The sequence below is a fragment of the Ceratotherium simum genome, chromosome X (genome assembly GCF_057802395.1).
Source record: "Ceratotherium simum simum isolate JZ-2026a chromosome X, ASM5780239v1, whole genome shotgun sequence".
Classification (NCBI taxonomy): Eukaryota; Metazoa; Chordata; class Mammalia; order Perissodactyla; family Rhinocerotidae; genus Ceratotherium; species Ceratotherium simum.
In genome coordinates this window covers 38448369-38592547 of record NC_141940.1, presented here as the reverse complement: position 1 = coordinate 38592547, position 144179 = coordinate 38448369, and the positions used below count along the sequence as shown (strand labels likewise).

Below are 144179 nucleotides of genomic sequence, written 5' to 3'. Positions count from 1 at the left end.
TCCCTTGCAAGTATGACTATGAACCATTAAGACCACTTTTCTTGCATGGTTCATAACCTAGTGCAAACAGGTTAAATGAGTAAAAGTCACAAGGTAAGGTAAGAGGTGAGCTAGGATTAGACTCTGTGTCTCCTGCGAATCACAGCATAAAAAACTTCAGCTAACAAAGAAACTTGATGATGACAAAGGGGCCTAATTAATGGAAATGGATGAGTGAAGGACCATGGGCTCTTCATCGCTGAAGGTCTTTCCAAATCCCTCACAGAGGACATAAGTATAGTGCTGCCTGATGGCAGCAGGAAGGTCCTGTGATTTGGTACTTCTCTCCAGACAAATCCAACTGGTGAAAGGCCGATATCTCTGAAAACTGACTTTCCAAATAGAGTATAAGTAGAAGAAGGTAAGAACTCTCCATTTCCTTACCCACTCTGGAAACAAAACAACAACAGCAATACTGTAGGAGAGCCAGGGCTGTCCCTGAGCACGATTGTGAAGGCAGGAAAATATGCATCCTTGGCAACCACTTTTCCAAATTTATGGCCCTCCCCCATCACCACCTTCTCCCTATTTCACTATTCTCCAGTTAGAGAGAAGTGTGTCTGATTAGTGCATTCACACAAAGGGGTTACACAGACCATCTGCATTTCAGAAGAAGGCTACAGCATTGTAATTATCCCAAAGGAAAGGAGACCAAACTAGCAGAGGCTTTTGATGCATTAATGAGGGGATACTTTTAGGCACGGCAAGGGTCTGCCCAATGACCCCAGAGAGACAATATCCATCATTCCTGTGCATGAAGTTATGGAGTGAGCTCTGCCACAGGCTGCTTTCCCTCAAGTGCTGGCTAATGTTTGAAGAGCTGGACTTTGAATCACATAATTTCAGAGCTGCCAAAGCTCTTAAAGAGGAGGCCAGTCCCTCATTTTGAAAATTGGGGCCTCGGTAGGTGTGAGGAAGAAGCAGGGGGAGGAGTAGCCTGCTCCCAGATCATATAATGAATTCTTGGCCCTGCTGGGGCTAGAGCCCAGGTCCTTGTCTTCCCACCACACCAGAGCATTCTGCAGTGAACACCTGACCTTTTCCGGGCTTCCTCTGGCCAGCTGTTGTTTGCAAAAATGCCCAGCTCCTCATTCATTGTACCCCGAAGGCTTTTTGAAGTGGGTCAACACTTCCCATGCTAGTTTCCTCTTGCTATTGATACAAGAAGCTCTTGTGTTTCTCAGCAGAGGAGTTAGTGAGAGAAATGTCAGAATCCTGTGCCCTTTCCAGAGGCCCAACAGTGTCTCTCTTTTGAGGACAAGCAATCCCCTTGGGAACCCAGGAGCATTGCTTTTGAGCCCAGGCAGCCAGCATCCCTTCCACGGCAACTCAAGTTTGTATTTGCTGTTGAATCCCCAAGATGAGCTATTGGAGAAAGTATTCCACCCATTATGTTTCCATGGGGCCCAGAGCACATGGTCTTGATTAGAATGAGCAAGAGCAAAGCAGATTTCCCTCTGTGAATGTCTGAACGCAACTTGAAATCCAGCCAATGTTGTTCCAGCAGCCAATGCCTGGCTTCCAGCTGCTGCTTGGTGAAATTTCCAAGCTCAAGGAGGTGATACCTGAAGGGGTAGGTGGAGGTGCAAAAGGCCAAGCTAGGGAGGAAGAGAACCACAGGATGACTGTAGTTAGAAGAATGCTAGGTTATGGCTTCCCCTAGCCCCTCTGTCCCAACTCCAAACCCCAACATATCCAGGGAGAGCTTATTGCAGCCCATCGCAGTATGGGACTCCATGGTGAGACTCATTGGACACTAGGTCAATTCCTACCTCCTGTAAAAGACTTCTTATACAGGACTATTCTAGTTCACCAGACTATTCTAGCTCACCAGGATGCCTCCACGGCCTCTCAGCTCTTTCAGCAAGAATGCATTTGCTCACAATTGAGTACATCCCTCCACCATTATATCCAGTTTTGCTGTCTCCAGTGGATATGTTAACTTCTTCCTCCTCGGCTATATTGTGAGATTCTTGAGATCAGAACCTGTCTCCCCCTTCTTTACATAACCCATAGTGCCTCACTCAGTTAAGGCCTTGCAGGTGATTGACCACAGAGGAGAATCTGGACAGGGCGCAGAAGCACAAATGGTCCTCTCAGTTTTGCTGGCCTTTTCCATCCAGGTTGGCACTCTGACCTGCACAGCTATGCTGGGCAGAAAGGACTGCAGAAAAGGCTAGCCCCAGAAGAAGCCGCCAGAGAGAAGGCAGCCGAGGATAGGCGAGTGCTTTAGGGGGATATGGCAGTGAGGCCAGGCAAGTTGAGCATGGGGCAGGGACATTAAGAGGAGGAACCTAACCCTCTTACTTTTATCTAGGGATTACCTCGCCTGGAGGAAAATCTATGGGAGAGGAGGAGAGTTAAGAGGAATCTAAGTTCTTTAATCCTGGTGTTTGCTAATCCAGATGTGAGCCCTTTAGCTCTTATTTGGATACATCCGGGAGGCCCAGCTTTGCTGCTGTGGCTGTTTATGTGTGTGGTGGAGGGGGTTGCTAGGGAGGGAAGGCTGGAAAAGCCAAGAACCTTATCGATGTGTGTATTTGCGCATGCCCATACATGTGTCTATATATTTGCACTTTCTTTTAGTTTTCACACTGTGTCCCAGCTTGGATGCTACTAGACATACTAATCCCTCTGTCATCCCATCTCTGAAATGTCACCAACAGATTCCAATCCACACGGCTCCTACCACCACCAAGATGGCATGAGAATAATAGGTCTATTGCCACATGCTAAGTGGAAACACATGACCTATCAATCAAACAGGAGTCAGTTTTTCCTCTATGATGCAGAGCATTAGTAGAAAGCTAGATGCAGAGAACTAAAAATAACTCCTCTACAGACAAGCTGGGGAAAGAAGCTAGTTTCTGGTTTGATTTTTCTTTAGTTGTGCCAGGAATCTCGAAAGTACTCAAGAAATTAGCAAGTGCTCTGGGGGCTGGCCCCATGGCCTAGTGGCTAAGTTTGGTGTGCTCCACTTCAGCAGCCTGGGTTCACTTCCCAGGGGCAGACCTACACCACTCCTCGGCAGCCATGCTGTGGCCGGTGACCCACATACAAAATAGAGGAAGATTGGTGCAGATGTTAGCTCAGGGACAATCTTCCTCAGCAAAAAAAAAAAAAAAAAGTACTCTGACTCTTGAGGATTTCTGCAGAACTGCTCAGAAACAGCGAGGGCAGAGATGGTTCTGAACACTTCCTGGGCAAGTGTCACATACCTCAGTGGAATTTCCTTGCTAGCTCTGATTAGCCTGGCCTGTTGAGGCCAGCAACCTATGTCATTCCCTCAGGCTGGGACTCTTAGCGGTCCAAACTCCACCCAGGTTCTCTATCAAGCAGAGGATGACCAGACCTTGGAGGTTTTCCTCCTTTGTATACCCCATAGTGCCTCACCCAGGATAGCCCACTCACCACTACCTACATCAGCACCTGCAAACCAAGAAGTAATGAGCTTGTAGCAGCACAAGGAATAGAAGTCAGACAAAAGGGAGCACTTAAAAAAAAATAAGGGAATTTTTAAAGAAATTTTTAAAATAAGAGTGCTGTGGAATCTGTCTGGAGTAGTTTAAATGTGACTCTATTTCTCCAAGTCCCTTCTTGCCCCAGGATCTTGTCATCTCAATGTCCTCCTTCTTAGAGACCCAGAGGAAAAACAACTTTAATCTAAGAGGGGCAATCCCCCACCCTTCATTGTCCTTTACTCTTTCACTTGTGATGTTTTGCTTACCTGCTTGTTTCAGACGACACCTTTCAGCCCTGATGGCTTTGTTGAAATGTATTGGTGCTTGTTGAAGGTGGAAGGCAACATTAGGAATAATTTCAAGTGTGGGCTGGTGGGTACCCTGGTTTTAGAAATCCCTAGAATTTGAGCCTACCTTGTGGGCGGGTTGAAGCAGGTTCAGGGGCCACCTTTAGGTGAGTCTCTGTATCTCTTCAGGTATCTTTTTTCTTTGGAAAGAAATAGACACATACTTACAGAGACACACACATGTACACACACAGCCTTCCCAAACAGGCTGTCAGCTACAGGGAAGCTAAACTATAGAACTACACCCTTATCATGGAGGGCAAGAGGTCAAGGTAGCCAAGTTCAAAGTTTTCTAAATAAAATAGTTTTTAAATGACAGTCCTACTACAGAATCTTGGAGCTGAAAGGGATCTAGAAAAAAACCCCACTCTTCCAGCACGCTTTCCCTCAGTTCTTCAGAGAATGTGCTTATTTCCTCATGGTCTGTTGAAGATGTACCTGCTACCACCTTTTGATGACACTAGAAGCAACAGAGTTGCTCATAATGTTGGCCCTAAAGTCTCCCCTGCTGTATTGAGTGTAATGGATACCGACTTGCTGGTGTCTGGTGTTTCACCTGAAACCTTAATGAGGTATCAGAGCTCCACAAAGCTGCTGCCAGAGGGAGACTACGGTTGGTTCCAAGGTGGAGTCAGATAGCACTTTGGGCCAATAGGTAAGACAGTAGGACTTAAGAAATCCAGTGGTGCATCCCTGGGTTGGGGTACTAAGTTGCATGAGAGAAATTACCTAAGCACTTCTGTAAATCCACTTGGACTGTATTACTTCACATCTGCTATGCTTTCTTGGAATTGTCCTAAAGTCCTTTTGGGTATGTTTAGATAGCAGGATAAGGCATACCAGGGCAGGGAGGACTTCCTGGTTTGTACGTTCCTGCCATAATTCCACTGCTCTGAATTTACCGGGCACACACATTCTGGTTGTCTAGTTATGTGCAAATATGATCTCAACACGGCTCATTGTCATGGCCCAGGAACACTTAGAGGCAATGTTTGCTCCTTTTCATTTCATTTCATTTCCCCTTCCTTCCTTCCTTCCTCCCTTCCTTCCTTCCTTCCTTCCTTCCTTCCTTCCTTCCTCCCTTCCCCCCTCCCTCCCTCCCTCTCTCTCTCTCTCTCCCTCTTTCATCCTTTCTTTCTCCCTTTGTCTTTTCAGCACCTCTTTTAGGATCAGAAACTGAAGGCAGTTCTTGGAAGTCTGTGCTACATTCAGCATGGCTGGGTGGAAACAAGTGTGCTAGCTTGGCTGCAATGACTCCTGCATGGCATGGAGCTGGCTGGCCTGAGGCCTGGCCACCTGACTTGTCAGGTCAGGGAAGCCCTGCTGTTCTTGCACTCTGCCCTCCGTTGCTCTGGATCAGCTCGAGGCAGAGCACAGTGGCTTGCCTTGTGTACTTTGGCAAGGCAGCACTGTTGTAATAGGCCAGGATGAGGTTTTCCTCAAGCCACTGTACAGTCCCCTGGGAGACTGTGTATGGCCCAACCTAGCTGAGAATTCACTTCCTCTTAAGACTTCATCAAGAAGTTGTAAAATGCTCAATGACTTCCTTAGACATTGGAAGGAGTACAGCTGCTGTCAGGCTCAGAATACTCACCAAGGGAGGCTTTCCAAAAAAGGGAAGTTTTCCTAGGTTAATGAAAGGCAGTTAACTCAGCAGCCTAGGCAAGAAGCAAAGCTGGGTGGAGGCAATTAGCCAGAATGGGTAATAGGCATTCCCCATTTCTACTGACAACAGCATGGGAGGAAGTGCTCTTAAACTGCAGCATATGGCTTTAGGGGAATTTTAAGGGACAGTCTGGATTGCTTGCAGGCAATGGCCCAGGCTTAGAGGAAGGCATGGACACCAGCTCCAGAGTGGATCTTTGGCAGTTTGGGGGCAAGATGTGCAAACCTTGCGTGGAGTACAGAGAACACTCTTCAATGTAACATTTGGTACCTCCAACTGAGAGGGCAACCTGGATGGGTTGGGCCATGGTACCCAGACAGAAGAGGCTTCTTTTTGTCTATTCTTCAGACAGAAAACAGAAAATTTCCTTTCTGCTAAGGAAGATTTAAGGGAAAATGCACCAAAACGTCTGCAAAATTCCTTCTAGCTTGAGAGGTTGCTAACAATCAGCATCTGCTCAACCAGAATGTGCGTGATACATGAGCCTGATCTAAGAAACTGGAAATTTCTCTCTCGGTATTGCTCTGTCCTTCTGGATGGGGAAGCAGCTTCAGCGAGAGCTAAAGATGAGATATCTTCTTACCTGAGACAGAAAGCATAGAAGGCCAGGCATCCTCAGGTTCTTGTAATCTTCACTGCACAAACCCCCTGCACTGGCTGCCCAACCGATGTTACTCCCATCCACTTTGTCATTCATCTGTTCCCCCACCCCTGACATGCCAAACTATTTTCTCTGTCATCTCTCTCTTTACTTATTCTTTAGAGTATGTATTTATGACTGGTAGATGCATTAGTCAGGATAAGATAGGCTATATTATAATAACTAATAGATCTTACACCTCAGTCACTTGGCACAACTAAAGTTTCTTTCCTATACATATAAGATCTGATGAGAGTCATCAGGAGCTCTCCTCCAACTTGGGCAACTTGGGACTCCAAGCTCTTTCCGTTCTGTGATGGCACCATCTCAGCATGAGTCTCCAAGTTCTTTGCAGCAGGGGAAAAGAGGGATGAAGATTCTCATGAAATATTTTAAGGGCCAGTCCAGGGAGTAGTTTACATCATTTCTTCCACATCCCATTGGCAAGAACGCAGTAACATGGGCCCCACCTAACTGCAAGAAATGTTGGGAAATGTAACCTTCCTGTGAGCCCAGGAAAAGGAAAATTAAACAGGACTTGGTGAACACATAACATTGTCTCTGCCAGAGTTTATGTCTGTGGTTTTGTGCCTCCTTTTTCATCTTGGTGTCTGTCCTCACCTCCCAACCCCCACACACAGGAGGATAGGTGTAACTAGATAGCAGTGGGCATGAACATCCCCTCAGAGCTAAACTAATAGGTAGAGTGTGGCACCCCCAAGACCACAGTAGCATGTAAAACTAATCTGTGCCTCTTTCTCTAATGGTAAAATGGGGATCTAATGCTTATTTTGCACTGCTGTCAGGATTAGAAACACCATATGCCAGACACAGGAGGGAAAGGAACACACACCCTCAGTCTTCACTTTGCCCCGTGAAGATTCATGGGCCCCCAGGGTGATTCCAGAAGCATTCAGGCTGTCTTTTCCAGGGTGTAGTGAGGTCTTATATAGCATCTTACAGTGAGCTATTCCCTGATGTGGGCTGAAGATGGTTGCCTGACAATCACTGTTAGCCTGGGTATAAATATTTCACCTGTCTGAAGAGACTGGCCTGTTTTCTGATAGGCATGCCTAGCTGAGGAACTTATCCAGCTCTGCCCAGCAGGACAGTAAGGGTTTCATTATATAGCAATAGAGAGCTCCACAGAGCTGTCTTAAGGAATTGCAATAGCTACCATTTATTGAATGCTTGCTATATGCCAATTACTTTATATGTATGTTCTCATATAATCTGCATAAAAATCCTCCCAACCTTGGAGTGACATCAGCATCATGGCGGAGTGAGCTTTCCCGTGAACTCTTCCCCCGAGAAGATACAACAAAAGCAACAGTCACAGACCAACAACGGAATCCCAGACAGTGAAAAGCTAGAGCGGAGGGATCCACACTGTGGCACAACTGAGAGCGGAACGTGCTGGGCCCCCAGAGGAAGTGGGGAGAGGTAAGGAGAACTCCTCTCCCTCCCCATCAGATCAGCGATCCCGGTCCGCGTGGCTCCCAGAGAGGGGGGAGGGGCGGCCCTCGGCGGGGAAACTGTGGCTCTTTGGACTCTCTCAGCCAGTGGGAAACTCCCGCACAGAGGACTCAGAGGAGCCACAGGGCTACCATTAACATCTGAGCACCCCAGAGAGCGGGTAAAGAGGGGCAAACGAGAAGCCTCCCACGTCAGGGACCCAGAGGGCAAAAGAGAGAGCTCCCCCCTCCCCGCAAACCGGACTCTGCAGCTCAACCGACCAGACCAGACCTAGCGATCCACGGCAGACCAGACCAAGTGATCCACGACAGACCAGACCAAGCGATCCACAGCAGACCTGATCAAACGACTGGACCCGTGGATCGCAGCAGGAAAAAAAAAAAAAAAACTGCGGATCGCAGCAGAAAAACCGGGGCAGAGCGCAGGGGGCTTAGACTACACAGCCCTTTACCACCAGACAGTGGCGGCAGGTGGAAATTGCAACCAGAGATTTCCAGGATGAGGAAAAACAAAACCAACACAGGAACAACAATGCAAAAATATATGAAATCACCAGACCAGAAACAAAATGACAAGCACCCAGAAATCAAGCCCGAAGACACAGAAATCCATAAACTAAATGACAGAGATTTCAAAATAGCTATCATAAAAACACTCAACAAAATACGAGACAACACAGACAAACAATTCAATGAGATTAGGAGTTTCTTCACAAAAGAGATTGAAATCATAAAGAAAAACCAATCAGTGCTGATGGAGATGAAGAACACAATGGAGAAGATAAAGGAGAATCTGGAATCTTTAAAGAACAGAGCTGACAATATGGAGGAAAGAATTAGCACATTAGAGGATAGGAATACAGATATGCTCCAGATGGAAGAGGAGAGAGAACTAAAACTAAAAAGAAATGAAGAAAGACTCTGAGAAATATCTGACTCTATTAGAAAATGTAACATAAGAATTATAGGTATTCCTGAGGGAGAGGAGAGGGAAAGAGGAACAGAGAGCCTATTCAAGGAAATAATAGCTGAGAATTTCCCAAATCTGGGGAAGGAGCAGGAAATACCAGTAAGCGAAGCCAACAGGACACCTATATATATTAACAAAGGCCTTCACCACAACACCTAGTGGTAAGGCTAGCCAGGGTCAACGACAAAGAAACGATATTAAGGGCAGCTAGACAAAAACAAAAAATAACGTACAAAGGAACTCCCATCAGGCTCTCAGTGGATTTCTCAACAGAAACTTTACAGGCTAGAAGAGACTGGAATGATATATTCAAAATACTGAAAGACAAAAACTTTCAGCCAAGAATACTCTATCCAGCAAAAATATCCTTCAAATATGATGGAGAAATAGTAACTCTCCCAGATAAACAAAAGCTAAGGGAGTTCATGGCCACGAGACCCCCACTACAAGAAATACTCAAGAAGGCCCTCGGGCCTGAAAAAAAGAAGAGAAAGGGAACACAAAGCTTGGAGGAAGGAGAAAAGTAGGTAGACAAACTCAGAAAAATAGTAGATCTTTACCGGAATAGGTTAGCAACCACTTAAATACTAAATTCAAAGATCAAAGGAAGAAATTCACCAAAAATAAATTTAACCTCATCACTGTAAACACACAGCCACAACACAAGATAGAATAAGGTATAACAAGAACAACTTAGAAGGGGAAGAGGAAAGTGACTGAATTGACTTAGTATAAGGAAATAGGAGGCCATCAGATAATGGACTATCTCATACACAAGATTTTTTGCCCAAACCTCAAGGTAACCACTAAACAAATAATCAAAGCAAAACCACATATGATAAACAAAGAGAAAACTAGAAGAGTCATAAGACAGAACAACCAAACTGAATTGGCAGTCCAAAACAAATGGGACAAGAAACAAAGGAAATGCAAAAGAACCGGAAAATAGGTGACAAAACAGCAACATTAAGCCCTCATATATCAATAATTACCCTAAATGTAAATGGATTGAACTCTCCAATCAAAAGATACAGAGTGGCAGGATGGATTAAAAAGTAAGACCCAACAATATGCTGCCTTCAGGAAACACATCTTAGCACTAAAGACAAGCACAGGCTCAGAGTGAAAGGCTGGAAGACAATACTCCAAGCTAATGGCAAACAAAAGAAAGCAGGTGTTGCCATACTCATATCAGACAAAGTAGACTTCAAGATAAAACAGGTGAAGAAAGACAAAGAAGGGAAATATATAATGATAAAAGGGACACTACATCAAGAAGACATATCACTTATAAATATATATGCACCCAACATAGGAGCACCAATGTACATAAAGCAACTATTAACAAACCTAAAAGGAGAAATCAACAACAACACAGTAATAGTAGGGGATCTTAACACCCCACTTACAGCAATGGATAGATCATCCAGACAAAAAGTTAATAAAGAAATAGTAGACTTAAATGAAAAACTGGACGAGATGGACCTAGTAGACATATACAGAGCACTCCATCCAAAAACAGCTGACTACACATTCTTCTCAAGCGCGCATGGAACATTCTCTAGGATAGACCATATGTTGGGAAACAAAGCAAGCCTCAATAAATTTAAGAAGATTGAAATCATAACAAGCATCTTTTCAGACCATAAGGCTATGAAACTGGAAATGAACCATGAAAAAAAAACTGGGAAAGTGACAAAAATGTGGAGATTAAACAACATGCTACTGAACAACCAATGGATCATTGATGAAATTAAAGGAGAAATCAAAAACTATCTGGAAACAAACGAAAATGATAATATGCCATATCAAACCATATGGGATGCAGCAAAAGCGGTCCTGAGAGGGAAACTCATAGCGATACAAGCCCACCTTAACAAACAAGAAAAAGCCCTAATAGGCAACCTTAAATTACACCTAACAGAACTAGAAAAAGAAGAACAAACAAAGCCCAAAGCCAGCAGAAGGAGAGAAATAATAAAAATCAGAGCAGAAATCAATGAAATTGAGACCAAAAAAACAGTAGAAAGGATTAATGAAACAAAGAGTTGGTTCTTCGAGAAGTTAAACAAAATCGACAAACCCTTAGCCAGGCTTACTAAGAAAAAAAGAGAAAAGGCTCAAGTAAATAAAATTAGAAATGAAAGAGGAGAAATTACAACGGATACCATGGAAATACAGAGGATTATAAGAGAATACTATGAGAAATTATATGCCAACAAATTGGACAATCTAGAAGAAATGGATAAATTCTTAGACTTATACAACCTCCCAAAATTGAACCAAGAAGAAATGGAGAATCTGAATAGACCAATAACAAGTAAAGAGATTAAAATAGTAATCAAAAACCTCCCAAAAAATAAAAGTCCAGGACCAGATGGCTTCTCCAGTGAATTTTACCAAACATTCAAAGAAGATTTAATACCCATCCTTCTCAAACTATTCCAAAAAATAGAGGAAGATGGAACACTTCCTAAACCATTCTACGAGGCCAACATCACCCTGATACCAAAACCAGACAAAGACAATACAAAGAAAGAAAATTACAGGCCAATATCGCTGATGAACTTTGATGCAAAAATCCTCAACAAAATATTGGCAAACCGAATACAACAATACATTAAAAGATCATACACCATGAGCAAGTGGGATTTATACCAGGACGCAGGGATGGTTCAACATCCATAAATCAATCAACGTGATACATCACATCAACAAAACAAAGAATAAAAACCACATGATCATCTCAATAGACGCAGAGAAGGCATTTGACAAGATACAACATCCATTTATGATAAAAACTCTCAATAAAATGGGAATAGAAGGAAAGTACCTCAACATAATAAAGGCCATATATGACAAACCCACAGCCAACATCATACTCAACGAGGAAAGACTGAAAGCCATTCCTCTGAGAACAGGAACGAGGCAGGGCTGCCCACTCTCACCACTCCTGTTCAACATAGTACTGGAGGTTTTGGCCAGAGCAATTAGGCAAGAAAAAGGAATAAAAGGAATCCAAATAGGTAACGAAGAAGTGAAACTCTCACTATTTGCAGATGACATGATTGTATATATAGAAAACCCTAAAGAATCTGTTGGAAAACTATTAGAAACAATCAACAACTACAGCAAAGTTGCAGGGTACAAAATCAATCTACAAAAATCAGTTGCATTTCTATATGCTAATAATGAACTAACAGAAAGAGAGCTCAAAAAGATAATACCATTTACAATTGCATCAAAAGAATAAAATACCTAGGAATAAATCTTACCAAGGAGGTGAAGGACCTATACAATGAGAACTACAAGACATTATTGAGGGAAATCCATGATGACATAAAGAAATGGAAAGATATCCCATGCATGTGGATTGGAAGAATAAACATAGTTAAAATGTCTATACTACCTAAAGCAATCTACAGATTCAATGCAATCCCAATCAGAATCCCAATGACATTCTTCACAGAAATAGAAAAAAGAATACTAAAATTTATATGGGGCAACAAAAGACCCCGAATAGCTAAAGAAATCCTAAAGAAAAAGAACAAAGCAGGAGGCATCACAATTCCTGACTTCAAAACATACTACAAAGCAATAGTAATCAAAACAGCATGGTACTGGTACAAAAACAGACACACAGATCAATGGAACAGAATTGAAAGCACAGAAATAAAACCACACATATACGGACAGCTAATTTTCGACAAAGGTGCTAAGAACATGCAATGGAGAAAGGAAAGTCTCTTCAATAAATGGTGTTGGGAAAACTGGACAGCCACATGCAAAAGAATGAAAGTGGACCATGTGCTATCGCCATTCACAAAAATTAACTCAAAATGGATCAAAGACCTGAAGGTGAGACCTGAAACTATAAAACTCATAGAAGAAAATATAGGCAACACACTATTTGACATTGGTTTTAAAGGAATCTTTTCGGATGACATGCCTACCCAGATTAGGGAAACTAAAGAAAAAATAAACAAGTGGGACTGTATCAGATTAAAGAGCTTTTATAAGACAAATGAAACCAGAATCAAGATGAACAAACAACCAACCAGCTGGGAGAGAATATTTGCAAAACATACATCTGACAAGGGGTTGATCTCCATAATATATAAAGAACTCACACAATTGAACAACAAAAACAAACAACCCGATCAAAAATGGGCAGAGGAAATGAAGAGACACTTCTCCAAGGAAGATATACAGATGGCCAATAGGCACATGAAAAGATGCTCAACATCACTAATCATCAGGGAAATGCAAATCAAAACAACACTAAGATACCACCTCACGCCTGTTAGAATGGCTATAATCACCAAGACAAAAAACAACAAATGTTGGAGAGGATGTGGAGAAACAGGAACCCTCATACACAGCTGGTGGGAATGCAAATTGGTGCAGCCTCTATGGAAAACGGTATGGAGATTCCTCAAAGAATTAAAAATAGAGATGCCCTATGATCCAGCCATCCCACTACTGGGAATCTATCAACGCACCTGAAATCAACAATCCAAAGAGGCTTATGCACCCCTATGTTCATTGCAGCATTGTTCACCATAGCCAAGAAGTGGAAGCAACCTAAGTGTCCCTCGACTGACGATTGGATTAAGAAAATGTGGTATATATATACAATGGAATACTACTCAGCCATAAAAAAAGACAAAATCGTCCCATTTGCAACAACATGGATGGGCCTGGAGCGTATTATGTTAAGTGAAATAAGCCAGAAAGAGAAAGACAAACACTGTATGATCTCACTCATATGTGGAATATAAACCAACACATGGACAGAGAAAACTGGACTGTGGTTACCAGGGCAGTGGGGGTGGGCACAAGGGGTGAAGGGAGTCATATATGTGGTGATGGACAAACAAAAATATACAACCCAAAATTTCACAATGTTAGAAACCATTAAAACATCAATAAAAATAAAATAGAGATGCCCTATGATCCAGCCATCCCACTACTGGGAATCTATCCAACGCACCTGAAATCAACAATCCAAAGAGGCTTATGCACCCCTATGTTCATTGCAGCATTATTCACCATAGCCAAGAAGTGGAAGCAACCTAAGTGTCCCTCGACTGACGATTGGATTAAGAAAACGTGGTATATATATACAATGGAATACTACTCAGCCATAAAAAAAGACAAAATCGTCCCATTTGCAACAACATGGATGGGCCTGGAGCGTATTATGTTAAGTGAAATAAGCCAGAAAGAGAAAGACAAACAGTGTATGATCTCACTCATATGTGGAATATAAACCAACACATGGACAGAGAAAATTGGACTGTGGTTACCAGGGGCAGTGGGGGTGGGGGTTGGGGGGTGGGCACAAGGGGTGAAGGGAGTCATATATATGGTGATGGACAAACAAAAATGTACAACCCAAAATTTCACAATGTTAGAAACCATTAAAACATCAATAAAAAAATAATTAAAAAAAAAATCCTCCCAACCTTGCAAATGTGGAAAACTGAAGCTCAAAGAGGTTAAGAAAATTACCAAGATCATGCAGCTAATAAGTGACAGCTGGAGTGTGAATCCAGGTCCGTCTGACCTATCATGCCCCTTTTGTCGGGGGTATAGAGTGAGGGGAAAGGAGTGCTTGGAAGATGGGGCCCTTCTGCTTCATCTACATTTTTTCTCGTTCCTCTGCTTCAGCTCCTTCCTCTATTTGAACTCCCCCTTTCTCCACTTCTCCTTGTCTTGATAGCACAGCTCCAGCAATATCTAATGGAGGACAGCAGTTTGGTTTAGAAGCAGCCTCCAGACCATAGAGACATCCACTCAGAAAGGGTTTCTGGACCAAAGGCAATCTTGTCTATCATAAATGGACAAATTGGTCTATTAGAGAAATAGCACATAGCTAGAGAGCCATGGGCAATTAGTGAAGTGACCTTGGGTTCTCAGCTAACAGACCCCAACATGAAGCACTCTCTTGGTGATATATAATGCATAGCTGTAGGGGAAATGCAGTCCTGAGCTGACCTTGCTGAACTCATAATGGGTCAGGAGAAGAGTAAGAACAGGATGAGAAGCCTGTGCCGCCAATCCAGCAGGGACCAGAAGGGAAACGTGCTGGTAAACAAGGAATGAGCTGCCAGGGAAGCCTCCGTCAGACCCAAATGAAGCAGTGGCCAGAGAATAAACTGAGGCCAGCTTGGACGAGGGGTGGGGTGGGGAGCGGTGGAGTGAGATCAGGAGGACGTCAGAGTTACATGGGCCTTCAGACATGTCTAATCCAACTCCCTCATTATCCCAGGGAAGAAATCAAAGCTCAGAGAGGGGAGGGAACTTGCTAGAAATCACAAAGCTGACTAGTATCACAACCAGGACTGGAACTTGGGTGTTTGGACTCTAAGAAGGCTTTTTTCACCTTGTCAAGACAGAACGCAGACCACCAGTATTTGGAAAAGATGGGGCTTCTCAAGGGTGTGTGCACATTTGGAGGGGCAAGGAAGAGACCATGCTGTGAGAAGTCTGGTTGTGCTACATTGCCCTATCCGGGAGCTGTACCGGATTATTGCCAGAGGGCAGATTGTTGCCAGAAAACCCTCTCTTCGTCTACCAATAAGACATTCCTGCTTTTAGCATACCCTCATGCCTCAGAAGGATAGTAAACAGAACCATCCTTCCATCTTCTTGCCCTTTTGGCCCAAAACCTGTGTCCTCACACCTGGCTGTTCTTCTGGAAGACTAACCTGTGTTAGTACAGACCAGTCAGTAGGTGCCTCCATAAGGCTGAGATTGTTAGCTCTCATATAGACCAGAACTTTCCAGAAGCCAATGTATGGACCAGTTCCAGTCTGCAGCCATGTTTCCACTGGTCTGTGTTGAAATTAAATGAATCAGGACAATGCAGTGAGTTTTTTATAAGTTAAGTTTACTCTAAATTTATTCTGTCCTTCCTACCTTTTTGGAGTTAAAGTGTCATTTTTAAATGAAATGATGGAGATTTTCATTGGTGGAAGCTTTTCATTTCACAAAATAAAAGCCGACCACCCTATGCCATTCTTAAATTAAATAATTTGTACTCTTTTATGAAATTCTAAACTCTGGGCAGCACTGGCATAAGCTACCCATCCTATTTCCAACAATATATCTACCGCCTCTGTGGGCCTTATTATCTCTGCTTGCTACTTATTTTCTCCACTTTCCTTCCCGCTCTGAAAGGTAAATCTTCAGATGCAAGGAACACAGCCAGTGTCAGGTATTAGTGATGCTAATGCTAATCACTGCTCTATCAAATGCTTAATGAGATGCCTAGGGGAAGGCACACACACCATGCCTGTTTGTTAATGGAACTGAAGGTAGCCATAGTATTATTAATAAATTAATTGCCTCATGATGTGAACCTCCCACAGCCCTCAGGCTCATCCTCCTAGCTATTGGCAAGATTAAAAGCAATAATTTGTTCTACTGGGGACACCCCAAAAGGGAATATGACAATGGTAAAAGGTGGGGTTAGAAAGTTTCTCAGGGTTTTTATGATCGTTATTATACTCCCACCTCAATGTTCTAGTCTGAATAAAGATAATTTCTTCTCATCGTAGCAGTGAAACAAGACAAATATAAAGCCACTAGAGGAGGGGAAACATGAAAGCTGCAAGGCAAAAGACCCTGTCCCATCGCCCAAAGCCATCAGATCTCTTATAGGCCAGTGGTAGCCACAGGAGAGGATGAACGACATGCCCATGGTCTGACGAGACCATGCACCTCGGTGTTCCTTGGTGTTCCCAAGGCTAGGGTAAAATTAGGGGGATTACAATAAGATTTTTGGCCCCTTCCAGCTCTGCCATTCTGTGGGTCTATATATTATTCACTTCCAACTGCAATGATCTTTAGACTTTCTGATTAAACTAGGACCTTCCTGAACAAAACATCATATTTCTTAAACCACTGAATTTTACAACCTCCTGAGTTTTACAAACACTAAGCCCAACCCTACTGGGCTCCTTGGTGGTTATCCAGTTTGGTGAAAGAGGTGTCACTTCCCATTGTGCAGTAGTTTTAAAGTAAGAACAGCTGAGATTCTTAACTTCCTCAGGTTCATGGTAAAATGAGGTGATGAGTGAATGAGTGAATGCTTGCAAGCATGCTAAAAATCTGACTCTATTGACCCTAGTTCTGAGGAGCAGACATCAGAGTGTGCAACTCTTGGCTTCCACTAGTTCTTTCTCCCACTGCTGGAGTTTCCATAGTCCTTATCCCAGGCCAAATACCTGACATCTACCCTTGCTCTGCTCCTTCACTGGTGACCCAAAAAGGGCAATAGCTTATGACATCTGTGGGGAGGTGGCAGGGAAAGGTGTTTAATTGTGCAAAGCTAGAGGGTGCTCTGGATGAAGGACTAAATGTAAATATCTAATATGTTCCAAAAATCTGACTCACAGATTTTCATCCCTTCCAAAGTAAACTGACTTGGTTAATCCCTAACCATGACTCCATCATGTACGTATGTCACGTTTCTTGGTTGCATCTGGGGACTCTTCTAAGAGCTTTTGATTGACTAAGTTGACTAACTTGATAAAGGCTTTTTGTTTCTGGGAGATGGGCCAGAGTAGAGCAAGCAGCAGCGTGGGAAGCACCCACAAAAAGTCAATATTTCACCAAAGATGTTAGCCTTTTACCTTCACCAAGACATCTTATCTCTCAGGCTGGCATAGATGTTTGGCTTTAACCACAACCCAGAGATTGCCAGGTGAGCTAAGAATGTTCAGCCTAGCTTCTAGGCTTCTTCAGAACAGCTTTCTGAGGTATAGATGTCCCACATATGTCTCACAAAGCACCTCATTAATGGGCAGCCGACCATTTATCCAGCACATGCATTGCCACCCACCAGCAGAGGTCTCAAAGAGCCATGCCATGCCATCCCACCCAGGGCTTTTTCATCTTCCTTAGTTGTCCTGGGCATTACCAGAATTCAAAATTGAATTTCCCTGAAATTTTTAATGATCTGATTAAATTGCTTGAGCATACAGTACAAAATTGTCTGGAACTATACATTACCAAACCACTTACAGCATTAACTCCTGGGGTGGAGATTGGGGGATTAAAGGGGATCTTTCCCATTCTAGTTTATACATGTTTGTATTGTTGAAAGTTTGTCAATAAGTATGTTTGTCTTTTGTAATTTAAAATATTTAAGGTAATTTAATCCATGAATATAAATTTGGTGCAAGTTTGAACTGGTTGAAGAAAGAGGGCAGGCTTAGGCCATAAGACACCTGAGAGGGAGAGGTGAGAAAAGCACTTAGATCCCTCAGCCAGAGATTGGTGTGGTCAGCCTGAAGCAAAGCAATGAGGGCTCCTCCCAGGTTGAGTGGGGGCTAGGAGTTGCAGTTGACTCCTAGGGGCACTAATGGACTTGGTTCACCATCACCACAGTATTCTCACCACCCCCAGAAACAAAAGACCGAAGCAGTGAATGGTTGAGGCAGAGTTGGAATGGAGTGTGTTGTGAGCAGGGAGAATGAGGAAGTATATTTCCTGCCCCCTTTCCCCTATCTCAGAACCTACCCTTAAGTTATCTTAGACTCAGAGGCCTTATGGGGCAGAGGACTCTTTAAATCTTCCTTTTTCTCTCTTCTTTATTCACAAAGCAGCCTCAGCTTCTACCCAGCCCCAGCCCCCTGCCTACTCCACTGCCTTTAAAAGCTCAGGATCCTTCTTACAGCATGGAGTAGTGAGTCTCATTTGGGGCACTAGCCAATGGCTGTGCAGTCAATTCATTTGAAACTTTGGAGGAAAGCAGATTTGTTTTCATATTTCATCAAAGTAACCATGCCAGCCTGCAATCCCTAAAGGCATACCCAGGTGATGGATGGAAAATGAATAAGAATCTTTGTATGTACAGACTATAGTACCTTTCACATAAATTTAATTCAGAGACTTCATCAACAGCTTGTTGTTTAGCTGTATTGGATTTGGGCTTGGGGCGGGTGGATGCCGGCCAGGACACCAAGATATCTGGTGACTTCTGATTACTTGTTCTGTGTATGTCCATGGCAAGCCAGAGGAGGGCAGAACAGGATGCCAGGAAAGAGGTCAAATGCCTACTTCTTTGGGCCTAGTGGTCCCAGGCCATTTGAGAAACTACTGATTGACCAAATCCTGAAGGATTAAGAGGTCTCTAGCCTGGTACATGAGGTCGCTGAACCTAATAGGTCATTGCTCTGAATCTATTTCAAATGTGCAGCTCATTCCCAGGACCAGTGCAAGTTTTGGCAAAGAGAATCAATTTGGATTCTGGCTTCAGTTAGACTGGCCTTTTGGCCTTTAGGCACACTCTGCCAACGAGTAAGGCTGGCCAGACTCATTGACTAGTACAGTAGCTTATTTGCTTTTTGTCCCCTGGGGCTTATCTTAGTTTAGGAATATGAGAAGACAGCATGATGTTTGCATGAGATTAAACCAGTGAAAATAGCCTCTCACAGAACACCTGACTTCAATAGTCTGGAGAGAAACATACACAAATCTAGTACCCTCTACTTTTCCAAGGACTTCCATATATATTATTTCTTTTGAATCTCACAACACCCCCATGAGCTAGGTAAAGAAGGAACAAATAGTCCCATTTGACTAGTGAGGAAACTGAACTCCAGAGAGGTAACATGATTTGTCTCAGACCACAACAAGTTAATGACCGAGCTTAGACTAAATCTGAGGTCCTCTGGCTCCCAAAGTTATGTTCCTCGGACTTGGCCATATTATCTTATGTCATGTTTCCTTTTTTCCCAAGAATTTATTGAACACCTACCTCATGCCAGGCACTATTCTAAGAACTGGGGATAAGGCAGTGAAGAAAACCGTCTTTGCTCTCATAGAACTTACATTCTGGTGGGGGAAGACAATCAATATACAACTAAACATAAATGCATAATTTGTCCAGTGGTATTGGATGCTAGAAAAAAAAAAGATGAAGAGGAAAAGTATGATGGATGCTATTTTTGGTAAGGTAACCACAGAAAACATTCTCCATTAAGGTGATATTTAAGCAGAGACCTGAAAAAGGGGAGAGAGCAAATTACGTGGAGGCAAAGTATTCCAGGCAGAGGGAACGGCATGTGCAAAGACTAAGGCAGGCGTATACGTGGCGTGTTTGAGGAACAGCAAGGAGGTGAGTGCATATTTTATAGTGACATCTGCATACATCCTAATGTAGTTCAAAGCAGACAACTCTTCCACTTTAGTTGGTTGCTCATGATCTCTCAGAACTTGGATGGGTTTCTGGGTAATGTGACCCACAGGTCTTCATACAGTGTAACTAAGTTGCTCGGTCAAGGCAGAGCTGAGCTCTCCAAACACAGAGTAGGGCTTTAACTCTGGGATCTCAGTGGCATCATCAATCAAGGACTGAAATTGACTGGACTACATGTATATCAATTCAATTCGGGTTCAATATTGAGATTATTTTGAAGTTCTGTGTTCGTTTGGGTTCAATCACTTTAGAAAATATACAACATTAGTTCCAGTTTGAATCAATTCACTGTATATTAAGAAAAAAAAAACGCAACAACAACAAACTTTGGTTCAGGTCACAGTTCAGTGAGAATATCCAGCTTCAGTTGGTGAAATGTGGCTTAGCAAATGAGTCTAGCTAGTCCTGGAGTTTGGTTCCGTCCAAATTCCAGGATTCAATATACAGCAGAGGCCCCTTCTGTAAGCAGAGGTAGACCTTCTTGAAGCATTGATAGTATCAGTGTTGTGAAACTTTAAAAAAAAAATGATTCAGTAGTTTTTCCTTTGTCAAATGTTTTAAAACTAAAACTTCTTTAAAAGGCTGAAACTTCAGTTAAGAGCAATGTGATTTAATGTTTTGTGTTTGCTTATTTTGTTTCACATTTTGAGGGAAATTACTTCCACCTACCCAGCCAGACAAAACTCAGGGAGCACACACTCTGACTCTGGTTGCTGAATATACTTGCCCCCCACCCTTCTGTGTTCTCCAGTAGCTGTCTCATCCATCAAATATCTGTTGAACCAAGCCTCAAAGCTAGGAAACTGTTCCCTCAAGTGGGAAATAAATTCCCAGAATTCATAATTCCAAATAGTCTAGTGCCTTGGAAAGTGTGCAGTGAAAATGTTATTTTGGTCTCCTTGGATAATTTCACGTCATGTGAGTATAGTAGAATGTTAATGGGCTTTGAAATCAAGATGAATCTGGTTTTGATTCCACTTGCCACTTATCACCTTTGTGGCCTTGGGTAATTTATTTAACTCCCCTGAGCCTCAGTTTCTTCATTTGTAAATTGGGGTTACTAATAGTACCTGCCTCCTGGGACTGCTGTGAGGATCAGAAGAGATCATGTGTGTACAGTTTCTGCCACATAGTAGGTATACAGTGGTAGTGCTAATGATGATCATGGGATTTTCTGCTAAAGGGAATATATTAGCAATTTCCTGATTTGAAAATGACATGTTAACTGGTTCTTCAGAAAACTAATGATGCCTGGAGTTAACAGCCACAGTTGATGTTTGCTCCAAGGATGTTGAGCTAAAAAGGAAATAAGTTTTGGAAATTCCACAGTTAGTTAATTTCTCATAAATAGACAACCCAGATCATTTCAGTACCCCTGCCGCAAACAAAAATCCACTTTGGAGACCACTTATCTGGTTTGGCTGCTTCTATGGATCTGATTAACAGGGTATTTGCCAGATCTCTTTGCCATATGGGTCAACCTTACCTTGATTCCTTGGCTCAGAGATGGGATTGGAAGAGAAGCAGAAAAGAAACTCCAAATATTGCCCATCTGGCACTACCTCTTTGACACTGTGATAAAAAAATGACTAGAGAAACTTACAAGCACGTGCCCAGGATTGCCAGGCTATATGAATATCGAGCTGATCTCAGAGGATGCAGATTAATGAGTAACACCTTGAACAGAATCTAAAAGACAGTGTATTCCAAATTGTTTTATTGCAGTCAGGTAGGCGGATGGTATATTAGACCTGTGAGCAATAATCTATTTCACTGGTTAACATTCAACATATTAAATCATCCTTCTGGAAGCTAAGCTTATTTTTATGTAACTGACCAGAGAGGCCAACAGGGGTACAGGTTAGAACTGCAGTTCCACTGAAGTTAATGTCACCATTGCCTACAACTGACTTTGAATAAACTCAATTCTCTCTCTTTCCCAAGATAGAGACTATCACTCACTCTGGTGAGTGTCATAATTAAGTGAATTAGCACTCAGTGGCATAAATACAAGATGAAATTTTAAAATCAGTTAACCTAATATCATGAAAGCATTATTTTCAGAAGCCAGTCTGAAAAACTGATCTAGGCGATCAGGCAGCTCTTAGCAGATTCTTGTTCTAGCTGTTACTTTTCACGGTCAGAAGATTTGGGTCAGAGGATTTGGAAACTAATTGGTCGATATATGTGATCCTAAACTGATCCATAGATTGGCAACTTCAAGCCTCTCTCCCATGGGGGAAGAGAAAGCTGAATAAATATATTATTCACGTAAGCATGATTTACTTCCTTGTAAGGTCTAAAGACTAAGTCCATTTAGAAAGTATAAGTCAGGAAATTCTTAAGAGTGTAGACTAAATAATCAAAAGTTGAGGCCTTTCCTTTCTACTGATGTGATACAACTAACCAACTGAGCTTGTCCAAAAAATAGTTTGTGTAGCTTTTTCAATCGGTGCCAGAGAGGAAGGGAGAAAATGCGAGATCATGGAGTAGGCTAGAAATGATAGTACCACATAAAGACCTCATTAATCACTAATGATTCGTTGGCTTCATAATGAAAAGGGGTCAGAATATATTGAACTGAAGTGTAGGAGTTATTAAGGACACTTCGTGCCTTTTCAACAGCGGATACTCTGGTGACAGCCAGTGTTTGAATTTAACAGTAACTATGCACCTGAAACAGGGAGAAAGGAAGTTCTAGTCACAGCTCTGCCACTAACCAGCTGTGCAAACTTTGAGAGGGTACTTTTTCTCTGTGATTAGTTTCCCAGTCTATGAAATAGGAAAGTTGAACTAAATGATCTTTGAAGTCCCCTCTGGCTTTGAAATTCTATGAATCTATTTAACGAGACCATAAAAAGAAACAACAAGGTACAAAAACTATATCCGGGGGCCTGTAGCTGGGATATTTGGGTAGATGATTAAAGATGTATACCACTGTTATCAACCATTAACCTCGACCTGCTTTTTTATTAACAGATGCCAGAGCCTTTGCTAAGTGCTTGAGACTTTGCGCCACCTTCTATGAATCATTGAGTTATTCTCATTGCTGTGTTTATGCCAACTACTACTCCTCATATCTATAATCAGAGTCCATATCCCATCTGGTATCAGCATGCCATGACTTACATGCAGTGGTAAGGTTAGAATGACCACTAAAGTGATTTGCTTTGTTAATCTGGGAGAAATCTTGATGAGATCTAGAAATTTAGACATAGCATATACTTCTTTACCTTTTGTATAATGTGCAGAAGCTGGCATTTGTTTAACTCTACAGCTACTGTTTTAGGGCCATAAATGAGAGGATGAAGATGTTTTCTCCACACTTTCAAAGTGCTTTCAATTCAATTTTCTGTCTGCTAGCCAAAACTGTTGTCAACAGAGAGGAATGGTGTGATCACTTACCAAAATATTTACATTTGGCTTTAGAATTTGGGGTTGGATTTTTATTTGAAGAGGTATTCCTAATGCTTGGGGACTTCACACCACAAGCCAAATATTGAAGCTGCACTGCAAATGGCAGACATTGGAAGCATTGGGAAGTTTAACCAACCCCTCCTTGCTCCCTCCATGTGCTGAAGATGGCATCTCTCAGAACGATGTATAGAACCAGTCCAAGAGAAGTCCCAGCCCTTCCACTAGGCTTGCTACCTTTTCTGACCACATCCACCAGCAGGTTTTGCTATAATTAAGTGTTGTTTCCAAAGGTCTTTGTTTCTAACTCCCGTGGGAAAACCTAGTCTATAAGTTGGAGTGAAAAGAAGAGAAATTGTATTAATAACAAAAGGAAGTGCAATTGAGTGATTGTGGTAATTCATATGTTCATAACAAAGAAGTGATTAAACTCCCATGTCATGGTGTGATGGGGTGAAAATTATTAATGCATATATGTTAACAATCTTCTTCCTCTCCCAGTGCATCAAGGAGAGGTTGTTTTTTGTTTGCTCAGATTATCGCCATTCCAACCTCTCCCTCCTATGTTTGGCAAAATTGATCTTTGGCCTTTTGTGATGCAGAATCAAGAAGAGAGAGCAAGAACACATGAGAGGTAGGGGGAAAGGATTTAGGCTGCATTCTAAGCCAATATACATAATAAAGTACTTGGAGAGAGGGAAATTTTGAGAAAAGAGAATTGTTCTGCCTGGAGGTCCAGGAAAGTTGGAGATGGTGGTGATGAATTGAAGAGAGAGACACTGGAGATCTGTGGAATATGATGCAGAAAAAAAAAAAAGAGGAGAGAAAGGAGAATTTTAATGAGTTGTTCTGAATTCTCTTCATGGTTTTTGATTAGCACAAGAATTTGAATTATTTTGAAATTACCTTTGGTTGCTAGCCTATGTCTTTGACCAAGACACTACTCTGACACTGAACAATGAGGGTCCTTACTCCACAAAAGTTTCATTAACTTCATAAAACCACCTTTCTGAAGTTGAATGCCTTGCCCCTATAGATATGCAATGACACTTCATAGCAGAGCTGACAAATTGGTTTTTCCCAGTAGCTAACCACCAAAGCCCTCCCCAAGGCCTAGGCCCTGGTGAGATGCAGTCTGGTGGCAATAGCGCTATCCCTCATCCCTGACATTTTGTAACTTTCCCCAGTGCTTTGACATCAATTGTCTCTTCTTCCATCCTCACGGCATCCCTATGAGGTAGGTAGGACCAGGATGCATAGCTCTACTGTCCTTTGCCAGCAAGTAATTGGCAGAGACCACAAATCCTTAGGCTCCTAATCTCAATCCTCCTTGAGATACCCCTCAGAGAATTCAACAATGAATTGTCTGTGATCCAAAGGATTACTTGCTATAGGAGATACTTGAGAGCAGATAAGGGTCATGTTAACTGTCCACTCTTATAGGTTCTTTGTGCCAGGTCTCTATATTAAGCCAGATCAACAGAAAGCCACTTAACCATCATATCTTAGCTTTCTGAGGGAAAAAGACTCTTGCTGGCTTAAGATTTGACATTTTACAGTCTGTTTTTTTTTTTTTTTTGAAGGGGAAAAAAGACATTTCGACTTGAAGATTATGTCTATACCTTTTGTAAAACCACATTGTCCATTGTAATAAACACTATCTATTATACAAGGAATTACATGATAAATTCCTCCTAGAATTCAGTGGCAGGAAAAAAGTCTGTCTAGGCAGATGAATTCATAGGCATATTTTTTACTCGACAGAGAACCATGCAACTCAATTTTGCTGTTTTCTTCCTTTTTTACCTTAACTGCCAAGAAACTCAGAGTAAAGTTTAGTGGTCAAATACAGTGATTTATCGTGAGGCTATCTGAAGCTTCTAGTTCTGTTTCTTATAACTTTTTTTCTGGTTTTAATTTGAGTTGATCTTTTTTTATGTGTTCTTAACATTTGAAAACTGCTTAAGTATATTTTAAGGAGGTATGTTAGAGAATCATAGAACCAAGGACTTCAGAGTGGGAAGGGATCTTAAAAGATCATTCATCCCAACCCCCATACAATGCTAGAAATATCATCTACTTTCTCCCCACCACATGATCATTCAGCCTCTGTTTCAATAGAGAACTCACTATCTTTGAGGCCTAAACATTCATTTTTAGGCAGCTCTGATTACTAGAAAGTTCTTCTTTATGTTGACCTTATGTCTCCAGCTTCCATCGTTTGATCCAGATTCTATCTCCTGAGGCCACATAAGACAAAGTGAAACCCTGCTCCCCATGATATCTTTTTACATATATCAAGAGAGCTATCATGGCCCCCTCTTTAGTCCTTTAATCTCTACTTCTCTTGGCTAAGTATTACAATTCCTAAAATTGGCTCCCCTCAATGCCCCAAGAGAAAACCATAGTAAACAATAACTGGATTCTTTTCAATGCATGAATGGGGGACATTTTTTGCTATCAAAGGTCAGTGGCCACCAAGAAAAAAGTTAACCAACAATGGCATAATAAAAATGTGACTTCATTTATCTCCTTGGAATTTTACGAGGGGAATATAAAGACACTACTGCTTTTCAGATTAAAAGCAAGGTGTTTAACTTCAATTTAATAAACACAACAAATACAAAATATACTTTGTTTTTTTACAATGGTTAATTAAATTATATATATATATCATTTAATATATGTATATATATATATATACACATACAGAGAGAGAGTAGGGTGATGGGAGATAGATAGATGGATGGGAACACAGGGGAAACATCAAGTAAAAAAGGAAAAGAGATGAAAATGCACAGAACAGAGATACATACACAGAGAGACATGGAAACATTCATTTATTCATTCAACAAATGTTTATTGAGTGCCTTTTATATGTTTCAGGCACTGTGTGGAGTACAAAGATGAATCAAACATGGTTCCTGCCCTCAAGAAGCTTGTAAAATTTATTTATTTTTTCTCTAGATCAAAGTGTGGTTGAGACAACAAGATAAGTATACAAATAGCTATAAAATGAGTTAGTATTATATAAGCATTAAAGAAGTATAGGTAAAATTATTATAGGAATTCAGAAATAGAGACATATCACTAGAGGCAACAAGGAAGGCTTTATGGAGGAAGTGATATTTGACTAGACTTTGAAGGATTGGTAGGATTTGGAGCTGTGGTGGTGGGAGGCAGGGAAGGAATTTTAGGTAGAGGGAAAAGCATGAATAAAGGCATGGAATCAGAAGAGGTCAGAAAAAAAGAGCAAGTAATAGGCTTGGGCTAGAGCATAAACTGTAAGAAGGAAGATAGAGAAAGCTAGGTTGGAACCCAACTAAGGAATTTATAAAAATAGAAAAACATTGAAATTTTTGGAACAGGAAAATTACAAGATCTGAACTTTAATCCCAGGAAAGTACACTGAAATACAGACAGAGATATACACACAGAGGGAAAAAAATTACATCCCTGGAGTAACACAACCATCTTATGACACCCTTTTGGAATACTATCACTACAAATCATTAAAGTAGTACTATACTTTCCAATTATAGGCAAAAATGGGGCTATTTCATGTTAATGTTTGTCCTGTGGGGTCAGTGACTAAGTCAACTCAAATCTGACCAATGGGGCAGGTTCTACAGACTCGTAACCATCCCAATGGATTTACTCTGACCCTAGATTTCTCTTGGACTAAGGGATACCCAAAAGAACAAACAGGTATTGCTTCTTAACCACACCAAAGATGTCCCAATGAAGTTAATATACTGCCACTTATAAAGAACCTAGCTCCACCGGCTAGTCCCCTAGAGGGCTTCAAGCAATTACTTGGAGCAATTGCTTTTCCTTTGATCTCTCATTCCAGGAAGACATGGTCCTGAGAAGTTCACCTGGGACTACTCTCCATGATGGGCTCAATCACCCCTGAAGCAGTTGGAGTCAGTGAGTATAGGGACAAAGTCCCTCTCTGGCCAGCCTATACCTCCTGGGTACACAAGGGTATCCACAACTCAGATTTCATGGCTCTGGAGGAGAAAGGTGGTGTCAACAATAGTAACCAGAATTAGCTCTCATCTTGCTTTGAAGTTTGCAGGCTTGGTTCTCCTCTGACTTCCCTCACTATATACTGGAGCTCTTATTTGGATGATGGGCACAGTGAAAATATTCCTAAGACGTGCTCTGAAGTCAGGCGTCTTCTCAGGTATTTCTGAGACTTTAATTCTATAAATAGAACTAAGGCCATATGCTGTAAACTAAAAATGAATCCATAGGGCTGGGGAGAATTGGAGGTTTGTTTTCCACCCACTTGGGCCAAATCAATTTAGGAACATGTATGGCTATGCATGAGATCCTGTCTGCACAGTATAGGTGATTTAGTGACCAAGGAATCTGCAATCTTTTCTCTCTCTTTCTCTGGACTGTGATGTCAGTATAGTCACCTGTCTCAAAACACCCCAAAACAAAGTATTCCTGCCAAGCTTGTGCCCATACACATAGTTAGGGGTCTTACCCCAGGATCGCTAAGAAGAAATGTTCCTAAGTGTCAGGAGTTGTCATCGATAATTCACATCTCTTTTTGACTTGGTAAGAGTGGTTCCTCTTCTACTAATGAGATGGTGACTTTAGGAAGATGGCTTTTGCTTTCTGGACCCCAATATCCTCTTCCACATTTCAGCAGGGTTGATGGTCTCCAAGGCCCTGCCAGCTCTGTGATTCTATGTGCGTATTCATTTGCTTGGATTCAGATCACCTTTGAAAAATCTTTAGTGGCATCTGGAGCCACTCTAATTTGCAGTGAGCCAAAGTGAGAATATAGATTAATGGTCACCTCTGCTCTCAGTGCCTCTTTGAAACATGTGTGTGGTGATGGGTTGTAATTAGTATTTTGGTGGTGAACATGATGTAATCTATGCAGAAATAGAAGTACAATGATGTACACCTGAAATTTATCCAATGTTATAAACCAATGTTACTGCAATAAACAAAAAATTAAAACAGAAAAAAAAAAAAAAAAAAAAAGACCTACTAAACTTGGCCTGCAGCAAATCCAAACTGGAAAAGAGATAGGATAGCAGGATTTTTACAAACCACTCCAGAGAAACCCAAACAACATACAAATAACACACATGTGTTTTTTAAAAGGTAACTTGTTTCTATGTCTGTGGTCTCCCTATCAATCATCTTGAGAAGATGGCATGGACCAGAGAAGGTGTGAGAGAGAATTCTATTGCACAGATTCCCTTGTTTTAATGGGCTAGAAGCAACCAGCCAGATGGGAAATGTGCTTGATGAGGTCAACCAGCTTTGGCTGGAAAAGAGGTTAAAATAAAACGGCCAATCCATTGTGGCCTTTTGTCTAATTAATGCTTACTTGATTCAACTTAGTTTTTAAGTTACATCAAATTGTTTGATGTGACATAGATGTGACCACCCAGTGCATGAAGTATTATTATTTGACTGTTTGCCACCTCCCACTCCTTGCAAGTTGATTCCACTTCGATTAAGGACAAGAATGTGATGAGATGAGTAGCTTAGTAATAAAGTTGTTTATACTAAATCTAAGACAAGGTAGGCAGAATGGGAATCCTTGGAACAATACTTTTTGGTAGAGTAGCTTTGTGTAGTAAACTGAGTTACAGACCTGTTATGAGGTAGATAGCCATCTGCGATCTCCTCCTGCTTAGCTACGCCAAGTGAAATAAGGAACAAGTGGATCACTGGAAGCCGCCCACAATCTAAACAGATTAAACCTCTGCCACTAACAATATGAATAACATTGCCAACAATAAAATTAAAAAAAGGAAAATGGACTAATTTGAGAATTAGCTGACGTAAGGTATTCTTTGGCCAAGTGGATGTTATAATAACATGCAATAATCCATGAAGTGAGCCCAAACAGGAAGGATAAAATAGAATAAAGAATCTAAAGGGATTTTGAGCAATTTTAATTTCCTTTGTGCCTTTCTGTGTTTTCTACATTTTCTACAATAAACATGTATTGCTGTTGAGATCAGTAAGAAAAAAAAATCAAAAAAATCTAAAGGGGCTTAAATAATCCTCCATTTTGTTAAGTTACATTGAAAGTACAGTAAAACCTCAAATAAGCAGAACCCAACTTGAAGCATCTGGCTTTCTTTTTCCAATAATGCAGTTTGAGAAGAGGCAAATCACAAGAAAATAAGCAGATATAAAGGACATGATGAAACTAATTTAAATCTCTGTTTGAAAACCTTGTTTAAATTGTTTTCTAAATATTTTGTTTTGTACAAGGAATATAAGTTACTTAGGAAGATAGCTGTGAAAAAATCATTTTAGTCCCTCATAACCACAAACTCAAGCCATTGTGTTAGTAGTAACAGGCAAATAGAGAAATAATTGGTTGTTTATAAGAATCAGGCTACACTCCACTAAATAAATCAAGTGGTATATGGAAGTAGAGAGTGTTTTTCTTCTCCACAAATAATTAAAATGCTAAGGCAAATTGAAGACAGCTTAGTTTTGGTCAGTGGAGAAGGCCTTAATGAAAAGGAATCCAAGAAAAGGTGGAGTGGTTTTAGATAGAGGTTCATGAAGAATCAAGGAAAGGAAGATGTGATCATGAACAAAGCAGGATTAGCAGGCTAGACAAGGTAGGCTTGGTTGACATGCTGGACTAGAAAAATATCCAAGACGGAAAGAGGGAATAGGATCAGATACAGAGCTAGGGATCAAAATCAGTGGGGCTTGTGGCTCAAAAAAAGACTTTGGCTGGCAGTCCTTATTTTGCAGGCGCATCCTTGACACTATAGTTCCTGGAGCTAAAGGACTGGACTATGTCTGGGAGAATCCTGATCCATGGAACCTGCAGCTGCAGCCCCATTCCCCCTCCCTTGCCCACAACGATCCTTCCATATTCATACTAGAGGGCAGTGCCACCTCCTCTAGAAGTCAAGTTGGGTTTTGAGTGGTACCTTTCTTTGAAACTTCCCTTAGGCCTTGCCTCTTTCTAGAAGTCTTAAAAGCTCGGGTTTTGACTGAGACTTTGCCACAAGTAGAGGATGATATTTCATGTCTCCTTCTCCTCTGCCATGTCTAGAAAAAGGAATTAGAAACTCGGATCAAGGAGGTTGAAAGGCCTTTTCTGCATCCTCTTAAACAGCTTTAACATAGTAAATAAACCACCCAAGGCTGAGAGAAGTTAGCTCCTGTGAAGAGAGAAGTAGTCCAAGGGTGCTTTGACTGAAGGTTGAAGGAAAAGCTCTGCTGGGAAGAGCTTTTGACTCTAAGCTCAGATTCAGGGTGAGTTGATAATGGAAAAATTAAACATTAGTGAGAAAAGTATCAAATTATACCTTAGTCATTTCTTTCTTTAAAAAGGCTTGTACTAAAAGAATTAACTGCTTTACTGACTGATATGTTTGGGTTCAGCCGTTTTAATAAAGAGATTATTTTTTTGTAATAAAAAGGAGGAAAAGCTTGCTTAACTACTTTAAACATGCTTGTGAATTAAGCCTTATTGCTTTGGTCCATGTGACTGTGGCAAGCCACTGCCAATAACCCCTTGAAAGTAAAATCTGGAAAACTAAAAGCATAAAGTAAAAACAAATGTTCAAAAGGATTTATTTTAGGGGTAGGGGTAAGGGCTTGAAATGCAGGGTGGGCAGAGAAGGGAGGGAAAGTACAAAACTTGAAGGGAATTGCTCCATGCAATCCACTACTTCTGTATCTTTTATCCTGACGATATCTCTTACATCTTTTCTGTCATGTTCAGAATACGACCCTGAGGCCCAGTGAGATACTCACCTACCTAGCAAGGACAATTCAGTTATGTTGCCTAGATTCTCCTTACTTAGACAGGAAAAGAGACCATGACAGTTTTGCAAAGATTTCGAATAATAAGCAATAAGAAAACAAAGGAACTTAGCCCTCAGTTATCCAAACAACACAGTTAACCAGACTCTTCTCCTCCCCTCTATTGCCTATGCATTCCAGCCAACTGAGGTCACAGTGGACTGGGATTCAGATGTATGTTTGCTGGAAGATTTTTTTTTCCTGGCACTAATCTCATAGTATCTGAGTTATAAATTATGCTCATTAAATACTTTCTAGAGATTCAAACGAAATGAAAAGGAAAACAAAGTGCCTCCCACTTTTTTCTGTGAAAATAGAGACCTTCTTATCTTAGTCCAAGTTGGGCCTGCTATTTTGGAATGACTAAATGTGGAGGTGGTTTTCTACCCTTCCTTAGGGTTCACATCCATAGCAGTTTACATTCAAATGGCCCGTTTGGTGATAGCTGTGTAATGAGCAAAACTTATTAAAGTTACTTCCTATCAGCCCCCTTACACTGAAATTAGGCTTGAATAACCCTGCAAATTGGTCATCCTCAGAGGTATAGTCATTCACTAATTTCTTGCCCAGGCAGAACAATTTGTTGAACTGGAGTGAGCTTTTCCATTGTCTCACCAAGAGAAGATTCCAATCTTGGAGCCCTTTGCTCCTAGGTGGGAGGAAGAGAAAACAGTAACTATACCATCTCCATCCTAGGCCTTTCACAGGACTTCAAAATGAATGATTCCAAGCCCGCAACACCAGTCTTCTCCAGAAACAGCTTGCAAATTGCTAAACTTTCCTGGATCGTTGAACAAATAAACATTATTACATTTGTCAAGTTTGCACGATTAGATGTTGCTATTTACAAGAGTTTTTACAAATTTAACAGAAAAGGGGGTATGTTAACATATAGGTAATCCTCAACTTACTAATGAGATGTGTCCTAAACATTTATAACTCAATTATTTGAAATTTGGAATGCCTTGCTCCATAGAAACTGTTATATATTTGGTGGTCAGGTTTCCAGGTCTGTCCACAAAGGCTGATTTAACCCATATGGAGCACAGTTATATTCGAGCTCTGGTGGGGGTCCTGAGTCCTGAGAGCAGAAAGAAAAGCGTGCTTTCTTCCCATTCTTTGGGTCCAAGGAAAACACAAAGGAAAGGTTTAAAAGTGAAGGAATCTAAACTGACTTTTCCACCCTCATACTTGTTTTCAACCTTCTCCCATTTCCCAGGGATCCATTGCTCTTGTGTTGTCCCAAGCCCTCCACTATGACTATCCATTCTCCAAAACTGCCAAATTCCTCATTTCTCCTCATCCCAATCAAAATGAAACTTCCAAGTTCTCCTGAACATCTAGCACAGTTTACCTTCATTATTATATGAGTGATTAATCACTCTTTACCCTCCAAAAGTTACATCTATGATTGAAACAGGAGGCTTGTCAACCCCAAAAGAACCCCAGTTGGTGAAATTTTAGGGAAAGTAACTAGATGAAGTGATAACCTTTAGGAAGGTTTTGGAAGTGGTGAATATTTGGGGATATGAGGAAGGAGCTACCAGGTATACAGCAGGGCCCTGCCTGAGAGGCAGCCCCTGTAGTCAGTTCGCCAAAGCTGTGCTCCCTTTCACAGCATCTTTCCTTCCTCCCTGTCTGACTCCACAGGGCTCTCTAAAGGTTTCAAGTTTTCCCCCGACAGCTCCCATGATGGCAGCAGTGGGTGAGAGGCATTCACAGGTATTGTGGGTCTTTTGTAAGTTGGGTCTATCTCACTAAGAGTCAGCCTGAAAATTCATAGAAAGTTGTAAACATTCTGGAATAGGTGGTGTTACTGGGTGACATCAACATAGGACATTTAATGAGAGGTAAGTGAGATGTCTGGGAGCTCTTGGATGCAGGTCAAGCCTTTTGAAATTTGTCAAGGGTGCTCTTCTTGAGGATTTTTATGATTTGCCCAGCTTGCCAAGGCCATTGTGGTCAATTAATATGCTGATTAAAGCACAAGTGCTAATGAGGCCAGGATCAGAGGTCAAATCCACTTTGGGCCAATTGGCTTCACTCTGTTCCATATAGCCACAGCCCACGGGAGCTTGCCCTCTGTCAAGGGGGCCCAGATGAGTGAGTGTAAATGGCCTAAGCCACATCCATCTGCAATGCTGGGAAAGCACTACCAAACACACAGCTAATGATGGTGAGTCAGCTGCAATATCTTCTGCTGCAAACTCCAACACATTCTTAGGAATGGATAGATTCTTATACAGTGCCTCCAATACCTGTGCCACCCGCCAAAGGGAAAACCCTTCAGGAGCTTCCAAACTCTTTCCTGTGATACAGAGACTAAGACTGTGTATCTGTGTTTATCTTTGTGTTTCCTTCCCCACAGGAAAGAATGTTCCTAGAAATTGGATGAATGTGTGTCCCAGCCGCTTATCTGCTTGTATAGGTCAATAGGAAAGAACACAGCCAGGCCTCAGGGGGCAGGGTGGTAGGGGGTGGCATCAGGGGCTTCAGGGGAGCCACATGCTCACTACAGAAGCCTTTCTGAAGCATAAATATTATGACTCTTAGAGGATACTTGTGATAGTTGCAGAAATGAAGATGCACTGGGTTTCCTTAGGAGGGAAACAGTCATAGAGAACTGACAAACTCAACAGGGGCTAGTGGGAAAATAGGAAGTATGTGGATGCCTTTGGTAGTTGCTGCTAGAATTGTGATTATTCTGAAACATGCTAAAAAACAAAGGAGCAGGAGTGTGTGGAGATGCCTTAATGTTTACTTTAGAATCTTGTGATTTTCAAGGATATGTGGAGGGAGCAATGGATCTTAGAGTCAATGTGTCCATAAAAAAGAGAATAAGAAAGCAAGATAAAGAAGAGAAGAGATACTGACAGAAGCCTAAGAAAGCAATGGATGCCTTAGAGATAAATACGTGGGGAGAATTCTTGATAATTAGGCTGTTGTTGCTGCTTTGGAATCACACCATTCTAGAAGGAGAGGAGAGATGGAGGAAATTGTCTTGAATTCAAGCCAGGCAGTCAAGGAGTAGCCAGTCTTATTTTGGTTGGCAATGCCAACCTCGGAACGGATTGGACAGTGCCTCCAGAGGAAATGACATAAGCATCCTCTCAAAGATGGTCTCCCCAATAGATCCCGGGAAAAGAGGGGTCATTGCATTATTGCTGTTGCTTAGATAGATGTGAGTCTCTAGAGACCTGAGGTGGCTCACTATGTGGCCCAGGTGCTCAACAATGAAAGAGACAGGTTCACCTGCCTGATAACTGGATAACAAGGCCAGCCCTGTTGACATTCAAATGTGTTATCAGTGCAGGAGGCAAGAGTCTCTTTCAGACCAGGGCAGCCAATCTCCCTCAGACGCAGCTCGCTCTGAAACGGGCCTCTCCATAAGGTTTTTGCTCAACTCAGTGGAGCTTGGAAATTCACCAACTCCATCACACTCTGCCAACAGAGTGTAGGCTGAGACTGGCACCCAAGCCAAAGGGAGCCCCAGCTTTGAAAATTTGGCAAGCTCCTGTGCTCTGTTTTCCTGCTTACCATTACCTTATGGCTTGTTTCTCACCAGCTGCCTTTCTGTTTTTCTTCTTTGGAAGGCTGCAATCTCCACTGGTTGCAGGCCATGGCCCACTTGCCTGCAGGGCAGGAGAGACACAAAAATAGTGAAGAGAGTGGCAGAGCAGGGCATAGGAAGATTGTAATTAAATGTGAACTCCACTTACCCATCTTTGCCCACTGGTGGGGGCACAGGAAGGGGCTTCGTGAAGCCTTTTTTTCCAACTAGCCAGAAGGTCTCTTCTGTGCCTTTGCCCTTATTATAGAAAATGCATAAAATCTTAAAGACGCTATAACCAATTTTCCTAAAGAAGTCCTTCTGGTCAATAGGGTACAAGCATTCAGTTTGGCTCAGAAATTGCCTCTACTTTCCCATTGTCACCACTCCCTGGAGTCTTCCTTGCTACATGGCTTCCTTGCCATATATACCTAAGGCTCAGGCAAGCTTCATAAGCTGCCACAGCAGCCGGATGAAAAGTGAACACCATTTCAAGCTGTCATCCAGATGTTTAGTATACCCGCTGCCACATAGCTCCATCTTTGGGAATGTGGGGCTGTTTGGCTTCATAGCAACCAAACATCTGGAAGCTCAATTGAAGATTTTGTTTGTCATTTTTGCCCTGATCTTTTGGCATTAGGCAACCCATTGTCTTTTGTATCTAGAGTACATACATTCAGAGTCGACCTCCCCCCAACACTCAGCCATCCAATGGCTCTCACGAAGCCTAAAAATGGAATCGAAATGGAAAGCAGGCTATGCAACTTTGCTTTTAAGTCCAAGGCATCCTGGCTGCTTTGAGAGGTCTACATTTCTGCAGTGTTCTTTTCTTCCCACCAAGGGATTCTTACAGGTAGAGAGAGACCCCAGGGAGGCCTGCATCTACAGCCCAGTTAGTTGGTTCTCAAGAACCACAGGTCTGAGATGAGAAAAGGAATGTAAACTCAAGCTGGTCACCCCAGAGCCTGAATGGTGACCTCAGAGGAGCCAAATTTTCTGCCTATGCTCGGCTCTACCCTCTTTCCAATAAACTGTCCTCTCAATGTGTTTTTCTCTCCTCCATCCAATTATCTTTTGTGTGTCCTCTCATTTCCTCCAATCCATAAGAAAAAAATGTGTTTACTAAGACTGATAAAAAGTAATGGAATGTGTTTCCAACTCATTAAACTGAAATATGGTCTCACTCTCAGCAGATCTCATTTGGAACAGTTCTAAATTGTTTAACTTAGAAATTCCAATTAGGATTGCCCCCTTTAAATATCAAATCCATTGTTCCGTATTTTACATCACATGTATGCATCCCTTAACAATAATGACAACAACCATAATAATAATTAGCACATTTAATTGGAGAAGCTCAAAGCATTTTGCAAATATTTGGTTTAAGGCTCTGGACGTGCCCTCCATGAGGCAAGTAGGAAGAGAACACCACAACAAGCCCAACTTCCATTAATTGGCACCCAACTCACCCTAAACCTCAAATAATTGGACTTTTTGGGGCCACTCTGTTTTCAGAAGAGGTGAACAACTTGAAAATATATTCACATCACTCATTCTTACATTTATTCCACCCTCACTGTACCAGGGCTGGGAATACAGACATGGCTCTGTCTTTAAGGAGCTCACAGAGTAGTTAAATAAAAACAATCATCAGGCCATGTCTTGGGCTCTAAACACAAGCCCATCTCTACTGCCTCCTAAGCACTTTCTTTTCCTCACAGTACCTAGTGCAGTGTCTTGTACAGAACAGTTGCTTAGTAAATAATCAGACTGTTCCATTAACTGAAACTCTCAACTCTTGAGCACTTGGAATACTCAAGGTGTCCTTGGACTTCATTTCGATAAAACATACTCTTAAAGCTCAAACTTGAGGACCCCAACCCCCAGCCATATTTGAGATCTAGAGGCTATCAAGACAGGGTGCCAGTCCCCAAGGGAGCTTTGTAGATACCAGGATTGTCCGGATATTTGGGTAAGTCCTTGGACACACTGGGATGCCAAAACTAATGGTTGCAAAAGAGGATGGGAGTGTTATGGACTCAGGCAAGCTTCCAAATCAAAGAGTATGCAGAGAAGCTCCAGGGGCTCTCTGAGGTTTTGGAGCCCATCCAGGAGAATTCTTAGAATCCTAGCTCTCTGTTTACGCACCCTACTTCCAAAATTCTGCTGAAGGGAACGAGAGAAGGAAAACAAGCGTGCAACAACTAAAGCCTAAAGCAAACTCTTTGACTCAATATCAATCTCTAGGCAGTCCCAGAGACCCCTCCCCCCCCCAAATAACAGCATGTTACTTTGACCTGACACTTTTAAGACACTTTGGCATCTTCTGTTTTATTTAATCCTTATGAAAACTCTGGAAATTAGGTTTATTAATAAGCTCAATCTGCAAATGGGGACACTGAGGTTCATGGAGATTAAAGGACCTGTCAACACGCAAGCATAGCTGGGACTTGAGCCCAACTCTACCAGACCCCAAATTTTATTTTATTTTTTTTACTATGACTTTGCTATTTTTTTATTGAGGTATAATTGACACATAACATTATATTAGTTTCAGTTGTACAACATAATGATTCAATATTTGTATATATTGTGAAATGATCACCACAATAAGTCTAGTTAACACCTTAGACTCCAAATTTTAAATGCACTTCCCTCCATACCATATAGCTTTTCCAACACACTGGAGTCAAGGGCCAGGTCTAGAGGCCAAAAAGCAACTGTGGGGAATTTTAAAGCTTGTGATTAATGAGCTTCCTGATAATCACAGGTCAGAAGAGGTCTCTATGTGGAGAAATGAAAGCACAGAGAGGATGAAGTTACTTGTCCAATGTCACACATTGAGTCATTGATGGGACAAGAATTACAGACCAGACCTTCTGACCTTCATGACTCTATCAATACAACCTCATTACTTCTTAACTCAATTGCTGGTGTGTGTATGTGTGTGTGTGTGCGTGCTTGCATGCATGCATGATCGTGTATGTGTGTTAGGAATTGATGGTAGGGGTGAAAGAGGCTGGGGAAAAAGGAGAAATCACAAATGGAACAGAACCACTGCTTAGGAACCTGAGAATCAAATATTATTTAGTCCCATAATTCAGATAAGGTCAGAAAGTGTCCACCTCTGGCAAGAACAACATAAACTGGCTGAGAACAACCATTTGGGAAAGTCTTTCCAGAATGTAAATCTACCTAAGAGGCCCTGATAAATACAACTGATAAGCCTAGATATATACAAAGTCTCAGCAAGGAGCTTCAAAGTTGTCAGGAAAATGGTAACTGAAACAGACTTATATAAGAGAGGAGGTAATAAGATGACTTATCACCAGGCCATTAGGAGAGAAATATTTTAAAAAGCAGAATTGGTCAGTTAAGCACTGGTGATTTGTTGCCAGTATAGTATAAGAGGGAGTTGGAGTGGGCAGTGGGACAGCTCCCCACAGAGGCTGAGCTTCTCATCTCTAAATGAGTCTTCCCCTAAGCTACCTCAGCTTCCTCACTTTGGTCTCTTTCTTTGTACCTCACACCTACTCAATTACTCAACTGCTTCTATGTTCTCTTCTCTCACCCAATCCAATCCATATCTTTGATTCCACTAAGGGAAACAACTTAAAGTGTCATCACCCCGATGAAGGAGATGGGATTCAGGGAAGAGTGTTATTACTGGATCCAAGCCTGGAGCCCAAGAGAAGAGGCTCTGATGGAGGAAGTTCAAACATCAGCCAGCTGGAAAGAGAGGATGTTTTCAGCCATCAGCTTTGAAATCACACCTGGCTGGCCATCAAATGTGGTCCTTCTGACCCATGCACTAGAGTGATTCTTGCTTTCCAGCAGCAGAGTGGATGAGGGGTAAAAAGCTGAATCAGAATTTCTGAAGTTTGCCAGTGATATGGCCCTATTGGGGATATATTGCATGTCCCCAAAGGACAAGAAATCCCCTGTCCCTCAGTCCCTACTATGTAATGTCCAATACCTGCCTCAGGTGGGGCAGTGGGGGTGCAGAGACAAAAAGTATCTCCCCTCCTCTCCCTTCCTTTCTTTGGGTCTTACTTCCTATCTTCTTCCTTCTTCTCATTGCTCCTTCCTTTCCCCTGGGCCCCCCTCTCTTCTTCTCTCTCAGTATCTCCCTCTCAAACTCTCTTCCTCAGGAGGGCCCTGCCACCCCAATAACCAAGGCCTGATGTGGCCTTAGGGGAAGCCTCTCCCTGCCTCTTCCTCAAACTTGCTGTAGCACATCCCCAAATTACCTAGGGTGGGGGAAACTGTGAAGCTACAAAGGGTCCTTTTGAAGTAGTCCTGCATTTGTACTTGAAACACCCAAAGATGTGACTGCTCCTGACTGGAATTTGGGGGGCAATAAAAACCATGGGGGTGGGGGCATATTTTTCTTTTTCAGTTTCGAAAGTGGCACCTATTTAGCTCTTCATCTTTTAAATGAGGGAATCTGTGCCCTGCAATACAGAGCAGAAAGTGCTTCAGGAAACCAAGCCACCTTTGTCCTCCTCTGCTGAAAAATGACAGAATATATAGAGGGATCACAAAAGCCTTGGGTGACTTGATTCACTGCCCAAGTAATATCGCCACCCACATCATGTCACTGAATTCTCTGCAGAGGTGGTAAAAGAACCTCTGTCCCCTCATAAGTGACTCATCCCACCTGCTGGAAGATATTCAGGATCTATTGGAAGGGACAAACTAGGACTAACCAGAAAAGGAATTGATCAACTAGAATTAGGCCTCTCAACCTTTAACTTCTGAACTCCTTTTACATGTAAATTGCCACCATTTGGGGAAGGCATGCCAATGACAGAAACAAATTGTGCATCATTAAGTGCCCAGGTTTTTCTTTGTCCAAGAAAAATCACTGAGGAAATAATTTTCATGCACAGTGGTATCATAGAAAGGGTACTGAACAGGAAGTCAGGCTTCCTGGGTTTGGGCCTGATTCTGCTATCAATTGACTTTGTGACCCTGATCAAACTCCTTCACTTCTCTGGACCTTTGTTCTTCATCTGAAAATGAAGGAGTTAGATTGTCAGATGTCTAAAGTCTCTTAGAACTGGGGCAGCCAGAGGCTCTGGGGTCATCCAGAGAAAGATAAAAAGAATCCAGTAGAAATGGCAAAAAAAAAAAAAAAGGAAAAGGAAAATTATTCTGAATCCCAGATCAAGTGATAGTCCTATCAGAGAGAAAAGGTGCTACAAAATGTTTGTCTTTCATAGGAATTGACTTGATTCCTCCTGGTCCTTGGAGAAAGACGTAAAGCCTCTCTATAAACAAAGTTTCGATGATGTGGATGAAAAGTCAGAAAGGGTGGCCACTGAACAGATGAATAGAAAACCCCAACTCACCAATCCTGTAGCTTATTGAACAATGTCTGGTACTGCCAAAGAGTAGACAAAATGGAAATGTAAATAATAGTGCAGTTCATTGGAAAGCCAAATTCTGGGCAATTCTTTAAGAGAGAAAGGTGCAATTCATAGTCTGAAAAATGCAGAAGGAGTTTTAACAATCTTCCTCACTGTATCCATATTTTAAAGAGAAGAAAATTAAGGCAAAAGGCAACAATCTTTTGGGAACTGCAAATGGGGCTGGAAATTCTGCCCCAATTATAGCTCTGAGTCTCAGACACCAGGTAAACTCTTTCAGCAGACCATGACCTCTCCAGAAGCAGGTGTGTCCAAGTGGTTTGATTCAAAAAACAAAAGGACATTATACCTTGAGCTCTGTCCTTCCTCGAAGCTCTACTTCATAGCCCTCACTCAGAGCTCGAAGAATTGTCACAGTGCTGTGACTAACATGAATGCGATAAGCTGGAAAAGAAAGAGAGGCATGACTTTGAATCCTTTTGGGTAAAATCAATGAGAAAATATTACTGTAACAAATGCCCCCACTTCTAAATGAACTAGACCCTAAGCAAAGTCCCTGAGAAAGAGCTTTAGTTAGGGTTTCACGGGAGGAGAAAGAGGAGTGTTGGCCTTCCTCACCAGGCCCAAATAAGGCGTTAGCTGTAGCACCTATCAGCCTCCTAGACACGATCTCAGATGAAAGGCCATGCAATAGAAAGGTGTTAATTTAACTCAGAGGGTTGAGATGGAGAAACCAGCAACCACTACTGTGCTCTCAGCTGAAACGTGACCTCCTCTGAGGGAAGTTAGGCTTCAGCAGCCTCTCTCACAGGCTGTAGCTAGAGCTGAACTCCCAAGGTTTACACATCCTACTTAAGAGACAAAAGGGTGTCTTTTCCATATACATCCATACAACTATCTTTTAATATTGCTGTCCTTAAAATAAAACATCAATGAGAAATGTCCCAAGACCTCTGTCAACATTTTGTGGCGATTGTTCATTTATAGCTATCCTTTGGGTGGGTGCATCTCGCTGCGTATACACATGAATGTATTATTTTCCAACTAATGATCCCAACCTGGGATAAGAGTCTTACATGGGGAACTACAAGTAAAAATTTTTGTTTAGAAACTAAGTATAATTCTTTGGTGAAGAACAATCATTTGTTAACTGAGGTAAGATCCTTGACTTTCCTGAAAACTGTCATCCTATGAAGTAAGATCTTGTTCAAGTTGAGTCTTAAATAAAAGTGTAAGACTTATTCTCACACACACTTGAGAAAATAATTCTTTTAGAAGCTGAATACAATCTAAGTAGGAAGGCATGGCTGAAAAGAACTATAAGAAATTTCTGCTACTCTCAATGACTTTTCTTCTCCTGACAGCTTAGTACTGTTATTTGTGTCTTCCTCACTAATTCACGGTCACCCAAAATCTTTGCTCAAAAAGGGTTGTCCCATTCCTAAAAGTCACACGCTCATCTAGTATGTCCCGAGCCAGCCCTATGTGTGCCATTTCACTAGCATCTGGTCGTCAGGTAGCCTTTCAGTAGAGTAATCCTATTGGTGGGAAACACACAGCTCAAAAAAGAGAGAGAGCTCGTTCCAACCACCATCCAGTTGTGTGGCAAGGAGGATCATTCTAGGGTTGGGTCAATAGTCAATTCCATTCCAGAATCAGGGGATTCAATTGGCTACAAAGGAGGTATTGATGAAATCAATTTTTTAAATAGACCTATGACATGTCCTGGTCTCATATCCAACATGAGGTTAGAGGCTACTTCTTTACAGATCTTCAATCAGGTGAGGAGCTTAATGCCGTATTTCAGTCATAGTCATTAGCTTCCAGAAAAGCACACTAAACAGCTCCTTTAGTGCATAGAACACATGTACATGCTTCTTTGTATCCCTCACAATGCCTTCCTTGCATAGTCAGTGCTTAATAAACACCTGTTGTGCATAATTCACTCCATTTTCTTCTTTTTAGCTATTCACTGGACAAGGTGCTGTCTAAATCTGAAAATTTAATTTCTGCTCTCAGCTCTATATTTCCAATGTGTAATGTGTGGAGTTGCCCTGGTGCAGACCAGAATATGACTTCAGTCTTCTACAAGCTTACATCAGTCCAGAGTACTGTGCCAAATCTGCATTGCGGTTCCATGATCAATTTCACTTCATCTTGGGTTGCACTTCAAGAGCAAAGTCATATGCATGCAGTGGTTCCTGAATGACTACTTCCACAGCCTCTGCCATGTCTGTGGAGTTCGAAGACTTTCCCAGATGTCAGAAAATTTATTCTGACAACAGCTTCTAAGTTCCGTGCTGCCTCCTTAATCATGGCTGCACAGTCTAGATTGACTAAGACTAGACCCATTGTGCAAGCCTGTTTCTGCACATGAGTGATGAGGAGTGGGGTCAGACGGGGCACCACTCACTGTGATATAGGCCACCATATCATCAGGGACTAGTTTGCATATGTTGCTGAAGTTTGGGAAGAGCATGTCTTGCCTAGTAGCTGCCAGAGCCAGAGCTGATATGAGTTTAAGTGTTTTTCTAATAGAAAATCCATGAAGACTGTATATAGAATCTATTGTTGTTCTCTATGCTTTTCCTATACTAGCACGAACAAATGGCTTTGCTCAACCATGACATAGGTAAAGGCACATTGTGGTTCTGACATTGTCTTAATAGTGGTAGTAAATAACTAAGAAAGAGTTGCCAGCAACAGACAAATGGCATAATGATTCATACAGTTTTCTTCTCAAAGAAGGGGTGAAGAAATGGTATTTTTGATACCATACCTATTTTGATAGAAGCTAAGGGTTTTATATACAGGCATGTTGGAATTAATTATTTCAGAATTCCAAGCTCCTTAGGTTGAGGGATTATTGCTAGCTAAATTCAAGGGGACTATTTGATGAAGCCAGAACTCCTGGGGTCCTAACTAGTTCAAAAAGGGGACTAGAGCAGCAAACAGCAGCCAGCTGGGAGGCAGCTGGCTCTGGGTGTGTCTCCACAAACTAGTTGAAAAACTAAAAATATCAGTCCGTTTCTTTTTTCAACATGACTCCTCTAAACCCACCGGGCTGGCCAATTTTGTTCCTTTACCCAAAGGATGTTTTTTAGTTGTTTTGATCAAATTGACTGGCTGTTTCAGTGTCACTTAGCTACAGCTTCATTTCGAGAACAAGAAAGGTACATGTTCAATGCAACATCACCCCCTACTGGTTTGCTGTTAAAGACCAGGAAAAATGTGTGTTAAATCTCCTTAATCTTCTTAAATTATCTTTTATTTTTGTTTAAAATATTAAAACATCAAGTACCCTACTCTTTTTCCCCCTCTCTTGAGGAAGAATCTCTTTTCCAACAGTAAGAGGTTACCATTCCTTCCATTCCTCTATAGGTACTCACGTAACCCTGTTGATTCCATCCGAGAAGCTGTGTTCACAGTGTCTCCAAACAAGCAGTATCTGGGCATGGTGAGGCCCACCACTCCAGCAACGACTGGCCCTATAGAGTATCAGACAGTTGGAATTACAGTCAACAGGTATGCATCCAACGCTAATAGAGGAGCACTGCCAAGGGAGGGGATATAGCTACATAAAAGAATAAAGTTGCCATCAAATAGCTCTGGGAATCTGAAGGAAGTTTTATAATGAGTAATGAACTCTTTGCTCTACAAGAAAGCAAGTTTATAATGTTGCAGACATGACTACCCTTCTGATTTATACCTTTGTTCCAAGTAACAATTACACTCAAGATGCTTATATCCGTCAACAGGGACAAATAAGCATCAAACCCAAACCAGAAAAGCCTGGGCAGGGATTCAGGATCCAAACAAGTTTGTTGCAAGGAAAAAATGTGACGTTTTCTTGTGCCTTAGGGTTGGAAGGAGTAACCTCACAGGGCAATCTGTCTCCCAAACTATGTCTATTAAGAGAATTATTGCTAAGACAGTTAGAAAATCTGACAAGAAGTAAAGTTGACTTTCAATCATTTGTTTTAGGTGCATGGAAGAGCAGTATGTATAAATAATCCAAGAATATTTTCTATTTGCCCTTAGAATGATTTTTGTTTTAACATTTTAATATGGCCATGTTAGGTGTTCAGAGAGTGGACAGTGCTTGCAAAAACTTCAGCAGCCATACTGAAATCCTAGTTCAAGCATATCTAGAAAGTTCTTCACCTTCACCTCTCTGCTCTCTGCTCTTTTTATATGTTAAAATTGTTCAGCATTATCTTTTTGCTGTTTCCTAAGTTACAGAATCTAATTAAGAGTTTTTACTTCAAAAAGATCTTTCCAACTTTAATTTTTAAGAATAAAAATAAATAAGAATTACAAAACTTATGTTTCTCATTTTAATTCATTTCTTGCCCATTCGGAAGGATTCATTGAGCACTGAGCTAGGCATCAAGGGGGATAAAAAAGAAATGTAACACATGGCCTCAGTTCTCCAGGAGTTTATAGTCTAATTGAAGAGAAGAGACTACCAATCAGGAAGCAATTAAGCAACAATCCAAGACAACGTATGGTTGAAGCAAGGTAAATGGTACAGGCAGAAGTAATATAATAGTTCTAAAAATGGGAGGACCTGGTTCAGTCAAGAAGGGTTCAATAGAGAAGGTAGGATTTGATTTGGACCTTGCTGAGTGGGTAGGATTTGATTTGGATCTTGCTGAGTGGGTAGGATTTGAACAGGAGAAAAGGGACATAAATCAAAGGTTTGTGGCCGGGATTGAGCATGGAATTTTGGAAAACTCGTACAGAAAGCAGTCTTCCTTGTTCAGGTGGCTAGGGAGAAACTGGAGACAAGGTTGGATGTTGGGTTGTACAAGATGGAGGACCTGAACTACAAGAGAATTTTGAGCTGGGAATTACATGATGAAAATAATTTTTCTTTTTTTTCTCAGGTCAGTGTACAGAATCACTGAAGTGGGGGGAGTTAAAAACCAGGGAAACCTGTTAGGTGGCTGTTGCAGTAATCTAAGCCCAAGGTTGTGAGTACAAGAAAGGAGGTGATGATGGGGGTAGGGGCCAAAAACAGGTGATAAAAGAGAGACATTATAAAAGAGAATCAACAGACTTGTTGGCTGTCTGATGGACAACCATGAGGAAATTGGTATGGGCTTATGAGCTCATGCTGGTTTGTGGGAAAAGATGACTTGAAGTTTTAGATATGTTGAATTCGAAGTAATGGTGAATCATCCAAGAAGAGATATGCTGAGGGGGGCTGGAGATGTGAAGCTAAAGCACAAATGAGACATGTGGGCTTTTCTTTAAAAGAAAAATACTGAACACCTGCTATGTTCTAAGCATTCAGGGTACAAACATGAGTAAGATATGGTTCCTACCATCAAGGAGCTTATAGTCTAATGGAAAGACAGACAAGCACAGATTATGCTGATGGCTATGAGAAGGATGGATAGAAAGAAGCAAGAGTGGAAGCAAGAAGATGCTATTGCAGTGATCCAGGCAAGAGATGCTGGCAGCCTAGACTTGAGTAGTGAGAGTCAAGAAGAGACAAGACAGGTTCAAGAAATATTTAGCAGGTAAAATGCTCAAGACTTAGTAATTGGTTGAATGGTGAAGGTCCGAGTGAGGAAGGAGTTAAGGAGGATGACTCCCAAGACCAAATGGAACAACTAGGTGAATGGTGGTACTACCAACTGAAATAGAGAATAAATATGGAAGAGAAGGAAGTTTATGTGAGAAGAAAATAATTCTATTTTGGATGTGTCCAGTCTGAGGTCCGTGTGGAATATTCAGGCGGAAATGTTAGCATCAAGTTTGATGTACAAAGCTGAAGCTTAAGGGAGAAGACATGCTGAAGCAGTGGAGTTGGAAGCCATCAACATACAAGTGGTAGTTAAACCATAGACATGAATGAGATCACCCAGAAGAGTATGTAAGGGTAGAAAAACTGTGGATGAAGGACAGAACCCTGGGGAATTTCAATATTTAAAGGACAGAGAGAGACAGAATAGATTATCAGACAATGGTAGAATATGAAAGCCAGGTGGGAGTGGGTTGAGAAATGAATTAGAGGTCACGACGTGCAAAGAGAAAGGAGACCACAACTCAGAGCTTTGCAGAAAATCTGGGAGCCACCACAGTTAGAGAGCGGGAATTGCTAAGTAAATGAAATGGAGAAGAAGCATTCAGAGTGTGAGGAGCATGTCACAGAAGCCAATTGAGGGAAGTTTTAGGGAGCATTGTCAAGAATTTCAAATGGTGCAGAGATAAGGGCAGACTAGGACTGGGAAAAGTGGTGGGGGCTGAAGCCAGATTGCAACGGGGCTAAAGAGGGATGGATAGTGAAGAAATGGCACAGTGAGTGTCAATCATTTCTTTAAGAAATTTGGTAGGAAAGGGATGAAAATGATGGGGGAAGAAAAGGAGCCTAGAAGAGCAAAACAAAGATAAAGAGGAGGGGAGTGGAGAGGAGAGTAAGAAGGGCTAGTAGGTGACATATCTGTTACATCAAGTGAGATATCTGTCAAGATACCTGTGAATGTGTGAAGATAGATAGGAAGGATACAATAAAGGGGAGATCCTGAAGATATTCAAGCAAGCGGGGAGAAGTGTGGGAGAAAAATACTTCAGGAGTTGAGTTTTTAACTAATTAAATGAATTATCCTAAACACAACATATGCATGTTGATCTCGTATCGCAGTCAATCATGGAAATGTTGGCTCTAACAAGAAAGGTAGACTGAAAGGGTTTGGTACCTAGAACAAGGACTGCTGCCCACTTGGGTAGTGCAGATACTGGAAAGAGAGTCAACTGGGGTAGGCATAGAGGAATTATGTAGCACTAAACACCTGGATAATCCAGCCGCCAGTAATCAGAGGAGAGCTACCCTCTCCCCACTTTGCTAATCTTCTCTTGATGTGCAAGGGAATGTCTTCTGCTTTAGCTGGTTGTTGTTACCTGAGTGCAAGGCTATTTGAATCCGGACTGGCACCTCTGGCATATGCCGCATCTTGAAAGTACCCATGGAGCTCAGGATATCTAGGGACATGTTTGCAATTTCAGCTGCATGCCTACTGCCATTCCTCTTTGGGAGGCCTGAGGCCACCATGTAGGCATCTCCAATGGTCTCTACCTGGGAATCATGGGAAATAAAATTAGCAAGCAAATAACTTCTGTGTGTGCGTGAGTGTGTGTGTGTGTGTGTGTGTGTGTGTGTGTGTGTGTGTGTTTCACAGAGCTTAAGGAGTATGATGGAGGCCGGGTGTTCTTGTAAAGTGAGGAAGACAGAGAGAGGCTGTCAGTGGTTCACAGACCTGGCTGCACATTAGAATCACTTAAGGAACTTTATAAAAAAAAATACTGATGTCTAGGTCCCACATCCATAGATTCTGAAATAAGTGCAGCTACTTTGCAGTTTCCTGGCTGGCCCTAGAGAACTATCAGGCTCCAAATAATTCCTGGGGGAAGGGAGAGGAGATATTTCTGGGACTGTCCATGGATGTCCATGGGGGAGCACCCTAGGAGAAGGTGCATATGGTGCTCCCCCAGCAAGCATTTCTCTAGGTGATGTTGGATAAATGGGCTAGGACAGACTTAAGGCAAGTATAGGGAAAGGGAAAGGAAGGAGGTAGAAGAGTCTGTTCCCTCTGCTTTGCCTTGCTAATATGATGGAGTTAATTTTGCAGTCTCATTGGGTATGAAAACTGGATCTTTTACCACCAGCTACCTCCTCCTCTCCTAGTGCTACCTCTTTAAGGGGGAGCAGTACTAGCCCTCAACCGCTTTGCAGGGGCAGTTAGAGCTGAACACCTATAAATAAAGGCATATCTGTGCTCCTCATCTTCCCCACAGAAGTGTGCTCATTCTTTTAGGTGACTAGTAAGTTGAAGCTTTTCAAGTAAATTCAAAAGATAAGTACACTGAAAAGACTTCTTTGAAATGTGCCATTCAGACTCTGCTAGTACAAGTTTTGATCCAGTTAGAAGCCATGTTCTCCTAAGAACTGCACTCACAGAGTGCAATAGTTAAGAGCATGAAACTCTGAAGTCATACTGCCCTGGTTAGAATCCCAAATGCACTATTTACAAACTGTGTGGCTTTGGGCAAATCACTTAACATCTCTGCACTTCAGTATCCTTATCTGTAAAGTAGGGATAACGACAGTATCTACCTCATAGAGTTTTCTAAGGACTAAATAACTTAATATATGTCAAAGCACTTAAAACCTGCCTGGTGGATGATAAATGCAAGCTAACATCATCATCACCATTATCATCATCATCGTTATCATCATCATCATCATCATTGCCAAAGTGATATGTCTTGAAATGAGCCATAAGACTGTGGCTATGACTCAGCTCCAGAGAAAGTTCAGTAATCAGCAATAGGCCCCTCAACATGACTTTCTATACAGCCAATAACAATGATCCTTTGCACCTATGGGACTTTGTACCTCAGCATGCTTCCATCCAGAGCCTCCCTCACCTGGTACAATTTGAGAAAAGGATCCCTGATGTCAAATAAGCATGCCTGCCTGCACAGAGGAAGACAGCAGGTACAATGCAAATGCTATATGGGAGGGAGAAACTCACTGGCTATCCATTATCAGAGACTGGTTGTTGACCCTTCAGCTTTAATGAGTCAGTCACCCAGGAGTCCCCAAGGATATGAATGAGATTAGAAAGGCAAAGAGTACGGGCACTGCCTGCTCTTGGTGTGAGACTGCTGTGGGGAATTGTGGGTAGCCTAAGCCAGCATAAGGACACAGACAGGGAAGAGAAAGTATAGAAAGGGGTCTGGTTGAAATGGGGTGGTGGCAGAAGAACTGAAACTGAAAACAAATCACCAACTTCATAATTCTGCAGTAGCCTTCTCACTTCCATTTCAGATTATCAAGTGCCAAGGGAGGTGATTCCAATTTTACAGGTAAAGAAAATGAAAACACAAACAGGTTCGGTGACTCACTGCTGGTTCAATTTTGATTTCCTTTGCACTGTATTGTTTTTAATAAACAGGACTGAACAATTAGATTTCATTTTTGGATTCATATAGCCCTTCTCTGTCCTGGAAACACTCCACTCACTCCCTACTGCCGCATGAAGTACCAAAATACGTAATGGCCTCATCCCTAAGATCCCCAACAATCATCTGAACAGTATCAGCTGAATTAATTAAACCAGTGGCTGTGTTACTGCCCATGCTGAATCATCTTTGATTTTAGTTTCAACTGAATTAGCTTTTGGTGATTTCTTTTTCTCTTCAGGCTGCTTAAATTCAACAAGTTAAGACAGGTAGTCTGATTCCATGGATTTTTCCTCCACCATGGTTTCCATGTGTGCTTCTTGATTTGTTTGCAGCTCCTGCTGATTGACAGGTATGATGTCTATTTCTGAGCCCTATTTAGGTGGCTTGGCCTAGCCCTGAGGCTCTCTACCTGACCTGAAAGGGCCCTGTCTAATCTGAGATAAACACACTGCCCTGTGTATGATTTGAGAGTTGGAACATTTCAGACTACTGTGAAGGATCCAATGAATGGAACTACTCATTCTCCAGCTCTACTTTGGTTCCTGGGACAGAGGAGCTGTCTAAAGTTTGGGATGCCTGGGGCATCTTTCTCCATCAATAAGACAAGTATCCATGTTGCAAACAATGTGGAAATGTCTCTGCACAGCTATGAGATTTTTAATCATTTTCTGCCCAGAGACAACACAACACACAAAATTCAAGGGTAAGGAAGCATGGCACTGAAATGAGTGAATATAGTCATCTGTTCTCTACTCATCTCCCAAAATCTTTGATAGGAAGAGTGGAAATTGACAGGCTGGAGAGGTGGGGAAAGGTGGGAGCAAGGGGTTGCAACCTCACAATTAACCACTTCCCAGACCTCAGACCACTAGCTGGGCTTTTGGTTACCCTGTAGCAATCCCAAAGAGCCTCAAGTCTAATAGCTCCTTGATGTGTGTAATGCCCAAGTTCCCTCCTTTATAAAAATGGTAGCTAAAGGAGGAAAGCAAATTTCAACAGCATGTATTAGATCTACACAAACATTACCAAGATAAACTGTGTAGCAGTCACCAACTATGGGCAAAACACCAATACTTCTTCTGTGCCTAGTGTGATACTGCCTACACTGTGGGTACTTAGCCACTGAAGTGTAATAACCCTTTTGGCCCCAGCCTCTTAGTCTCAATTCCAGAAAACAGCTCCAAAGAAATCTGACCAGCAATCTCTTCTTGCTGGATTGATATTGTTGTTTTGTAAAGTGTAAAATCATATGCATTCTATCTGGCCTTCATTTCCAATGGGATACCAATGGAAGTGGTGTACTTGTTAAATCTTAATTCCTAAATAACAACAATCGCATCCTTCAATTTTGGAATACACATAGATGAACCTCGTATAAAAATGTCTCTCTAGAATATATTTCTCTGCTAAGTAACTTACCTTGTAGACATCATGACTGCCAGTGATGTCATAAAAGAGTGTGTACAGGTCATTGAGAAGATCCACCACCTCAATGGGCTCACTCATGGCTGAGATAGTAGTAAAGCCCACAATGTCGCTGAAGTACAAGGTGACCAAGTCAAAGCCCTCAGGTTCGACTGTGCAGCCCTTTTTGAGGGATTCAGCAACTGATCTGAAAAGCAAACACAGTGATTACTTGGAAGACACAGGCCTCCCTCCATGCCACACAGACATCTGCTAGAACACAATTTCTCCAAAAATCATGGCCAAGTAAATGATCAGGGAGAAAATGTCACCTGGATGAAAACATGAATTCTGTCATTTATTCTACAAATATATATTGAGTGCTTACAATATGCTAGGCACTGTGCCAGGTGTCTGTGAACAGACAGCCCTGGTCTGTGCCTTTGTGGAGTTTTTTCAGCTCTCTATCCTTCTTCCTCAGACCACCCCCCTAGAGGAATGTTTCCAGGTGGTTGCCTTTACATGAGACTAATTTCCCCAATTATCTCCAAGAAGATCATGTTACAACATGATAAGGTGCCTTGGAAAATTTGGAAATTGTAGCAACAGATAAGGCCTTCAACTAAGGGAGGAAAAACCTAGAAAAACAACCCTGCTACTTTCCTCCAGGAGCTCAAAGAACTGCCTCCTTTTAATTGGTCAACTTCCAGGCAAAGTCACAAAGTGACACCTGGAAAAACCGAGGCACCAAAAACTTAAATGAACAGCATGATGCACAGGTAGTGGAAAATTAGGAAGTGTTCTCTGCTCCCTTGGTTTCCAATTCTTCTTTGATTTGAAGGCGTGATTCAAACTGACTGGGAGTAGAGAGGGTGCAGGACAGGGGTGCAGGACCAGTTAGTTGATGGGCAATTTTTTTTTCTATTTTTAATAGAACACACTGTTACAAGGATTCACACTCCTCAGGTGTTCACACATACAGTGGTAGCATCTGTGTTAGAAATTTTTCCGTTTTCTGTTTTTCAATTTCCAGCTCTTCAGTCCGCTCTCGGATCAAGTCTTCCAAGTTGCTAGAATATTGCTCCAACATCTGAAGCATAGAATCAATGATATTGGTCTTCTTCCCTTTATTGAAAGTTTTAAACTGAAAGTAAAACAGAAAGAGAAGCCAGGGAATTCTTACTCCCCAAACTCAGAGATGATGGAGCAGGACCCCTTATCACAAATCCCTTCCTCTAAAATGCCAGAGCAGGAGAGGTGAACTCAGGTATAAATAGGAAAAGTCACCATCCACCCTCATTGTCACCCCAGCCCATTCACAGGGCTGTTTTTCCCTGAGTAGTTCTTCCCCTACTCTTCTGGTTCTTTCAAGTCTGAGCAAAGGCGATCTGGACAGGATCCTTCAGTTCTGAGATGCTATCACATGAATAGTAGCCACTTCAAAGGCAATGGGATTTGGTCTTGAGCCCAGACCAGTTGTGAGTGGAGTAAGGGGAAAGAGGGCAGAGAGTGTTGTTTTACTCTTCTAGATCATCAACCTACTAAATCATCCTTATCTTCTAATGCTACTGTGTTGCCAGTTCTTGGACAGTGGGAGGATCCTTGACCTCTTAAATATGACCCAAGATCTACATGATAAGATCTACCCCTATTTCTTACCATGGGGTCCAGGAATAATGGTGTCCCCTAGCACCTGCCCTTCACGTCAGTCAGGGTCATGTAGAAATTCAACTGGTCTTGCCCCATTCTATGCTTTGATCCTTTAGAGGTGGCTGCATGCCATAGATTTTCAATATGCCCTCCTCAGACCCTGTCCCCATCTACAGAGACAGGGAGCTTGGCATAGCATTGGAATCATAAGAGGGTAGCCCCTCCTTGCTGCTGTATTCAGCATGCGCAAGGCTGTGTTCACAGCAATAAAAGACTGGTGGTAGTTTTGCTTGAGTAGGCATCTAGGAATCTGTCCCAATAAACCCTCTTATACAGCTAGGCCACAAATGCTCCACATAGCACTCAACGCCCCAAGGCCGACACTAGGAGTTTCCTTATGAGCCTGATCCACATCTACAGGTCCACCAAGGTCCTACAGGTAATCTCAGTAGCCGGCTCAGATGCTTTGGGATCCCCCTATTGCCTAATCCAGGGCGCCTCCCTCTCCTCCTCTTCCCATTTAAGTTTTATTAGCAACAGGGAGTTGGGAGGCTCCCCCTGTCTATCAAACAGTCTAAACTTCCACTGAAGCATTTCAGCGAGGGCAGCCCCAGCAACGTCTTCTTTGAAGGTCGCGTGATGTGCACTCCTTCTATCTATCACTGGCTTCTCTGCTGCCTTCTGAAATAACATCTCTAGCATCAACACAAGGGCAAATGCTTTTTCTCCTGCCTCATGGTAAGTTTTTAGAAATTTGACCTTCGTGGTCCTTTGCCTTTTCCATACTTTGAACACCTGTTTGAGTGTCCTCAAGAAACCCAGCCGAACTAATGGAGGCATTGTTAGCTGGGGACACGGATGACTTCATATGCAGGGCCCCTAAGGCTTTCAATCCAACTCTTTCTTTTTTCCGCCTCAGATACCTGCCACTCACAAAGCATCTCAGTGCTGTACTCCAGCCAGGCTCAAAAGCCTCTCCACCAGAGCTGACACAGTACTCACAGAGAACACACTGTTTCAGTATCCTGTAATTTCAACAAAGCCCTAAACTGCATGCTTCAACATAGGAACCACACCCTAGCTCCCTTAGCAGGTTTCTCTCTGTCCTTTCTTCATTTCCCCCTTTTAATCCCCAACTCTAGGGAAAGAATCAGCCTTTTTGGAAATTCAGTGTCTTAAGGAGAGGAGTTGTCACTTTTCATGCACTCTATTGCCTCAAGTAGTTCCCTGGGAACCTAAGGAATCTCCTGCTTTTGGACTCCACATTTGCACATTCTTCCATCTTGAACATCCATTCAAACACCCCATATTTTTCCCAGCTCTCCAAAAACAGCCTAGCATCAATTAAATGATATACTCGTCAGAGTTCTCTGGGATCTCCAAAGCAAACTCAGCTCCATGAGGATCCCCATCTATTCCGTGATATCCATCTTTTTCTGAGGAGGAGGAGGATTTGCCCTGAGCTAACATCTGTTGCCAATCTTCGTCCTTTTTTCCTTTTTTCTCCCCAAAGCCCCAGTAGATAGTTGTATGTCATAGTTATACATCCTTCTAGTTGCTCTATGTTGAACGCCGCCTCAGCGGGGCTTGATGAGTGGTGCATAGGTCCACGCCCAGGATCCAAACTGGCGAATCACTGGCCACTGAAGCGGAGCACACGAACTTAACTGCTACGCCACCGGGCCAGCCCCCCATGATACCCATCTTCTAACAATCTCAATGCCATTGCCTTGCAAATGCCCAGTGGTTCAATTCCATTTTTGAAAGGTTGTTTAGGTCAGATTTTAGATGGTCTGGAACAAAGGTTCAGATACAGAAGAGCACCAAAACTAACCCTTGTGCTCTTGGAGGATGTGCTGGGGATGCTCCAGCATCAAAGGCTTCCAAGTAGTCACCTCCATGCTTCTTCCCCAAGAGGAGTACCTTTTTCTCTTGCAAGAGGTTCTTTCCACAATATGATGAGAAACCCCAGAAGTTAGTTTTGGGTGGGCTGGCTTCAGGATGGCTTCTGAGCAGTGCTAAGATTCACAGAATCCTTACCTGGTCAAATATTTCTTCAAAAGTTGGTCGCTGTTCTGCAGCCTCCGCCCAGCACTGCTTCATCAGTTGGAGACATTCTGGAGGGGCGTACTCAGGAGGAACCACTGGCCTGTATACAGGAGGAGGCTTCTTAAGTCTGTCTATGATTTCTGTCCAGAAGCAAGAAGAGAAAGGTCTACAAATCCGGGGAAAAGCACCAATACTTGGCAAAGATAATTGAGTTTTAGCCAAGAAAGGGGTTGATCAAGCGAAATCACAGAAAGGCCATCTCCTTTGCTTTCTCATTAGGTGGCCTGAATACAAATTGTATCTGAGAAAAGCCTGCATCAGTCAATGGAGGAGGGGATGAGAAATTAATCAATCAAGGTATTGGTATCATTTAGGCACAGTTTTGTCCTACTTTTGCGAGGTTTTATATGTGACCTATCTGATGTCAATTCTAACACTACACCTCCAACGATCTGGCTCCCTTCACCCACCCCCAAATCATCTAAGCCTTCCGATCCCCAAGGTAGATCCAATTAGACCCCACTGAGAGCCCAGGCCCAGCACAGGTCCAAGCTGTGGGCTCTGCCTGGCCCATAGGGAAAGGGAATTAATATCTCCTGTAAATAGTTCAGGGCCTCATGGGGATCCTCCTGGCCGCTGATCCCTGAACTCCACTTTCAGTGGAACATTTACTATGTATCAAACTATGGGCTGAGCACTTTGCATGCATTGTTTCACTTGATTCTAACTACAGACAGATGAGGTAGGAACTCTTCTTTTCATTTTACAGAAGGGAAAACTGAGGCAGAGAGAAAGTAACTTACTCAAAGTCACATGGCTAGTAAGTGACAGAAATCGAATTTGACCCCAGGCAGTTTCAATCTACTACATTGTCTTCCTTCCAAATGCCTCAGACCTCAACTAGGAGTTCTAAACTCCCTATTCAGACCCAACAGCCATTAGTGACAAGAGGTCTAGATCAGTCAGACTGACCTTTTTACAACAGGAGAAAACTCCCTGGAAGTAGGCGAAAATACTTAGCCTTCAACGTCCCCAGCAACCCACACTGGGCCTCAAACTGGTCTCTTTGCTTCCAGCCTAGCCTTCTCCAAACCATTCCTAAAACACAAATTTGGCCATGTCACTTTCTTGCTTAAAATCCTTTCATGGCTTGTCATTACCCACAAGATAAAATCCAAGCCCTGACCTATCTCTTCAGCTCATTTCTTAACCCTAGTCCCCTCCAATTCTAACATCCTCATCATGAACCAAACTTTGCTTTCCCCACCAGTATGTCCTTCCCACTCCTGCATTAGCTGTAGCACTCCAACAGAGCTGCTTCATACCATAATAAATGTCCCCTTGCCTCCATGAAAGAATTTCAGCTGTTGCCTCTGATTTCTCAGCCCCTTGTGACATCACACCTTCTTCCCCTTTAACCCAGGTTGGCCTATACCATAATGGTTTCTCCATCACAGCACGCTGATCTCAGTCAATGAATTCCATGGAAATCATCCCCTTGGAGCATGACTGCGCCATCCACTCTCTGGTAGAGGGGGTCCTTGTCCCTTTCTCAGAACACCATCAAGTTGAATGGTTCACCTCTCTGCTTAGGCCCAGCAAGATCCATGCCTTTGAGGAGCTCACAGTGCAATTGAGGAGATAAACAATGACCAACCATATATGTGCTCCAGCAGACATATGCACAAGTGAGCACAGAGGGGGCACCTGACTCACACTGGAGAGGTCAGAGAAGGCTTCCAAGAGGAGGTGACATGAGTTGGATGAGGCAAGGTGGGGAGAAGGTGAGGGCATTCCAGGTACTATGTACAACACATGTGGAGGCACAGAGATAGGAGAGACCATGGTACTTTCAGTGCACTGCCAGTCATGTGGTTTAGCTTGAGTGTGGGGAGTAACAGAAGATACGTCTAGACAGGTGGCTAGGGGCCAGATTGTGAAGGGCCTTGTATGTCATGTGAGGAGTCTGGGCTTCATTTAACTAGTGATGGGGAACAGTTGGGGAGCTTTAAGTAAAGGAGTGATATGGGACTCTGAGTGGGGCAAAAGATAACTATGTATTTTGGGTTTGGCTTGGTTTCGCATTTTTAAAATCCTTTATTTTGAAATAAATTTAGACTCCAGAAAAGTTGTAAAAATAGTACAATCACCTGTATACCCTTCACTCATCTTCCCCCAAATGTTAGCAATTTATATAACCATAGTACAAAGGAAAATAGTATTTGTACGATACTATTACTAATCTGGAGTCTTTATTTAAATTTCATCAATTTTCCCCCTAATCTCCCTTTTCTATCCCACTGGAATGCCCTCACCTTCTCCCCACCTTGCCTCATCCAACTCATGCCACCTCCTCTTGGAAGCCTTCTCTGACCTCTCCAGTGTGAGTCAGGTGCCCCCTCTGTGCTCACTTGTGCATGTGTCTGCTGGAGCACATATATGGTTGGTCATTGTTTATCTCCTCAATTGCACTGTCAGCTCCTCAAAGGCATGGATCTTGCTGGGCCTAATTCCAGATCCCATATTGCATTTCATTGTTGTGTCTCAGTCTCCTCTAATCTGTGATACTTCCTTATTCTTTCCTGTCTTTCATGATTTTGATACTTTTGATGAGTACTAGCCAGTTATTTTGCAGAATGCCTCTCAATTGTGGTGTGTCTGATGCTTTCTCATAGTTAGATTGAAGTTATGCATTTTGGGCAAGAATACCACAGAGGTGGCACTGTGCCCTTCTCAGTGCATCATGTCAGGGGGTACATAATGTCGATGTGCCTTGATCACTTGGTTAAGGTGGTGTCTGCGGGATCCTCCACTAGTAAACTTACTAGTATTTTTTCAGTTGTAATTAGTAAGTATCTAGTGGGTTCATGCTTTTAGAATATGCAAATATCCTGTTTCCTCTCAATTTTTTGCCCACTGATTTTACCATTCACTGATGAATTGTGCCTGATAGCCAAACATTTTAATGGGAGATAAGGAAGAAAGCCTGTGGCATGTCACAGGGAAAGTATGGGAGGACCTTGACATCCAGGAGCATCATGAGAGGTACTGAAACACCTGGCAGAGAGTGTCTCAAAGGAATAGAAGAGGCTGCTAACAAAAAGGACTGACATAGGCGCCGGCCCAGTGGCGTAGCGGTTAAGTTCGCACCCTCCGCTTTGGCGGCCTGGAGTTTGCAGGTTCGCATCCCAGGCGCGGACCGACACACTGCTTCTGAAGCCATGCTGTGGCGGTGTCCCATATAAAGTAGAGGAAGACGGGCACAGATGTTAGCCCAGGGCCAATCTTCCTCAGCAAAAAGAGGAAGATTGGCAAAGGATGTTAGCTCAGAGCTAATCTTCCTCACCAGAAAAAAAAAAAGGTCCTGTACGTCCTTTGCTTATGTCACAGTTTGGAAAGGAACCAGCTTCTTGGGTGAGAGAATTTCTTCCAAATGCCTAAAGGTTTCTGGCTCTAAGTCCCACTTGTACACAACACGGTCTGCTTGCAGACTAGCAGGCAGTTAGCACAAACACATAACCCTGTTCACACTTTTGGCAAATCACAACAGCCTAGGTTGGCCTGATGATCTGGGTCATGGTGGGCCCCTGGTGCCCTTTTCTCACCTTCCGCTTACCTTCAGCAGGCAGATCCATCACGCAGAACGGGGTGCCCCGGACCATCACTTCTTGCATGATGATGGCAAAGCTATAGACATCTCCTGCAAAAGAACCTAACCTGCTGCCCCTCGGGGCTCTCAACAGTTCAGGGGCCGTCCAGAGCAACTCTGAAAAGAAAGCATTGTATAATGAATGCAGGGAGGATTAGCTGACAGCATTTGCAATGCCTTCGAGGGCTCTGAGGGTGCTGTTTCATTGACTGATTTATATTTTTATTAGACAGACTGGCATGCTAGTGCCCACCCCCCCCCAGGGTCTGAATCTATGGATCTAAGAAATTACGCACAGAGAAAGCATATGAATCTCCCCACCACAGGACCATGCAGGCAGATACAGCAGAGGTGTGGGGCAAGGCAGAGAAGCTCGATATAGAAAAGCTATCTGCCGCTTGCTTTCTTGCTCTCTTGAGTCTGCAAGTAGCAGCTGGCAGGCTTCCAGGCAAAGGCGAGTGCACTGCCAGACTGGTTGCCATGGATTTTCTATTTGCTGAGATCTATATGTGTCTGGTAATTTGACTGTGCCAAGGTTCAGGGATTCACAAGTTGCTTTCTCCAAGTCTTCTCTAAGAGGATTAGAGGACCCCCAGGCCTCCTCTGTTCCTTGCAGGGCAAAAAAAGTATAGCAATTCCTTCAATTCAGTTCTGAAAATATTTATTGAGGGTCTACTATGTACCAGGCACTGTTCTAGGTGCAGGGGTGGTGCCAGAGATAAATTAGACCTTGCCTTTGCCCTTGCAGAGTTCACAGACAAGTGGGCAAGACAGACATGGGTACCCCTAACTGCAATACAGGAGAGATAGTGATGAGGGCCAGTATATAGTACACACAGGGAAATGAATTTATTAAAAGCCAAAATTGAGCACCCACTGTGTGCTCTGCTGCATTTCAGTCCCCATCCGGGAAAAAAAGATATTGTCTCTACCTTCAGAAAGTTATGGCAGTCAGAGACCCAGAAATTTTGGGTGGAGGGCCCCTTAAGCAAAATATAAAGAAATACACATTAACAATATAAATAGAGTAGTCAAAGTCGGAGGGAGTGTTTTACATCGAATGGTATGCAATTGCCGTTTCTGTATGTCAAAAATGGTCGAATCGTGACAATTCCATGAGGTTCAAACTAATAAAAAACTGAGCTGATCAAATTAATCCAGGAAGGCTTCCTGGAAAAGTTAAACCATAAAGGAGCTTGTTAAGAAGGTCAAGGATGCAGTTTCCTAGAGCTGAGAGGGTAAGGGCTTTGCAGGGAGAAAGAACAGTACGTGCAAAAGAACAAGAGGTAGAAAGGAGCAAATTGCAGATGGGGGTGGTGGTAAGCAGATTAGCTTGGCTGAAGAGAAGGGCTCTGTTAAGGAATAATGAGAAATGGGGTTGATGAAGTGGGGGAGGGAGGGTGGCTGGAAGAATAAGGGCAGAAGGTGAGAGGCCCTGAGAGCCAAATGAAGGCATTTGGAGTGAATACAAAAGGCAGTAGGGGTGCCGGAGCTGGAGAGGGATTTGATGAAAGCAGTGTTCAGGAAGATTAATCTGGCAACCTGCACAAGCTGGATTGAAGGAGAGAGGCTGGAGTCAGGGAGACCAGTTATTACAGTAAGAGCCGGAGGCGAGGTGAAAGGGCCCCGAATGGAGCTGGGGGCGGGAACCAGATACACAGGAAGGCTACAACGGAGGAGAAAGTGCTCAATGTGCTCCTGGAAGGGAAGAGAGTTGGAGTAAACAACAGGTTGACCAGATAGGGAGGCTGGAGAAGAGTGTCTGCTGAGGGTGGGGGTGGCGGGGGAAAGTGCTGGCTAACTTTTCACATTGTTAACTTTGGAGTATTGAGAAGGGAGCCTAGGGGACAAGCTTCTATGAAGCAGGAAGGAGGATGAAAGGTCAGAGATTATTTTTGTTTGTTAATGAAACCTAGGAAAGAGAAACTTACCTTGGAAATTCTTATTTTGAGCCAATCCTTATCAAAATGATGAAATAGGGAATTCTAGCCTCACCCCCAATCGTGTACTCATCTTCTCTCTTGGTCCTCCAGATGTCCCCAGCCTTTGTCCTCCCCCCGCCACCCTTGTGAAAGTCTCTGATACACTCACTATAGTGGTTTTGCACTTATGTCTCCTCGCCTAGGAGGACAGATATTTGCAAATAAAACTGAAAAGACTGAATGATACTTTAGTCAAAGGAATACATTTCTGACTGTGAGATTTCAGGCATATGGTTTTGTGGGGAGGGCAGGGGGGATATTTGGGAGCAGGGGAAATGGTATGCGGCTGTCTCTTCTGGCATCCTCTATCACTGCACATTTAAAAGCACAAGAAGGGAAAAGAGGACAAAACTCTCTGGTAAAAAGCTGGATGATTAAATACAATCATTACCAAATAGTATTTTCAGAGAGCACTTGCATGTATGTTGTTAATGGCTAAAATGAGGCTTTATCTGCACTATACTTATATAATTGAGTGTGGACAGTAATGAATACACTTACAACCCATCCCCATTTTCCCATCCTCACTCCAGAGCCACGTAAGAGCCACTACCTACCATTAGACTTGAACTCTCAGGAAAACTAGAAAAATTACTTTGGCTTGTTTTGTATCTGCTAGAGCCAGTACTAACTCTGAGCCTTGCTATGGTGATAAAATCCACTTTGGAGAGCCGCTGTGGTATAGTACAAAAGAACACAGGGCTCGAAGTCAAGAGACCTGGGTTCAAAATCTCAGCTTGGTCACTAATTAGCTCACCTTCCGGAACCTCAGTTTCCCTATCTGTAAAATGAAAATTGAGCCAGATGATCTCCAAGGATCTGCCAATTACAAGATTCTACAAGCCCTGTCATCTAAGGAGGGAGCAGCAAGTTTCTTTGTTTTATTTCATCCATTCATTGATTCAACAAACATTTATTCTGTCAGGTACTGTGAAAGGGGCTAAGGGAGGCAAACCTGTTTCTTGCCTTCACAAAGCTTATAGTTTGGGTAGGGAGAGAAGAGAGCTAATTAAACATGTAATATCAACAAAGAATGGTATTACAACAAAGTTCAAAGCCCTAAAGGATCATAAAGAGGGGAACTTAGCTGAGCATAGGGGGTCATGGAAAGCCTCTTGAATCAGTGGTATTTATGCTGAGCCCTGAAGAAGGAGTAGAATTTAGCCAGACTCAGATGAGTGTATAACAGAGTGGGATGGGAAGAGTGTTCCAAGCAATGGGCCCAGCATGTGTGAAGATCTGGAAGTAAGAGAGAGCATGGTGTAAATAAACAACTGGAAGGAGTTCAACACTGCTAGCGCATAGAGATGGAGGGGGAGTGGTTAAGCATGAGACCTCCACAAGAACCCAGACCACGCAGGGCTCGTAAGCCATGTAAAGGAATTTGAACTTTATCCCAAGAGCGATGGGAAGCCATTCAGCGGATATTGGCACAGCTGTATCATGATCAGATTTGCAGTTTAGAAAACTCCCTCTGGCTGCAGTGTGTGAAGAATAGATTGAGCACCCAGACTGCCATTGCAATTTGGAGAGTGAAATGAAATGGTAAGAGGGAGAGACAGAGACAGATTCAGTCCACAAAAAAAAAAAAAAAAAAAAACACTGCAGCTATCCTTTCCTCACTCTAAGACCAGAGTTTCTTAAGTTTGAAAGTTGCTAATCTGTGAATTAAATGGAACACTGGGAAGCTGAGAATTGTGTTTTATCTTTTATAGATGGCAAATTTTGACAGGAAGCTAAGTACTTGCCACTCTGCAGCTGTTGTCCCAACATCCTAGCACTACCACCAGGCAACTACTCCACGCTTTCAAATTGGAATTAGCCAAATAACCATACAACTAAGTCGTCAGCAACAAAAACAGGTCCACAGAGAGAGAAAGAGAGAGAGAGGCAATATCACATGATTTGTTTTGTGATTACCAGGAGCTTCAAGTCCTCCAAAGCACGGATGGGCAGAGAAAGAGGAAATTGTCAATAAAAGTTGCAGTTTAGCTGGGTGTAGGGGCTAGTCTTCAGAAGACCTGAATTGAATTCCTGGAACTGCTGTTAAGTAGCTGCATGATTTGAGCAAATCTTGAGCCTCAGTTATCTCATCTGTAAAATGAGAGAGCTGGACTAGATGACTCCCTAAAGTTTAATATTTTTTTGTAAAGCACAAAGATGATGCCACTGATGACTGGCCTGTCTGTCTCTATCTGTGCCTGTGACACTGTGTCTTTCATTCTTTGTTTCTCCTATGTAGTAAAGTCAGCAGTTTTAAAGCTTATAATGCCAAAGATCCTTTTAAGAATATGAGTATATGTTGTAATTTTGTATCTCTCCCTCTGTCTTTTTGGGTTGTCTGCTTCTCTGTCTCTTTGTGTCACTCTCTTCTTCCCCCTTGCAATATTTGTTGAAAGTTTTAATGCCCGAGTTTTCTATACATATTGAACCCTATTCATTGTTTCTACTTCTTACTCTTTCTCTTTCTTCCTCTCTCCTCCATCAGTTCATTCCTTCCTAGTTCTCTCTCATCCACTCCCATTCCCCATCTCAGATTTCTCCTATTTCTTTGATCTGTTCTGACCCCTACAGGCATTGTTTGGTGCTGCCACTAGTGCACTAAACAAGAGAAACGCATAAAACGGATGTTACAGGCAAGCCTACTTACTTACTAGAAGGCCATAGTTCTCTCTGAAGCCATTCCACACAACCCATAGAGCATCTACTTTCTGGGGGCCCCCTCCTTGCTTCTTTCTCTCTGACAGAGATGGTGAGGGTAGGCTCTAGTGACATCCCATTCCAGAATGTGCTTTGTGGGGGTCCAGCAACCAAATTACCTTCCATTCAATCTGACAAGTATTTATTGAGCACCTACTGTGTGCCTAGTGCTCAGCAAGTGCCTCCAGGGACTCCTGGGGTCTCCAAACAAAACAGCCTAATCCTGCCACAGCAGGAACTCAACATTATTGCACTGGCTTTGTTAGGAAGGCTAGGCTGTGCTGAGATTACAGCCTGCAGACTTCATTCAACTCCTTTGGCTTGGAAATGAGGCTGCATTTTCAACAAAAGTGGGGAGTTGAATCAGCCTGAGGCTTTAATTCAGTGCATATTCTCATTTGAACTTTGGAGTTACCTTGTGTGAATCAGAAGGGCACAATACATTGCTTACCTTTTGCAGAAGGTTCCTCTCGGGACAGTCTTAGTGTTTCCAAGATGTCGTTAAAGCCATAATCTGTCACCTTTAGTACAAAACGCCCATCTACCACACAGTTTCGAGACTTCAGCCTCCCATGAGCAAACTCTCTGTGGTGTAAGTACTTCATGCCCTGCAGATGATACAAACAGGATTTATTTAGCAACTTATTTAACTATTTTGTGCTTTTAGAGCCACTTTCTGAGATTGTTAATGGCATGAGCTATTATGATCCAGAATTCAGCCTTTTTCTCTTATAAGCAGGCCAAACGAAACTCTGACAACAAGAATCGTTTCCAGGTCCCTTCTGCTCTAAAATGTTATGCTTTGATGAAGAATCATATGTGTGTGTATAGAGAATTACGTGTTATTGGGAGATTTATTGACATTTCAAACACAGGATGGATCCATACATGTATAATTGCCAAAAATTGGAAGATTCTGATTTTCCCCCCAAAAGTCTAGCCCAACTCTCATCCACTATTGGCAGGAATGGAAACTGGTATAGCCTTTTCGGTGGGCAATTTGTCAATGGCTATCAAATTTGAAAGTATGCATACCCTGTGACCTAGGAATTCTACTTCTCCTCCAAAGAAATGCTTGCACATGTGCACAAGGAGACATACACAAGAATGCTCACTGCAGCTCTGCTTTATAATATATAACTGGAAATACAATAAATATCTATCAAGAAGGGACTGTCTAAATTGTGGTACATCTAAATTATGGAATATTCTGCAGCAGTTAAAAATAATAAGATAGATCCGTATGTACTGACAGGGAACCATCTCTAAGCCACAAAGTAAGTGAAAAATAGTAAATTGCAGAACTATGTGACTGTATGTATTTTAAAAAACAAACAAAATCTATAATGTATGTAAGTACACTTGAAATGAATTGCAAAGCTAATCACCAAAGTGTTTGCAGTAGTTAACCTTGGAGGATGATATGAAGGAGGGTTGAGTAAATGTCAGTATTTTCCCCGTATATATCATTTGATTTTTAAATTTAATACATTAATTTGTAATTTAAAATAACCAATAAAAAAGAAGAAGGAAGCTGAGTACTACTGATCTCTGCAGCTTGATTGGTAGCCTTACATGACACTCAAATGTGATCCACCAGGACTCTATCAGATGAGTTTAATCATTCACATATAAATACATCCATATTCTAGTGTAGTCATCTCAGAACTGTTTATGTTGAGCCCTTTTCAGTATCTGGCTCTGTTTTGCAGCCTGACACCCCTTTGTATTTGTATGCGTTACATCTCATACCCTCAGAAAGTCTGCAGTCCCCAGTACTTCCAAGCAGAGTCTGCAGTGGGCAAGATTTCCCCCAGGTTGTCTAACGCTTGGCTTTCATTCATTATGGACCTGAGAGGACTGTCATTTAGAGGCTTTCCCCTTAACTCATGGGACTTTGCTTACAGGGTGAGTGGAAAGAGAACCAGAATAGGAATCAAAAGATTTGGATTCTATTATCAGCTCTGCCATTTAATAGCTGGCTGATAAATATTTATTGAGCACCTATGATGTGTGGCAGACACTGTATAACAAAGTGTAGCTCATTTAGCTTCTCTGAACCTCTGTAAAAGGAGGCTAATCACACTTCTTTTATGGAGAATTGGAATGAGATCATGTCTATAAGGCTACTTCAAAAAGGGTTAGGCCACAAGACAAAGGTCAAGACTGTGATCAATATGCAGGAAGCTCAACCGCTCATTGATTATCCAGATCAGCCCCCTAAAAATGCACGTAGACACCATTTGCATATCATTCCAGGGAGTTCATGGACTCCCCTAAAGCCCATCCATGGACCCATCCATAAACTCCCTTGGCTGTCAAGAGTCCTTGCTTCCAAGAATGGAGGTGCTGCCTGATACAACCAATGGTCTTTTGGCTTTCTTGTCATCCTGAGTTCCACATCTATACCTATGGTATGCAAAGACCCATCACCTAGTTCTAGATTGAACCACCTTTTAAAAGGTGAAAGCCAGGAGATGGGGCTGAACAGCACCAAACAATCTATGAATGAGCACTTTTCTATATCCAGAAAGCAGAGAAATGGGATGGAAGAAAGGATTGCTTAAGGCAGAAGAGTGCTCAATGGCAATAGGAAGTAAAGGCAAATCTGACCCCCAAATTCGTTGAAGGGTCAAGGAAATCCTTTATGTAACAGTACCTTATAACAGATATGGACAAAGGGACTGTGAGAAGCAGGGGTGGGGGGGAAGACCCTGGGAAGGAAGGTAGAGATTATCACAATGATCAGAGAAAAATAAAACATCTCAAAACATTTAAGTTTTAATCTATAGGGAAAATCCAAGATTTCCTCAGTCTTTCCATTAACCTTGATGAGATCCAGCAGGAGTGATGATTTAAACATCCAGTCGAGCTTCACATCCTGATTCGTCAGTATGTCTTCTAGGCTCCTTCGGGAACAGAATTCTGTCACAATGGCAAACATCCCTGAATCATAGAAGAAGCCCAATAAAGGGTTAACATTCTCATGACACAGATCCTTCATCTGGAAAAGGAGAGAGAGAGGAGAGTCACAGCTGTCCTGTCTCAAATGGGGACCAGAGTTTAGGGCACATGCCCTTCTCTTCACCCTTCTTATGGTTGGTGGCTGTGGTAGGTAGAATTTTGCCCATGATCTCCAATCCCTAGTGTTACTCCAGTGATTGTATTACGTTACATGGCAAAAGGGAGCTTATCAGGGTGGGCCTAATCTAATCACATGAGCCCTTAAAAGCAGAAGAAGAAGTAGAAGAGGAAGTCAGAGAGATTCAAAGTGTGAGGACTCAACACTCCATTGCTGTTTTTTTTTTTTTTTTTGAGGAAGATCAGCCCTGAGCTAACATCCATGCTAATCCTCCTCTTTTTGCTGAGGAAGACCAGCTCTGAGCTAACATCTATTGCCAATCCTCCACCTTTATTTTTTCCCCTTTTTTTCCCCAAAGCCAAAGCCCCAGTAGATAGTTGTATGTCATAGTTGCACATCCTTCTAGTTGCTGTATGTGGGATGCGGCCTCAGCATGGCCGGAAAAGCGGTGCGTCAGTGCGTGCCCAGGATCCGAACCCCGGGCCGCCAGTATCGGAGCACGCGCACTTAACCGCTAAGCCACGGGCTGGCCCCTGCATTGCTGGTTTTGAAAATGGAGGGAGGAGGCTATAAGCCAAGGGATGTGGGGGCAACCTCTAGAGGCTGGCAACAGCTCTCAGCTGACAGCCAGCAAGGAAATGGGGACCTCAGTCCTACAACTGCATGGAACTAAATTCTGCTGACAACCTGAATGTGTCTAGAAGTGGTTTTCCCCAGACTCCAGATAAGAGCCCGGCATGACTGATGCCTTGACTTCAGCCTTGTGTGGTACTAAGCAGAAGACCCAGCTGAGCCCACTTAGACTTCTGGTTTACAGAAATGTGAGATAATAAATGGGCGTTGTTTTAAGCCACTAAGTTTGTGCTAATTTGTTATGGTAGTGATAGAAAATGAATGCAATGGCCAAAGAGGGAGATTTCAGACAGGGATCTCTTTCAGCATATTGTAAGTGAATGCTGCAGCTAGGGCCTTCTTCCTGATTCTTCGGGGACTCTGTGGAGTGGAGCTCAGTGACCCAAGAGTACTTAAGAGGATTAGTACAGTAAGAGGTAGAATAGATTGTCTTTCTGTGAATATTCATCTATGCAGCATCTACTAAAATAAATAGCCTATGTAAACATCAGGCCAAAGCCTACAAAATGTGTTTCAGAAGAAATATCTAGATTTTTTATTACATTTTACTTTTGCATCCATTCATTTTTTTCACTAATACAGGAAACATTTAGTGTGTGCCCACAGTGTCCAAGGCACTGGACTGCATGCTAGAGATGCAGAGATAAACAAAATGAAATCACTGTCCTGAAAGAGCTCACAAACAAAGAGGGGCGAGAGACAAGTAAACTGACAGCTGTATTTCACTGTGAAATGTGTTCTGATTGGAAAGATCATGGGATGCTGGGGGAGCTCAGATGTCAAGTATCTAATTCAGCCTGGGGTATCAGAAAAGGCTTCCCTGAGGAGGCAACATCTGAACTGTTATGAAGGACAAGTAAGAGTTGACCAGGCGAAGGTGACACGGTCAGAGGGGCTAAGAGTGACAGCATGTAAGGTTGAGGATACTGCAATAGGTTTATAGTGGCCAAAACAGGGGGCAAAGGAAAGAATATGAGACACTAGGCTGGAGAGAGAGACAGCAGCCACATCCTGTGGTGCTTTGAAAATCTTGCTATGGAATTTGAAATTTATAGTACGGGCACTCAATAACTATTGTCTATTATTATTACTATTTAATGAGGGATGAGAGAGAAAAGGGCTTCCATAATTCCACTTCCAGATTTCTACTTGGATTTCTGGGTCAACGTCAGTGCTATACATCAATATAGGGAATTTGGGGATGGCGTAGTAGTGGATATGTTGGTGCCCCATGCATATCCCCTTTACCGTGCATCCCTCAGCTGCTGTGAATGTTGGCTGATAACTCACAGCTGCTCCATTCGTGGGAAAATTGTCCTAGAGACCAAGCCAAAGGGGAGCTACCTTACCTAAAAGGTTAGGTCCCACCCACAGACCCCAGCCAATGATAGACTGACCGGGGATGGTACAAAAGTCCAACTCCCTAGCCTCAAGGTGGGACTCATGGTATAACTTGCTCTCCAGCATTTCTCTCATGAGATCATACCGAAGTTAGTCTCCAGCTGAGATCACATACTGGCTGAACTTCTACATCTACCCTATCCTGCTTCCTCCATTCCCTGTCTCTTGGGAGCATTCTCTCAAAGAGTAATTTGAACAAGAATCCCCATCTCAGGCTAGCTTTTAGAGAATCTGACCTAAGACAGACGGGAAAGCAAATTTTTGGTGGTGGAGAAGTCTAATTAATTCAGTTTGGGACATATTAAGAATGAAGTGCCTGTGGGTCATCAAGGTGCTATTCCATAGACAGTTGGATATTCAGGGTTTAGAGCTCAGGAGAAAAGTCTGATCTGGATAAACAGACTTGGGAATTGTTAAGCATGTAAATGGTAGATGACATCAATGGGAGTGGATGAGATAACCCAAGGAAAGCCTAGACAATAAAAAAGAAGAGGGAAATATCAACATTTAAAAGATGAAAAAAGGAAGAACATCCTGCATAAAGACTTAGAAATGAGGCCAGAGAAGTAGAGAAAAGCCTATTTAGAACAACATTATGAAACCACAGGAAGAGTTTCAGGAAAGTGAGATAAATGCCAGAAAAAATTTCAGGAAAATGTGATAAATACCAGAGAGGTCAGGTAAGATGAAGACAGAAAAGTATCTGGTGAAGTTGACCATTAAGAAATTGTTAATTATAGAAACTTACCCTATAAATACGTTTACACAGATATACAAAGATCTATATAAAGGCTTAGACTGGTAGCAGTGTGAATTAACAGAAATGGGCAGGTCTGCGAAATATTTTGGAGCTGTAAATCACATAACTTGTTGGTGTGGGGAATAAGGGAAAGGATGAAATCAAGAATTATTCTATTTTAAGTATTGACAGTATGGTAGGCCATTTATTGAGATGGAGTACACAGTCTTAGAATATGATCCTGCTTCTCCAACAAGGTGACCCAAGCTGAGGTTAAATTATCTTGGTGGGAATGGCAGTTATTGACCACCAAAGCTGTCTTCTAAGCACAAAAGCATGGCAGCCATGACAACTCTCTTAGTCCAATACAGCCTAAGCCAGCTAAGGCAGACATGGAAATTCAGCCCACACATAGCAAAGTGGACACCTTCTTCTAAGGTTTCATTGTACCATCTCTTATGGACCAAGCAGCCAAAACTACTGGGCTGTGGACCTCTGTTGGAAGACGGAGTACAAGTGGTTATGTCAGAGACTGCTAGCTATTCAACACAAATATATTTCCTTTTCTTATTGGGAAAACAACTAGTCCACATTTTCCAGCCTGCCTTGGAGCTAAGTGTAGCCATATGACTGAATTCCTAGCAATGGAATGTAAGAGAAAGTGATATGTGCCATTTCTAGGCTAAGGCTTTTAAGAAGTGAATATATGCCTTCCATGTTATTTTCCCTCTTCTATAGATGAATGCAGATGATGGCAAGGCCCTAGGAGATGGCAGAGCCATAAGTTTGTCATATCCTGGGTCCCTGAATCACCATATTGAAAGAGAGTCACCTGCCAACCAATAACACTTACCTTGTACTGTTATTTGGATGAGAATTTAACTTCTGCTGTGTTTAAGACACTAAATATTTTTGGGTCTAGTTATAGTACCTAGCTTTACACTATTAGCCCTAGCATGGAAAAATTTCAGGCTTAGATTTTCCCTAGATCTTTACAGTCATATGTCCTCAGCTACAACTGATAGAGAAGATCCCAGGTAGGAAGCAGGTAGATACCTACATGTGGCCATGTCCCACTGATATTCTGGAAAATCCCAGTAAGCAGAGAATGTTTGGAGCACCTACTTTAGCAAGATGGCCATCTGAACATTCACTGGGTAGGCATGTACTTTACCCCTTCCATAATATCTCCCTAGCTGGTTACAATCCAATGTTCAAGAGTTGAACGTGTCCTGTTTCCCAATATTTTTGTTAGTCCTAATCTGACATGAAACCTTTAAGCAGATGACCACAAGAGACACCTGTTCCTGAGTCAAGTACTAGCTTAAGTGATCTTAAAGACACCTTCATCCACTTGAAAATGTTCTCGTGACATCATAACATCAGAATAATCCCTATTTGCACAGCAGCTGCAACACCATCCTAATGGTGGGTAGGGACCCTTATGAAAATTTAATTCTCCACATCAGCGCCTGCCCATAACTATATCAGCCATTGCTACCTATTCTGGCAATAAGATTTTCTACCTCCATGGACTAAATGGCTACTCATGTCTATTTCCTGTATTTTATTTTATTTTGTTTTGTCATAAAGAGCTATTGTTCAAGGCCTCCTATTCTTGTATCAACCTATTTACTCTCTACCACCAAGAGGTCAATAGTCACATAGAAAATATAAAACAGGTACTAGTAGAAGATTTCTGATGCTGCATTTCCCACCAGTAATACTTGATTAATTGGCAAACATGTATTGAGTACTTTACTATATGCTAGGCACTGAGCTAAGGGCTGGTGACAAATGGTGAACAAAATATTATATGGTCCTTAACCTCTTATTTTAATCAAATAATTACATGAATAAACATAAACTTGCAACTGTGCTAAGCCCTATGGAGGAGAGATATATGAGTACGTATAATTGGGGCTTTGACCAATCAGACAAGTTGGGGGAGGGTTCCTGGGAAGTGACAATTGAGCTGGGAGTTAAAAGATGAGTGGAGTAAACTGGGCAAAGAATGGAGAGAGAGTATTCCAGAGGTTGGAACAGCATGTAAAAAGGCTCTGTGCTAGGAGCATATCACCATCCAAGGACTGAAAAAAAACAGTGTGGCTACAGCAGAGAGGTTGAGGGAAATATTGTGGTGTGAGATAAGGCTGAAGAGGCAGGGAAGAGCCAGATCATGCAGGATCTAATAGGCCATTTTAAGTATCTTTTTCTTTATATTAACAGCAATTAGAGGGACTTCTAATACCAAGCAAGATGTAGTAAGTCATGGCAGACCACCATTCCTGATACTACAACACTAAAAAGCCAGATAAATTCAAAAACGATCATATTTTAAAAGATAATAAGAATATGTGGAAGCAAAAAAGGACCTAAAATTCAGACGGGCAGGAGCCCTTCTGAGATAAGCAGATTATTGCCAGCCATTTTCTTCTCTGGGGACATTTGCTAATTCTTGGCACAAACTGAAGATTTTGCTTAGCCTAGCAGAAGGATTTTGCTGAAGAAAAGAGAAAATCAGCAAAGCTTTTGGCAATTGTGGAGTACTGGCATGACAATTAATAAACTTTAGGAAAACTAAATGTGAGCTGGTTTTCCTCCATAGTACATTTTCTGAGTTTGGGGGCTATAGAGGAGACTAGAAATCTTCTGTAAGATGGGCTGAAATCTCCTTTAGTCTCCTACTATTTAGGAGACGAAGTCTTACTAGAGGAATAGGGCCTGCCACAAACACATGGCTGATCTCCTCCTCAAGCTATCTGCCAAACTTGGAAGCAGCATGGGGTGAGGGTAGAGGCCAAAGAGTAAAGATCAAAGGCTCTGAAGCACAGTCTGAATATACCAGTCTATGAAAGTGGAGAATATAGAGCTCTGCAGGCTCTTGGAGGGGCATGCTTGAGAAACATAGTAGAACTAGAGGTGTACTGAGTCTAATTAAAACTGCAACATAGCTTCAATCCAGCTCAACCTCTGATTAGATTAACGTGATTAGTCCCTCTCCCTACCCACCTAACAGATGAAAAGAGAAAAACCTCACTGGTAGAACATATTACCTGGAGCCTTTAACTGTAAAGGCTTTATATAAAATGTCTTTATATAAAATGTCTACCATACAATACAAAATTACTACATATTTGAAGAGGCAGAAACAAAGAAAGACAGAAGACAATGAAACAATGTCTTAAATAATCAATAAACCAAAAAAACCCTATAAAATATGGACCAAATTAAAAAAAAAAAAACATGAAAGCAGTGGAGAGTAACCAAAAGCAGAAATGGAAGTAAAGCTAAGCTTGAAAGACACACTAAAATAGGTAAAATTTGTGCTTGCTGCTTTTTGTGAGAGTGCACACCACTTGGAGGCAGAAACTACAGCCAGGCAGATTTAAGGTGTCAGAAGGCAAAGTTTGGAGCCAAAAGAACAGCCATAAAGTTAGGGAGGAATTCCTAGAAGGTAATGTGCTACAGAAGGAGTTCTGCCCCCAAGTCTACATATAACATCTGCCTAAAACCTTGGCTGAATGATAATCTTTGCATGCATGGGGGAAATCCCAGGGAACCCAGTAAAAAAGCAACAGCTAAACCTGAAAGTACTGACCAGAGATTTTAGTTGCTGCATACTACATGGGAGAAAAAGTTGAAAATTGAGCTTAGCCAAGATAACTGCCTGCAAGAAAAAAATGTCATTCTTCAGAGCAATGCAACAGAATCCAGAGTTTCTAAAATGTATCATTCATAATGCTCAGCAACCAACCAAAAAGCCTTAGATGTGTAAAGAAAATGTGACCTATGCTCAAGAAAATAAAAGCATTCAGTACAAATCAACCCTGAGATGATACTGATGTTGCAATCAGCAGAAAAGGACTTTAAAGCAGATATTATTAATATATTTGCGGACTTAAAATACAACATATGCAAAATAAATATGCAGATAGGGGACATCAGCAGAGAAACAGAAACTATAAATTACAGACCAAATGAAAATTCTATAGCTGGAAAATATAATAAATGAAATGAAAAATTCACTAGATGGCCTTAGGAGATGAGAGAAGAGTCAATGAACTTGCAGAGAGATCAATTAAAAAAAAAATACACCCATCTGAAGAACAGAGAGAAAAAATCTTGGGAAAAAAATGAAAAGAGTCTCAGGGATCTGTGGAACAATATCAAGCAGTCTAACACATATATAATTTCAGTTCCAGAAGGATACAAGAGAGAATGGGGAAGAAAAAAATTAAGAAATGGTGGCCCAAAACTTCTTGAATTTGTTGAAAGACATCAACTTAAAAATTCAGTGGCCAGCCCAGTGGCATAGTGGTTAAGTTCTCTCACTCCACTTTGGTGGCCCAGGGTTCATGGGTTCAGATCCTGGGCTCAGACCCACATGCCACCCCTCAAGCCATGCTGTGGCAGCATCCCATATACAAAATAGAGGAATATTGGCACAGATGTTAGCTCAGGGTCAATCTTCCTCAAGCAAAAAGAGGAGGATTGGCAACAGATGTTAGCTCAGGGCCAATCTTCATCAGCAAAAAAAAAAAAAAAAATTCAAACAACTCATTGAACTCCAAACAGGATAAATACAAACAACCTAGAAACATCACACTCAAACTCCTACAATTCAAAGATCAACTTAAAGATCCAAGAAGCTCAGTGAATCCCAAACAGGTCAAATACAAAGAAAACTACACCTAGACATATCACAGTCAAACTACTGAAATCTAAAGATAAACTTTTGAAGACAATCAAAGAATATACACAAACTTTTGCAAGATTAAAAAATAACAATTCACAGAAAATCGGAAATAGAAGGGACATGTGTGAAAAAACCTTCAGGTAACATCAAACCCAATAGTAAAACATTAAATCCTTTTCCTCTAGGATGAAGACCAAGGCTAGGATGTCTTACTTTACCATTTCTACTCAATATTGTGTAATAGCATCAAAATATTGATGAGAAAAATTAAAGAAACCTTAAATAAATTAAGATCTATACCACATTAATGAATTGGAAGTCTCAATATTGTTAAGATGTCCATTTTCCCTAAATTGCTTTACAAATTCATGTAACTCTCATAAAAAATTCCAGCAGCCTTTATTAAAGTAATAGATGAGCTGATCTAGAATTTTTTGAAAACTAAAATGAACTACCCTATCCAAAATAACCTTGAAAAAGAACAAATCGGAGGAGCTTACATCACTTGACTTCAGGACTTACTCTAGAGCTATGATAATCAAGACAGTGTGATATTGGCAGTAGGGTACACTAATGAGTTAGTGAAACAGAGTAGAGTCCAAAATTATACCCACACATATATGGTCAGTTCAATTTTCACCAAATGGATAAGTTAATTCAATGGAGAAAGGATAGCTTTTTTTAAACAATTGTTACTGGAACACTGGATATCTCTATGGAAAAATAATTAACCTTGATCACTATCTCAGTTCATACACAAAAACTAATTCAAGATGGATCGTAGTCCTAAATCCAGACTCTTGGAATACGGAAGGATTTCTGGGCCCCAAATAAAATAAAATAATAAATTGGACTTCCTCAAAATTAAAAACTTTGCTCATCAAAGATACCATTAAGAAAATAAACGAGCCACAGACTGAGAAAAAATATTGTAAAAACATATATCTGACCAAAGTCTTATATCCAGGAATATAAAAAAGAATGTCTACAATTCAAAAATTAAAAGACAAAAAAACCCCAATTTTTTTAAATGGGCAAAACCTTGAACAGATAATTCACAAAAAACATAGAAATGAATTATAAACACATGAGAAAGTGCTTAACAACTTTAGTCATTAGGAAAATGCAAATTAAAACCATGATAAGATACCATTTCATACACGCTAGAAAGGCAAATATCAAAAAGACAAATGTTGCTGAGAATTTAGAGCACTGGAACATTCATACATTTCTGATAGGAGTGTGAAATGTTATAACCTATTTGGAGAACCGTTTGGATGTTTCATATAAAGTTACACTTACATCTACTCTATGACTCAGTTAGTCTACGTTTAGGTATTTACCCAAGAGAAGTGAAAATATACGTCCACAAAAATACTTGTACAAAAATGTTTACAGTTGCCTATGAGAAGATGCTCAACATCCCTAATCATCAGAGAAATGCAAATCAAAACCACAATGAGATATCACCTCACACTCACTAGGGTGGCTATAATCAAAAAAAAAAAAAAAAGAAAATAACAAGTGTTGGCAAGAACATAGAGAAATTGGAACCCTTGTGCACTGTTGGTGGGATTGTAAAATGGTGCAACCACTATGGAAAATAGTATGGAGGTTCCTCAAAAAATTAAAAATAAAACTACCATATGATCCAGCAATCCTTCTGGGTATAAATCCAAAGAATTGAAAGCAGGGTCTCAGAGAGATATTTGCACACTCATATTCATAGCAGCACTATTCACAATAGCCAAGAGGGGGAAACAACCCAAATGTCCAGCAAGAAATGAATGAATAACAAACAATGAAATATTATTCAGCCTTAAAAAGGAAGGAAATTCAGTTACATGCTACCACAGGGATGAACCTTGAAGACATTATGCCAAGCGAAATAAGCCAGTCACAAAAAGACAAATACTATATGATTCCACTTATATAAGGTGTCTAAAGTAGTCAAATTCATAGATACAGAAAGTAGAATGGTAGTTACCAGGAGTCGGAGAGAGGGTGCGGAAAGGGAGTCGTTTAATGGGTATAGAGTTTCAGTTTTGCAAGATAAAAAAGTTGTGACAATCTGTTGCAAAATAATGTGAATACTGTATACTTAACACTACTGAACTGAACACTTAAAGATGGTAAATTTTGTGTTATTATTTTTATCATAATTAAAAATAAAAATTTTTAAAAATCCACACAATTAGATACCCCTATAAAACCACTAGAATGACTAAAACTATAAAGACTAACAATATCAAATATTGATGATGATGTAGAGCAAAGGGAACTCATAACTTGCATGCAGGAAATTAAAATGGGAAAAGGTTTGATAGTATCTTATAAAGTTAAATGTATATTTTAACATAGAAATTCCACTCCTAGGTATTTACCCAAGAGAAATTAAAATATATGTCCTTAAAAAGACTTACAAAAAGCATATTCATAGCTGTTTTATTCACAATAGCCAAAATTGGAATCAGCTCTGACAAGATCAGATTCGATTTTGAAAAGACCACTCTGACTGCAATGTGGAGAAAAGGCTTGAGAGTGATAAAAATGGATGTGCGTAGAGTAGCTAAAAGACAGTTGCCAGTGGTTGCCAGGAGTTAGGGGGAGAGAGGTATGAATAGGCAGAGCACAGAGGATTTTTAGGGCATTGAAACTACAGACATGCATCACTTAACAATGGGTTTAAGTTCTGAGAAATGTGTCGCTAGGCAAACATCACAGAGTGTACTTACACAAACCTAGGTGGTATAGTCTACTACATACCTAGGCTGTGTGGTACTAATCTATGGGACCGCCATCGTATATGTGGTTTGTTGTTGGCCGAAATATCATTATGTGGTGCATGACTGTATTCTGTATGTTACTATAATGGTAGATACATGTCATTATATATTTGTCAAAACCCATAGGATGTACATACAACACCAACAGTGAACCCTAATGTAAACTATGGAATTTGGATGATAATGATGTGTCAATGTATGTTCATCGATTATAACAAATGTACCACGCTGGTTTGGGATGTTGATAGTAAAGGAGGCTGTGTGTGTGTGACAGCAGGGGGTATACGGGACCTCTCTGTACTTTCTTCTCAATTTTGCTGTAAACCTGAAACTCCTCTAAAAAATAAATTCTCTTTATTTAAAAAAGACAATTGCACTAGCTCTAGTGGACGATGATAGTGGCTTGGACCAGGATGGTAAAAGTAAAAATAGAGGAAAAGAAGGACATTGAAGGTTTAAGGAGAATGGAGAAGCTTTGAAGTACAGGTTGTAGAAAGTGAATTAACCAATGACTTATATAACAAATATAACCAATTACTCACATAAATTATAATAGACTTAAAGGACAGTGTTAAGGGACATTTTAAGATAAGAAACATAAATTTATAGTGGAAAGAATATACCTTGTTGCATGACTTTCTGCCACAATACTTGGCTGTTCAAGTGCAGGCACAAAGAAAGTTAAGAGTTAGGATCATTCAGAATTTGAGTTTTGTATGTGTGTCTGACCAAAAAGAGAGAAGTAAGAATGTGTTCAAATGATGGATTATGGAATTTAAGATGGACGCAAAAGAAGATAAAGAAGGGCTTATGGGTTGGGAGAAAGTAGAGGTCAGTAGACTGGAAGACCAGATGTAAAATATAGGCACAGTTGAAAGAAAAGGAGGCTATAGTCAGGGAGTGTGATGTTTGAATCTATGACTTTGGAGGTAAAATATTTTCAGTAGCAATTATAGATGATGACAAAGCCCAAGGTATAATGGTAGCAGTGGATGGCCAAAGCAGAATGGAAGAGAAGATGATCAGAGATTATACAAAAGGAAAAAGTAGCCAAGGTATTAGATGGTACAGGGAGTATGCCAACTGATTCCAAATGATGGGGAAGAACATGAGGCTGGGAGACACAACCTGATTTTCCAGCATACGCTTTTGCAGAAGTTGGGACCCAAAAAGATGTTGAAAGTCATCAGTCCTTTGGCCTTCTGACTCCAGCTGTTTGCCTTTGAAGAATATCCTCCCATTGTGCAGGGCTCCTTTCTACAGCTGGTTCACGAAGATCTGATTTCCAGTCTGGCCCCTGGTACACAGTCCCAACATTTTAGGATTATGAAGGCACACAAGTAGTCAAGGCAGTGTCGGACTCACACCTCCTGCTTCATAAAAGCACTAGTAAGGCATGAGGGCCTTTCACATAATTCTGAAAAACTCTGGCCTTCTCCCTAGCGTTGAGTTACTGTCTGCACCCATCATGGCCAGGCAAGTCAGTAAGTAAACACAGAAAAAGATGCCATGAGAATAATGGGAGTCAGTTTTCTCACTGTTGGAGAAAGCAGTTACAAATACGGAAAGGGAAAATGACAGAATGAACTCTGTGGCATTCATTACAATTGGAGCTATTAGTATGAACTCATGGTTTTACATAGATGGATAGATAGATAGATAGATAGATAGATAGATAGATAGATAGAGACAAATACATAGAAACTGAGTAAAATTAAAACCCATACATGCACACTGATATAAATATATGAATAAATAAATAAATGGTAGAGAAGGTAAGGCTCTTTCTTACAATACAATGCCAACCAATAAACATAGAAAGAATGCTGGATTTAGAAAATCATCAATGGATGCTAAAATTAGTGAGTAAAAGCTTAAAGAAAAACAGGTCATTTACACAGACTCAAAGTATCTCTCTACAAATTAGATATTAATTACAATGGGAAAAAAACAGTAACTCTATAGTGGAAAAATCTGGTAGATACCACATAAACCATGTGATCAAAGTTAACATCACCAATAATGGAACAATGGACACTGAGTGCCTCCCCATAAAAAGCACTGAAAAGGACGCTACATCATTTCTGTAGTATTCTGGCTGAAGATGCATGACCTAAATGTAACCATGAGGAATATGGGACAAACCCAAATTAAGGGACCGTCTACAAAATAACTGACCTGAATTCTTCAAAAGATATCAAGGTAAAGAAAAACAAAGAAAGGCTGAGAAACTGTTCCAGATTAAAGGCAACTAAAGAGACAATGACAACCAACTACAATGTGTGAACCTGGATTGGAAACTGGCCTGGGGAAAATTAGCTATAATGTAGTATAACCATTGATAAAATTAAAACATGGACAGTAGTTTCGATAATACTATTATTGTAATGTTAAATTTTATCATTTTGATAATTATACCATAGTTAGGTACAAGAATGTCTTTGTTTTTAGGAAATACACACTGAAGTATTTAGAGGTAAAAGGTCATGATGTCTACACCGTACTCTTAAATGGTTCAGAAAAAAGAATATACATAAATTTATAAGTAGATAATGAAAAGCAACTAGGCAAAATGTAAACAATTGCTGAATCTGTGTAGGGTATACAGGAGTTCCTTGAATTATTCTTGCAGCTTTTCTGTAAGTTTGAAATTATATCAAAATTAAAAATTACCCAAAAAAAAGATAGCATGGATACACTCTACCTTGGGTCAATACCTATCTTCCTATTTCCATACTTCTAGTTTATCAGCTCCCCAGGTTTGGCCCTGTTTGGCTCCATACTTTGGATCTAGCTCTCTGTTTAGCATCCTGGATCATCAAACCAGTGTGGAATTGCCTATTCTAGCTCTGACCTTGGTCCTCCTTCTGGATTCATCTCTCAATATTTTCTCTTCAGTTCCAGGCATCAAAACCACATGTAAATGAAAATTCCAAATCATAACATCTCATTCTGATCCTTGGGGCATATCCTGTCCCCCATGGGCCACATCTCTTCCATTTTCCCATTTCCTTTGTTTTCTTGCTTGTATAGTGCTCTGGATGTAGCAGGTGCCTCATTTAAACCTGTTGGATTGATTTGAATTTGCCTGCTTCATAAATGTGAAGAAATGTATCATTACCTTCTAAAAATGCCACTCTCACGAGTCTGCAAGAACTAGAGACTGTCTCCACAAATCTTTTCTGGTCTCAAAGCTCAAGGAGGAGCCAATATTTTAAATGGTTTCAGAGGAATCATCATCATCCCTGCCTTATCTACAGGCTGCTTCCTTAAACAAACCATCCAAGGACTCTTTGAACATAATTGGTAGGATCAGGGAAATTACCATTTTTCTTATGTAGATAGAAATTGCCAGAAGACTTTTCCAGTTCTGGAAACTGGAGATTTCAAAAGATTAGGGATATGTACTTAATCATAATAGCTACCATTTTACAAAGAAGCTATATGTCAGGAAATGTGCAAGATGCTTTACATACATTATCTCTTTTAATTCTCCTCCAAACTCTGGGAAGTAGACATTAATATACTCCTTTTACAAATAAGGAAAGTAAGGCTCAGGGAGTTTAGGTGACTTGCGCAAGTTAATATAGCTCTTGCGTGGTAGAGCTGGGAATTGAATCCCTCATGTCTCTTTGATTCCAGAGCCCATACTTTTACCATTGCATCATATGGTCCTATCAAGTCAGTAGCAACCCTGCAGTTTCCCTGCACTGATTTGTTAAGGGGTCTTCCTAATAGCTGGTGTTAGTTACTTTGGAGAAAGGATTGGTTTTAGTGGGAATGTATATAAAGGAGGGTTTCTCATACCATTTCAAACATATCACTTGCACTTGATTCGATGGACTTAATGTCTCCAAAATCTCCAGTGGGGAACTTTTTCAGCCACACCCAATCACCCTAGAAAGAAAAGGTAAAGAATGGTGATGATACTTAGTTGCCAGCAGCTGTAGAGCAATGTCCCTTCCACATGAAGGATTTATAGTTAGATCATCAACCCTAACAAGTTTCGTTCCTCCTCTCTCACCCTCCACCCCATGGACGTTCTGTATACTGAGCTAAAAATGAGGTCACACAGAGAAGTTAAAGTTAAAAATTCTTTAATTGGAATTAGGAATTTTCCCTAAAGACGGGGAAACAATTGCAGGTATGCAGACCCCAGAAAAGGAATGATACCACTCTCTGCAACGACTCCCTTAACTAAGTGCAGAAAGTGCTAGGTCATTTCACTTATTCATAGCTAAGTGATGTAGCACCAGCTTCCCTCTGATTAATGGTGATAGTTGGTGGTTGCAATTCTCACTGCCTTGAGGCGTCTGTAGCAAGAGATGTAGGGCAGGAGATGTAGTACAGCAAATGTTTCCTGTATTTAACTTGATCCATTTTTCTCTTGTGGGACAGGCCATTTTGGGGGACTCTTATGCTTTAATCGTAAACTGATTGGCTTAAACGTAGATTAAATATTTTTATTTGGATGCACAAATGTACTACCATAGTGATATGAGTAATCGAGACTCTTTTAGAAGTCTATTTCTGAATTTTCAAGTACAAAACAGGTACTTTAAGGCTGCTGTCAAGTCAAAAACAACAATTATTGTATTGTCTTCACTTTAACACTCGTGCCTGATAGATAATTTTCTTCTACGTGTATAGCCTCAAGGATTCATCAGTCATCAAGCCCTATTTAGTTTCTGTCCAACCCAAATTTTAAAAAAGCAATACAAATATAGGTTCCTTTTTCTCTGCAGTAATAATAATGCCTTACATTTGCCCTGCACTCTCTACTCTTCAAAGTGCTTTCACATCTATTACCTATAGCCTAGAGATTCCATTTCAGGCTGCACCAATCTGTCATCAAGTAGAGATAATAAAGCAGAGAGCTCTGTGAAGTCAAATTCTGAGAATAAGAGAGTGTAACCACTCTTTTTATTAAGGAATATATCCAGATGTGGCACTGCATCTGGAGATCTGCTGGAGGCAAAGGCTAGTAATGGGAGCTGCAGTTATCTGAGTTACTCACTCGCACTTTGTATTAGAGGGCATCTTCTAGCCAAGGAGCTCAAAACCCTTTAACTAGGGAATGGTTCTCAGAGGCCTTCAGCAGCTGAACAAAACTGTGCCAGCCAGGCTCAATGCCCACAGAGAATAGGAAGGTAGTCCAGGATCAGCGCCTGCATGCAGCAGAATGGTCAAAGCACCAAAGGCAGCCTTCCTGTTCTCTTGCCCAGCAATTCTCTGAGTGTGGCCCTGGACCAGCTGCATCAGGGTAACCTGGGAACTGGTTAGATAGGCCAATTCTTAGGTCCCACCCCACACTTACTTACTTAATCACAGAAGTCATGAGAGCCTGACATGAGCTTGAAGATTTGGCCTTCAGAGTTCTTTGCCCTTTAGAGGGATAAAAGGCTAAGGTTTAAGCTGAAAGAATAAAAGTCTAACTGTGAATTTACAAAATCAGCCAATGTGTGGGATATACCAGTGTGCCATAAAGCCTTCCCAGCACCTTTACAACTCTATTACTCAGCCCATGGTCACTGTTAGCCGCTATGGCACCTTTGTGCTAATTAGAAAGGGGTGCTTTCCCTCGAATAAGATAAATTAATTATGTGAGAATATGATTTTACAACCTGTGGCAGCCCTGTGATGTTGGGCTATTTACTCACACATCCTCCAGGGAACACAGTCCACTAGTAGCATGGATACTCTGCATACCACCAAGCCCTGCCTGCCAGGTGAGGCCTCTTTGTCAGGTTTGGGGTCAGGCTATAGAGGTGGATGTGAGAAGCTGAAATTAGGCCTCCTAGAATATTAGGCAGGAGAAAGGCCTAATCTCAAGAAACTCCTGGGGCATAGTCAAGATAGCACATAGCCAAGTACACATGTTTATGAGTGAATATGTATGTGCACAGTCAGGTGTTCTGGTATAAATACAGAACTAGACTGGGAAGCCAAAATCTCTTTGCCCACTCCTGCACCACTCTAATATAAGTTAGTATATATCTACAATGTGAATATCACCCTCTTAGATGTGGTGCCCTTCTGCAGTGCACAACCTGAACATCAGTACTGGCAGCCCTGACTCTGCCTATACCCAGTATCTAATACCTTCTTCCTAGAGTTCGCTCTATTACAGACATGGGTTAGCCTTCTCTCCAGCTTATTAACTTTTACAGGTAGTTAAGCAGAGCTTTTTCCCTGCCAAATCACCAAATTTGAGAGCTGGAAAGGGTCTTAGGTATCCCAAGGCCAATCCCTTCATATTTTGATAAAGAAACTGAAGCCTGAAGAGATTAAATGACTTTCCCAAGGTCAGAAGGCTAGGTAGTAACAGAACCAAGTCTTCCATCTCCCACTTTGTAGCCCTTTCTTCTCATGGGCTTTCTTTGGTTTGGGGGATTTGTGTGTGTCTGGTTTTTTTTTGTTTTGTTTTGTTTTTTATTTCGTTTTATTTTATTTTTTTTTTACATCATTGTACTTCTATTTCTGCATGGACTACATCATGTTCACCACCAAAATACTAATTACAACCCATCACCACACACATGTACCAAATTATCCCTTTCACCCTCCTCCCTCCCCACTTCCCCTCTGGTAACCACCAATCCAATCTCTGTCCCTATGTATTTGTTTATTGTTGTTATTATCTACTACTTAATGAAGGAAATCATACGGTATTTGACCTTCTCCCTCTGACTTATTTCACTTTGCATTATACCCTCAATGTCCATCCATGTTGTCACAAATGGCGGGATTTCGTCGTTTCTTATGGCTGAGTAGTATTCCATTGTGTATATATACCACATCTTCTTTATCCATTCGTCCCTTGATGGGCACTTAGGTTGCTTCCAAGTCTTGGCTATCGTGAATAAGGCTGCAATGAACACAGGGGTGCATGTACCTTTGCAAATTGGTGTTTTCAAATTCTTTGGATAAATACCCAACAGTGGAATAGCTGGATCATATGGTAGTTCTATCGTTGATTTTTTGAGGAATCTCCATACTGTTTTCCATAGTGGCTGCACCAGTTTGCACTCCCACCAGCAGTGTATGAGAGTTCCCTTCTCCCCACATCCTCTCCAACACATGTTGTTTCCTGTCTTGTTAATTATAGCCATTCTGACGGGCGTGAGGTGATATCTCATTGTAGTTTTGATTTGCATTTCCCTGATAGTGATTTTGAACATCTTTTCATGTGTCTGTTGGCCATCTGTATATCTTCTTTGGAGAAATGTCTGTTCAGGTCTTTTGCCCATTTTTTAATTGGGTTGGTAGTTTTTTTGTTGTTGAGATGCATGAGTTCTTTATATATTTTGGAGATTAAGCCCTTATCAGATGTATGGTTTGCAAATATCTTCTCCCAATTGTTAGGTTGTCTTTTCGTTTTGTTGATGGTTTCCTTTGCTGTGCAGAAGCTTTTTAGTTTGATGTAGTCCCATTTGTTTATTTTTTCTATTGTTTCTCTTGCCCGGTCAGATGTGGTGTTTGAAAAGATGTTGCTAAGACCGATGTCGAAGAGCGTACTGCCTATGTTTTCTTCTAGAACTTTCAAAGTTTCAGGCCTTACCTTCAAGTCTTTAATCCATTTGGAGTTAATTTTTGTGTATGGTGTAAGGTAATGGTCTATTTTCATTTTTTTGCATATGGCTATCCAGTTTTCCCAACACCATTTGTTGAAGAGACTTTCTTTTCCCCATTGTATGTTCTTGGCTCCTTTGTCAAAGATTAGCTGTCCATAGATGTGTGGGTTTATTTCTGGGCTTTCGATTCTATTCCATTGATCTGTGTGTCTGTTTTTGTGCCAGTACCATGCTGTTTTGGTTACTGTAGCTTTGTAGTATATTTTGAAATCAGGGAGTGTGATACCTCCAGCTTTGTTCTTTTTTCTCAGGATTCCTTTAGCTATTCGGGGTCTTTTGTTGTTCCATATGAATTTTAGGATTCTTTGTTCTATTTCTGTGAAAAATGTTGTTGGAACTTTGATAGGGATTGCATTGAATCTATAGATGGCTTTAGGAAGTATGGACATCCTAACTATGTTAATTCTTCCAATCCAAGAGCACGGAATATCTTTCCATTTCTTTGTGTCTTCTTCAATTTCTTTCAGAAATGTTTTATAGTTTTCAGTGTACAGATCTTTCACCTCTTTGGTTAAGTTTATTCCTAGGTATTTTATTCTTTTCGTTGCAATTGTAAATGGGATGGTATTCTTAACTTCTCTTTCTGCTATTTCGTTGTTAGTGTACAGAAATGCAACTGATTTTTGTATGTTGATTTTGTATCCTGCAACTTTACCATATTCGTTTATTACTTCTAAAAGTTTTCTGGTGGATTCTTTAGGGTTTTCTATATATAAAATCATGTCATCTGCAAATAGTGACAGTTTCACTTCTTCCTTTCCAATTTGGATCCCTTTTATTTCTTTCTCTTGCCTGATTGCTCTGGCTAGGACTTCCAATACTATGTTAAATAGGAGTGGTGACAGTGGGCATCCTTGTCTGGTTCCTATTCTTAGAGGGATAGCTTTCAGTTTTTCACCATTGAGGATGATATTAGCTGTGGGTTTGTCATATATGGTCTTTATTATGTTGAGGTACTTTCCTTCTATACCCATTTTATTCAGAGTTTTTATCATAAATGGATGCTGGATCTTGTCAAATGCTTTCTCTGCATCTATTGAGATGATCATGTGATTTTTGTTCTTCATTTTATTAATGTGGTGTATTGCGTTGATTGATTTGCGAATGTTAAACCATCCCTGCATACCTGGAATAAATCCCACTTGATCATGGTGTATAATCTTTTTAACGTATTGTTGTATGCGATTTGCTAGTATTTTGTTGAGGATTTTTGCATCGATGTTCATCAGTGATGTTGGCCTGTAATTTTCTTTTTTTTGTGTTGTCCTTGGCTGGTTTTGGTATCAGGGTAATGTCAGCTTCGTAGAATGAGTTAGGGAGCTTCCCCCCCTCCTCAATGTTTTGGAAGAGTTTGAGAAGGATAGGTATTAAGTCTTCTTTGAATGTTTGGTAGAATTCACCAGGGAAGCCGTCTGGTCCTGGACTTTTATTTTTGGGGAGGTTTGTGATTACTGTTTGGATCTCCTTACTGGTGATTGGTCTATTCAAATTCTCTACTTCTTCTTGATCCAGTTTTGGAAGGTTGTATGATTCTAAGAATTTATCCATTTCTTCCAGATTGTCGAATTGGTTGGCATATAGTTTTTCATAGTATTTTCTTATAATCTTTTGTATTTCTGAGGTGTCTGTTGTAACCTCTCCTCTTTCATTTCTGATTTTACTTATTTGTGCCTTCTCTCTTTTTTTCTTGGTGAGTCTAGCTAAAGGTTTGTCTATTTTGTTGATCTTTTCAAAGAACCAGCTCTTGGTTTTATTAATTTTTTCTATTGTTTTTTTGGTCTCCATTTCATTTATTTCTGCTCTGATTTTTATTATTTCCCTTCTTCTACTGATTTTGGGCTTTGTTTGTTCTTCTTTTTCCAGTTCCTTTAGGTGCATTGTTAGATTGTTTATTTGAGATTTTTCTTGTTTGTTGAGATAGGCCTGTATTGCTATAAACTTCCCTCTTAGAACTGCTTTTGCTGTATCCCATAAATTCTGGCATGTCGTATTTTCATTTTCATTTGTCTCCAGGTATTTTTTGATTTCTTCTTTGATTTCTTCGTTAACCCAGTTGTTGTTCAGTAGCATTTTGTTTAATCTCCACGTATTTGTGGCTTTTCTGCTTTTCTTCCTATAGTTGATTTCTAGTTTCATACCGTTGTGGTCAGAAAAGATGCTTGGTATTATTTCAATCTTCTTAAATTTATGGAGACTTGTTTTGTGGCCTAATATGTGATCAATCCTGGAGAATGTTCCATGTGCATTTGAAAAGAACGTGTATTCTTCGGTTTTTGGATGGAATGCTCTGTATATATCTACTAGGTCCATCTGTTCTAGTGTGTCGTTTAAGGCCAATGTTTCCTTATTGATCTTCTGTTTGGATGATCTACCCGTTGGTGTAAGTGGAGTGTTAAAGTCTCCTACTATTATTGTGTTACTGTCTATTTCTGTTTTTATGTCTGTTAATAATTGCTTTATATATTTAGGTGCACCTACATTGGGTGCGTAGATATTTACAAGTGTTATATCCTCTTGTTGGATTGTTCCCTTGATCATTATGTAATGCCCTTCTTTGTCTCTTTTTACAGTTTTTGTTTTAAAGTCTATTTTGTCTGATATGAGTACTGCTACCCCAGCTTTCTTTTCATTGCCATTTGCGTGGAGTATCTTTTTCCATCCCTTCACTTTCAGTTTGTGAGTGTCTTTAGGTCTGAAGTGTGTCTCTTGTATGCAGCATATATATGGGTCTTGTTTTTTTATCCAGTCAGCCACCCTATGCCTTTTAATTGGAGCATTTAGTCCATTGATGTTTAAAGTAGCTATTGATAAGTATGTACTTACTGCCATTTTTTAACTTTTTTTTTTTCCCCTCAGTGTTTTAGTAGTCCTTCTCTGTTCCTTACTTCTTCTATACAGAATTGATGGTCACTTTAGTTTGACCTCTGTCTGAAAGCTGTACTCTTTAACTACCCTCCTCCCTCCTTTTATGTTTTTTATATCATATCTAACCTCTTTTTTGTGCATTTGTATCCATTACGTTCTAATCGTGGAAATAGATAATTTTTCCTATTTGTGGTCTTCTTTTCCCCTTAAATCAGTCCCTTTAACATTTCTTGTAACACTGGTTTCTTGGTCACAAACTCCTTTAATTTTTGCTTATCTGGGAAAATTTTGATCTCTCCTTCCATTTTGAATGATAACCTTGCTGGGTAGAGTATTCTTGGCTGTAAGTTTTTTCCTTTTAGCACTTTAAATATATCGTGCCATTCTCTTCTAGCCTGTAAGGTTTCTGCTGAGAAGTCAGCTGATAGCCTTATGGGGTTTCCTTTGTATGTAACTTGACATTCTCTTGCGGCTTTTAGGATTCTCTCTTTATCTTTAATTCTGGACATTTTGATTATGATGTGTCTTGGTGTGGGCCTCTTTGGGTTTATCTTGTTTGGTGCTCTCTGTGCCTCCTGTCCCTGGATGTCTGTTTCCTTCCTTAGGTTAGGGAAGTTTTCATCTATTATTTCTTGAAATAGATTCTCTGCCCCCTTGTCTCGCTCTTCTCCTTCCGGGACACCTATAACACGGATGTTAGTGTGCTTGATGTTGTCCCAGAGGTCCCTTAGACTGTCCTCACTCTTTTTAATTCTTTTCTCTTTTACCTGTTCACCTTGGGTAATTTCTTCTAGTCTTTCTTCCAGCTCACAGATCCGTTCTTCTGTATCCTCTACTCTGCATTTGAGTCCCTCTAGTGAATTTTTCATTTCCAGTATTGTATTCTTCATTTCTGATTGGTTCTTTTTTATATCTTCCATTTCTTTGTTGACATTCTCACTGAGTTCATCTATTCTTCTCCCCAGATCAGTGAGCATCTTTAACACTCTTAGTTTGAACTCTCTGTCGGGTAGGTTGCTCATTTCTGTTTCAATTAGTTCCTTTTCTGGGGTTTTGTCCTGTTCCCTTACTTGGAATGTATTCTTTTGCCTCCTCATTTTGCCTCTTTCCCTGTGCTTGTGTCTACGTATTAGGTAGGTCAGCTACGTCTCCTGCTCTTGGATAGGTGACCTTATGTAAGTGATGCCTTAGGAGGCTTCCAGTGTGCTTCCCTCAGTTCTCAATGTTCCAGGGGTGGCCCCTATGTGGGCTACGTGTGTCCTTCTATTGTGGCCTATTAGCTCTCCCTATAGGCGCCCAGGGAGGCTGAGTTATGCTCCTGGCCAGCTGTTGTAATGCTCAGCTGCTTGTAGTTGTTGTGTGCCCTTCAGTCTCTTTATCAGGTGTGGGGAGCCCCAGGACAGTTGGCTTCAAGTTCTAATACCACATTTGTGTTGCAGTATTTCTTTTAAGTGAGTAGGCCCCCAGCGTGGCAGGTTGTTAGGCTCAGGGCCTTACAATTGCTGTAAGCCTCTAAGCCTATTAGGTCTCTTGTCAGCTCTCTGAGGATTGCAGCTGGGTGGGGCTGGCCTCAGGCACAGGAGCACCCAATTGTTTCAGGCTTTGGAAGGTGGGGCAAACCTCCTATGTGGGTCTTTGAGAAGCACAAGTCTTCTGCAGCTGACAAGCCCTGGTGCCCACAGGTCCACACACACAGTCAACACAGTCCTGCCCCGTGTGAGCGCCCCGACCTCCCCAAACGGACCCAGTCTCTCCATGGCGGGAGCCCCACACACTCCGCCACCACCCCACACTCTCCACCCGCTCCTTGTGCACACCCTGCCCAGCTCAAGTCAGCTCAGTTGCCAAGCTGCAGAGAATCCAGTCACCAATCTATGCAGGCCCACACGTTGCCTGAGGGCTTGTTGTTGGGTGGGGCCAGTCTCTAGGGTGGGCTGCCTGCCCTGGCTGAGCTGGATTAAATCGGTGCTCTAGCGGGTGGAGCAGACCCTGGGCTAGCAGGCCTCAGGGAGAACTCCAATGGCGTCTGTGTCAGCACGCTCACACCAGGCCACAACAATGGCCGCCGCCAATGTCCCAGTCCCTGGAGAGGTCTCACCCCTCACAGAGATGCACTCAGGGCCTATTAGGTGAGTCTCTTGTCACTGAAGCACTGTGCACCTTTCTTTCTGGTGATTTTAGGATGCTTTCTGGAACGGGTGAGTTTGTGCGCGGGCCCTTTAAGAGCCAGTTTTAGTTTCTTTGTGAACCGGGTTTTCTGGGCGTGCTCCCCAGTGTTTTAGTAGCAGGCACAGTCAGATATTATGCCACTGGTGTCGATTGTGCTGGGTCCACAAAATTCCCACAGCGGGGGCGCTCCCCGGCTCAGGGCCCCGCGCCTCCAGGGAGGCTGCGTACCTGTGAGCTGCTCCCGGCGGCCGTGAAGCTGGCGGCTTGTGAAGGCGGCGTTTTTCCTCTCCGGAAGGGAGTCTCTGCCTCTTCTACCCCAGTTAGGATTGTCCGTTGTTGCAGGAGTTCCTCTTATCCAGTTTTCAGTTTTGTCTCAGGGGTAATTTTTCCACGAGTAGTTGTAAATTGGCTGTGTCCACGGGAGGAGGTGAGTTCAGAGTCTGCCTACGCCGCCATCTTGACTCCCTCCTCTGTGTGTGTCTGTTTTAACAGTTAAATAATTCTCACAAACTTTATAAGCAAATTTTTATTGAGTCGGTGTGTGTCCTACTTCATGAATAATGAGGAAAAGGGAGGAAATGGGCAGGTTTTATCTTCACCACACATGCACTATTTGTTTTGTTTTTTCTTTTAAGAGAAAGAATGATAAAACACTTCACTCATCATTCACTTTTTAATTAAGGGGAAGAAACATCAAACTCTATCCACTAAAGTTTTTAGAAGTAATTTAAAGTCCATCAGTTTTGCACTAAGGCCATAGTGTATTAACTAAGAGTCAAGAGAACTAGGTCCTAGACCTGACTCTGCCTCAAATTCAGAGGTGGTCTTAAGGCAGCCACTTAGTTGGCCTGAACCTCAGTTTCCTCACTGATAGAGCTAGACAATTTAGATGATTTCTTAGGTCCTTTTCAGCTTCCACAATCTGATTCTGAGAGAGAGAGATGATTGGTGGAAAGAGGAGGGGTGGAGAGACAGCTGTAAGGGATATAGAAGAAGGTGGGAAAATAGGGAAAAAGGATCCGGGAAAGGGAGATGAATGGGAGGGTGTGCAGGAGGGGAGAGAGAAATGAGACAAAGATAATAACACAGGGAGAGGTTGAGAGGCAGGAGTCAGAGAATGAAGAGGAAGGATAAGTTCAGTGGGTTCTCGCCGAGTGTGTCAGGGCTGCACTACTGCCCACCTCTCCCCTAGACTGTGGCTATTAAAGCAGATCACGATATGTTCCCACGGCATGTGCCATTCAGAGCTCTTTCTCCCCAGCAGTCTTATCATCTGGCTTTCCTTTCACATCTCAAAGAGTATCTGTGAAATAAGGGCTGATTTTCCTGTGCAGTTCCGAAGGTTATGCATCTGTGTGTACAAAGTGTGAATCTTTGTCAGTGTAGTACAATGTTATGACACGTCCTAGAGAAGCCTCTCCTTTGCTATTAGGTGTCTGCTACTCCAGGCACATTCTCTGGAACTTCCAGATCTTCCAATAATAATTCTTATGAAAATTTGATTTATTTTAAACAGAAACAAGAGAACAAATCGTCTTTAAAACACCCCTAATAGAGGGCCGTTTCAGAAGGCACACTGGACATCTTTGGTTGATCTGTTGATTTGATTAACTTATACTCCCTCCCAGAGTCCTCTTCAGCCCTAGCCAGGCAGTTTTCTAGCTTCAGCTCTCTTCCTTCACATCCTGCCATCAGCCTAATCTTGACTTCACAGTGTGGTATTATTCTCACTAACACTCTCCTTTTGGGCAAATAAAGGCCCCCTTTGGCCTACACAGTTCAGAAATACTCGTGATCTGACTGGCCAACAGTCATTATGGGAACTAACTCAACTCTCTGCCTCCTTCCAAAATGAGGAAATATCTGACAGACTCTTAAAGGCCAGTTACATACAGATATATTTATTTTTTCCCTTCTCAATTCTACACTATAACCTTCCAACTCCACCAAATAAAACATACCACAACTCAACACATAAATTCTTCCACAGAATCAGAGAATCATAGCATATCTGAGCCAGAAGAGGCCTTAGAGTTTTCTTAGTCCAGCAGTTCTCAACCCTGGCTGCACATACAGGGGAACTTAAAAAAAGATACCAATGCCTGGGCTCACCCCATACCAACTGAATCAGAGTTACTAGCGATGGAACCTGGGTATAGTTATATTTTTAAGATTCCCACAGAGATTCTAATGAGCAGCCAAGATTAAGAATTTAATTCTTCAACACCTCATTTTATAAATGAAAAACCCAGGGACTGCCTTAGGTTATTGAGATTTACTTCAGAATCTTAGAAGTGTCAAGACATTTATAAAGCCATCAGCTGTCAATTCTCCAATACCTCAAGTTTACATTTGAGGCCAATCTCCTCTTTGATTAAATTAAGTCCAAGGCAAGATCCAGAGGCTTCCTGCCACAAATTTAAATCAGAGCACTCAGGTACACTGAGCAAATATATACCATGCAAATCTTGGCGTATCAGAACCCTGTCAATTATTTATCCAATGGAGGAGAGCATTCACTTGGAAAATCCAATGTGGTGGACAATGTAAAAACTCATTCTGTCCTGTTTTTGACTTTCTTTGTAGTTACTATTGAAGTTGAGAGTATTTGCTGCTTTTGGGAATATCTTCAAACAAAACAAGGAAACCACACTGGGAAGGCCTCACTGAGGAGGGACAGAAAAGCAGTCTAGTTTCCCCTTTACCCTCTGCTTAACTCTTTCCTGCTGAGAAGAAACAGTTCGTCTCTCCAACTGATGCACGATTTGTTCTGGCTGCCAAATTCCAGTATCTTAGAACAAGGGGTCGGGGTGGCCTCTTAAGGCTTGAAAGACAGAAACTTAAGTGAAATAAAAAATATTTCTATTTTACACAGCAGAAGATAACCTATGACTCCAAGAGGCAGCACAAGCTGAGAAAAAAGAAAGAAATGAATAATTTTTAAAAGATTTCAATAATATCAAAGGATAACAGGTATAGGAAGAACAACTAGAATTTGAAGGTAAGGATTTTCCCCAAACCCTACTCTATACAAACATGTCTCTAGACATGCCATCACAAACAGTTGACTCAAAGTCATTTCTCCTGTTATTATATCTATGTCTTCTGGAATGAGCGATACGGTTAAGTGTTTGGGTCTCATGGACTCTTTTCCACATGCATAGTAAATACATGGAGTTGAAAGATCAATGAAGTTATAAGTAAGTAGATTAGTTGCTGAGAAAAATCATCATCAGAAACATCAAACAAATAAGTCCATAAGTGGATAATGGACAAAAAACTGGAAAGACGTAACAAAAGCCTCAATATTTTTGCCCAAAGACTAACTCCTAAGTCACTACCTCATTTTAAAACCCAAGAAGGCAGCAGATTAGATAGCTGTTGGATATCCTACCTCATAAATTGCTATGTTGGAGTTTTCATAGGTAGCTGGAGTTAGACTCCCTGAAGAAAAGGAGAGCCTTGGGGACCTCCCACTTAGAACCTCTGAGGTGATCTGGAAGCTTACATTGGCACAACTTCCTCTCTGTGAAGGGATTAGGAAAGAAAGGTTATGAAAAAAATTCTCATTATTTAGGACAGAACATTGAGCTATGGTATAGATACTGTGTGTATCGTTTTTTTTTTTTTTCTCTTTTTTATTCCTAAGAAAGTAACTATACGAGCTAAACTCTGTAAACACGAGATTGATTAATTTTCCCTATCCCCTAGCACTTTTTTTTTTTAAGGCTAGAGTTGGTACCATGCTTCACCTCCATATACCACAAAAGAAAGACAAAAGTTTACAGGTACTTCCATCTCCTCGAAACGATTAGAGTCATAGATTTGGGGGGCAAGAAAGAACACCAGGCATAATTTAATCTGGGACCCTCATTTTATAGACAAAAATGAGAAAAAGATAAAAATCTAACATTTTGAAAAAAATCAATAGCAGAACTAGGACAGAATCCCACCCTTCTGACTCTCAGGCCTGGCTATTTTTGTTATATCATCTTGAATGGCATCCTTCTTTGTGCAGGCAAGATTAATGGCAGAAGGTATCCCAGAAAGCAATAAGATAGTAGAGAGTGAGTAGATCATCTGCCAATGATTCATGAGTCTGATGCTTAAATAAGCCAAATTCTCTATACCTTGATGTGTTAACTTGTACACATAAGTCTGGTAAGAGAGGGCTAGAAAGTGTACAATTGAATGACAAGAGGAAGAGTTATCTGCAATCTGTGTTAACCTTTAAAATTGAGCATCTTTATCTTCAACTGAACCAGCAGACTTATTTCACATGAAGAAATAATAAATCAACAGGTTCCTCACATTCTTCTCCATGTCTCCAAATGTGCCTTTGTTAGAATTATAGCAATTCAGAGCTAGCAGTTACATTTGGTATTATTGCCTAGGCCAGCCCCCGCCCTCATCTCCAACATTCTCATTTTACAATGAGGAAACAGAGACCTAGAGAGGGATATAGGGACTGGAAGAAGAATGTAGATGTTACACTTCCTGGTCTTGTGTTCTTTCTACCACATCATGCTTTGTTTCACTCTTGCTTGCCAATAGAAAAATAATCTTAAGTACTTTCACACACTCTGCCCTTAATGGTCACTGATGAACTGAAGATCACTAGGTGATTTAGCCCTGAGTTAAGTTCATTCTACCAAGACAAGACTGTCACAAAGCTCCAAGGCAATAGTAAACAATACCCAGCCCCTAATGTGTTGAAATCCCCACAGCTCAAGATTCAGACAAGATGTAAAACTTGACTCTTCACATAACCCTTGCATCAACCTGAACTCTCCTCAACAGACCAAGGCCAGAAAGGAATCTACTTCCCTTTCATTCTTTATTTTCATATCTCAGCAGGAGCACCTAGATCTGTATATTGAGATATAGACCTCTCCATGAAGGGCAAAGGAGAAAGCAAGAGAATCTGCCAAAATCCACATACATTTGGGCTTCAGCTCCACTTTCTGCTAAAAACTTCCTTTCCTGACCTGACTTCTACTGACCTGCCAATTTTTCTAGACTGAATTAATTTTATATTCACCAAGAGTTTACACTTTCAGACATTCCATTTGGATGGAATTTTTGGCTTGGCTTCTTGACTGATTAGACACAGCCAGCTGCAAGTTTGTGACTACACAGCAATTAAGGAAAATGTATGCTTTCCCTATCTTTTCCCATCAGATACCCCCGATACAAGACAAATGCCAAAAGGGATCTGGAGGCCAAGAGCTATGTTCTTCTAGGGTAATGCCATCCTTTTCCACCTGGGCCAAAATAGTAAAAAACGAAAAGAACATTCCCTATAAGGTTATCAATCCCTATTGGTGTTCATTTTTCTCACTCACATGGTGAAAAGTGGTGATGATTGGTTCTTTTTTACTCTAATTATTTCAAAATTTATGCACAAGTGAAAGAAAAGATCTATCATCATGAACAAGATTTTAAAATCCTAGGCACTTTGTTCACCTGAAGGTAGTACTATTCTACTATTTATGATGATTTTGTGAGAAATGGTATGAAACTCAAATACGTTTTGTGTCTCAGTAGGAAAGAGGTTTTATAGACTTTACTGGACTATATTGCAAAGCCTATGCAAAGAAAAGTCTGATTCAGTCCAAAATTGAGCTATGTTTATTGTTTTGACACTTCAGAGCCAAAACATTTGGGCAATTGACATGAACTGCCATTTTGACATGGATACCACCAAAGAAGTAGGGATTTAAAAAATATGTTTATTGCTTTTGACCAAAACTGCACAATAAATTGTTGCATTTGGAGAGTGACTTCCAGCCATCTGCTTTTAATACTGATCACTCATTTCTGGATAAAATATTTTGTCACAGAATTGAATATTTGTTTTCTTAGTATTGGGTTATCTATTGGGATTGCTTTAGAGCTTGAACTTCAGTATCAACCCTTTCTAACTGAGGTGGGAAATTTTATACAAGGCATATTGGGTATGGCAAATCCAGACAAATTTCACCACCATGAGTCCCAGGGTCCTCTGGTGGCTTCGAAAATAGAAACTAACATCAATAAGTTTTTATGGCATGAAGGTGGAATGTAGCTTTCAGCCACAGTGATAATTTTGGCATTCAGCAATACCTTTCCAGGAACATATCAACCTTATACAAGGAGCTGATGATTTAAACAAGAGTTCAGGTTGTTACTGAGAATTAAACTAAAGAGCTGAACATTTTATTTGGTTCCAACTGCGCAGCGTATTACCATGTAAATTCATTCTCACCCAGCCAACTAGTTAAAGTACATCTTTCAGTACTTTCAGTACATTTAGGCAAGTGATCAATTTGGTCACAGAGATAATTAATTCTCAGATCTGGTACACTTGTGTAGGAAAAGTAAATAGCACGTGGGGACAATATGATGTGTTTGCATCCTCTCCCTACATTCTGCCACCACCATACTAGAATTTGCAGACTAATGTCTTTATTTTGGCCACATAGACTGTGCACAAAGAGGCACACTCTCCCATTACTAGCTACATTCAACAAAACTCTTCCCCACACATTCTCTTTCCCAAGCTTTTGTTTATGCTATTTTCTCTGCCTAGGATTCTTATAAGGGCCAGGCAGGTAATATAAATTGATGAAATAGGCTGAGTATAAGACAAGAGAGAGTGATGGGAACTGTGTCAAACTGCAGAGAGCATACCTCTTTCAAAGCTACTGAGTTCCAGCCAATTGCCACAATGACAACCAAGGTTGACAGATCTTCCAACCTTTAAAGAATACCCAGAAGTCCAAATTATGTGTAACCTCAAAATTTCAAAATTCTGGCTACTATTTTTTATAATCATAAGGGTCAAACAAAAGTGGTTACCAGTTTGTGACCTGTGACCTAGACAAATCCTATCTTTCCTTCTTTAAGACTCAGCTTTGGTGCTGGGTCTCTGAAAAGCCTTCCTCTACTGATCTCTCTCTCCTCTGAAGTTCTACCATATTTCTAGTGTCTTTTGTGCAATATGGCATCTATTGCCTCTCTTGATGGTATGATTTGTCTCTCTGACTTGACTGTAATCTCCTTGAAGGCAGGGACTACATGCCATCTCTCACAAAGCCTGGCCCAGGGCAGGGACATAGTAGCAGACAATCAGTGAAGATCACCAATTACAGCACAATAATATTCAGAACAGAACCCCTGGTGAAACTCAACTCTCTTTGACTAGTTGATTCATTCACAAAACTTTTATGAGCTCCTATTATACTATCAGCACCATGTCAGGTGCTACGGGCTACCATTTAAAAAAAAAAAAAGGATGTACCTCTGCTCTTGAGGAACTAGCAATCAAATGTTGAGTCCAAATGTACAAAGAAGGGCTATATGAAGTCAAAGCTACACTTGTGCTCACAGTGCACTGCATCACTTCCACAAAGCTGTTCTAAGACAGCGCTAGCCAATAGAAATGTAACACGAGCTACATACGTAACTAAGTTTTCTAGTAGTCACATTAAAAAACATAAAAAGAAACAAGTGAGATTAATTTTAGTAATATACTTTATTTAACCCAATATATCCAAAGTATTATCATTTTGATGTGTAATTAATATCTTTAAAACATTTAATGAGATATTTTACATGTTTTTGTACTAAGTCTTCTAAATCTAGTGTGTATTTTACTCTTACAGCACATCTTAATTCAGACTAGCCACATGTCAAGTGCTCGATAGTCACTTGCGGCTTGTGGATACCATATTGGTCAGTGCAGCAAAAAAAAAAAAGGGATGCTCCTTACCTTACTGCCAAAGTGGGGATTGATAAACGTCACATCCTCCAAAGTCAATAGAATTCTGTTGAGTCCTTTAATCAACTGGATTTTATTTATATGACGCCTGAAACAAGCATAATATCAGAGGGTCACAGGGAGCTGGATGTTTTACAAACCTAGGGTAAATTTGCCCTGTGATAGAAGTTTAAATAAATACAAGATGATTGAGAGAATAACCACACATGGATCTTTACCATAGTACCCACAGCAAAGGGAGGCAGCAACCCCAGTCCTCACAATTTGCAGAGCTATAAAGACCAAAAGGAAAAAATGAAAAGGCTTTTGAAGAGGCATCAAAAGGGAGGAGGGTGCTGCACGGGGATGGTAATTCAGACTAATAAAAATGGTGATCCCCTCTGAATACTTTTAAAGAACTCATCACCCTTTCTCAGATGCCATAGTATATATTCTAATAATACTAGGGCCAAGAATCATTAATCTCCATTTTATAGACACAAAAACATGTTAAGAAACAAAACAAAATTAAGCAAATTGTATAAAATTCCCTAGCCTGAGGCAGAGCTGGGACTCGAATCCTTGGTCTCTGGCTGTGTGCCCAGATTTCTGCCCACAAGACCACTTGTCTTGCAAAGTTGCATCTATGCGTTGCCAAAGCAACAGGTTGAAAAGTGGAAAAATTCAATCAGTTGGTTGCTTTGTCTACATGATTCCAAACAAGTGGGCTAACTGGGTTTTTTTTTTTTTTTTACTGAATTGGTCTCTTGTCCGAGCATTACATAGACACAGTTTAAACCTGATTCTCTCCAAACATGCCCATTAATTTGCAGTGAATGTAATTATTTCCTACAAATCAATTACTAGACACACAGGAGTTTATGATATCTACCCACACAGCCCGGTAGGTCGTCTCAGTTGAGCTGACCGGGCAACCTGAGGACCTGGAGCGAACCTTGGATTAGGCTGTGCAGTTGTTCTGTTCTGTTCTGTCTTGGGGGCTCTGACAGCTATAGTTTGGCTTCACTTTTTCCATAACCCTTCAATGCTCACCCTATGGAATGTATTAAAGCCAAGTGCCAGAGTGGGGAAAACAACCACTGAATCAAAATGCTTTGTCAAGTTGCTCTAAGAAGTCTACAATGTCATTGTAGCTTTAAGTAGAAGCAACCCAGTCAGTTTTTCTCAGTGATTCCACTGGTTAGTAAACAAACAATTAATGTGTTTCTAATTGTCTGCCAACAAATATGTCCCTTATCACTGTGGGAGCTGCTGCCCTGCGGAGAAAATTAAAAGAGCCCTGTAGTGAATTCTTTGGTAGAGCACATCAATCTTTTGGCAAAGTAAAACATCACTCCCTAACTTATCTGTTTCATATGTGTAGTGAATTGGCTTAAAGCAGGCACACCTGTAAAAATAATCATGCTACAGAATACACTCTAATAGAAAGAGTGAGGTGAGGTGCAGATTCTGTCATTAATTAGCCAGATGACCTTAGATAAATAATTTAACCTCTTCGAGTCCCAGTGTCCTCATCTATCTGGCAGGATAATAGTCCTCACATTACCCATTTTATAGAGTTGTTTTGAAAATCAAATGAGATAATGTATGTGAAAGTGCTGTGAAAAGCATGAAGCACCGTGCAAGTATAAGCGCTCATTATTATCATTATCATCATTAGTATTACAAAGCATGGGAGAGCTTTATAGAAAGTCGAGGCAATCTTGTTAGGAGTAGGGAGAAAGGAGGAGTTCAAAGAATCCTTTGTTTTGGGGTGGTTGGGTTCTTTGCACGTCTTTCTTTCTGAAAAAACTTAAACAATCAAAACACACAGAAAAGGAAGGAACAGAGAGTCACTCTCCTGCAAGTAATCACCATCTATTACAGAAACTCATCAGCCGCTCAGCTCTTCTGATTGCAGCCGTGGTGGGCAGAGAGGGAGGAAAGCAGCAAAGAGAGGGCATCTTTTGTGCTTTGTTAGCTGAAGAACCAAGGACCAAGTGACTCTGGGAAATGATGTGCCTCTCTCCCATCTCTGAATTTTCTGTGACCACTTGAAGTACCAATTGTCTCAAACTCATTTTCCTCTCCAATCATTTTCCTCTCTAATCATGTCCCTCTCCAATCATTTTCCTCTCCAGTCTTCTTTGCCCTTCAGCCCACAAGCTCCAAACAACTCCCCCCCACAGGATTTTTTTTTCTTTTTTCCTTCCCTTCCCAAGAAGTGCAGATTGGGCTCACTCTAAGCCCAAAGAACCAGTCCATTCCATAGGAAAGACCAGTGAGGCCAGTCATTTGGAGGAGGGGGGGAGAGTTAACAAGTAACGTAAGCAGCTGAGTGAGTCCATGTTCCACCTTGCCATGGGATGTTTTGCATTGGGTAGCCAGAGCCTATTACTCCTCAAATCTCCCTAGAGGGGGAAGCTTTTTGATTGGATGGCATTTATTTTCACTAAGTATCTAATGATGTTAATTAAATACTTTATTCTTTGGCAGCAGCTAAATTAAAGACATTAAATTTTTCTGACATTAAATTCTGAGCAGGGATATATCACAGTCGCATAAATTTAAAGAAAAACTTCCTTTGAACTAATGTCTTTATCAAGTGTGTTTTAACAATTCATAAGCTACCTACTACTCTGTGTGGCTTTATCAAGTTTCTAATACTGGGGAGATTGGATAATAGTGGTTTTTCACAGCAATGCCAACATATTAAACACTAAGAGTAAAACCTGCAGGATTTCACAGACTCATTAGAATATCAGAGCTGGAAAGGCTGTTAAAAATCATATAATCCAATTCCTTCGTTTTACAAATGAGAAAATTCTGGCCAAGAAAGGTTTAGTGTCTTGTCCAAACTTACACAGCTACTTAATACATTCTAGACACTTTTTCTTAGAACTCACCAAAATAGCTCCACTCTGTTCCCTTCCAAACTCATGTCATATTGTTGTCAAGACCACACTTACAAAGAGATAACCAAGGTGTAGTTTTCAGGGTGGGAAGGGTCAAGTGGGAGGGTTGTGGTTGATTTCATTTTTTACTTTCCTCAAATCATCCTAATATGGGCAGGGGGCAACTGTTAAAATGTAAAGATTATAAGAAAGGGGTGTCATATTAAGCCATCTTCAGCCATTCATGCTTGATCTTGAATTAGTTCATCAGAGTTGTTGGTCACCCATTAAGGGATCTGAGGGAGGAAGACAAAGACTTGATGATAATGATGACGTTGATGATTAGCTAGGATAGCTTTTGTCCAAGGAAAAAGGACAGTAAAAATCTGGAATATGATACCCTGGGAAAAAGGCATGAGTGTCAAAGTAGGATTCTGGGCTCCCAACAGTCAGAGGGGAGTCCCATGTGCCTGGGAAGGAGTTGAGATTTACCATTTGTTGAGTACCTACTATGAGTCAGGTATTGTTCCAGGTGCTTTCCTTACTTTAGTTTATTTAATCCTCACTACAATCCTGTCAGTACCATTATTCCTAAATCTTGGATTCTAGCCAAAGTCTGCCTAATTCTTGGAACTTGTTAAAATATCCCAACTCCATTCCCTACCATTTGGGGAAGGAGGTGGTTATAGGACTCTGCTGGTGGAAAAGAGAGCACAGGTAGAGAGTAGACAGGCCCTAAAGTACTAGTTCTCTTATTTCATGATAGTGTTGAGAGCCAGATCTACTCACAGGCAACAATACTGACAACACAGCTGAGGAAGTTATTCTTGGCTTCATGAAAACACTTCACTCTAAATGGGGCCAGTAGGGACGGTAAATCACTATGGAAAAAGGAAAATCAGTGGGTCATGTAATGAGGCAATTGTCCTGAAACATGACTTCCTGGAAATCAATATTAACAAGGCTATTATGGGCTTGTATTTTATATACAAAAAGAACAAAAAATGTACCTTATAAAGTAATCAAATCCATTAATAGACATCAGGGCTATAAGCAAAGCAAGGCAGACCATCACAGCAAAGGCAGGGTCGATGCCTGCAGAGAGCAAGAAGATGGAGAATGGCATTATCAAGAGAAAGGCTATAAATAAAGAGCACCACAGAGGGACTCCTCATGCTCTCTGGTGACTCTAAAATCAAGCCACATCTACCTAACTTAATTCCATTTTTCTACAACACAGTCTGTCTTGTTGACTTTATGGACACAGAAAGCAATTTCACCGTTCTGAAGCAAAACCACTCACCACTCTGACAATAACAAATCACACGAATTAAGGCTGACCGGGTATTTCTTTGGAGGAAAAAGTCCACGAATGGAAAACTTTGAGTACTTTAATTTAAGTTGAATGGCAATAGAGTTCTTGAGAATAAATATGTTATCTCACCTATAAAGGGTAAGTATTATGTTGCCTTCATAAAATAAAAGACCTTTTTAATTCACCCAAGCCCGTAGACCTCTTTGAGTTATAGATGAAAAACATAACACTTGTCCTTCAGGAGTGAGTCTAGTTTTGATAATTAGTGTTTTCATCGGGATGTAAATTGGCCTCTGGAAAATCTAAATATTTGGATGGATTACTAAGATTTAAGAAAGAAATGTGTGCTGACACAAGTGAAGAGTTAGTTGGGTATGTCATGCTAAAGCAAAATAGAAATAGAAGTCCACTTCAAATAGATGCCTTTGGTTTTAGAAGAGTGTGGTGTACGCTTGCATAGGAATAATATGGATTCTTCCAAAGTTCCCCTCTGGCTCTCAGAGATTTGATGGAGTTTCCCCTCATCCACAAGCTAGAGGAGTTCCATCAGTCAATCAAACTAAGTATTTATTGGATGCCGACTGTGCTAAACGATTGGGGGGCATAAGAATTATTAGCTATGGTCCCTGCCCTCAAGGAGCAGTCTATTTGGGAGAGGGAGACACAATCAATACACAAGAAACAATTGAAAAGCAATTTTGTGCTAACCTGTGAGGTAGACTTTTAGTTCAATGGGAGTTCAGAGAGGAGAGAGTGTAGATATGGTATTTCTGTGGTGGGACATGATTTGCAGGATTTGGATACATCAAGGGAAGGATACGTGATCTTTCTAGCAGGGGGAAAAAATCACAGTCGTAGCCTACAAAAGACCAAGGAGAAGGCTCATGCCTTCCTCTTAAAGTAACTGCTTTGGGAGTGGGATCCTTTGAAAAACAACTGGAGAGTGGCTTTTAAATTGTGTATGATTATTCAAGGTTGCAAAGGACCTCTCATTGTCCTTATTATTTTAAATTAACTACATAGAGTGCCAAGATGTTTATGTCACCTAAATGCAAATAATCGATTCTGTGAGTGTTCCAATATTAAAATATGCCTTCCCCTAAAGAGGTTCCCTTGTAACCCAAGCTGAGCCAAATTTACTACCAGTGATTTTCCGTTCCTTACCTCCTCGGCAGATCTTCCCATCCGCAAACCAGCATTTTGCATCTGCTCGAGGGGGCCTGCCACCAGGGAAGTGAATGGGGGTCCCTCTGAACTGTAGCAGCTCCGTTTCCACGTCCACAGTGTAAGTACTATGGAGTTCGCATTCTTTCCAGTTGGTGTCCAGGATTACATATTCTGAAATTCCATTTCCATTTGAATCTGTCCTTATCAACTGGTTGAATCCATAGAACTGCATGCTTCTGGAATGCTGAACCAGGCTGGTAGCACTAGCCCGTCCATTTTCTTTCATAGCATTATTCATGGCTTGTGCGATAAAGTAAATTGAATTGTAGATGGTTCCAAACAACGGTGAAACCTATTTTTAAAAATTACAATTATCTTGAGCCCTAGTCGCCCTAGAGCAATTTCAGAGTATATTCCAAGCCAGTGTTCATTATTATGGGCTGCACGTCTGAGTGGAGGAGAGCTATGAAGACCCAGAGGAAAAAAACAATTGTTTCGGAGGACTTGCTTGGTTTTACCCCTGAATTTTTCTGTTTTTCTCCCCCAGGCCTCGCATCTTTAAATATATCAAATATGACAATTTTATGAGCAAACCAAGTCATACACAATATATTTTTATGCTCCTAAACTAAGAAAGTGATTTAGAGTTATAAAGAGCACTATAAAAGCAAGTATGGAATAGACAAGAGGCACACAAAGGAAATTTACCAGGTTAATTACTGGTGCATTATGCATGGTAAAATCATTTTGCTGGCACTACTAGAGTGGTAGATGTGTGTGGTAAGACTATAAATAAAAAGTGTCTCCAAAGTCCATGTCTGTGTCCTGTCTTAGTCCAAAATGGCATTCTCCTCAGCCATAAGAAACGATGAAATCCAGCCATTTGTGACAACATGGATGGACATTGAGGGCATGATGCAAAGTGAAATAAGTCAGAGGGAGAAGGTCAAATACCGTATGATTTCCTTCATTAAGTAGTAGATAATAACAACAATAAACAAACACATAGGGACAGAGATTGGATTGGTGGTTACCAGAGGGGAAGGGGGGAGGGAGGAGGGTGAAAGGGATAATTGGGTACATGTGTGTGGTGATGGGTTGTAATTAGTATTTTGGTGGTGAACATGATGTAATCTATGCAGAAATAGAAGTACAATGATGTACACCTGAAATTTTTACAATGTTATAAACCAATGTTACTGCAATAAACAAAAAATTAAAAAAAAAAAATGGCATTCTCCTAGACATATGCTCCCCCAGAGAAAGTGAACACTAAAATACAGTTTTAAACACATATCCCCACACATACACATGCAGACATGCATACTGACACATACACACCCACAAATACAAAGCCAAATGTTGTAGTGTATGGAGAATGTGGGTTTCAATCAAGAAACCTTATATCGTTCTGGTGTGCAAAGTGGCAAAGCTTTAGTGAGAAGCCACTGTTAAGCAGTGAGGCTACTACGGTGGACAGCATGACTCTGCCTGCTATACATATGGTAAAAGCAACAGCATTTGTGTACTATGCCTGATGCACTGCTCGCTAACCTTGTAAGTTTGTTTTTGGAACAAATCTTGTATCTTTTTTCCAAAAAGGTAGGGAGAAAGAGTGAACGATCCCTCCCTCCTTCCCCCAACACCGGCCATGGCTACACGATTTTCCATAACATTTCACTTCTAGGATGGAGTTCAAGAAAGCTATGGTCATACCTTTTTACCAAGCTTCAGGGAAATCTGATACTTGCTACTTTGGTTTCACAAGGTCTAGAAAGCTATCCTCCTGTAACAACCTTCATCTGAATAAAAGGGTTTAAAATTGAGTGAATCATTTTTGTGTTAGAAATACAAGTCAAAATGCAGAGTGGTGTAGCAGCTAGCAAGACACTGCCAAACCTTGTTAATGTAGAGCAGAGGGTTTTCAACCATGGCTGCACACTAGACTTACCCAAGGAGTATCAAAAATATACCAGCAAAATGAGACACTCTAGGTTTGGGACCCAGTAATCACCATTATTAAAAGCTCCCAGGGATTCTAATACACATACAGGGTTTAAAACAACAGTATAGAAGAAAACCCACTGGCCTGTGGTCTGTTCCTAATGCCAGGATCTTGGACAAGTCATTTATCCCCTTTCTCTGTGCTTCAGTTTCTTCCTCTCTAAAATGAGGATATAGAATCATGAATGTTTAAACCTTGGAGATCATCTGGTCTAGCTATCTTAATTTCTAGATAGGAAAGGGAGACCCAGAGAAGTTGATTTGTCAAGTTCACTCACCTAGGCATAAAATCAGGACTAGAACCCAGGTCTCCTGTTTCTTGATTGAAATAGATGTTCCCTGTTGTCTTTTCTAGTTCTAAACTATGAAATTTCCCAACTCTTGTTCTAGTCCAGGGACCAAATTTAGCTTGCAGATATTTTTGTTTGGCCTGTATGTGGGTTCTTCTTCATCTCTCTGATCTTTTAACGTTAGGGTGCTTCACAGTTCGGTCTTTGGTCCTCTTCTCTATCTACGCTCACTTCTTTGGTAATCTTTTCTAGTCTCATGGCTTTAAATACCACATCTATGCCATTAATCTCAGATTTATACTTCCAGCTCAGATATCTTTCCTAAATTCCAGACTCATATAGTCAACTGCCTACTTTGATATCTCTATTTGGATGTTAATTTCAACATACTCAAAATTGAACTCCTGATCTTCACCTCAAATCCTCCTGCTCCATCTACAATGAGTCTTCACCATTTTTGTTAAAAGCTACTCCATTCTTCCAGTTCAGGCCAAAAACCTTGTCCCAGATAACCGAGCTAACTAATAGCAGAGCAGAAATCAATACCTCTGTCTCCTGAGTTTTATTCCAATGATCTCCCTTCACCACTCCACCTTAACACACTGTAGAAATAGGCATGGTGAATGGATGACATATGCTGCCACCAAGGCATCCACATGTAGTTGCCTAGCACACACTGAGGTCCCTTAAGGGGTTTTCACTAACTCCTCCTCCTGACAGTCTCAGATGCTCCATTTAATTGTCTTTAGGATTTCTGCAAGAGCTTGCCTGTTTTTTGCGGCTTTGGTACGTAATGACAATAAGTGAAGGCTGAAAGGTGGAGTAGAAAATCAATAATAGCAAAACAAATGAGTAAAATACCACTGAGCAGCAAGCCCCTGAAAGCAGGGAGAATGCTAGTATTCTGTTTTGAAAAACACAGAGCCTTCTGGGTAAGAGACTGCAGCTACCTACAGCCAAAAGCAAAGATTGAAACTCTTAAAAACAACACCCTCACCTCTAAATTGACCCATCCTACAGGGTTGTTAGCTGGCCAGGCTACACTGCCCTTTGTGCTCTCAGATTGACCCCTGTTAGAGCTGACTGACAGCAACTCCCCAAGATAGCTGAAACCTGAAGCTTGCTCTTCAGGATTCTCTAGCCTCCACCACATATCACACACACACACACACACACATATCACACACACATACACACACACACGCACATGCACATGCACACACACACAGCCACAAAAGTATGGTAGAGGGACCTGAGCTAAGGGAAAGAGCATAGCTGTATCAACAGCATCCAGTTGCAAAAGTGGGTCTGTCACAATGGCCCACTTTCACTGTGAGGGCTTAGATTTGTGTTCTAGTTGGTTTGTGTTCTTGTTTCACCCATTGTGCCTTTCAGCAGTGGGAATTGCCCCTTCTCATAAATCAAAGGCACACTCCATTAGCATTGGTCACAAAAGGTCTCTAGTTGCAGCTACTGCAAATAATGAGAAGAAGAAGAGGTAGAGGATGGGACAAGGGATGAAAGGACATTCTCCACAACCCTCTGTCCTGGCTTCTGACTATAGCTCCAAAGAAGCAAGACAGGATTGGCAGGAACTTCTGTCAGACAGATGTCCTTGTTCACATCACAGCCCAGAATTGTGAAACCACTGATGACTCAGTCTATTGGTTTTGCCCGCTGCATAGACCTGAACTTGAATGAATGAATGAATTTTGAATAAGTGAATGATAATTGAAACTTATCTTTGTTATTCAGTGACTTTAGCTAGCTCTGCCCTAGGCTTTTGGAGCTTGTATCCAAGAGAACAAGGTCTGGGTCAGGAGCAGTGATATTTGAATTTGTTCAGTTTAATGGTTCATGCTGCTGTTGACTACCATCAGTTCAAATTTATTGTGCTTGAAAGACACAAAACTGGCTTCCAAAGAATTTTGTCCTTGGAAATGTACATTAAAACATACCTGACGTGGACAGCAACACTTGAAGGACAAAATGTCAACATTACTTTTGAACAAAAAGCCAGGCACACATGCAGAGATCAAGAAACCAAAGTGTAATTGAATTCCTGTTATTAAAGGTGGTACCACCAATAATGCATGATCTCAACAGTTGGATTTAGCCAGGAGATGGTCAATAGTCCCATCTGTTTGATATGATACTCATGAACACAATACCTTTATTTTATATAGAATGAGGTACAAAGACAATTGTAGCCACTGTGAGCTGCAGGCAAACATTTCTGACAACCTGTCTGGTAGGCCCCATCCTGGAATGCTCCAGTCCTAACAATATTACCTTTAGCTTAGTATTCCCCTGCCAGGCACCTATATTTAAGGTAATGGAAAACAATAGGTACAAGGAGCTTAAGGTTCCCTGGGCTTGCTGAGAAATTCAGAGGTTTTCCTTTGCTTAGCCAAATAAGGCCACATTTGGAATAAAATATCCAAAATGTATATTCCAGCAATATGCATTTGTAGTCAATAGAATTTCATTGAAAACAAGCATTGGGAATACAATAAAAGTGAAGAATCCAGGCACTAGAACCTTATTTCAGAAGTCTACTTTGTGCCAAAATATAAAGGTACAAAGTGATAATCCTTGCTCAGTCATCCTGAGACCAAATTAGGAAGTTTGTCACTGGTGTCCCACCCCCCAATCTCTTCATTCTGATTTATTGTTCTCTTTTCACAGGTCCTCATAAAGCCCTATCACCTCCTATTTCAGAGGAAAACAATCCAATCAACTCATTCAAATCAAAGTATTAGTCATTTAGTAATGTTACTTTGTTTGAGTAAAGCATTAGACATGAGACATAGTGTAATTTTAAAAAAAGGCTAATGTGTGGTTAAATGGTCAGGTTTTGACAGCAGGTTTGGGTTGGAATTCTAGCCCTGCCACTTGCCAGCTGTATGACCTTGGGCAAGTTACCTTGAGCCTCAGTTTTTCCATCCATAAAATGGAGATATTAATACCTAATCTGTAGTCTTGGTCTGAGGATTTGATGGGATCATTTATGTAAACTACCTGGTGCAGAGTAAGTACTGAATACAGGATAGCTGCTAATGTTTGCATTTCAGAAGAGGAGCACAGGGCTCTGGTAATTTCATCCCGGAAGTGTAGTGTTTAAGTCCCTTGTCCCAGTCTTGAATTTGTAGCCAATAATTAATAGAGTCCCAGGTTTAGACCCAGTGTCCTTAGCACTCTGAAATGGTAAAACTGTTCCCCTTCATTGGGGGAAAGATCTCATTTCTATTTTGTTCTCCATTATATCACCTGCAGAGTGCCGAGCCCATAGTAATAATAAAAATAACAACAACATTAAGAAGAAGAAGAAGAAGTAACATTTATTCAGGAGTTATTAGGTGCCAGGCAAGCTCTTTATGTGTATTAACTTATTTAATCCTCACAACAACTCCATGAGGTAGGTACTATTATTATTCCCAATTTTAAAATAATGAAAGGAAGACAGAGCTTAAGTAAATTTATAGCAGTCTGCATTCAAAGCCCATGCTCTTAACTACCTTGTTATATCTGAGCTTAATAAATACTTGCTAAATTAATTAATGGACTGTGGTAAACCCACCAATACAAGAATATCATATATACCCTTTTGTAACAACTTTTTTTCTTTATGACTTCCTGATTAAAGATAGTGAAATCAAGCTTTATTCCTTCACTCTCTTCCTCCTTTCAAACATCACTCCCAAACAACAGGGAGAACAAGGAACAGAAACACTAAACCTCCTTTTCTGATGATATCAAGAGAGGTCTGTAACACTGAACCACAGAATATGAAGATGGAAAGCTGCTACAGGAGTAGTAACTGATTTAGCAGAGTGGAGGGTGATTAAACCTAAGTACCTGAAGAAGGGAATATTGGTAAGCAACAAGCAGATTTGCCCCCTGAGAATCCCGGAAATGCTTAGGAATCAGAGGCACCAAGTACTTTAGAAGTGGGGGTGAGGCAGAGCACTAAGAGAGGGAGAGCTGTTTGAAGGTCTGTGTAAGGAGCAGTTAGATATCCACCATCCCCACCTCTACTGAGGAGAGCCAGATCTCTGCAGGAAACTGGTTAAATTGATTCAGAGCAACTCCAGAGCTGGGACACTTGACCCAAAGGAAGGTGGGAGTTGGGTGGGGCACAAAGAAGAATGATGAAGTTAAAGTCTTCATGCTTAATGATGAGACTCCCAGTCTCCTTCCCACAACATGGCTCCTGGAAAACTGACAGGATTATGATTCAAAGCTTCTGGGAGAGATAGGGAAGAATGAAAACAGCTTGCATCAAAGGATCAGGAATAAGAATGACATTGGAATTCTCAACACCAACAGTGGAAATTAGAAGACAATGTGTCATGCCTTCGAAGTGCTGAGGGAAAATGATTTTTAACCTAGATTTATACACTCAAACTATCAGTCAATACCTAAGATAGAATAATGACTTTCAGACATGCAAAATCTCAAAAATTTACCTCCTGTGTACTTTTCTCAGATGCTACTAGAGGATGTGCTCCACTAAAATGAGACAGTAAAATAAGAAAGTGGGAGTCATGAGATTCACGAAACAGTGGATCCAGCACAGCAAAAAGAGAAAGAGAATTTTCAGAGTTATGAAAAGGGAGATCTTAGCATAATAGTCGTGCAGCAGCCTTAGGGAGCAACAAGTTTAGATTGGAATAGGAGGACAGAGAGCCCCAGGAAAAGCAAATGAAATTGATAAGAGATTTAACAGGTTTTACCATGAATATAATTATTTTGAGAGATTCTATACCTGTATCAGACAGTATGTAAAGACAGAAATTCAAATTAAGGTAAACAAATTAAAAAATAAAGCAATTATTAACTCCAGTAAAAATCAAAAGTTACACATGAAATGAATTATTACCATAGTATACCACATGGATCAGCTATGAATGATATTTAGATAAGTATAATATTAAAAATACTAAATATGAATTTTAAAAAATTGTGACATAACTATATTGAAGGTTTGAAGGAGGGTAAAGAAGTATATGAGAGCTAACAATCCTCAACTATAATAGGAAGTCAAAAAATAATGTTCAAAATTGATTAATCAAGAAACCAGTAACAGTATGGTATTCAGAAACATAGAGGTAAATATGAGAATAAAGAGCTGCAAGACATAAAAGTGGTTGCTTCTGATGAAGCCTAGGGACTGCTTTGTTGTTGATACAAACCTTTTAGCATTTCTCGACTTTTAAAAATATGTATATTCATCATTTTGATAGTTTTTTGTTCATTTATTTTAATTTTCAAGGAAGCAAGTGTATAAATTAAAAGACGTTGCAAACCATTGCTATAGGCAATATAGCCTATACATAGAAATTTCAATTCTACTGGAAGTTATTGGGCAAGGGAGAAATACAACCATCTTATTCACACATTTGTTTACTCATTTAGTATCTGTCTCTCTCACCAGCATTTAAGCCCCATGAGAGCAGGAACAAGTGATGTCTAGTAAATGTTTAACAACTACTCTATGATGAGGAAGAAAGCTCTTATTTGTAGCATTTACCAATTTCTGTGGTGTAAATATTCCCAATGTCTGATCTCAAGCTACCAACACGATGCCACTGAATGCTGAGTTGGGAAAAGAGGCGCACAGTTGGCTTTTGTGAACTGGCTCTAACACACCACTGACAAAAAATCCTTTCCTATCTGGAGTTCACCACAGTGCATAGCACATGGCAGGTGCTCAATAAATAGTTGTTAATCTGTTGACTGAATGGGAAAAAACAACAGGAGCCCAGAGACAAGCAAACATTGAACTACATAATTTGATCTGGGAAAATATGATTTGGAATTCTGAAATTGAAATAATTTTGAAAGCTGGAACTACTGAGAGACTCTCTGCTGGTGATCAGAAAACTTCAAGAGAATAGGAAGCTGAAGTCAGATTGTAATTTAGATGCTAGGACACTATCAACCAATAAGGTCATCCTGGCCCCAAGGGAGAGAAAGTGGAAAGGAAGGTATCTATGAGCCAGGCACTCTGCTAGTCACTTTACACATGTTACTTTGTTTAGTCTTCACAGTAATCCTAGATGTCGATCACTAACCCATATTACAGATGGGAGAACTGAGACTCAAAAAAGCCTAAATAATTTGCCCAAGGACATATAGCTAATAAGAGTGAGAGCTGGGATTTAAACCCAAGTTTGTCTAATTCCTTATCATATGCTCTTTCTCCTATACCAGCTGCCTTCAAAAATACCTTTCAGCAAGGTAATTTAGGAAAAGGGGGGTTTTGTTTATCAGGGATGTGGAGGTAGTTGTCTCACTCTTCTATCGCTCTCTGGTTATGAAGGTATATCCTAGGCACCTGCAAAGTACGGGTGGAAATGCATCCAAACAAGCTTTTTTATAAGCTTTGGAGTCTTTGTTTTAGCTCTCTTTCCTTGTCTAAAGCAGAGTACAGGCTGCCTAGCAACCAAACTAATGGTGTCTTTTTTTTTTTTGGCCTTAATTACCTTATGTTTTCCACAAGCTCAAAGAGATTGGATCAAATATTAAAAGTAAAAGGTCTGAGTTTTTTGTATCAAAACATCTACTCGTATATGTGTACAATACACACACACACACACACACACACACACACACACAGCTTCCTACTTCCCTCAATCCTGTGATTAAAGGAAAAAGATAACTTAGTCTGTATGTATGTGATGCAATACCATTGGCTAAAAAATACAAAAATTCACCACCTGGTTGCTTGCCTAAAAATATACCAAACAATTGGCTTGAGCAATCATTCTTAGAAATTTGAGGGATTTTTGCAATTCTTGACCAAATTAACCAGTTGTTTTCAGTTAAATGTATGTGTGTGTCTCCTGAAAAAAGACTCATTATCAACATATCAACGGCAATAAAGTTCAAATCTAGCACTGTTAGTATCTCTGCTAGTCACTTTTTTTATTAGAATAAGAATCAGCAAAATCTTTGCTATCAACACTCAGGACAGAAAGAGATAAACAAACCTGAGTTTCATCTGAATCACTTACACAGAGAAGACGTAGTCCACAGGATAAAGAAATAAAGGGTGGGGGCCGGCCCCGGGGCTTAGCAGTTAAGTGTGCGCGCTCCACTACTGGTGGCCCGGGTTCGGATCCCAGGCGCGCACCTACACACTGCTTGTCCAGCCATGCTGAGGCCACATCCCACATACAGCAACTAGAAGGATGTGCAACTATGACATACAACTATCTACTGGGGCTTTGGGGAGAAAAAGGGGAAAAAAAAAAAAGGAGGAGGATTGGCAATAGATGTTAGCTCAAGGCCGGTCTTCCTCAGCAAAAAGAGGAGGATTGGCATGGATGTTAGCTCAGGGCTGATCTTCGTCAAAAAATAAAAAAGAAAGGATGAATAAAAAGGAGAATATCATGGAGAACGTGAGTGTTAGACATAACAGCTGCCTACCTGACAGCCGTCTTCCTTGCTAACAGAATCTCAATTTTGTTCACACTTTTCAAGCAGCCATAGGGTCAGTCATGATGGTCTCGTTCCTTTTTCTAAATTATTGGTTTCAGTATGGGTATGGAACATGATTGTGACCAGGAAAGTGTGGGAAGAAGTCTGCTTGAGGAGCTTCTAGGAAAGATTTCCTCACTCTTAAAAAGAGACACGAGAGACATTCCCCGTTTTTGTCTGTAGACAGTACTGTGTGTGACAGACCTGTGTGTGATGTCTGGAACCGTGGCTGCCATCCTGGGACCATGAGAACAACCAGATCACAAGGGCAAGCTAGCATGCTATGGCTTAGAAAGTGGAAAGATGAAAAGAACCTGGTTCATTGATAACATCTTTGAGCTGCTGAATTAACTGACTCTGGAGCTCTCATACCTTCAAATTTTGAAAAAAAAATTACTTGGGCCATTTTGTGTTGAGCTATCTGTTACTTGCAGCCAGAAGCATTATAACTAATACAGTGTGCTAGCAAATGCTAGATCTTTTAGACTTATTTATGCATCATTCTAAATACTTCTGAAAATGACTGCCTTCTACATCTGGCCTCCAATCTATAAAAATCCCCTCTGTATTTTTCTAATCTACCTTGCATCTTCGGCCTCCCTGTTTTCCTCTCATATTCCTTGTTTTCTTTGTAGTTTTCCTCTTTGCTTTTGTCTTTGCTCTCCATTCTTTTGTCTGCGTTCTTCCCCTCCCCACTGCTTTTCCTTCCTCTAACCCTTAAATGGCTGTGATTTGGATCTGAAATATGTTTACATGTACATTCATCTATACATATATAAACATTATTTCTTGTATATTAGAAGGGAAGAATTCTTCCTCGTTCCAAATGATTCCTTTCTTATAGAGATAGCTCTACTAGCAAAAGCCACCTGACCTCTCTTCACCCTTTTACTCATTCCTTCCCACAAAGGAGGAGTGAGTTAATTTGATTGGTTAGTTTGGAAGGAGAACTAAGCATGTGTAGCCCAGCCCCTCCTAACTTCTTTCTCTTGGGAGTGAGCTACCTACAGGGAGCAAGCACTCCGCTATGCTCCTCCAGGCTTTACATTTTACAAAGGGCATGCCCTCATGGGGCAGGAATATGGTGGTCCAGCAATGCTGGTGACTAGATGGAGAAGTCTGATTAATCCTCAGATTCAGTATTGGAAAGCTCAAATGCCTGTAGACTGAAGCCACATTCTCCAATACCAGCTTTATCAATAATAAAGGTAATATCTTCTTCTATACCAGCTCTCCTGTCTTCTTGTTGAATTGGTTTAGAACTTGGGTCAGAAACAAGACTTCTTTTTACTAGGCCCCCTTGAACAGCACTAGTATATATTAAAGTTTTATTTCCCTGTTCTTAAATATATTTTATTTATTCTTCACGTTTGTATGTTCTCATTGTGGGTTGCTTGAAGATGAAAAAAATTCTCCAACAATGTGTCTTTGTTTTATACATGTTTTCTGTAAACAAAAGGTGTTTTTAATTTGTGTGTGGTTGCCTGCTATTGATTGGGTTTCCTATGGAATAGAGGCGCTTGATAGGAAAAATATTTACCTTCCTGATTTTTGAGGTTTTCTGCTCATGATAACTTGTGAATCTGCACTTACTTGATCTGACTCGAGCTTCTCTGGAATTTCACCTCTAGCTGCTGCCTCTGTAAAGACTTGATAGAAGGTCTTTTCTTGGGACTCCACTGTAATGGTCAACACAGCATCATAGGCTTCCCGGAGTTTTGAGTTATTCCTCAGGACCTGGTAGGGAGTATGCTTATAAGGTAAACTGTAGAGCAGGGCGTCATAAGGAACAAAGACATAGGTTCCATCAGTCATTTTCAGATCATGAGCCCATTCCAAGAGATGCGTCTGAGTCTCTCCCCCAATCAAGGCCGAATGCATACACATGATGATTACTGAAACCAACAAAGCAGGGAGGTTATGGCAGCAACATGTTAGTAAAATATAGTATCAAAAACCACAGATTGGGAGAAATAAATAAATCTATTATAACCAATTTGTAAATGATTTCTATCTTATGCCTCCAAGATGAGCAAGATGTTGAAGCCCTGAGCTGAGGCTGAGGTGTGTATCAGGGTCTCTGGATCAGGCATACGGACAAGACAGATATGTCTACAGGCTACAGAAACTAATACTAGACAGGAACAAGAACAAATATAGCAAATGAGAGGTAGCATAATGAAGAGGCTTTGGGGTTGGAAGACCTAGGTTTATATCCTAACATCACCAGTTATTAGCTGTATACTCTTAGGTAAATTACTTAACTTCTCTCTGCCTCATTCATAAAATGGAAATCATAAACATGTGCTTCATGGAGGGTAGTGATGACTGAAGGAGCAATTCACATAATGGGCTTAGCACATAGAAATCAATAAATAGTAGCTATTATTATACCTAAGAATTAGAAGGCTGGGAGAAGATGGGAGATATTCCCACAGCCAGTGTTGCTTTTTATTGCCCACCTATTACAAACATACATTCCAATAGATTTTGACCCACTGTCCGCACCCTTACCAAGGCCATTATAGACAATGAGTGGCACTAACTCACACTCACCTATAAATGTTACTAATATTATGGGCAATGTGTTCAACTTTTAAAAACCTAACTTTCCTATAATTGGAATTACTTTGCACTCAATTTAATTCTTCCCAGACTTATGAAACTATGTTGTTTGGCAAGGCTATGCCAGAATAGAATGGATTAGAGGAGGCCACGGTTGAAGAATGGCAGCTAGATCATGAGACTGAAAGTCTTATATCCAATTTCGCCCTTGGCATGCTAAATGTGTTTAGTTTAAGCCCACTTGTGCTTCAGTGCCCACATCTTTAAAATGTAGATTCCAATGCATTTCACAGGTACATTGAGTAGTTTAATTAGACAATGCTTGGCAAGTATTCTGAGCTTCTTGAAGAAAGGCAAAGGTCCTATTGACATTGGTAAATATTAATTATGCATGCTTACGCAGAACCTTTAATCTCAGGGACTAAGTATACTTAACTACATTAGGTGACTGGTCTTTGGCATTTACATATTGCTTCATCTATTTTCAGAAACCTTCTTTCACTTGTTAAATACCCCAAGAAAGTTTCCCTTTTGAGCAAGAGCTGTACCCTTCATTTTTTTAAAAGATGTAACTAGCAAGTTATGAAGTTGATTTAAACACATCTCTCTCTCACACACACACAGACGCACACTCACCATAACTTGAGTTTTCAAGTGACCATTAGTTCCTTCAATATAATTATCGTAAGAGGTTCTACATGTATTCTGATGTTCAAACCTTCCTTTCAATACTCTAGGGATATCTTTGGAGCTAGTTCATGAGCCACATGAGGAAATCAACCTCCGTTGCTCATAATCACATATTGTATAATGGGAAAATGGGGTGCCAGAGAGGTTTCACAAGGCAAAGGTTGGATTTAGAAAGAGAAACTAGAACCAAAGGCCTCCAACTCCCTACATTTGGCTATACCATTAAACATGAATCAGTTTGTTCATATTAGTCAATTAACAGGTCCATTGAGGAGAAAAAAATGAGTTAAGTCAGGTGCTTCAGTAGTTGGCCAGTTCATCCAACAGTGTCCTTGGCAAGTAGGTCAGTATTGGCACCTTTCTTCTACAAAAACAGAGATGAGATGACTTGACCAAGGTTACCCAATAGAGATAAAACTCCATTTAATTTACTTAAAGGAATATTAAAATCACTTCATTGGATGGAAAATGTTAAATAGAACTAAGTGCTTTGTGTTGATTGAAATACAGCAAACACTTTAACATACACTATGTGTAGTGGGTGCTGGGGTGTGCCACCCAGATGTACCCTTTAGGACTGAAGCACTCATTCTCCTAGCTGCTGGAGGTGTTAGGAGATGATAGCTGATGCTGCTCCGGGAATTACCCTTAGCTGAAAAGAGCCATCTTTCCCAAGGGGCATCCTCTCAGTAGTGTGCTAGAGCTGGCTTGTGCTGGTTCACAAGAGTCTATGGTTAAATTTTCAAAGACTTTGTGAGCTAGTTAATGTCATACTGGTAGCATGAAATTGGGCATGGTGGGAGTGATTATACCATGGAAATCAGCAAATGCTACAAACCAGGGCTTTTTTACCCCCCTAGAAGGGCTGGCTGTTAAATAATTATTATCACACTGCACTCCTTTCTCTGCGTCAGCCTGTACCCAATGACTGGTCAACATGGGAGTACAAAAGCCAAGACTCCTTACCTCAATTCTGGACAACTGGGAAGGGCCATCCCAGCTCCAAAGCTCCGTTGGGACTGGCTGAGGCCTTTGTTGTAATTGTATGACGTGCAATTCTTCTTTCTGCCCAGTCCTACTGCCTTCTCTCCCTCACAGGTGTTGTCCTTAAAAACATTCTCCCAATAAGCTTCCTGCACACAAATCTCCATCTGACAGACTTTTTTCCAGAGCACCAACTTGCAACACTAGTTTAGAGCCCCACTGTACCCTGAACTGACTCCTATCATGGCACTTACAAGATTTATTGTCCTTGTTTATTTATGCCTCTACTACGAAACTGTGAGCTCCCTGAGGTCAAGGACTGTGTCTTGTTTGTCATCATATCCTGGTACTTATTATGTACCCAATGAGCATTGTTTAGATGCATGTTTGAAAATTTCAGAAAGAGAGATTGTGCGCTTGGGTATTTTTTGTTGGTTCCTTGAGCTATGAGACATAGGCATATTTGAATTATAGTATGGAAGAACAATTTGAAGTGATATTTGCTAGGCAGGTAGATACTACCATGCCTGTCTTTAATGCTTAGTGTCATTAACTATGCTCAAAACTTTACCCTCAACCTCAATCTCTCCTCTTAATTTTCCTTTCATTGACCCATACGGAGGACATTTTAGACAAAGAGTCAGGATTTTTATAACTGAAAAGACCCTTTGAGACCACCTCGCCCCTCTCCCCACCCCATTATTTTATACATCAGGAAATGGAAGCCTCAAGAGGGAATGTCACAGGCCCCTCTATTTTTGGCATGGCAAGATCTTGCCATTGAACACGATTAAAGTAGAAAGCATAAATACTAAATTCAAACAGCATCTTAATTTAATAGATTGAATGGTTTATGAACAGGGATTTGTGGATGCATCTGCTCTACATGATGATTTTACTAAATAGCTTTATTATCTCAAAATTAAATTCATTAAAATGGGATTTTACCTGTAAGTTGTTGTCAGGAAAGGATTAGTGGACAGAAACCTTAAATCCTAGACAAGGCCTGGGTCAACAGGTGATCATTGAATAATACTGATTTGTAAGTTTCCATCCTGATTGTTAACAGTCAAGCCACTCTATATCCAAAACAAGGACCATCTCACCAGGATATGATATTAGGACTTTCTCTGAGCTACCTTAGCCCCACTGAAGCTGTCTAGCAGCTATGTCTTCATACTGTGGTACCCACTATGGCAGGCTGTCCGGGACCCTCTCTTTAGCTAGCAGGAGGAAATGTCATGAAACTCTAGGAGAAGTCAATTACTAAGTCACTCAACTCCAACTTCTCTTCCTATATAGTCATGCATTGCTTAATGACGAAGATGCATTCTGAGAAACGCATCATTAGGCGATTTTGTCGTTGTGCGAACCTCATAGAGTATACTTACACAAACCTAAATGGTATAGCCTACTACAGACCTAGCCTATATGGTACTAATCTTATGGTACCACTGCTGTATATGCAGTCTATTGTTGACTGAAACGGCCTTATGCAGCTCATAACTGTATTGAAGTAGCCTGTCTAATATTTCCTTGACATAAAGGAAATGTGTTTCTCAGAAGGCAAAGTTTGCTTTTTTATTTGTTGCAGATTACTGGCTATGGAGTCCTCTGTAGAGGAAATCGGACCCAGTCTCACACCTTGTGAGGGGGAAATGGTTCTACTAGCTTGTGCTGAAGAAGTCCTTAGGAGTCATATTCATACCGTGAGCCCACAATATTGCTCCCAATCCACAAAAAAACCCATTCTATTCTCCTTGCTCTTCATTTTAACCCTTTTGTAACATTTTCTATGACTAACATTCATTTTAACCTATTTCATTTTAATAAATGCTGAGAGAGAAGGGAGGGTAGGCAGGCCAGTGGAGGAGGAGGGTATACAGCGTGATTTATCCCCAGTCTCACATTCCCCCAGGATTCACCCCATCAGGCCATACTGCAAAAGAAGTAGATTCATACTCTCTTCCTCTCAGTTTTCCCCCACCCAGTCTATAAAATGGATACATAAGAAGAGGGTGGGAGGCTCTAAAATCTACATGTTTCCCAGCCCCTGCAAGTGTAATTCAGTGCAGGAGGCCCTCAAAGCACACTTTAAGAACACTGCACTAGACAATGTGTGGCTGTTTCTATCGGCTGAGGACACCCCACACATTTTCACCTTAAGTCCTGAGACCACCACTCACTTAGCTGCCACCAGTGTTGAATCATGCCAAGTAGCTCAGCATGATGTCAGACGCATATCACATTCAATAGCCATTCCATCTGCATCAGATCATGTTTTTTCATACCCAATAAAACTGATATTGCAAGTGCATTTACTGCCTTGGCATTGCTGCCCAACTTGAGATAAGTTTTTAATATTTCTCCACACTTTGCAACATGTTTTCTTCAACTTTTCCTAAACTGCTATACAAATAAGGCTTCGTAAAGGAAGCCTAGATGTTTAAAGATTTCCTCTTGTGCTGGATCTTCAATAATTTTATCATTACTGATAGTGGACCCATTCACAAGAGCAAGTTGTCCTTTCAACACTTACATTTACTTATATTTATCTATACCAAATTCCCCATCAGCACTGAGGCTCTTGGCCATAGTCTTATCAGTATCACTGTTGTAGGAAAAGAGGGCTGATACCTGGTACCTTGAGGCACTTAAGAATTTCATCAGTGGGCCCAAAAGTTAAGAAAGAAAAATGGAAGAGCTGAATTATACACCATACATGGGACACAGGATCTCAAGTGAGCATGCTTTATAGGGGCATACTCCAAGAGGACAGAAGGCCGTAGAGCATAAGTCTTTCATTAGACCAGTGGTTCTCAAAGTGTGGTCCCTGGACCAGCAGCATCAGCACCACTATGAACTGATTAGAAATGCAAATTCTAGGGACCTACCCTGGCCCTCTTGAATCAGAAACTTTGGAGGGGGGACCCAGAAATCTGTGTTTTTGCAAGTCCTCCAGAGGATTCTTGTACACACCCATGTTTGAGAGGCACTGCTTTCAACCTACCTGAATGTATATCCTGGCTTTCCCATTCACTAGCTATGACATTAGGCAAGTTATTTAACCTCTCTTAGCCTAAGAAGTCTCATCAGTAAAGTGCATTAAATAATAATTGGCCTTACTATGTAGGAATGTTGCAAGAATTGAATGAGATAGTCCATACAAAGTCCTTGCAAAATGACTATCACATAACAAACTCTCAATAAATATTAGCTATTATCACTGTTGTTATTATTATTGGGTTTTTTAATTTACAATAATCTTCAACAGATGGGAAGAGGCTAGCCAGGTCCCTGGCAATAAGATAGCAATAAGGTATATAATTTTGGAAGAACAAGAGGCCATTCTGACTGTGTCCTATTTACTGAACATCATGTTGTAATGTAGCATTCCCAATTTGGAAAGATTTAAAGGAATCGCCAAATTGTTCAACAACCTGGTAAGCCCAAATTGAAAAGGATTTCCCAATCAGCCAAGCATTGATAGGCAAAAAGGTGAGGAGAAAGGAGGAGGGCTTGAAATAGCCATTTGAAAAGTTCTCTAAAGAGCTTTTTAGCGGGGCCTCCTGCTAGCCTTTGTCAAAATTAGCAAAAGAACCTCTTCTGGGTAATTGCAATCCCACAGGTGCTCTGCCTGATGAGTGGACACTCTTTTGTGCCATTGGATCAAAACCTCCATCAGGGCTCACGCTGTAAGGAGCAATGAGTGAACAGGATTTTGGCCCTCATGCCCACTCAACTTGATTCCCTTGCGCAGGACACAACCTACATAACCACACACAACAGCCCTGACCATAAACTGAGGCCTTTGTCTGTGATTAATATCTCTCCTACTTGATTTTGTCAGAAACAAAGATAATTGGTAATTGTGCCTGAAGCTTAAAGGAAATGAGCTGAGAATCTGGGAGAAGGTGAATCTCCCCTTCTTGGGGACTTCATTTACCCCATTCTTTGGTGTTAATAATGCCTACACCTACCTACTTGTTATGTGAGACTCACAGGTGTGGTAAAACTTGAAAGAAAATACCGCTGGGAGATCCTGAGGATTAAATGAGATTATCTATATGCAAATACCTTGTAAACTGTAGAGAGCTGTTCACATGTAAAGTGGTATTATGGTTGCTTTCATTGTCTCTATGACAACATCTAATAACACCCCTCCTGTTTCCCCTCACGGGAGCCCACAACTATTATTATTGTTATCATCATCTTTACTATTAAATTTTATCATTGTCTTGGTATTGTGTAAGCACAGTTTAGACCTGTCTCTGAGAAAGACACTTCTTCTGACTCCAGGAAGGTGCCAGTGATATTTCCTAATTGGCAACATAAATTTACAAGACAGAGAAGTGGCATACCAGCCAGTAGTAGGCTTGCTTTCTCTCCCCTTCCTTCCCTCCCCTTCCACCACTATCCCTCATTACCACCACTACATGGGGCTGTGATCCCTGTTATTGTGAGTAGATCAGACAAAACCAATCTTCCAACTATTTCTATTACTTCCAAATATTGCCAGGCCTCTCCAAATGAAGGGATCCTTTTCCACTGTATTTTACAAAAGGTCCTTCTCTGAAGGTTTGCGTGGGGGTTCACAGTGTTAAGAAGTAGCCTCATATCCAAGACTCGTATCCATTCCAACAAAGAAGAGGCCACGCCCTGCCTTCCTCAGCCCTTCTCAGCTGAGGTCACACAAAATACTTGGTGCCTTTTCAGTCAAGATAGATAACAGCTAAGAATACTTTAGCAATCTCAGTCCTACCAGGTGAAAGGGGCTAGAAAATCAGCTAGAGATCTGATCTGGTATATGCTGTGCCTGGTGTGTTGTAACCTTCCTCACTGCTTTCTTGGCCCAATCCACACTCATTGGCTTCTGATTCAGTTTCTCATTAGATCTCCCATTTTCTGATGGGACCAGAGATGTGCCCTGAACCCCAGGCCACTTGACTAAAGTCCTGATACTCTATTTATGTTCATACTCTGGATCCTGCTTCTCATGCTCCCACTGGCTAGCACACTGCTCTCAATGGATGACAAGTGGATGACAAGCCTATCTTACTTTAAGACTCACTCCCCTTCCACAACTCCTACTGTCACATCCCACCCACCACTTGGCACGCCCTCAGACACCAACAACTGGCTGCACCAAGAGTGAGTACCACACACTCCTTTGGACACTGCACGCTGAGCTGTCAGAGGTCATAATCAGGCCACAGCCCAACCGATGGCTCTGTTTCCCTGGCTCCCCTGCCATCCACATTCTGACTCATGTCGCTGAGGCCCCAGCATGCCTCATCTGAGTCTGCCTATGTTTTGTCAGAAACCAGAAGCAAAGTCCTGGAGTGCAGAGCTTTGAGTCTGCACTCTTTCTGAGTCCCTACTTCACTTCCTCTTGCTATCCTCCCTATCCAGGGTCTTCCTTTGCTCCATAACCTCATACCTTCCTCTGTAGGCTTTTTTCCCCCCAATCTTAAAATTTCCATTCCCTTAGTGGGCTGATCCATACTGTTATAAAGAAAACAATCTGATTAAACAAAGTCATATTAAGACAACAATGACTAGTAACTTAAAGTAAGGAACATTTACTTGCATTTTCATTAACTTAAAGCAGTGGTTCTCAATTCTGGCTGCTTTTCAGAAGCACCTGGGAAGCTATTTAAAATATCTTTGCTTGGGCCCCAACTGCAGACCATCAGACTCTCTGGAGGTGTCATTCTGGCACCAATCATTTTAAAAAGATGTCCATGTAATTCTAGTGTGCAGGCAGAGTGAGAACCACTGACCTACAGAAATGAATCTCTAATAGTAGGGCAATAATGTGTACATTTGCTACCTCCCCGCCTCAAAGGAGTTGTGGGTGGTGAGCACTCAATCCTAACTTCTCTCAGTCTGACAGCCCAAAGAGCTTCAGGGCCTGGATTTATTTAACATTTCATGGTAGAGGCCAAAATGTCATTTCAAATAGTATACTATTTAGAATGGGTGGGATGTGAAACACTCATGGAATGTAAACTTGCAGGAGACACCGGGCTTCATGAAGATTTGTAACATATTATAAAATTATGATATTAAATATGTTAGCCTGTTTCTGGCATGACTCTTCCCTGGAAATGGTTTTATATCTTTAAAAACAATTCTGTGCTCTGCTTTGACAGTATCATGCTCTATTATGAAGTAATCAGAGCCACACTGCTTAACATTACGTAGGATCTTGTAGACTGGGGCTGGAAGCAGACTACTGTAGTTCCTGGAACTAAAAATTCTTGCCCTCATCCTCCCATAATGATCATAATTAAGGTCCAATACTGGAGACACTTGAAACTTAAAATGGGCTTCTGTGTATAAGCCAGGGCTAAGCTGGACCATTCTCTAACAAGCCCATTGTTATGTTAAGGAAATGACTGGGACCAGAACTAATCCTAGAAGTAATCAGTTTGACAAGTAGTTTCTGAGCTATCTGTCCTAAAGTGGTGGACTGGCTGCGATGGGGGAATGAGCAGTGTTCCTACAAATTGCTGCCACCTTCCAGAAAAGAGTAAAGTGGAGATTAAAAAATTGGAATAGAAAAGAATCAAAACCAAGTGTCACGAGGGCTTGCAATAAGTGTAAATAAAAGACATCTGATTCAAGAGGACCAGGAAGGGCCCCTCCTCCCCAAATGCACCCAACTCGCCTTGGTGATGGTAGCTTCAGTGGGTCAATCCTTTGCTTCACACCTTGTCCATTGTCTCTGCAAGAATCATCTTTGAACACAAAACTTCCCTTGGAAGGGGAAAGGTAAACATTTAGGCAGTCTTCTCATTTCAGTATGCTTTCATTTATCAGCTAGGTCCCTCCATATCAGCTAATTGTGTGCTGCAGAGAGAGAAGCCCTGCTTTTGGGGGTCAGAGGAGAGAAAGGGGATGTGCATTTTGGAGTCCAGAGAAGACAGGTTGTAAGTGAGATGCGATGACACAAGGGCACTGGGCACCTATGAGGGAAAGTACCCAGAAATGAGTCCAAGGTAAATCTCCCTTCAGTGACTAGGACAGACAAACATGGAGCCATAAGAACACCCCTCTTTGGCTGATGGGAAACTACCAGGGTCCTAAGGGCATAGAAGGTGTGTAGCCAAAGTTGCTCTTGATGCTATTGTTCCCCACCCAGGTGCTGAGAGCAGGCGCCGGCATCCAAGGGTATTTTAACCACAGAGTTGTTTGTATCTTTATTCAGTTCATAAAATAGGCTCTGTTGAAGCAGGACAGTCTTGGGGCCTGAGTGTGAGTGAAACAGGGCAAATGCATGAATACTACTATGCTATCCTAGGGTGTGAGGGTAGGAAACCTTTTGGAAATTGTAATATCTTCGACTGAAGCCATCTTTAAACCTCAGCCACGAGAAAGCACTCACTGCGAATTCTGTCTGCCTGGCTAATCCCCTGGAGAGCTTCCCGAATGCTTTGGCCGTCTTGTCCTGTGGTCAGGACGACCCCTACAGGTAGGCCGCGGCTCCGAAGAGCACTGGCAACTCGATTGGCTGTGTGCACCCAAATGTCTTCATCTGAGGAAATGACTCCAGCATGAGCCCACTGGAAATATTTCATGACAGTTACCAGCACCCGGATGGCAGAAGGGAGTGTCCGAGAAAAGGTCGGGTAGCTCTTTTTATTGTCCAATTCATAATTCACACAAGCCCAAGAGAAAATCCCTTTGTCCCAGCTGTTTCACAGGAGCGAGGCTGCCTCACAGTAGCCAAGGTTGGCAGGTCCAATAAATACTGAGGCCATCTGGTGGTGGGAAATGAAACTGGAAAGGGCCCTGGAAGTCTGGCAGTCTTCATTGAGAATCACATATTCAAAAGAGTAACTCAGGTCAAACGATGGGTCCCTGTTGATCCGCTCAATGGCTAATCGAGCAGAAACCTCAGGTAGGGCCTTTGAGAACAACAGATCACAAGTCCAAGGGCCCACTACCCCTATCCTGTAGGGAGGTGCCCTCACCTGCTGCAGGAGGGACGTGAGGGCCAGGAGGCACAAGTACCACAGAAACTTGAAGGATGCAAGGCCATGGTGTCCTTGCTGTCTTCTGGGAGCCGCAAACCAGAGCATAAGGTGAAAGAAAGGCCCGAGTCCCAAAAACATAGCGCTCCTGCTTCCAGCAGGCTAATGAAGAGATACTGGAAGGTTAATCTGCTGTCCTGAGATGGACAGTGGTGTTTCCAAATGCCTATCAATCAGAGAAAAAGATGTGTTACTCACATTATTCCTGAAGCTTCTGGAAATATTGGTTAGGAAAGAATGGCAAAGGAATGGCAGTCCCCAAACTGAAAGTTTCTTTCCTCCACCCTGACCAAAACTCTTCCTCTTCCTATACTTTCTATACTTTTTATCTCAGTATATGTCACCTCCATCCACAGTTCACCTACTTGCTCGAGTCAGAAACCTGATAGTCAACGGAGACTCTTCCTTCTTGTCTGCCCTGACATTCCATCCATCACCAAGTCCTGTTGATTCAACTTCAGTAATAGCTGCCCACGTCATAGTGCTGTGAGGATTACATGGATTAACACACAGCAAGTGCTTATAACAAGGTCTGGCACCTTGTTATATTAGTGATATTATTGTCATTATTATAGTTTTAAATATGTCCATTTTTCTCCATCATACAGCCCTCTTAGACGCACAGATGTAAACAGATAATGGCAATGCAGAGTCAAAAGTGCTATGATTGAAGTAGCTCAGACAGAGGAAAAGAAAGGATCACCCAAACCCGGATTTGAGGAGGGGAGAGGATGAAGGAGGAGAGACATCTTTCTGAGTTGAGTATAGAAAGAAAAGTTAGCCAGCAGAATGAGGTTGTGAGGGGGGTTGGTGCTAAGAGCCTTCCAGGCAGAAGGAACAACATGCAGTAAGACCCAGACGTTAAAACAAAGGATATGTTAGATTCTCAGAATTCCAAGGCATTTGTTCTGCTTTGGTCTGTAATGTCAGCCAAGGCAGGAACTAAATCACCAAGAGTCATATATGCCATTCATGGGTTTTTAGATTTAATCCTGTAGACAATGGTTTTAAGCAGAGAAATGGAATAATCATATTTCTATTTTTTAAAACCACTCAAGTAGCAGTGTGGAGAAAGGGTTGGAAGGGAGCAAGACTGGAAGCACAGAGACCAATTTGGAGGCTGTTGCAGTAATTTATATGAGAAATGATGACAGACCAAGAGAGTGGTAGTGAAGATGTAGAACAACGGAGATGAATTCCTCCAAGACTAAAAATATCAAAAAGATTAAGTAGAACCAATAACAATTTGGTGACTGACAAGAGGTAGAAGGTAAGGGAGAAAAAGGAGGACTCCAAGATGATTTTGAGCTTTTCATACCTAGGCAACTGGTTGGAAAATTATATAAGTTTCTGAGATAGGGAATACTAGAGGAAGGGGTGGGAAATACAATGCATTTTATTAGACATGTTGAGCTGGTGATGCTTTTAGAATATACATGTGGCAATATCCAATTGACAATTTGACATACTGGCTTTCATAAGAGAAAGCTGAGCTAGAGATACAAATTTGAGAGTTATTAATTGATACAGTGTAATTGAAGACATGGTAGTGTATAAGATCAACAAAAGAGAGTTATGGAGTCAAGAAAGAAGACAAAGAACAAAACCCTCAGAACCCACAATGCTTAAAGGTCAGGCAGAGAGAAAAAGAGGTCATAATGAAAATTTACATGAAAAGTTCAGAGAGACAGCATATTCCAGGAGATGGTGGTATCTTACAATCCAAGGAAGATGAAACTTTGAAGATGAAAAGTATTTATGACATCTCACACTCTGCTGAGAAGTCAAGTAAGCTAAAGATAGAAAGGTGTCTGTCCACTGGATTTGGATTCAGAGAGTAAGGCTGCAAGTTGAGGGACCAAAATGAGTCAAAAATGAATGGGTGCAGCCACTATGGAAAACAGTATGGAGATTTCTCAAAAAATTAAAAATAGAAATACCATATGATCCAGCTATTCTACTACCGGGTATTTATCCAAAGAACATGAAATCAATAATTCAAAAGATATATGCACCCCTATGTTCATCACAGCATTATTCACAATAGCCAAGACATGGAAGCAACCCAAGTGCCCATCAACGGAAGAATGGATAAAGAAGATGTGGTATTTATATACAATGGAATACTACTCAGCCATAAAAAAAGACAAAATTGTGTCATTTGCGACAACATGGATGGACCTTGAGGGTATTATGCTAAGCGAAATAGGTCAGACAGAGAAAGACAAATACCGTATGACTTCACTCATGTATGGAAGATAAACACATAGATAAGGAGAACAGATTAGTGGTTACCAGAGGAGAAGCAGGGAGGGGGAGGGCAAAAAGGGTAAAGGGGCACATGTGTATGGTGATGGATAAAAACTGGACTGTTGGTGGTGAGGACAATGCAGTCTATACAGAAACTGAAATATAGTGATGTACACTTGAAATTTACACAATGTTGTAAGCCAATATGACCTCAAAAAAAAAATTTTTTTTTAAATAAAATTTAAAAAATATGAATGGGAATTAATGAAGTAGAGTCAGTAAATGTAGAGAACTCTTTCAAGATGATGCATGCAAAGCCTTTCTTCATCCTGCCCTTGCCTTTCTCTATACCCCCATCTCCCACTGTTCTCACCTGATTCTATAGTAAATTTCTTGCAGTTCTACAGACAAATATCACATTGTTTGTCAAGCATAGGTTTGGAAATTGCCATTTGGAAATGCCATCCTTCTGCCTGGAATGCTCTCCTCCCTCCTCCCATACTCCACTTCCGGGTTCTCCTGATGAACTCTACCTTCAAGACCCAATTGAACTGTGCCCTACTCTGTGCAGCCTTAGTTAACAGCCCCAGGTTGAGTTCATTTTTTTTCCATCTGATTGCCTCACACTTATACCCATTAGGGAAGGTGTTACTCTGATTCATAAACTGTCCCTATTTCTGATCTATATTGTGACAAGGATACTGAACTGTCTGACATCTCTGCATTTACAGGACCTTATACTTTCAACCACAAGGGGTGGGCAACAATGAGGGTAACTTTCTGTGGGAAACAGAGCCCACTGGATTGGGAGCTCCCAGAGGTGCTCTTCATAGCCCTAATGCCTAGCCAAGTTTCCAGCACATAGTAGGTATCAGATAAATGTTTGTGAAAAGAATTAAAATATATTAAATGTGATCCAAGGTCAGGAATGACCTCACTAGACATAAGAAGAATTAATTGCTCAGGGGAGATGTTAATGAGGAAAATCCTAGGTAAATTTTTAATTCCAACTAAAAATCAAAATAATGACATGGCTCTCTTCAGGGCTGATAATCAGCACTGGTGTGTACCGGTCAAGCCCAATTGTTTTTTTATTGCCAGCGATAATTCTGCCTGTGCCAGGCTTGTTGGTTATTATCTTGACTCTCACCCCTAATTTTATGAGAAAGCCTGATTCCTTAAGAGACCAGTCAGGGGCACACCCGCTGGATCTTAAAGACCTACCACAATAGTGTGCCCTAACATTTGTAAACAGGTGAAAATTGGTTAAAATGAGGGTCAAGAAAGACTTGGAGAGGAAACATCTCACAAAACAGCATGAGTCAGAGGCTTGAGGGGTGTGTAGGATGGGGGGCCTTCCAACTTTGCTTTGGTGGTGGTGGAAAGGTGGTTCTGGACTGATTTTATGCATAAGGACCTCAAATTTATTCCTAAACCTTCAAAAATAATCTAGACCAACCTCCCTCACCCAAAATAGATTTATTCTGTGTGCTGACTATGTTGAAGGCATGAGGGTGAGATTCACGATGGATGAGGTGTGAGATGTGGACTCAGCCTTCAAAGAGCTCCCAGTGTGGCACTACAAGCTGAGCTCTAGTCAAGAGCCACATGCTTCTCCTCCCACCCTCCCCCAGCCCCAATCTTTTATCTGTCGCGGCAAAACTTGGGAGCCAGGGCATTCTAGGAAGTCTCTTCTTTGGAGTAGCATAGGAGGAGTCCCTATTTCCGGTCTGTATTGTGACAAGGATATTGAACTGTATGATATCTCTGTCTTTACAGGACCTCACTCTTTCAACAACAAGGAGTGGGCAACAGTGAGGGCAACTCTATATGGGGAACAGAGCCCTGGTCACAGCAACTGACTGCCTCTTCTCCCCCAAACACACCTAGTTTGATGGGTTTTCTCCCAGAAGTGGTACATTTAAACCAGGAATTAACAGTTGGATAACAAAGGCTAAGATTTACTGAGTTCTTGCTCTGTATCAAACACTGGGCTAAATTCTTTGCGTGTATTATCTTATTTTAAAAAATCAATTAAAAAAAACCCTCACCACAGCCCTTTGAGGTAGTTACTATCACCCTCATTTACAGATGAAGAAACTGAGGCTCAGAAAGGGTAAGTAACGTGGTAAAATGGGGATCTGCACCCCACTTGATTGAGCACTGTACTAGATGGACTGCTGACACCCCCTAATCTATGAAGTCACTGAGCCCACCATTATTATACCTTCTATGCTACTCAGACTGAGTTAGAATAATTCATTTGTGCTTTTAAAAAAATCCCTTAGTCCCCCATGAAAGAATAAATCAGGTAATGAGGGGGGAGAGCAGAGTAAAGTGGAAGTAGCATACAGAAACTTATTATCCAACTGGAAGGAATTTGCCACTAGTGTTCAATCCCAGCCTTGGGACAGCCCACTTAATGCCTCACTCAGGGTTCAGTGTAGCACAACTAGGGGTGGGGGCCACCAGTCACATTGTATTTTATATGAAGCTAATCCTAGTCTTTAAGAACAGAAGTGTTGGGAATACAACCTTTGGCATGTTAGCTCTGATTCTCAATTTCCTCGTCTACAAAATGGAGGTAAATTTAATTTAATGCTTTTGAGGTAAGGGGTTAAATAAGATAGAATGCTGAGCACACAGTGGTCTTTCAATAGATACTAGTTCTTCCTTGCTGTTTGGAAAGAGGACTGCATTGGGAGTCAGTTCTGCCACTGATTCACCATGTGACATGAAGATATTGTTCCCCCCTTTAGGTCTCTCTTGTTTTCCCTCAGCTAGATTAGAGGATCTGCAAGTCCCTTTCTTCTCTGACGTACATTGATCCTGGGATTCTGTTCTTCTTCCAAGCAGTGACTTTTCTAAACCTCTGTACTGTTAAACTGCTTTCTGAATTCATTCAACATTCTCTAGCTTTTGCTGTTCTAATTAGCTTTTTACTAGAGTTGGATTTCTCCAAGTGTTTGTATTTACTTCTATCTGGCAGATCCAGTTCCTGATCATTTTTTTTTTTTTTTGAGGGAGATCAGCCCTGAGCTAACATCCGTGCTAATCCTCCTCTTTTTGCTGAGGAAGACTGGCTCCGAGCTAACATCTATTGCCAATCCTCCTCCTTTTTTTTTGCCTTCCCCAAAGCCCCAGTAGATAGTTATATGCCATAGTTGCACATCCTTCTAGTTGCTCTATGTGGGACACGGCCTCAGCATGGCCGGAGAAGCGGTGTGTCGGTGCGCGCCCAGGATCCGAACCCGGGCCGCCAGTAGCGGAACGTGCACACTTAACCGCTAAGCCACCAGGCCGGCCCCCTGATCATTTTTAATTTTGGTCTAGAATCCTCTATCATGTCCCAACAACGCCAAGTGCTCCCTCCCCCCAATGCTGGAGTCATGCTACACTGAAAATATGGGGTCCTAAAATCATTCACTATCTTATCATCGTTATTAACAAGCACATATTGAGGAGCTGGTTTGTGCTAGGTCTGAAACTACCCAAAAGAGGGGGGCAATATAAGGCCTGGCCAAGAAATCTCACCAGGAAAAGTAACTATGTACATCCGGAGGAAGAGAGCAATAATGTCCACCAACATAGTTCGTACGTAAGGCCAAATTTATAAGTTCCAGCTTGCCTTTGCTCATCATTGTATCTCTAGTGCCCTGCACAGTGCCTGACACATAATAGGTACTCAACAAATATTTATTGAATAAATAGTGAAGAAGAGAAATGGAGCACAAATGAAATGTTTTATATTGCTATGTTCTTAAAAAGGCTCTAGTTGGTCAGAATAGAATTAGGCTTTGGTCAGAAACCAACTTTGGCAAAATTATCCAGTAGGTAAAGTTTGTCTTCAAACTTATAATCCAGCTCCCTCTGCCCTCTCTATTAATGGAGAGAAAAATAACTCTAGAAAACGAAGCTCTTTAAATCATTTCCACTTATGTGTAAAATATTGATAATATTTTACACTTTGTCCCACTCCTCCCCAATCAATGGTGTTTATTTTTTAATAGGGAGTGGGGAGAAGTTTATGTCAAAGGAATTAATCTATAATATCATCATTTTAATTTCAAGCATTAGTTGCAGGTAGGCAAAGGGGTATGAACCACTTTTTGAGGAGAAAAATAAAAGGACTTACTTTTGATGCTCCTCAGATCAAAGTGATCAGTTGTCTATTCTAGGTATAAGGCTGGCATTTTGATGTTATAATCCAGATCATTCCTCCTAAGCACAATGCCCACTCATCCCAAGTTCTAAAAAGAAGTTTGCTTTTCAACAGCACATTAAAAGGATCATACGCCATGATCAAGTGGGATTTATCCCTGGGATGCAAGGATGGATCAAAATATGTAAATCAATAAATGTGACATACCACATTAACAGAATGAAGGATAAAAATCACATGATCATCTCAATAGATGCAGATAAAGCATTTGACAAAAGTCAACACCCTTTCATGATAAAAACTCTCAACAAACTAGGAATAGAAGGAATGTATCTCAACATCCATATATGACAAGCCCACAGATCACATCATATTCAATGGTAAAAAACTGAAAGCTTTTCCTCTAAGATCAGGAACAAGACAGGGATGCCTGTGTTCACCACTCCTATTCAACATAGTACTAGAAGTCCTAGCCAGGCAATTAGGAAAGAAAAAGAAATAAAAGACATCCAAATTGGAAAGGAATAAGTAAAATTATCTCAGTTCCTAGATTACATGACCTTACACGTAGAAAACCCTAAAGACTCCACACACCAAAAAAGAAAAACCCTGTTAGAACTGATAAGTGAACTCAATAAAGTTGCAGGAACAAAATCAACATACAAAAATCAGTTGCATTTCTATACACTAACAATGAATTATCCTAAAAGGAAATTAAGAAAACAATCCCATTTACAATAGCATCAAAAATAATAAAATACTTAGGAATAAACTTAACCAAGGAGGTTAAAGACTTGTACACTGAAAATTACAAGACATTGATGAAAGAAATTAAAGAAACACAAATAAACAGAAATACATCCCCAACTCATGGATTGGAAGAGTTAATATTGTTAAAATGTCCATACTCCCCAAAGCAATCTACAGATTCAGTATTACCCCACCAAAATCCCAATGTCATTTTTATAGAAATAGGGAAAAAAATCCTAAAATTCATATGGAACCACAAAAGACCCTGAATAGCCAAAGCAATCCTGAGAAAGAAGAACAAAGCTGGAAGTATCACACTTCCTGATATCAAAATATATTACAAAGCTACAGTATGGTATTGGCATAACAACAGCCATATAGACCAATGGAACAGAATAGAGAACATAGAAGTAAATCCATGCATATACAGTCAACTGATCTTCAACCAAGGGAGCCAGGAATACACAATGGGGAAAGGATAGTCTCTTCAACAAATGGTGTTGGGGAAACTGGATATCCACATGAAAAAGGATGAAGATGGACCCTTACCTTACACTATATACAAAAATTAACTCAAAATGAATCAAAGATCTAAATGTAGCTAAAACTATAAAACTCCTAGAAGAAAACAGGGGAAAAGCTTCTGGCATTAGTCTTGGCGATGATTTCTTGGATATGACATCAAAAGCAGAGTCAACAAAAGCAAAAATAGACAAGTGGGACTACATCAAACTAAAAAGCCCTGCACGGCAAAGGAAACAATAAACAGAGCGAAAAGGCAACCTACAGAGTGGGAGAAAATATTTGGAAACCCTATATCTGATAAGGGGTTAATATTCAAAATATGTAAGGAAGTCCTACAACTCAATAGCGAAAAAACAAATAACCTGATTTAAAAATGGGCAAAGGACTTAAAAAAATATTTCTCCAAAGATATACAAATGGCCAATAGGTACATGAAAAAGTGATCATCACTAATCATCAGGGAAATGTAACTCAAAACCACAATGAGCTATCACTTCACACCTCTCAGGATGGCTATTATCAAAAAAACAAAGTGATATCAAGTGTTGCAGAGGATGTGGAGAAACTGGAACTCTTGCACACTCTTGGTGGGAATGTAAAATGGTGCAGCAGCTATGGAAAACAGTATGGACATTCCTCAAAAAATTAAAAATAGAACGATCATATAATCTAGTAATCCAACTTCTGGATATATATCCAAAAGAATTGAAATCAGGATCTCGAAGCAATATCTGCATTTCCATGTTCATTGCAGCACTATTCACGATAGCCAAGATACGGAAACAACCTAAATGTCCATCGATGGATGAATGGATAAAAAAAATGTGGTGTGTACAAAATGGAATATTATCAAGCCTTTGAGAAGAAGGAAATCCTGCCATATGCAACAACACGGATGAACCTGGAGGACATAATGCTAAGTGAAATAAGCCAGTCACAGAAGGACAAAAGCTGCATGATTCTACTTACATGAGATATCTAAAATAGTCAAACTCATAGAAACAGAGAGTAGAATAGTGGTTGCTGAGGGCTGTGGGGAGGGGGAGAAGAGGAGTTGTTGTTCAATGGGCATAAAGTTTCAGTTATGCAAGACGACTAAGTTCCAGAGATCTGCTGTACAATATTGTGCCTATAGTTAAAAAAACTGTATTTGCACTTAAAAATTTAAGAGGGTAGAGCTCATGTTAAGTGTTCTTACCACAATAAAAAAATGAATAAAAATTTTGCTTTTTTTATAGCATTTTTCAAGTTTAGATATTTACGACATAGACCCTTCCTCAAGCCACATGTCAGAAAGCATCTCTTGCTATTTGTTCTCGGTTGTCCTTATCTTTTGTTAATCCCCAAGCTGAAGGTTTGTCCCTCCATTCTTTCTGGGCTCTATTTCATGCATTGGGTGGTATTTCCAACTCTGCAAGGACGCCCTGGAGAACCAGATAGTTCTATGTTGCTCTAGGATTTAGTCTTGATCCCTGACCCCAAGATTTTGCAGAAGGAAACTTATTCTGAGAAAAGAAGTAGGAAGACAAAGAAGAAAGGAAGACAGGGAAAGAAAAGAAGGAAGGAAGGAGGAAGGGAGGAGAGGAGGAAGGGAGGAAGGAGGAAGGGAGGAAGGGAGGAAGGGAGGAGGGTAGGAAGGGAGGGAGGGAGGATGCCCTAAGCCTTCACCTGCTGATTGGGGTTTAAAGACAAAATTTTAAAGCTCTTGTGTAAAAGACACTGTCTTCAGAACAAGCCGGCTGAAGGCTTCCCTGGGGTTAATGGAAATGTGGACATAACTAAAAGTTTGAAGGTATGAAATTTTGGAAATAGAATACTACTGACCCACAGCGCTTCTGGGGCCGTTGCCTAGGTAACTCAAGTTCGAACACCTGCATGGAATCAGGCTTCCATGGAAAGTAGATAGAGCATAGGGATGCATCATTTCATTTCAGGTAGCTTTCACAATCTGGCGGGAAGCCTGATTTCACAAGGAAAACGACTGTTCTTTAAACATGTACAAAGAAAGACTATGACAAATAGCTCTGAGTAAAATGGTTCCTCACCCTAGCATGTCAAGCCTAGGACTTCTATGGATGATTGATCTTTGCAGTTACAGCCTGAATCAAGTTAACAGCTTGTGTAAGACAACATCAGGAAGAAATAAAAAAGAATCATGAAAGAAACTAAATGAAAGCTTGGATGAGAGCCTTTGAGCCCAAATCATGATTTAAAGTGTCTTGAAAGCTCTTTTTCCCCCTTTCTCTCCTTCTTTCTTTCTCTCTTGCATTCTTCCTTTTGTTTCTACATATTACAGTAAAACTGATGTATCTCAGTCAGAAGTCTGAGCTCCCAAGTGGGCTGTGCTCCCCCCCAAAACAATCTTTCTAATAAACAAGAGCTGTCAACTACTCACCATGTAATTCACCGCTTAAATGTCTTCAATTTACCGTCTGCGCACACAAATCTCTGGCATAGCTACACAGTGTGTCCATTTCAGTGCATCCTCTAAGCGTTCATAATCCTGCCAAGGACTCCAGTCTGTTGATAAATTCCATTAATGGGGTAAATAATTGAGAGAGATAGTAAACCTTTTTGCAAATCACTCTTCAGCATTCCCAGACCTAGACCAGGATTAGGATTTAGAAAGACACTTCTAATCCTTTAAATTGATCCCACCTGTAGCAGAGTTAGTGCTGACCTAAATGCATTGACCCAGAGATTAACAAACAATTAGAGTCCTCTGGATAAATGCGTCCTCCACAGACTACTGCCTTCTCCTACCTTTCAAAGTCGGACTCACATACCGTCGGATTTTGCCTCTCTGTTATTCCTTTTTCCCTTCTGTCTAATAACCACACATCGCCCTTTCTCCAGAACAGCTTTAAATGCCAGAACATCCATCAGGTCTGATTCCACCAGGATATGAAAGATCATCCAGGTTGGGTCCTTGCAAAATTCAAAGTAGGTGAAGTTTGTCTCCTTCTTCTATTCTCCTTAAATGCCTCCACTGCCTTTCCTTCCAAGAGAGATCTCCAACTTCTCCCCACACCTCTGCACACCCCCATACTTTAGAGCTATCCCTTCCTTAGCAGTCCTCTCTGTCGTAGGCACCATTCATTCAGGGCCCTGTTCTAGATTCCTAAGGTAAATGCTGAAGTGTTTGTGGCTAAAAATGACTTCTATTAAATGAGGGCTACTATATGGCAGACATTTAAAAAGTAACAGTTTTATTGAGACATAATTCATATACCATAAAATTCACTCTTTTAAAATGTACAATTTGGCGTTTTTTTTAATATATTCACAAGGTTGTACAACCATCACCACTATCCAATTCCAGAACATTTTTATTATCCCCACAAAGAAAGCCTGTACTCATTTAGCAGTCACTCCCCATTCTCCCTCTCCTCCCAGCCCCTGCCAACCCCTAATCTACTTTCCGTCTCTATGGATTTGCCTATTCTGGATATTTCATATAAATGTAAACATACAATATGTGGTCATCTGTGACTGGTTTCTTTTACTTAGCAAAATGTTTTCAAGGGTCATGCATGTTGTAGCATGTATCAGTACTTCATTCCTTTTTACAGCTGAATAATATTCCATTTTATTGGACATACCACATTTTGTTCATTCATTTATCAATGGATAGACATTTGGGTGGTTTCCACTTTTTGGCTATCATGAATAACGCCTCTACGAACATTGTGTACACGTTTATATATGGACATATGTTTTCAATTTTGGGGGTAAATACCTAAAAGTGGAATTGCTGGGTCATGTGATAACTCTATGTTTAACTTTTTGAGTAACTGTCAAACTGTTTTCCAAAGAGGCTGTGCCATTTTACATTCCCACTAGCAGTATATGAGGGTTCTTGTTTCTCCATGTCCTTGTCAACACTCATTATAATCTGTCTGTCTTTGTTTAGTATGGTAGGCATTTTTACATGTACATTATCTCATTTTATATTCACAATCATGATGGTAGATATTATTCTCCCCATTTTGTAAATGAGGATACCAAGACTCAGATAAATTAGGCAATAATATTTATTGAATGCTGATGATGTGACAGGCATTCTTGGAAGCCCTATCTCCTTTAATCTGCACAGTGATCTCATGAGGTAGATACTATTTGAATTCCAGACATACAGAGAGGTTAAAGTAATTTACCCAAAGTCACACAGCCACTAATCAGTGGAGCCAGAATTTAAACCCAGACAGTCTGATTCTGAGTAAGTGATGGAGTCAGAATTCAAACCCAAGGCCATTTGGCCCCAACAAAGCCCACGCTTATCCTTGCTATGTTCCACTAATGCACTTCTTGTGTTATCCCCTCAAGGCTGCTTGCACTTTAACAGGGGCTCCAGGAAAACATGGTGACTACCCAAAGGAAACAATCCCTAACTGTAAAATTTTGGGAGACCTAATCGAAATATTCGTGCAAGTGAAGTCCTTCTAGCTTTCTCTACTACTGATGCCATGGTGCCCTTTGTGAGCCCCAGCAGGTACTTCACAGGAGAGTTCTGATGAGGACTAGGATGGATAAGGGACCATCATTCAAGGAAGGCTCCAAAATCCTGAATAGCCATGAGATTCCAAATTTATAGGTGGGAGTAGTTGGGAATTAGCATATAAATAAAACTTCTAAAGTAATTTTTTATTACGAGTTCTACAAACACTTGTCTCTCTCTATGGAATGATAACAGCTAACAGTTATTGAAGGTTCACTATGTGCTAGGCACTTTTATATGGGCTTTACATATACCAAATCACTGAATAATCACAACAGTCCTACAGAGTGGGTATTATTATCATCTACATTTTATAGATGAGGAAACTGAGGCACAGAGAGGTCAAGTAACTTGTCCGAGGGCACACAGCTACTACGTAGTGGAGCCAAATTGTGGAAATAAGTGGTTTAGCTTTAGAGTCAAGGGTCTTAAACACTGCCTCTCAAATGAAATCACAGGGTAGGCCCATTGGATTTATTGATAGGCTCAAAAATACCCATTGGCTCTCTAGACTTCAGTGACAGTATAACTAATGATGATTTTAGAACAGAAATTCAAAACCATTTGAGTTCCTTGTGAGTCTAAAAATATACAAAAATTCTAAATCCATTCATGAGTACAATCTTAGGGATCATTCTTACAGATCTTTTAGAACCACTCTGTCAGAAACATCAGCTGCACTGGTTAAATATTATCCCTTGGGAATCATATTGACCTACAGCACCATGTTGTTCATGAGATTCTACTGGATTTTATCGAAACTTATATCAGTTCCCGTTCTATATTCCCAATATCGAAGCCTAACAATTTACAGAATTCAGTCATCTCTGGATGGTCTGGATGATCTTTACTTCCTAAAGAGCCATGGAATGAAAGCATCCAAAATGGCACCCTCTCCTCCAATAAGACTGATCGTGAAGCCAGACACATCTCCCTAACTTCCCTCTCAACTTGAGTTGCAAAGACAAAAACACAGTCCCCTAACATTAAATGATTTTTTTTACTGTTAAACACTACAGAGAACCCCCAATTATATACATCATGGGAAAGTGGCAGAGGCTTTCCAGGACTTTAGCCTGGGATCTATGTATTCCTTTTGGGACTGAGACACAGGATGAATAGTTCTGCAGGGCTGGGGCCTGGACTATAAAAATAGGTCCAGAATGGTGTGTTCCTAGTTAATCATCCAGAACAGGGCTTGGACAAGTAGCTCCTTGCAGTCAGGAAGTCACGTGAGAACCTGGGGAGCAAGAGAGGTGGGGGGAGGTGACTGAGAGTGGGAGAGGAAAACTACAAGAAAGGATGTTAGACAAACATTCACATTTTGCCACAAGGGCTGCCATGCCACAAGGAGGAAAACAAAATTTAACAGTTGCTGTGAGCTCTATGTGCCAGCCACGGTGCTACAAGCATGAAAGGCACTCTCTCATTGCAATCGTCACAAAAACTCTATGACGCATGTAATTATTTTCCTCATTTTTGACAAATGAGGCTTAGGCACAGCAGGTAACTGCCCAGGCTCAGGCTAGATTCAGAGCCAGATCGGCCTGATTCCAGTGCAGGCTCTGAACTGCAATTTTCAACATCTCTTTAAACGTTTCATATAAGTCCTAGCCCACTGAATGTTCTTTTGCAAATTCAGTAGCAATAACAAAGTTCTCTCTCTGCTTAGAGCACTCAACAAGATATATATTGCTTCTTAAAAGAAGGATAGCTTTGGGCAGCAGGCAATATAATAATTACCAATTATTGAGCACCCCCTCTCAACTGGCACTGTAAGTGTATTAGTTTCTTAATTTCTCACAACAACCCTAAGAGGTGGGGACAATTCTTATCCTCACTTGAAAGGTGGCGGAAAAGGTAAAATTCAGAGAGGTTATGTGACTTGGCCAAGGTCACACAGCTAGTAAATGGTGGAGTTAGGGTTCAAATTCAGGCAGCATGGCTCCAGGACTCAGAGCTTAATAACTTTGCTGTATTGCTTCAGGATGCAAAGAAGCTATTGGAGGGTATTTCGTTTATCTATTTATCTATATATCTATTTATGGCATTATACATGAGTTTATTTTTCTCCGGTTTTGAGGGGAGAGGTAGAATCCTGACTTAGCTTTCTGCCACATTCAGCCCAGAAAACGTGACCAGAATAAAGCTCAGTGCTGCCCTCTAGTAGTCAGCTCCCAAACTGAAATTAAAGCTGAGACTATAATGACCCCACATAGCCACAGGATGGCACTATTATACAAGTATTCTCAAACCCCTCTTAATTAACTTTTTAAAAAATTAATACAAGCATTACACAACTGTTGTAAAAATATTTTAGAAGATGCAGAACAGTAAAAATCAGAAAAAATATTTTTTTTTGGACGAACACTGTATTTTTTCTAAAATTAGAATCAAACCACGTATACAATTTTGTAAGCTCCTTTTTTTTTTAATTTAATACCATAACATACATAAGTTCTCACCAAGGGCCCAGGATTTGGAGTCAAGCCCACGTGCCTGCCAACTCTGTCTCCACCTTTCCTAACCACGTGACCTCGGGCTAGTTGCTTAAGCTCTCTAAAGTCTATGTTTCCTCTTATGAAAGAATTGATGGTAACAGAGCTACAACCCAGCACTGCTGTGGGGATTAAAGAGGATGATGCATATTAAGTATCTGGCACACAGGAAGTGCTCAAAACATGGCATTTCTTAGCCAGAGCATTTTATGACCATGCTAAACCCTAGGCACTCTTGTTTTTGGGGGCCCCACCTCACATCTTACCATATACACTTGAGCATATGCCCACGTCCTACGTTAAATATATTTTTTGCTAAAAATGTGAAGTAGCTTTTAAATTTTGCTTTTGAAATTTATTATTAATTATGACTTCTTAGCAGAGATTATATATACTCAGGAATTCTTACAAACTGATACAATCTAACCAACACTTTTTTCCAATGTATTGAAATTTTTCTGAATACAAAAAGAAATAATTAATAAAATTGATGTGTTACATTTTTGACATTTACTTAAACATTTATTGACTTTAATTTTGTAGTTACCTTAATATTTTGAAGCTAATAAATTTCGTCAAGCTTCAAATACCTTTGCAGGTCCTTGAAACGTTCATCGGCCTTAGGCATTGTGCCTACAGTGCTTAACGGATTAAAAGAAAAGTTTCTGGCTAACATTATTATCATTTCACTTACGCATTATTTTATGGCTATGGAATATTTAATTTTGTGTATGATCCAAAATGTACTCAATCATTCCCCTAGTATTATATATTTAGGCTGTTTCCAATTTTTCCCTATTATAAATGATGCTACAATAGATGTCTTTTAATATAAACCTCTTTTCAGTATATTAGGATTATTACCTTAAAATAGATTCCCAGAAGTGGAATTAATGTGTCAAAGTATATGAATATCAGTAACGATCCTTGCCATATATGGTCTATCTATTTTCCAAAATATTTGGACCAATTTATGCTCTCTCCAACAGTGAATAAAAGAAAGGTATCCATTTTATTGCTCTGTCACCAGCTTCAAGTTGTCTCAAACTTATGTTCGTTAATTTCACAGGCCAAAAAAATGATGTCTGGTTTTAATATCCACTTTTGGATTCCTGGTGAGTTGTTTAAAAATTCTTTCTCTGTAATTTTGTAAGCCATATACATTTTCTGTTTTGTAAATTGTCTCTTTGTCATTTCCCCCGCTTCTAAGATCCAGTAGTAGGTAGAGAATACCCAAAAATTAGTGTCTTGCGCAGCATTATGCAGAAGTGGGTAGTTAGTAGTACTATATAATAACTACAGACTGTGCTAATACTATGGATTGGTTTACTCCACCTCCATTCCACCCACTAGTCCCATGCAGCTAGGGTTTTGCATGCAAATTAGATATCACCAAGTAGATGCACTTATGTGAAGTCTGGCAGGTAGAAATGGGCTCACAAGCTAGAGAGAGCACTCCTGTCTATATATGGGAGGTTTTTCTGCAGTGTTTCTTCTCTCGCTTCCTGGGTATCAAGAGGAACTGAGGGGTTTCCCCCAGCAAAGGCAGCAACAGCAGTTTCTTGATCTGGTTTCTAATCGCTGGATCACAGCTATGGATGCTCTTCATCTAGCTCCCGGGTATTCAGTGACAGCTGAAGCAGATGCGGAGGTGACAATGGCAGGTTCTTGATTCTGGCAGAGCTCTAGGGGTGACCTCAGAGGCAGTAGCTCCCTTGAGGTTTCAGTCCCGTATTTTTCTGGAACTATTCTTTTAATTCCCGCCTATACCCACTCCTTTAGAACTTCCAGCAATTTTGTAAGTACTCAATTCTCTGTTTTAAATTCCTTCCTGTAAATTATGAACTTTTTGCAATGTGATCTAACTGTATCTGTTATTATTTTTAAATATGCATGCCCTTTGACCCAGCAATCTCACTTGGAAAATTGTATTGCACAGAAATAAAAGCACCAGGACTCACTGCCACAAAGACGTTTATTGCAGTGTTATTTTTAGTGCCAAAAAACCCTGGAGACAAACTGAATGTCCATCAATAGGGGAATGGCTAAATTCATTACAGTACATCTACACTATGGAATATTTTAGATTAAAATAAAAAATATGCTGTATATGTATTAGCCTGAAAGGATGCACAATATATGATATATTTAATGAAGCAGGTTGTATAATTCCATTTTTGTAATAAAGAAGTAGGGGCAGCCCTTCCTGCTTAAACTTCTTAGAGTGGCTTCTATTTCCTGCACTGAATTCTGACTGATACACACACTGTCACACTGTCATCATCATCATTAAACATTGTATATCTAAGGTGTTGTGAACATCTGGTTTCCAATCCAGTTATGGATCACAAAAATGAGATAAATATACAAGAAAATTCTTGGAGGCCTAATACTTATTAAAATGTTGTACCACACAAGGGATGTGTGGTACATTCTGCTTCAAGATGGAGTAACTTGTAGCAGACCAATGCTGTTGCTGAAAATAACTAGAAAAATCAGGCAAAATTCCAAAAACCAAAGTCCTTCTTGTAAGCATCAGAGGGCCAGGACTTGAGAGGTGAGATCCCAGAAAGAAGGGAAACTCATCAGAGTAAGTCCAACTTCCTGCATGTTGTTTTTTTATTTTCCCTTAGGATATTTGTCAATTCTTGGCCCAGACACTGGGTAGAGGATAGCTCCTAAGAGGCAGAGAAGCCACCAGAGCTTTAGGTAATATCACAGGACTGGGGGTACAAAAACGGGAGTTTGAATTCTGCCAAGGCCAGCTAGGATTTGAGCGGTGAACGGCCACAATCTAGAGAGAGGAGAAGCACAGAAAAGTGAGGTTGACACTCAGCACAGGTTTTCCCTTCAGGAAATTGCCAATTAAGTTGCACAGTGCGAAAAATGAGAAGTCAAGCAGAGTGGCTACCAAGTAGAGTGGAGTCCTGGGAAGTTTCACAGAGCTGAGGAGACAAAGATTGGAGTTCAGAACTTCTCAAGGAGGAAGATCCCGAGGAAACATTCACCCTCTTCCTCTCATTTAGGACACCTTAGAGAGCTATATTCTAGGAATGGGGCAAACTAGAGATAGGCTGCACCTAGCAAACGCTGCAAACCAGCCTCGAGTCACTTCAGGGGCTGATTGGATTAAGGTGATTCACCCTTCTGCTGCCTTGCAGAAAATAAGGTGAATCCTCTCTGAAGGGACATAAGATCATCTAGAGGCTATATACCTTTTCAGGCACAAAGTCCGGCAGTCAGTAGAAAATTAACTAGAAATAGAAGTACCAAGAAACAAGCCCAAGAAGAAAAAAACCCCCAAGCAATAGAAATAGACTCATAGTGATCCAGTTATTGCAGTTATATGACATGGATTATAAATATTCAAGAAAATAAAGGACGACGTGGTGAATTTCACCAGAAAGCTAGAATCTATGAAAAAGAATCAAATGAAAATTCTAAAATTGAAAAACACGATAACTGAAATTAAGAATTCAATAGATGGAGCGCATAAAGTCTAAGGTTTACTGCTACTTTTCAGGACGTGCCAAGCGCCAGTTATGTTATTCCCTTCAGAAGATTCCCCTCCCCCATTGTATATAGCATTTGGGAACTTCCAATCAAAATGCCCTGTGCTCCTCTGGTCAAGAGGTGGGCATGAATTCTAAGCCAAGTCGATTGAATTCTCTTAGGAAGTTGAATCTTGCGCTGAGCAACGCAAAGACAGAAAACAGTTAGAGCTGATTCATAGTGCCACTGGTGCTCTGGAAAAGTGTCCATTAGTTCCCTCTATCTAGATCCTGGAAGATGCCTTGTTCCTGAGACCCGATTGTTTAGTTTTTCCTTCTGTGAGCTAACTCATTGCCTTCCAGATAAATTCCTTGGTTAGCCAGTGTATTAGTTTGGGTAAGTAATAAACAAAATTCCTAAATCTTAGTGGCTTTAAAAAATGTCTATTTCTCATTCATGTCCAATCCAAAGTGGGTCAGCAGGAGGACGATGCTCAATAGTTACTCAGGAACCCAGGCTCCTTCCATTCTTTGGTTCTGCTCTCTTCTAGGTCTTAGGAGTTGCTATGGACTGAATGTTTGTGTCTCCCCCAAAATTCATGTGTTGAAGCCCTAATCCCCCTTGTGATGCTATTTGGAGGTGGGGTCATGAAGGTGGAGCCCTCATGAATGGGATTAGTGCCCTTATAAGAAGAGACACGAGAAATATGCTCTCTCTCCACCATGTGAGGACACAGCAAGAAGGAGTCCATCAGCAAACCATGAAGAAGATCCTTACCAAGAACCAAATTGGCCAGAACCTTGATCTTGGACTTCCTAACCTCCAGAACTGTGAGAAATAAATTTCTATTGTTTAAGCCACTCAGTTTATGGCATTTTGTTATAACAGTTTAAGCTAAGACAGGAGTCCTCTGCATTCAGCTGGCAGGATCAAATGTGGGAGGTTTTTATGGAAAACAGCAAGTATCACTTCTGCCCATATTCCATGGGCTAGATTCAGTTACATGGTCACACCTCACTGCAAGGTGGGCTGGGAAATGTAATCTAGATGAGCATCCAGAAAGAAGAGGAGAACATTGATATTGAGGAGCACCTGCAGTCTATACCACAACCAAAGTCAATTCTGTAACTTGCAAACAGAGGACCCTAACCAATATAGATACACAGGATTTTAACAGACAGAGCTTGAAGAGGAGAGCAATTCAGATAGAGGAACTAGTGCAAACGAAGAGAAGAGAGAATCATGTGGTTGGCTGGAGTGTTGAATGGACGATTGGGAGCAGTGGGAGGCAAGGTTGTAAGAAGCAGGTAGGGTCCTGAATGCCAAACTTAATTGTGTAGGCCCGGGGTCAATAAACTATGGCTTGTGGGCCAAATCCAGCCCTCCCCCTGGTTTTGTTAGTAATGTTTTATTGGAACACATCCACACTCATTTTATTGTGTATTCTCTGTGAATTTTTTTGCTATAGAATGGCTGGGATGAGTAGTAGCAACAGAGAACACAGAGCCCACAAAGCCCAAGTATACTTACTACCTGGTAGCCCTTTACATTAAAAGTTGGCCAACACTTGCTGTAGATAATTGGGAACCATTGAAGGATTTTGAGCAGGTGAGCAGTATGTAAGATCACAATGGCACCACTGCATAGAGGTATATAGGAATATATGAGCCAGTTGTTTGGTTTGGGTTGTGCGGAGGTACAGCTGGAGAGGGAGGAGTCAGGTAGGCCAGTTAGGAAACTATTACAGTAGTCTAAGAAGTAATAATAGTAGCTGCCATCTATCAAGTGGCTACTACTTGACAGGCACTGTGATATGTACTTTGCAAGAATTATATTTTATCTTTACAACAGCCCTGTGAAGCACACACTACTTTTATTTCCATTTTACAGATGAGAAAATTGAAGGTCATGGAGGTCATATTACTTCTCAGTCTCTTTTGCTGACTCTTCCTCCACTCTCTCCTCTTGGGAGGAAGTATTTTTCATGGAAGTTAAGAACATGGATTCCAAAACAAGACTGCCTAAGTTCAAATCCCAGTTTTACCATTTGCTTTCTATATGACCTCAGGCAAGTTACTTAACTGCTCTGTGCCTCAGTTTCCTCATTAGTAAAATGATGATAAAGATCAAAATGATACCTCCTAGGGTTCTGGCAAGGATCGAATGAATTACTGTATGTAATGCACTTAGGACAGTGCCTGGCATTTAGTAAGGACCATAAACACATTTGTTATTATTTTTCCCAAATGGTAAATCTTGGCACGTCCCAGAGCTTGGTCCAGGACCCTCTTCTCTTCTCTAGCCACACTTCCCTTATGACTCTAAGATTTCCTCCTCCCATGACACTTATTTCCCATTATCCTGCTTTTTGTTCATCAGGGCATCATCTAAAATTATTTCTTGTTTTGTACATGTATTTATAATCTGTCTTCCCCACTGTAATGTAAG

General features: G+C 41.0%; 1 protein-coding gene and 1 long non-coding RNA gene across 2 annotated transcripts; one reads left to right on the top strand and one right to left on the bottom strand.

Moving 5' to 3' along the window:
- Nucleotides 1–34586: 34586 nt before the first annotated feature.
- GUCY2F (guanylate cyclase 2F, retinal) lies at nucleotides 34587–123680 on the bottom strand. Its single transcript, XM_004440478.2, is given in 18 exon segments — nucleotides 34587–34674; nucleotides 34762–34850; nucleotides 40314–40408; nucleotides 43354–43452; nucleotides 46874–47048; nucleotides 50360–50552; nucleotides 51325–51488; nucleotides 54035–54183; nucleotides 57660–57809; nucleotides 62826–62982; nucleotides 65202–65378; nucleotides 79522–79611; nucleotides 91777–91908; nucleotides 96136–96232; nucleotides 100028–100112; nucleotides 101497–101851; nucleotides 112872–113173; nucleotides 122908–123680. Coding segments are annotated over 18 exon segments (3327 nt in total). The 5' UTR covers nucleotides 123638–123680.
- LOC147911825 (uncharacterized) lies at nucleotides 88229–101606 on the top strand. Its single transcript, XR_015550613.1, has 3 exons — nucleotides 88229–88342; nucleotides 91258–91383; nucleotides 101508–101606. It is a non-coding gene; the product is annotated as an uncharacterized LOC147911825 (long non-coding RNA).
- Nucleotides 123681–144179: the final 20499 nt, after the last annotated feature.